This window comes from Ictalurus punctatus, chromosome 10 (assembly GCF_001660625.3).
Source record: "Ictalurus punctatus breed USDA103 chromosome 10, Coco_2.0, whole genome shotgun sequence".
Taxonomy (NCBI): domain Eukaryota; kingdom Metazoa; phylum Chordata; class Actinopteri; order Siluriformes; family Ictaluridae; genus Ictalurus; species Ictalurus punctatus.
In genome coordinates this window covers 13,249,179-13,393,357 of record NC_030425.2, presented here as the reverse complement: position 1 = coordinate 13,393,357, position 144,179 = coordinate 13,249,179, and the positions used below count along the sequence as shown (strand labels likewise).

General features: G+C 38.1%; 3 protein-coding genes across 11 annotated transcripts; all 3 read left to right on the top strand.

The window, feature by feature from the left end:
• Positions 1 to 52,919: 52,919 nt before the first annotated feature.
• gatad2ab (GATA zinc finger domain containing 2Ab) lies at positions 52,920 to 80,602 on the top strand. Of its 9 annotated transcripts, none has more exons than XM_017478470.3 (12): positions 52,920 to 53,041; positions 66,937 to 67,162; positions 71,992 to 72,118; positions 72,668 to 72,799; positions 72,897 to 72,968; positions 73,057 to 73,170; positions 73,268 to 73,465; positions 73,914 to 74,187; positions 74,286 to 74,722; positions 76,541 to 76,778; positions 78,382 to 78,483; positions 78,712 to 80,602. In XM_017478470.3, exons 2-12 carry the CDS (start codon positions 66,945 to 66,947, stop codon positions 78,840 to 78,842), a joined length of 2,043 nt encoding a protein of 680 aa, XP_017333959.1. In that variant the 5' UTR covers positions 52,920 to 53,041; positions 66,937 to 66,944; the 3' UTR covers positions 78,843 to 80,602. The 9 variants fall into 9 exon arrangements, with proteins under 9 accessions (XP_017333959.1, XP_017333961.1, XP_017333960.1 ...); XM_017478472.3 differs by having other exon boundaries at positions 52,954 to 53,109; positions 73,292 to 73,465; XM_017478471.3 differs by having other exon boundaries at positions 52,954 to 53,109; positions 73,289 to 73,465.
• A 3,553-nt stretch (positions 80,603 to 84,155) lies between these two features.
• yjefn3 (YjeF N-terminal domain containing 3) lies at positions 84,156 to 119,690 on the top strand. Its single transcript, XM_017478747.3, has 6 exons — positions 84,156 to 84,432; positions 109,471 to 109,579; positions 114,716 to 114,826; positions 117,689 to 117,802; positions 117,930 to 118,080; positions 118,857 to 119,690. The coding sequence occupies exons 1-6, from the start codon at positions 84,374 to 84,376 to the stop codon at positions 119,051 to 119,053; spliced, it is 741 nt and encodes a 246-aa protein (XP_017334236.1). The 5' UTR covers positions 84,156 to 84,373; the 3' UTR covers positions 119,054 to 119,690.
• A 2,237-nt stretch (positions 119,691 to 121,927) lies between these two features.
• cilp2 (cartilage intermediate layer protein 2) lies at positions 121,928 to 137,711 on the top strand. Its single transcript, XM_017478748.3, has 10 exons — positions 121,928 to 122,161; positions 125,841 to 125,936; positions 126,406 to 126,675; positions 126,821 to 127,003; positions 127,468 to 127,623; positions 127,721 to 128,038; positions 129,966 to 130,074; positions 130,161 to 130,318; positions 131,791 to 134,218; positions 134,307 to 137,711. Exons 1-9 carry the CDS (start codon positions 122,098 to 122,100, stop codon positions 134,214 to 134,216), a joined length of 3,780 nt encoding a protein of 1,259 aa, XP_017334237.1. The 5' UTR covers positions 121,928 to 122,097; the 3' UTR covers positions 134,217 to 134,218; positions 134,307 to 137,711.
• The last annotated feature ends 6,468 nt before the right edge of the window (positions 137,712 to 144,179 follow it).

Below are 144,179 nucleotides of genomic sequence, written 5' to 3'. Positions count from 1 at the left end.
CTATTATTAGGAGTTTACACACCGCAGTTACACACCTCACATCTCCCACATTTTCATATCTATATATATTTATCTACGGGGTTTTTTTTTTCTGTAGGCTAATAATATTCATCTTTTGCATTATGTTTAACAGAATGCAATCATATAGCCTACAAGAACTCAGAATGTTATACGATACTCAGATTAGTAAACCGAAGGCCTGAGGCCCTTTATTATGGAGATAAAATATGAAGGTCTTCAGGGAAACGTTTTATTTAGTTACGAATAAGGGAGTAAAAGGTTTCAAGGCCTACTGTACCGGAGAGAGCCACACACACACACACACGCACGCACACACACACCTGGCTGTACTACATTAAGGCCAGCGTTTAAACGTGTGAAAGCTGTGTGTTAATACTGGTGGGTGTATACTGTAATATCTAGCTTTGTGAAGAGCATTGTTTATACCCATGTGCGCATATGCTGTGTGAGAGAACGTGCGCTGTGTGTACGTATATAGGCTGTGTGTGTGCGTGCTTTCTTGCGCGCGTGCATGTGTGCTTGTGTGTGTGTGTGTGTGTCGGCGCTGCACGCGAACGAACGCGACAGCTCCATGTGACCACAACAGAAGCTGCATATCCGGCACGCGGCGGTGCCTTTAAGAGCCATGGATTAGTTTTTCTCTTTGGTTATCTAGCTGTATGAGTTTTATGCGATATCATAAAGCTAGAGAACCGAATGTAGAAACTAATTCCCACCACTTCGGGCCGAATCGATGATTCGGATGCTCTTGGAATCGGGTGGAAAAGAAGGGGAAGGAAACCGGAGAACGAGGCGCGGAGCTCCGGGAATGTGCACGAGAGAAACAGCGCTGCTCGCTAAAGCAGCATCGCGGAGGAGACGGTAGGAGACACCGGGACATCTCGTTCATTTCCCCCCGTGTCTGAGTCATCATCTGAGGCAATGTATGTGAGGGAAATGTGTTTTTGCATTGCATGGTGCGTAAATGCAGGTGTCTGCCTCCTATAGCCCCTGTGTTAGAAGCTCGGTATTCGCAGTGGCTGGTTGCGCTTGAACGTCCGTGTTGCCAGATTGATCTATTTCCTAACATTTGAGGTGTTTTTTCGTCTCATGGAACTAGGGACTCGATATACTTAATTTGAATGTACAGTGGTTGATGGGTTGAATGAATCACACTCATATGGGACTGGTTTTACATCTTATTTGGGTTAGATACAGACAATCTGGCAACCCTGCGGATTTATTCTTGGTATAATATGAGTAAGACATGAGGGGGCTGAAGAAGTACAGTCCTGTTCTGCGGGGTGTGTGGCACACATTCCACCATAGACCATGCTTATGTGGATTTTAGACGATGACAAAGGGTTAAGCGAGTTCTTTTAGACGATTGGGCCGCTCTTGTGTCACGTGGTCTAGCGTGCAATCGCTTGTATGTGCGTCCATATAGAGATTATGGAAAAGCATAACCAACGTGTGTTTGTGTGTGTGTGCTGAAGTTCTACTTTAGTATGTGTAAATGTTGTTTCTGTTTATTATGGACCACAAAATGTGTTGACAAATGAAAAACTGTAGACCTATATAAGCTTCACTGACTGGTGACAGTGAGGTATTAAATAGAACAGTACGTTTTTTTATTTTTTTTTATTGCTGTAGTAAAGAATTGATAAATTAATATTGTATATGAAGAATTGCTGATTTTGCAGTCAACAGAGCTGTCAGATTCAACATTGTTGGCCTATGTGGCATACAACATGAACCCTATAGATGTTAATGAAATACTGTAAGTTTTAACAGTGGATATTTTTCATATGTAGTGATTAGCCACAAGGTTAAATGTAGTATGTGCTTGTTATGTTTGAAAATGCTCTGGGATGTAAGAGATTCAGGGTTATTAAACTAACCAACACACTTTCAAATGAGTAAGAATTTACACATCTCAACTCATATGAAAATTAATGTCAATACACTAATATTACAGAAAAATTCCAATTTTGCATCTCTGGCTATTTCTATGCTATCATCACGTTTTCTATCTGTAATGTAAATTAACTTTTGGTTATCTAAAGATCTTCCTCAGCTCTATCTGTCATTACAGACATGGCCTTTTATAGGATTACTGTACTTGCTGTTACATTTGGAGCATAGCATGCTGCTTAGACGGTTCAAATAGATCAGAGTATATCCTGCACTGTAGGAAGCCATTGTGTGAAAAACAATCAGATGTTTTAAGATCACAGTGACATTGCATTTGTCCATGACCTTGAAGGGATGAGCACACATGCTCTAAATCCCGTATTTTGTTGTCATTATGAGCTTTGTAAGAGATCCACAATTTATCATCAGTATACATGGTTTGTCTATTGTTTTAATCCACCGACTATTCTGTATGAACCAAGACGTTTAACCTTGTCATGAACATGAACTTGTGAGAAAAGAGGATGCTGGGAATTGATATGAGTGAGAAGCAACACAGCAGGTGACTTGCCTACCATGTTGTCTAGAGCAGTTATATTGTTTGAGTGTGAAATACTAGCCTTGTTGCAGTAAGATTTCCAAATACATGACCTACATTACAAATTGTTTTGCTTTTATATGGCGTGTAAGAACCTCTTATGACAAGAATGCTGCAATGGAAATTTAAAAGATAGTGATATTATAATATTGTATAATAAGATGTGTAAAAACACATTCAAGTTCAAAGTGAAGTGCTTTAAGCTTAATGTCATTAAAATATCCGTTTTCACCTCTCTTTAGCATTGCTGTATTACCCTCCTCATGGAAACTAAACAATAAAATATCATATTACACAGATAGTATGCATATGTCATGTCTATAATGACTGATGTAAATACGCCCCAGAGATGGACGTCCAGTCTGAGGCCTGCCTGTCTGAATGAGGGGTGTCTCAGACATTTTCCCACATTAATATGTGTCTGGGCCTGCAGTGAGAGCCGGCAGATGGAGTCTTGTCTTAGCACCTGGCATATGCAGCGCTACCATTGTCTACACCCATGACTAATCTCGGTTATATGTAACCAACTCTGCATTTCAATTTCACTGCAGATTAAAAATATATTAGGAGGAAAAAAAGGGCAAAACACATGTGTGAAAGTTATAGAACGAGAACCTGAATTCAGAGAGGAGCTGTTTATGGAAACGCTGTCTTTATATTTGGCTGGGCAAGTGCAAATGCTTTTAAAAAAACGTAGCTACCTCTATTATCATACAAATTGTGCATCTGATTCGGTTCATTGTTAAAAGAGGTAGCCTGAGTGTTATATCTTCCAGGTGTGTGGCTTGCTGTAAGAGGATGGCTAACAAAGCTGCATTTGTGCTACATGTTGTTAAAATGCTCTCTGAGTAAAAGCTTGTCAGAATTCAGCAAATACAGCTGTCACCAGAGGAAAATGGCATTCTGATATTTTTGTTGAGTTTTTTTCTCTCAAGTAACATTATTTGTAAGTAGCTGTATGTCATGTAGTTGGTACTTTACTTACACTAATCCCATAGAGACTCGCTATCTGAATGTGAAGTTTGCAGATTATGTAGCATTTCATGTGTGAGGGTTAGTTTATAGTCATCCATGTGCTATTAAAACATCTCCCCATTTTAACATGCACTTTCCCCTCTTTTAGGAACATTGTGAGATAATAGATATACAGACTGTGCAATTCCATGGTAAAACATTACCATTGCCTGGAAGAGCCAGCATTACGTATGTGCATTGTTGTGTAGTTACATTTGGAGTCTGTTCTTTTGTAATGACATTAAAGTAACGTGGCTTTCAGTAGCCTTTATCAGCTTATATGTACAAGACTTATTCTAAGAATAATGGACATCAGATTATAACACTAGTCGTAAAATTATTAAGATTATTAAGTCCAGACACTTAATACAAAGAAACACACACAGACACACACACACACACACACACACACACACACACACAAAACACCACAATAACAAACTAAAAGTGTTTAAAAAATGCACTGTAGCATTGATATGATGTGGATTTTTTTGTTTGTTTTTAAAGGCTTGTAATATATCAAATAAAGCTGGAGGGCTCCACTGTTCCTCAGTGAAAAATAAGTATCATATTAATTTCATATTCATATTTCATTTAGGACTCTAGCAATTAAATATTATATTATAAATACTATTATTTCTATGTGGCACTACTGCTTTGTGGGCAATTTCTTAGTAGTAAGCTATTGTATATGTTTATTTACCACTGATTTTGAAAAGAAAAGAAAAACACCTGAAGGTCCTTATTTTTACTGATAAGTTAAAGATTATGATTAAACAATGGTAAACCAAGGTTATAATTAACTATTGGAGATTTTCTTACCACAGTAACCTATATTACTGTCATACCTCTAACACAGACACACTTTGCTCCAGTGTAAGGAAATGAATTTCACAGTGTTGTACCACGACATATTTTTTGGCTAACTATTTTGGCCTGCTATCCTTCATTCAAGTTTGAACTGGCGCGGTGAAATGGACCTTCCAACCTCTCTCTCATTATCATTCAGTTTTCATCTCTCTCTCTCTCTCTCTCTCTCTCTCTCTCTCTCTCTCTCTTGCTTCAAAAAGCAAATGTCACTCATTTCCCGTCTGGCTCGCGAATCCGGAGTGTTGTAGCTTAGCAACCGCCTCTGATCCATCAAATGAAACAGGAAGGAAAAGCCGCCGTGTTCGTTATTACAGCTTCATGACTGAACAAGAGCCGCATTAAACTACACCTTTTAATCAACTAAAGGTGGAGTTTAATGCAAAAGATAACAAAAGTTTTTTTTCCCCTAACCTTTTTTAATGCACTGCCTATTTCACGTTACCTATTGTAACTTCGAATTAGCTAGGTTCAGACTTCCGCCATGGTTTTGAAGCTTAGCTTGGCACTGGACTTATTTATTTATTTATGTATTTATTTTTACCTTCTTCTCAAGTATTAATTAAATTAATTATTAATTACAAGTAAAAATTATAAACGCAAAATAAAGGTTAAACTCACCTTTTAATCCAACATAAAATATTTGCCTTGTTTAACCTACCTGCGCCGTACAGAACCAAGCTGTTAAATGTCAATAAGGGAAAATAAACGTTAATTTACCTCAGGTCTGTCTTAACTAACAGTCTCGTTAGTGCTGTTGGATAAGGGCCTATGTTTCGACTTATAAAAGCCTTCCTTTACATTTTTGTATTTTTTTTTCCAGACGGGCTAAATCGGTTTTAAATGTCTCAAGTTCATAAAAGGTTGATTAGACACCAAAAAAGTTGTGAATACAAATGCAGCAGCTTTTCTGTGCTACAAATTTGAGCTTTATAAAGTGAGTACATGCTGTTCCTTTGTTACTTTGTGTTCATCACATTTTCTTTTCTTGTTTATTTCTCTAGTAATTTGTGTTGTAGTCTATTTAGCATTAGGGACTACATATATGTTTATTTCAAATGTTTTGTTTTTCTCTCAGTGGTTATATAAGAAGATTTAGTGTAACACTAAATCAGAAAACCTGATTTTAGAAAAATCTCACTGCTCGCTCATACTGTATGTGTTATATGTTAGTGCTGTTAGTGTGAACATACACAAATTGTCAATTTATTTTACTTTATTTTAAATCTGTGTCAAATAATTTCTCTGGTTTTTGTGAATTTATGTGAATTAATTTTTTTCAATAGAATATAAAGCCTTAATGCCATTTGCAGTGTGTGTGTGTGTGTGTGTGTGTGTGTGTGTGTGTAAGACAGCTGCAGACTGGGCATTAGCGATTCACCGCCTAATTGTGAAGGTCTTCTTGACCTTGTTGCAGTAGATATGACAAATACATATTAGCTTAATAAATGGAATATGAGAATCAGTGAGCAGTAATGCAAGCCTTCACAGTTCTTGAAACGTAATCTACACTAGTTTAAGTGGCTTGAAATGTATGATTTTTTTTATGACCATAAAAACATGCATTCTTTTGGAGCTATATGTATTCACCAACAAATACCTCTGCTTTGTTTTGTACAGATGTGGAGCACGGCCTGAGATGCTGAAAGTCAAGGCCAAAAACACAAAGCAAGAGTACAGCGTTTGGGTGAGTATTACAGCCCCTGGGGCTTTAATATATCTGGCAATGTGACCTTGAGTTCCACTCTGACTTCAGTTATGCACAGAACTACATACAAACATAACAATGCAGGTTAACACAGTAGAAACCGATAAAAATAAGAATCTCACCAAACTGCGTACTTGGCGCTAATGGCACCATCGTACTTCATACTCAAGAGACTTAGAAGTAGATTTGTTTTATTTGAAGTACAGCATTTTAAATGATCTGAGAAAGCAGCCGTCCTCTATCAGAAAAACAAAAATGAAAAAACCTCGGTGCAGGATAGCAAACATACAGGGGATTACTATGGCAACAGCATTTGCCCTCGCTCGTTTGTGGCAAACTGTAAGGCTGGGGAAAGTCACATGACTCGAGTCAGAGTGAAATTCTTCATGGCGGCGGCTGCTACGTTTATTTCATGGCTTCTGTTTGTGCTCATCCATAAAGAGACATGGCGCACTCCTGCACTAGACCCATAGGCTGCTTGTCATTTCTGTCACACACTGCAAATCTGTCATGATTTTCAAGTCAAGATTTGCACTCATTCTCATTCTCATGCTTAGGTTACGATTTAGGGACTGCCTGTTCTGCTTGCATTCACATATTTTGGTGAATTGAGAGATCAGTTTGAACACACACTGCAAGCCTAAACTGTAGGAAACTGAATAATCCATATGAGATGCTTATGAGAATTCTTACAAGATTTCATGATTCTTATGAGACCTCTGTAGTCATTTGTAGTTAGTTTGGTCTGTATTAATGACATTAATGATAGTAATATTTTAATGCCACATGTTTATTTGGATGAGTTGTTAGTATGACTAACTAAGTTATGACTATGAGATGTATAGAAGTATATCACCTGGGGTTGTGGTGACACGCTTTTACTCTCACTTTTCTTCCTTACTCACTTCTACGCTTTGCCACATTATGCCCTTATCCAATTTGTTAGTTTCCTTGCTGTTGGCAGATAAGCCAGTGTGGAGGCCATTTCTGTAATCTATATTTTAATTCTTTTGTCCATCCCCCAATCCCTTTACGATATTGCATGGGGTGTTTATAAGGTGTGCTCATGTGGAAAGGCTGTAAGGGTGGCTTAGTCCCTCACCTTCCTAATTCCCTTGCCTCCCTCTCCTCATTCCTCTCGCCCATCTTCCCTCCCTCCTTCCATCTCCTCCACTTCATCCTGAAGCTCTCTCCCTCCAAGCCACTCCAGACTCGCTCTCTTCTTTTGCCTCACAATCTCAAGTCAGAGTTCAATGGCACAATTTTCCCTCCTTTTTCACTCCCCCACTACTCTAGTGGTTTTTTTTGCAAGATGGGGGCAGGCACCTAGTCTGAACTTTAGCTGCAATTCTCCTGGCACACATGCATTGTGAAACACAGATTGAAAAAGAAATGAGTACCTTTTTCCGTCTTCTTCTGCTGGCACATAAAAATCTCAGAGTTACTCTCTTACTCTTTCTCTCTCTGCTTTTGCACTAGTGCTTTCCTTTTGAACTAGAGTGGTCAAACAACGGTTTCACATTTTGCAGTTTTTAATAGCTAATATGTCTCTAGATGCAGTTTAAAAATCTTGTTGTGGTGTTTTAGATGCACCCATTAATGAATTAAATACATCTTTATTTTTTTATTTTAAAATGTTTTACTTTATTTTCAGCCTTCAAACCAAAGTACATAGTAATGACAAGACTTTATTGTCTATTGTCTTTATTGTTGCACTGGCGAAGTATGTCACAGCCCCAGCTAAGTATTATAGTTTGCAAAAATAAAATAAAATAAAAATTAAAAATAAAATTACGCCACAATTCTTGCAACCTTGAGGTTACAATACCCCTATATCACTAATGCAGGGCTCTGAAGAAAGCATATAAAAATCTTTATGAAGTCCTGATGTGATGGTGTGTTTTTCCCACTTTTGGGAATTTCACTGATTCCTCTAAAGCAGTGATACTCACAGTGGGGTCTGGGGGCACCCAGAGGTCTGCAAAGCATAGCTGTGATTTTATTTTGTTACAGTGATGGAAATGACAACCCACCAGTGTCCATTATATTTTTTAATAGTTATTTTCATTTTACGTTACATTTATATTTACAGCATATTTTCATAGCATGAAATACTCTGTAGTCGCCATCAAAACATCCATACTAGTTAGGGCAGGTTAGTAGTATTTCACTGGTCACATGAATTGAAAAAACACAGTTGGTTTCAATTCATGTGAATTGAAATACTGTTACTAGAAATTTCAGGAATTAAAAAACTCCAATAAATAGCCAAAATATTTTTGTGTATTAATATTTAGGGTACACACTTAAATAATTAACCTAATATTTCAATACTGATATTATGTTGATAAGTTTATGTCGACAGAGTCTGTCTAATTTATTTTTATGGTTCCAGGGGTTCCTGGATGCAAAATGTTTGAGAATCCCTTCAAGGTCCAAGACCTACATTCTTATGCAGTACTATTGTGATATTTGCTATTACATTCAATGTCACATTGCACTTTTTGGTAGGCCACATTTCGCAATTCAAAGTACATATTGAGACGTTGCTGTAGTATTGATCCACTTTTGTAATGGAAGAATATGTTGTGATCCATTCTGCAGTGTAGCTGACAAGACTCTTGTAAAATGGCCAGACATCCTAATTCTGTCACATTTGTCAGATGGCGACAGGAATTCTCCTTCTTCATCCTATTTCTTGAGGAAATGGAGGAGAACGTTAGCGGTACAGATCCATTGATCACCTACAATATTCTAACGCATTAGTCACTGCAAAAGTGAAAGCTGAGGGCAGAAGAGCACGAACTTCAGCACACAGCAGGCTTCAGCTCAGAGTGAGACCTATCATGAAAAGATGGCTTTCCATCATGGAGAGAAAGAAATCTCTCTCTCTTTTCACTTTTAGGACAGAGAAACAGTCTGTGACATTGGCCTAGTTCTAACCCAGCTTTGCCCAGAGGAAGAATTGAATTGAGGAATCAGAGAGAGAGGATCAGAGGGGACTCGGTTGCCTGTGGCTATCTCCCCCCACTCTATAGCATCTAACTACCTTTCAGCCTCAGCCTCTTCTCTCCCTTCTTCTGCCTCAAACATCTGAGCTGCATGCCTCATATTAGTTCAACAAATCGAACGCAGAGTGTACACAGATCAATCAAAAGCAGCATTTTTGAAGCAATTAAAGTGAGAGAGAAGAGGCTGCATAGCTAAACAAATTCTATATAAAAAGGAGAATCTATAAAATTGAGTGTTTTTGAAATGCTGTCTGTACAAAAGTACAGTTGCTGCATATAAGTGCAATAAACTGTGCCTCGTTATGTGTAATGCTCTAGCTGTAGTCATGTATCAGGAATTAACTGTTCAGTGTAAAATAACATTAAGAGCAGTTGTGTTGTGTGACGTATTGAGGATTCTTGGGGGTTTTGTTGAGAGAAGAGGCGTATTATCTTGTAGTTCATGTCCTCATTTTGTACATCACTCCCTAGTTTACATGTCAGAAGGAGAGAACATCCTAGCAGTTTCTTTCCACCAGAAATATTGTTTGCCTAAAAATAGAGAGGGAAAAATTCTCAAGATATTTATGGCTGAGGTGCCTGTGCATGGCTTTCTCGGTAAGTTGATTTAAAGTATAGCTCTTGCATTATACAGCTTGAAAGCAAATAAATCTTTTTAAATGAATGCACTGATTGGCTCGCAGGCAAATCTGGCGAGTGGCTGCTGCATGCGGAGTGAGCGAATGCTGACATAAATTAAAGCCTGCATATTTCTCCTTTCTTGCTTAAGATAAAGGTTTAAATAATGTCTTTTATTCGTTAAAGGGTAGGACAAAAACCCATTTTCCTCGGAAAAAGCTAGCCATTTTAGGCTGAAAAACATCTCCAGTGGCTGAAGAGGCAGTTGATTTTCTCAGGAAGAGAAAGGCCCAGGCAGGCCTCTCTGACAGCGCCATGCAACACGCTGCTTCAATAGCGAGGTGTATTTCTGAAGATGGAAGGGGTGGGTGGGGGGCCAAAGAGTGAGGGAGGAGGGGGAGGATGAGGGAAGCGCTGTGAAAAGGCAGCAGGCTGCAGCGTGAATGGGGGCAGCGGGGAGGGGGGCGACGGGCTCCGCTTCTTCATTGGCCGAATGCAACAGCCGCAGCGGCTGTGAAAAGAGGTCTCCCCTTTTTCCCACGACCCGGCAAATGGGCCCAAACAGTGGCCCAGGCCCGTCAGGGTCAAGTCACAGCGCTAATATATACACTGGGCTTGTGTGCGCACAATGCGGACACACAGCTCATTTATTCGGTGTGTGCAGACAGACATGTGCACACACAGCCACCTCCAGACCGAGACAGGGAGGGGGCAAGCAAGGACCCTGACACTAATTTTGATCACATTGAAGCCATTGTCTAGGTCTATTCCAGTTCTAGATTTTGTAAATTAACAAGCATTTGGTAGGAGTGGGACACACACACACACACACACACACACACACACACACACACACCAAACACACACAGTCTGATGCCTACCATCTAGCCTTGCAATGTTTTTTTAATAAATATGTAGCCACTTCTCATAGGTTTTATACTGAGGAGGCTGAAATGAAAAGTATATTGAAAAAAAACCCCACTTTAATTATAGTATTTGCTATTACAAATTAAATTATTGTAAGCCTCAAATGCAAAATCAGCATTAAATACTCAAATGAAAATACAACAATTCATAATCTAATAATTATATAATAAAAAGAGTAATACAAATTACATGCATTTGCTTTGAATGCACATAGCCAGATCCCCTTAGCTTTGTTGCCTTGAAGACTAGAGGGCTTGGATGTGAAGTCGTTGGACTGTCAAGGCCTTGGAAGGAACTTGACTGTGAGTCCTGTGTGTGTGTGTGTGTGTGTGGCTCTGCAGAATTACGCATGTCTCCTCTAAGACTGAAGTGCAGCAGAGTTTAGAGCGCCTGCTTTGACTGAAGCGTGAAAGACAGCTACTTTAGACAATGGTGAGGAGAGGGGACGGCAAGAGCACATAGCAACTCTCCTAGCAACTCCTGCACAGACAGGAATTTAGATGAGACCTCTGCTCTGTCTATAGTAGTCTAGGAGTATAATAAAAGGCAAGTATAAAACAACCAAGGCTTTCTGCTTTCTATAGAAAAGTCTGACAGCTAAGTAGTGGAAGACATATCTGTATATGATATCCATGATACAAATCATTGCTTTATTTTCATCATATTATGGTTATAGTGGGTGCAGCACAAGTATTGATAATTTTATAACATTTGAGAACAATTTATAGATATTGTAAACACTCAAGTGGCATCCTTTGTTTTGCTAATATGGGTAATGTGCACTGTGATTGCATGCTTTATTATGTTTATTATTATAAAGATTACGAGGAACACGTCCAGCCAAATACATGTTTTTACAACCTCGCAGTCCATTAGGGAACACAAACCTAACATTCCCTTCACGATAATGGGTGCCATCTTGTTAAAGCAGGTCATATACACTTCGGCGCTGTGTATAACTCCGTCCACACCACCCCTACCCACCCACCTCGTCCAGTTTACACCCTTTTATGGCACATTTGTCCCATAGTAAGCCTCATTCTTTTGGTAAACAAGCACCAGTGCACCAGCCGTCTTCCTCTCTGCTTTCTTTCTCCTGTTCAAAGGCTCCTGGAGTGCAGCGAGACAAAGGGGGAGACTCACTTAATTAGCTGGGCGAGAAGATGCATTGTGGCAATTACCCAGCACAATGAGGGAAAACTCACGGCCTGTTAATTTGGTGTGGGGCTAGAGAGTGGTTCCTCAGGCCCAGAATAGCCCTTTGTTAGATACAGCGGTCTTGTAATAGATCACATAGTCTCCGATTAAGGCTCGGAGAATCTTACGGCAAGGTTTTAGATGTACGTTATGCATCTAAAGGTACAGCTGTGGGCAGTGTGTTTGTGTGTGTATACATATATATACATATATATATATATATATATAAAAATATAAATATATATATATACATTTGCTATTCCTTAACCATTGCAAGATAACCATAAACATGAAGCGCAACCTCAACCCTCAGCTCCACTTTGAATCGAAACTGAAAATGTAAATTCCAAGGTCGAGATGCTGATGTACAGAGTCCATGTTAAGTAATTACAGAGCTCCTGTTCATGTAGCTGCAAGGGGTCTCTACCCTAAGCAAAATGTTATACTTCCTCAACGCTGATCTGTTTTTTTTTTTTTTTTTTTGTGGGTTTGAGTGGGAGGGCGCTGGTGGTCGGAGCGAGATGGCGCATCGAGGATGCCTCTCTCCCAGTAGGGCCCTCAGGCAGTCACTTTCATGAAGTCAGATAACATTCTCCTCTCTTTTTCTGGAGAGTTCTTTAACCTTGATGAGTGCGATGATGGGGTCGGAGAGGACGCGAGTAGTGGGCAGCGTGGTGGAGATGGTAGCAGAGCTCGCGCTCACTCGCAGAATCAATACGAGAGCAGTGCGTGTTGGGAAGCTGAGCACTGAGGGAGGTGGGAGTAGGGAAGTCCCACTGAGGCCTGTAATAAGTTGTCCACACCACTGCCTGTGTGTGCGTTCCTACAAAGACTGTCCTATTAAAGAGCTACAGTATGTGCTACATTAAAATAACTGCACAAAATAGAGTATTGGGGGTGGACTATGTCATGACACGAAGATTTCTTAAATATATGCAATGTATCATGACATATAAGCTTGCTAAGAAATATGCAAAAAATAGTTTTGCTCGAAAAACCTTATGCTACAAAAATATTTCAGACTCAAAAGGAGAGAAAATAATACATTCAGTATAAAATTATAACATTTTACAATTTTAAAGATTGAGGGTAAAATTTCAATATATAATCTGATGCATCCAGTCACATTTTCTGAAATATACTAAAGCTACCTAGCATATCTCTGAAAAGTTTACATGACATAAATAATCATGACATCAATATTATATTGTATTATACCACAGCAAAGTTGAATTTTTGAATCAGAAGCTGTGGATTGATTTTCTATAACAGCAGCTTTGACACTAGTTCTGGCTGTAACGTAAATGGTTTATATTAGTGCACTCGTTCTAACACATTATCATTTCTATAATAACTGCTCGGTCACAGGCACGTGTATGGAAGAGGACTTTGCGCTTTCTGGTTTCTCAGTAACATGACAACATGGCTTTTTTTTTTTTTTTTGGTCGTATCAACTTCAAGAGAGTGAAACGAGAGTTGGTTGAAGAACATAACATAAAAATGTCAATCATTAATAAATTAAAAATGATCATCAAATCACTGTGGTGTACAAGGAATAACACAGCTCGGACCATGCTTTTGTAGGAAAATAATCCTCCACTTTACATTGGGCCATGTCACACCTACCATGACATGGATTATTTTCCTAAAACAGCACACCCATCGTGCATTATCACTTACATTCTGCTCACTCCTAAATAGCATGTAATTGCTATTTTCTATGAGCAAAAATATCATCAAACAAATGCAAGACATTCTTTAATTGTGACACATTATTAGTTCACAGAACGACAATGCAATTGCAGTGTGTAGCCATATAAACTCAATATGATATTTTTGTCCATGTTGTGCAGCCCTCACTGGGGTTCTTAGACTGCATGCCTTTATTTCTGTCTTCACTAAGAGACCTGCTCCTCATTTTTGTTTAGTTTGTTTTGTTTAAATGTCTGCATTTAACCACTCTGATTGAACGAGCATATAACCATTAAACTTGAGAGCCACACGCAAATAAAACGTCATGTTTCACCCAGCCACACTGCACTGCTTCAGTTTTCACTTTCAAGGTTGGAGGAACCTGATCTCACAAAGCATTTGTACAAGTTTGAATGAGTGATGGTGAAGTGGTTGGATTTCATTTGATTTAATATGATTGAAAGTCCTAAGATACAGTACAGACGCTAACCCACCTCTAACCCCAACCTATACCTTCATGAACTGTTACAGATTTCTTTTGTTATTAGTAGTTAATAGTTTATTCTTAATTTTAAATTCCCTTTTCTATACACAGCCGTGTGGTCTGTTTCAGACATGTCACATCCATAATGCAAACATGTCGTATTCATCCACCTCTGTACTATATAACAAAACAAGTAGCTACTTTTACACACCATGGTTTCTGCAAAGGATTCTAAAATTTGTGTTTATTGTAAAGTCTTCCAAAACTTGATGTCATAGACTTAATGTTGATAAATCACTACCTGTATTATGTATATGAATGTCTGACTTTTAAATATTGGTCTGCATTCTCCCTGAAAGGACATGCAGATTCTAAGCTTGTGTAGGCAGTGAAACACTTTGTAAGTCAATATGACTTCCTGTGCCGTCCACTTTGGTATATTTCTTTGTCTTGTTTGGTAAAGTATTAGCTCCCATTATTGAATAAACATCTAGGTTTGTAATATTGTGCATACACATGTAGTCAAAACCATTTAAGTTCATGAGGCCAGTCCTGAACTGTATGTCTTTAGTCTGTCTACTCTTGCTTTCACATATTTTCCTGTCCATCTTGTCTATTTAGGCCTGCTTTCTTTCTCATTCTTTCATCATCACATCCCTCCTCTAATCCCATGTTAAACCCTTAAGTCTGTTACTCTCTCCCTCTCTCTCTCTCTCTCTCTCTCTCTCCCCATCTCACTCAGTCCTCCTTACCCATATTACCCATTTCTCCTTTCTCCTGCTTAGGGCTCTTTACTCCTTCCCAACTTAGCTAATTGAGTTGGTGAGAAGTTAACCGCCCCCCTCATTGGCAGGGAAGCTTGCTAGCCCTCCCTCACAGGAGTGTCACATTGTCAGGTCCCTTTCGCCCCGGTGTAATCCCCTCCACTGGGACAATGGAACAGCCCACAGGCCACTGAGATACATTATCCCCCCCTGACCAGAGAGCTCCCGGATCATCGAGTCCTGCTTCATCCAGCTCCACTCACGGCTTCAAAGCTCCAGGCTGAGTCTGTGCACCTCGTTACTTATTCATGTGGGCCTGGGAGAGGCGAGAGGGTCCACGGAGATGAAATGGCAGCGCTGAGGAGATGCGGAGAGCCGAACAGCTCCCTGGTGGGCTCCAGCGGCAAGTTCGGCGAGAATGAGCCACCGCCTGCCCTGCTCTGATCTCCAGCATCTACATCAAACATCTTGTCCCAATAACACGGCCTATTAGTAGCGATGACCACAGCTGGGCTTCGCTGCTGCACACCTGCTGTAGGGCTTTTGGTTTGATAGGGTTGAACGTTCACACTTCTCGTTTCTGTGATTCCAGCTGAGATTTTAAGCTTATATTTAAGGTCTTTATATTGAATCCTAGTCTTACGATTGAGACAGTAAAGTCTCACACAGTCGCTGGATAATATATAACCGCAGTAATAATGAGTGTTAATATGCAGAATGAGCTGTGTAACATGAGGGTGAAGAAGTGCTGTGGGTTGTGCTGAAACCAGGGGTGTGGCTTCAGCTTCATGTCAATCAGAAGCAGAAAAGAAGGTTGCGTTGCCATGGGAACAGATGCTGAGTGTTAACCAGAAAGGAAACAAAGTAGTGCTCATAAAAACCTCATAAAAAGCAGGTTGAATTGGTGTGTGTGTGCATATGTGTGTGTGTGTGTGTGTGTGTGTGTGTGTGTGTGTGTGTGTGTGTGTGTGTGCTTCCAACTTGTCGCTATAGAGAATATTAAATGAACCTGTCTTTTCTTAGTTGAGTGTATACCACATAACTGTTCAATCAGTGAAAGACTTTGCAAGATTTTGTAAGATCAGTAAAATCACATGCTTTAATAATACTGTTGTAAAGCTCGCAGTGTTACTTGGATAGTCCACTTTGCGAGGACATTTGTTCAGAAGTTGACGAATAACCATGGCAGTCTTTATGCAGTGGTAATTAAATTATCTGCATACTGTGTATTGTTCTATGTATCCTCTCTGAAACCTTTAGCCCATGAGTGAAAGCTCACATTTTTAATATATTCTAACTCTGTCTGATGGTCCTTGTGCCCAGAGGCTGCAGGAAGGACCCCCCCCCCCCCCCCCCCCCCCATGCCAAACTATAATTATTAGCTCTGCTTTTGTGAAGAGAAAGCATGAATCTGCTTGGTATTGTGTGTTAGCATTCATGTCCCCATCAGTTCTATCCTGCATTTTCTTTCCCCTTCACTTCAGTTTTCTTTCTCATTCCAAACTCCATCCCAAGACTCAAGGACAGGGAAATGGAGCGAAGTGACATGAATCTTGTGGTAGTCAGACCTTATTTGCCTGATTTCAACCATGCTTTCATTCCCTGTTTTCTTTCTTTCCTTGCCTGCTTGTATGATCAATGTATTGCATGCAGTTCTACTGCCTTTTATACATACTAACTATGGAAATATTTGATATGTATTTAAATAGCCTGCTCAAATGCAAGCTTTACCACCTACATTTTGGATTTTTGGTTTCCTTTTTTGCCCCCTGCCTCCATGCCTCTTTAGCTCCATGCTGGGCTGCTTCAATAATATTTATAGCTCAATCTTTATCTCTCCAGCCTCTCTTTTCTTTTCATTTTTCCCCCCAAGTCCAGTGCCATGGGGCAAACCCTCCTACCCTCATTTCCCTCCAACCCCCTCTGTGTTGCCCCCAACCCCCCACCCCGCCTTCTCTCTTTCTTTGCCTTTCACCTCTCAAGCCTCCCTCCATCCATTCTGCCGCATGGACACAATGCTGGCTCTTTCTCACGCAGCCGGCCGACCGCAGCCCTGAACTAACAGTATCACTGGGGCTGTCTCAATGCCGCCGAGCACCATTGTGCGCAGCCAGAGGGGAGTTAACACCCACGTCTGAGCCCAATGAATAGTATTATTGTGTCTGAGACACAACCCCAGTTCCACCCCATGCCCATCTGAGCTGCGCTGCCCCCTTTTCCCCCAACACCGAACCACTTGCTACAACTTATCAAAATTATTTACTTCTTTTTTTCATCTTTTTTTATTTTTAATTTACCAGTTTCTGGGGTTTTTTTTATGCTAGGAGAGGGAGGAATGCTTTTAAGCACATAATTGACCCTGAAGTCTATCAAACTATCCCTCTCAATCATTTGCATGATAGCAGGCCTCTGAAATAATTGAAATAATTTTGCGCACAGCCTAAAAGAAGAAGGAATTTGTTTCAGAAATATAGTCTTTTTATATTCTATTTACAACACACAATATTTTTGGCCAAAACTCTTTTTACTGCAAGCAAAGAAACATCAGAGGTAGTGGCAGTAAGTGCACTTGGCAGGCTGTTTCTTTCAGTCTGACATCCTAAACTCAAAAAATCTTCAACTTCAGCATGTTAAAAATCTGAGGTCAGAAAGTTCACCTTACAAACTGTGAGAAGATGCCAAAACATCCACCTTACACATCTTTCTGATCAAAGTCACGGATTGACACTCAGATTGAAAGTTAAGCTGAACTTGTTTTTTTTTTTTTTGTTCCCCCCTATCTGTTGTTGTTTGCTGGCAGGAGGCAGAGAACGAGCCGAGAGTGGGAGTAGGAATATGGGATGATGGAGGACTGAACTGAGAGCAGGTGAACACAGCTGTGGACCGCCGCCGGCTCTCTTCTTCCTCTCCTCCCTCTCTTCTTCCTCTCCTCATGAGGCTCCGGCTCTGTGTCTCGGGGTCTCGGGGAGACAGCAGGGGCCGGCCAGGCTTCAACGGAGTGGGCAGCAGAGGCGGGCAGTTGCACCCACCGGGCACAGGCTCCTCAGCAGAGCAATCAATACGGAGGGAAGAGGCTGCCAGGGGTCGGGCGACGCAGCCCCGGGCCATGGTGCCAAGGGATCACAAGCGCTCATCTCTCCCTTTACCAGTCAACTTGCATCAGCCAAAGGCGGACCATGTGTGAGAGCAAGAGTGTGTATGTGTGTGTGTGGTTCTGCTGGAGGGACCTTCAGTCCCAACACCACTTGATAAAACTTTGTCTGCGGGAGAATGAACAGAAAAAGAGTGTCAAAGGTCTTTTTCCCTCTCCTCGATTCCTTTTTTACTGTGAGTGCACATTCCCATCGACTGTTTGAATGAGGGCTTGACGTACAATCCCTCTTTCAGGCCCTCCTCCAAGCCTCTACATCAGATGAGCTGGCAAGAGAGGACAACTTGAACTTTTGTCTTTTTTGGACGACATTTTTTCGCCTTTTCTGTTGTAGATTAAATTAGATGATTTTTTCAAAATCCTCGCCACTGTTTGAGAGCTTCTAAAAAGGCTTTGGTTTTAATCCACATGAAGAGGCTTGGCACTCTTTTCTACATACTTCAATACTTCTGGACCTCCACAGTACCAGGTTTTAATAAGATGCCATTCAGACGGAGTGCAAAGTTGGAGCTGAGCTCCAAACTAGGACCAAAATGACTCAATAAACTTTCCCAGTGTTTGTCACACACTGTTTTCAGTCATTCCCTGATCCAGAGCTGATAAGGAAAGCTCCATTTCCTTCCATGAGACACAACGAACATAGGTGAATGGAGTGTGTATGTTGCTAAAGGTAGTGCCATGTCCCCATGGATTCTTTAAGGAATGAAGTTTGCCAGGAGATGATGGAGTCTAATCCTCTGAAATGGTAAGCGCACCCCTGTTCTTCATCTGTTTTAATCATTGGTTACAATTCAGTCAGTATCTTCTGCACAGAATGATGTGTAAATTCCAGATACACTGCCTGTGTGCTTAGTTAAATTGCTATATTTCATCAAGGAGCAGCTGTGGGAGAAAGCCAGGCTTCCCCTTGGGTTCACAAAATCATCAAACTCACACAAAAACCGCAATAAAGCACTGAGCACAGTGTCCTTTCCTTTGTTTAACATCTGCGTTTGTCATGTTTGGGTAATTTTATTTGTAACCTAGCTATAATCAGCATATTATATAAAGTGCTGTTAGTGTACTGGGTACAAACCCCCACAGTAAATTACGCACAAGAATGCCAGCATAGCATCTACACACATGCCAGGCAGTGTCTGAGCTTGGCAGCGCCACTGACAAAATGGCCGCCACCATCTGCCAGCTGTCCCTTTACCCAAGATGGCGCCACTCTGAACACCAGCCATCTGCTTAATCAGTGCCCGCATGTAAATCGTCTATAATTGTATTCGCATATTCGCCCAACTGTTACTGTACTGAGCCACACACATACATACACACACACACACACACACACACACACACACACACAAATCTTTGTGAGCAGCTTTTGAGCACTTTGGAGCATGTACCTGCCACTCATGTCTTTTGTACTATTTTACAATTTATTCGTCCTTATGTTAAGCCACGTTAGCATTCTGTTGCTTTAAATGAGAGAAACGTGGCTTTTCCAGTCACAAAGCACCTGACGACTGTACCATCTGTGACATCTGTGCCTGGGCTAGTCGAACTAGCCGGTGCTACTCAAATCCCTCTGTCGCAGGGCCCAACTCCACACAGCCCCACATAATGACCTCATTAGCATGCGTAGCAGTCGCCACCATAGGCCTTGGTGCGCTGCTGCATCGTGGGACCCAGCAATGCTCGCCCTTCACACACACACTCTCACCGGGCAACATTGTGTTCCTCCATACAATACAGCGCTTTACATGTGTATTACTGTTCTGCAGATTGGGCAATCAGGGACATGATCCCTAGCAGTTTAAGCAGATCAACTGGCATCTACAATTATGAGTTGCAGTTATGTACTATGAGTTTGTGGAAACATTTCAGTCAAGGATAAATGGTTTTGAATTGCTGTTGGAATAACAGTAAAGGATATTTAATAAGAACAAGCATGGAGTTTTATAAAAATATTTGTTCTTTCACCTTGCATTTTGTGGTTCCTCCGCTTTCTGGTTCCGCATTGATACTGCATTAACTTCATACTGAGACTGTTTTCACAGGACTGCTGTACAGAAGAGATCATTTATAAGCCTTAACGCCTACATTTCGAGCAGTCTCACTCTCCTGATTGAGAATTCTCGTCAGTGAAATTGATGTTTGACTTTTCATTAATAATATCATTTTTATGGCAGTTGGATAACATTTTCTTTTATTATGGAATGGCATGGATTCCACAAATTAACCATTTATACTTGAGATTATCTTTTCCTTTCATTTTCTGTTGATTTATTTAGTGTGAACACACCAAACCTCTAATGCTTTTATTAGTAATGTTATTTTCAATTCAGCCAATGTCTTAATGACATAATTAAACATGTTAGAAAGTTGCCCTTTAATTGCGATGATAAATACATTAACCTAGAAAAGCCGCAATGTCACATTATTTTAAAAAATATTGTGAGGATGTAGCTTATTTAATAATATTCCCAAGGCTTTAAAAGGGAAACAATTGCAACTTTTTCTACAGTGTTTTAAAGACAAACTAAACTGGCTTATGATAATTTTTTTATATATATATATTTGTCTAACTTGCATAACTAAAATTAAGAATGGACACCTCACAAAAATAAAATGTAATACATCTTTATTTTGAAAACATTCTCCCACAGGAGTTTAGTATGCTGAAATGATTCACATGTGCATTGTATTTGTTTTCTCAGTTTATATTTAAGTTTATATATTAATATATTTTAATCTTTGGATAAAAGCGTCTGCTAAATGACAAAATGTAATCTAGCTCTTTACTGTACATAATCCGTTACAGAACGATTACTTTACATCACTTACTCTCTTGTTTTTTGAAGCCGTGGGGGTTTATGAGGCTGTGATGGGGTTTTAAAATTGGACTTTGCAGGGTGTGTATGTCTGGTCTAGGCTAGTTCCAGTCATGTAGAACTCGTCTGGGTCAAATGGCTGGCTCTCATCCCCTTATTTACATATTTACAGCAGCTGGGGAGCCCATATGTTTTTAGTTTGGGTCGGACAATGTTATATATAGCCTTATAAGCTAGCTAACACACCCCATGGCCTCTTTATGTGAACAGACACACACACACACACACACACACATTACGCACATTACGCACATTTACCACAAATCACTTGCCATTCTTTATGTCTTGAAAATCCCCCCACCCCCACTGTCCTTTATAAAGAAACAAAAAACAGAGAGCTTTTATGCTAATCATGCTCGTAGCTATGTGTGCAAGTACACTAGTGCAATTATGCATAATTCAACACAAAGCCAGGCAGCGAAGCAAATACGGTAAATTCTGTTAGCAAGCCCAAAGGGGGCAGAGTGTCAGGAGGCCTGAAAATAAGGGGTTTCCGCACTTTTAGCAAGATTCAGACAGATCCTTGACATTTTCTGTCCACAGGTGCATAAAAAGAAACTTTGTGTGAGTTCCAAAATAATTTCAATAGGAAAGGGTGAAGGATTTTTAAAAGCCCTGGTCTGTGTGGAAGTTTGTTAGCAGCTGGAAATCTTAAAAATCAGATTATTTGTATTAGCCACTGGATTTTAAATGTCCATATTGCACAATAATAAGTATAAGCATAGTAAGTACCCTTATATTGCATATAAGTATTGATCAGTATTGTGTTGTGGTCTCTAAATGGGGTCTGTGAAGCCTCGCCGGAGCTTTTTTATTCTGTTACAGGATCCACCATTATCAAAAGTCATTATATTTCTTATTGAGTTGTTATAGTGATTAAGTGATTACCCTGTTTGAATGGTTACATGAATTGAATTAATCCACACCTCAATTACTCAGATGATAAATAATGTCAACTTGGACATAATGTGTTCTGTCAGTGGAAAGTTCAGGAATATATGTAAAAAGAAAAAATCTAGGGTTCCAATAAATAGCCAGAATATGACTGTGCACATTTGAATAATGAGATGAATATTTGAATAATTGGAATTATAAAATAAATCTGTGCTGAAATTTATTTTACAGATGAAGGGAGTTTCTGAGAACCCCTAGTATGCACTCACTGTCGATTTTATTAGGAACAGTTATCTAATCAGCCAATCACATGTTCACATCAAATATCAGAATCAAGAGTAGAAATAGACCAGGTCATTTTTTTTCTAATCTTCAACTGTCCAGTTTGGGTGAATCTGCTCATGATAGCCGCAGATTGCTGTTCTTGACTGATAGGAGTGGAACCCGATGTGGTTTTCTGCTGTTGTAGCTCATCTACCTCAAGTTTGATGTTTTGTGCATTCTGAGATGATTTTCTGCTCACCACGGTTGTAAAGAGTGATTATATAAATTACTTTATCCTTCCTGATAGCTCAAACCAATTTGGCCATTTTTCCCCGACCTCTCTTAACAACAAAGTGTCACTCACTCTGTATTTTTGTTTTTCACACCATTCTGTGTACACAGTGTTTTGCGTGAAAACCCCAGGAGATCAGCAGTTTAAGAAATACTCAAACCAGCTCATCTGGCACTAACAACCATACCATGGTTAAAATCACAGAGATCAGAGTTTTTCCCTTCATTCTGATGTTTGATGTTTGAACATTAACTGAAGCTCTTGACCTGATTTTTTTTGTATTGTGCTGCTGCCACATGAATGGCTGATTAAATAACTGCATAAATGAGCAGATGTACAGGTGTTCCAAATAAAGTGCATGGTGATTGTAGTTGAATAAAGGATGTATTGACACACATATTTGGTTTAATGTAGATTTACTATATTAGATCATTTCCAAAACATGAATCTGCTGTTTTGAGAATTCTTAATCCAGTTTTTTATGCCATGCTGCACTGCAGAAATACCCCATGAGTTCAGCGTCCCTTCAGTATAATGTGAGGCACGTATATTTAATGTTTTGCAGTGTTTCAGTGCAAGGGGTTCCTTAGCTCTGAGTGCTCAGTGCTTTTATTTGCTTGGATATTGATTGAATGTAGTTCACCCACAGAAGTAATAGTTGCTGAATGCATTTATTGCCATTGCTCAATTCGACCCTTGCTGCATTTGCTTTTTCCTTTTTTTTATGCACCTGGTATGACAAGTGATTTGATCTGCTGTGTGCTAGATGTCTAAAACAGACCTGAATGAGTAAAGCGTGTCAGTGCTGTGTGTGGAATTGATACGAATCATACATTTTTGAACGGATTATTTGACAGGTGTGCCAAATGGTGTTTCTTATGAAAAAAGTCAGTTGTTGTTTGTTCACTCACTTGTGACAGTACACTTCTAAAATGCTAAAGCTATAATAACTATGATGTGTATGAACCATGGGGTCTGGAAACATGTAGAGCCTGCCACTCCATCTGTTCAGTTTTCTATTAATAGACTTGTGTGTATTTCTAATATGTGACCTGAAGTAATTTCCTGTGTGGTTTGTAACCACAGTATGGACTTAATAGGAGATATTTAATGCAGTTCTGCCTAAGATGAACTATCCATTGTCTGGACGTTTTTCCATTATAAAAGAGCTTCAGTGGTATGCAAGGAGAAAGAGGATTTAAAAAAAAAAACCCCACAGTGCTGCCTCTTTAAAAATCAGGACCTGTGTTCACTGGGGCTGGTTACAGTCTGAGGGAAAACAGTCATACATTTATCCAAGTCACTGATTGTGTCATTTTAAAGCCCCCAAAACACAGGCATTGCGCGGGAGCATGTAGAGTGCAGAATTATGAAGCGGGGAGTGGAGTGTGTGAAGGAGAGAGGCGGAAATGGGAACAGAGTGCTGTTTGTATGATTAAACTGTCGGCTTGGTGGCACAGGCCACGCTGAAGAGTCAGGTCTGAGATTTAGCCATAATGAAAACACTCCGAACCCTCCTCTCGGCACAATTCTCTTTACAACACAGTGCCTTAGCCTAACCCAGGTCTGTCCATTTACAGAGAGGAGAGGGGTGCAGATACACAGCCAAAAAAAAGACAAACACACACACACACACACACACACACACACACACACACATGCACAGAAAGAGCTAGTTGTTTGCCAGAGGCTGGTTTTGTTCACATCCAGGCCAAGAGAAGCAGTCTGGGGGAGAAGTTGTCTACTTGATGAGGAGCGAATATTTGCATCCCAGTGTTCTAAAAATGGCTGCTGCCTCTCTGTCAGCTGCATAAACACCAGTCCCGCCTGCAGCGACGACCTACTCATCAAGCGTGGGAATAGACGAAAGTGTAAAATATTCTGTCAGGCACTGACTAGACAGCCCAGCTGCTCATGAAGCCCCATTGAACAGCAGGTGAAGAAGGACCCTAGGGGTCAAGGTCAAAGGGGGCTCCTGTCTGCTCCGTCCTATGACATGTCTGGTTGCACCCCCTGATGTGTTTGCTCTTATTTGTGTAATCGTAAGTGATTATCGATGACGCACACCGAACCCGTCCCTGTTGTTCTGGGACAATTCTTGGCTAATCCTCGTCGACTGTGGTATCAGTGCATGCTATTCTCAGTATTTTCTCTACAAGGTTATGTAATTTCAGCTGCAGTCTTCCAACGGACTACAGAGAGAGAGAGAAATCTGAGTTCTGTAAGAGCCGGTTGACGTGCGGTTTTATGGTTTGTTTTACGTTCGATTTGTCTCTGCATCGCTTTTATTCGTGCCGTCCTCCCCTGCTGTGTAAACAATGATATCCCTTTAAGAGGAGGGCCCTCTTTCTGTCACGACACGTCTCTCCAAAGGCACCAAGTTGGTGAATAGCGGACGAAGACAGCGGCCCACCCTTTGGAAGATTCCATTATTCACCTCAGCATATGCTTCATTAGCTCGTCTGAAAGAGAGATCCCCCTCTCGCAGCCATGGCAGCGTCTCAATGGAGCGTTCCCCCGTCTTTCACCCCATCGTTTCTTCCCGGTCCCCCCTAATCGTCTCAGCTCCTCCTGCTGAAATCAAGCTTAGTGACGGCACTTTTGTGAGCGCCCCTCTCTCTCTCTTTCCCTTCTGCCTCAGCTCATTCTCTCGCCTGGCACACACCCACCCACCCACCCACCCACCGCTTAAGTCCCTATCAGCATGCCAACAAAATGTCCGCCCAGCTGGGGCTGACACTCGCCCGCCTCTGGGGTTTCGCCTCCTCCTTGCCAAACCCACTCAATCCCTTCAGTCTCTTTTCTCCCTTTCCGGTTTATGCTATTTATTACTTTGAATTAATTACTTTATTATTTGGAAGGTGATATTGGCAGAGCTTATTTTATAGTACAACAACAGCAACCTCAACAACAACAACAACAACAACATATTATTATTATTATTATTATTATTATTATTATTATTATTACTACTACTACTACTACTACTACAACTACTAATATTATTATTATTATTATTATTATTACTACTACTACTACATCTATTATTATTATTATTATTATTATTATTATTATTATTTGTCGATGTGTTTTCAATTCCTTCAGTTTTTTTTCTCTATTATTATACTTACATAATTACTAATCTACATTTGTTGCATGCTAAATATACAGCAGAGCTACTGATTCATCACTTCCCTTTCCTCTAATTACATATTAACCTCATTTTTCTCATATTCTCATGTATGAAGTATTCTCGACAGTGCAATCTGTCTGCCAACGTAGCACAATTTGCATGCAAGTGCAAGTGGTCACAGCACGATCACCAGCTCCGTTGGATTTTCACTGCTAGGAATAAGAAGTGTGAAAGCTGCATTTATACATTGTTATATATATAAATGTAAATATATCTGGGAAGCGTCTGGATCGTTAAACCTCAAATGATCCAGAGTTGGATGTATATACTGTATGAGCTACACTGGACACAATCCAGCTGTGTTTATGGCCTTTGCTTAGCTTTTGCCGTTTTTGTCAGGCACGATGTAGGCTACAATGGGGTTGGAACCATGGGTCCTTGTGTTTGTGTGTGTCAACATAGCCTGCAGTGTGTGTGTGTGTGTGTGTGTGTGTGTGTGTGTGTGTGTGTGTGTGTGTGTGTGTGTGTATGTGTGTATGTGTGTGTGTGCGTGTGTGTGTGTGTGTGTGTGTGTGTGTGTGTGTGTGTGTGTGTGTGTGTGTGTAAGGGGAGGCAGAGAGCTGTGAGGTTTCCACTGTCGTCGGTCTGCCACTACCGTCTTATGAGCTGAGAATATAGCTTTGTGACTATGGAATAAAAAAAACGAAAATAGATCATCGGTGTTTACCCTCCCAGCGTACACACACATACACACATACACCCCTGTGTGCACAAGTCCCATAGACCTATTTGCTCAAGGACTGTGTCTCTATTGCTACGGATGCCACTTGGTTATGTGTCGCATTATCATTCAGTTCGCACCGGGAGCCTCACGCTAGACAGGCCGTGTCCACTACAGGTTTATAATAACATTATGCCTAATATAATTAAAGCTTGTACAGCACTTAATTACTCTTAATTAAACTTGTAATGGCTGAAAAGTTGTATGGAAAACCACCTTAAAAAGAGGCTGAATCTCTTATCAGGTCTATTGAGTATGAAAGGATACACGCTTTAATATCCATGAAACATTTATTAAAGGCTTTGCTGTAACACCTCTTGCCACAGGGGCTACTTCAAAAGTGAGTGGACATAAAGGTTTGATAGGACTCTCTATGATTATCATGGGTGGGTGATATTACAGAGATGCCATATTGCAATACTTGAAGAAACTTTTCATGATACATAACATGCAAAGTAATGCTGCATTTAGAAAATACGCTTTCAGTGGTATTTTCAATTATTGCCAGAGTAATAACCCCTGAAGAAGCCTGTAATATTTCGAGAAAACTGTACTGTGATGTAATTTATCACAATATCAATATTATAATTATTAATCAATGAGCCCACCGGAAGCTATGAGTTGAGGCAATATGTGTAGAAACAGTAACTTTTTAAATAGCATTAAATAGAATAAAGTATTATCTAACAACAATTTCATCTATACAAGGTACTATAATCTTCATTTTCTTTACTTTATTAATTTATCAAGTGGTATGCACTGTTGTTATAGCAGTGCTAAAATTCTTCTTCATTCAGTTTTATAGAATAATGTACTGTTATACAATCAGCAGCCAGTTTAATAGGAACACCTGTACATCTGCTCATTCATGCAATTATCCAATTGCCAATTATATGGCAGCAGTGTGATGCATAAATTCATGCAGATACAGGTCAGGAGCTTCAGTTAATGTTCTTGTCAAACATCAGAAAATGTTGACATCAGCTGGTCTTTTTCCAGTCTTTAGTTGTCCAGTTTCGGAGAGTCTGTGGCCATTGTAGCAGCAGATTCCTGTTCTTGGCTGACAGGAGTGGACCCAATGTAGATTCCTGCTGTTGTAGCCCACTTTTAGGTGTTGTGCATTCTGAGATGCTTTTCTGCTCATCATGGTTGTAAAGAGTGGTTATTTGAGTTACCATAGTCCTCCTGTTAGCTCAAACCATGTATTTACTTGTCTGATCAACAAAGCATTTTGGCCCACAGAACTGCCACTAACTGGATATATATTTGCACAATTCTTGGTAAACTCTAGAGATGATTGCACATGAAATTCCCAGGAGATCACCAGTTTCTGAAATACTCAAACCAGCCCATATGGGACCAACAACCATACCATGGTCAAAGTAACTGAGATCACATTTTCCCTCCATTCTTAATGTTTGATGTTGTCCTGTATCTGCATGATTTTATGCATTGTGCTGCTGCCTGACAATTGGCTCATCAGATAATTGCATGAATGAGCAGGTGTACAGGTGTTCTGGTAAGTGGATTTTCTTAACTGACCATGGACAAGCAATGCAGATGACTAGATAGCACTATATTCAGTTTCATGCTAAAATAGTCTTGCCGTTTCTAGTCCAAGAGTTTATTTTAGCTCCCAGTCTCAGTTCTGGTCACTTGGTCACATGGTCAGATCTCTTCATTCAGGAGGGCTGTGATCAGATACCATTTATTTTTAATGTGCCTTCTGCTGTCTTTCCTGGATTGATACCGAACTTCAGGCAGGCAGACCAACAGGACAAAACGTCTCAGAAAATGAACAGACTGTCCTGCTTCAAAACCTGTGCGTCCACAACCAGCTGACACAAACACTCACTCCGTTGTAGCCACATTGACACATTTCTCAAAAAATAGCAGTCTTCCACATACATAGCACAAGTGCTGGACCATGTCACCAAGGATCTGTTTTTTCAAACATTTCCCAAAAAAATTCAGAAATGTATTTTCCCAAAAGAAACTAAATTAGACAGTAACGTAACAACATTATAGTGCTTGATCAGGTTGAAATATGAAATTTTGCTATTACGTCTTTTTGAAGTGTAAGAATACAAATTCAGCTCCTTGTTATGTTGATCATTATATTCAAAGGCGCCAAGCTGAAACCCATGCTGGTATCCAACCTCTGAAACAGTAAAACCCCATTCCCAATAAGCAGTACTTATTTAATTGCTCTGGTAATATATGTCTCCTGTGCCTTCTTTATTTTATGGGTTTGATTCATAAGTGTGTGGAGGAGAATTAGTATGCCGCCAACCGCCTGTTTTAAATAACAGTCTGGGAGGCAGGGGGGGTTTAACCAGTTTCCCCCAGCCATGCTCCCGGTTCCTAATGGGACATCAGGCGCGACAGGCTCAACTGAGGCCTTGCAACCTCCCCTCCTCTTTGAAAAAATGCCCATCACCCCTTCTTGGTGGGTAGACGCACCCTTTAGAAGCCCCCTTCTGCTTATTGAGAGGGTCTCAGACAGGGTGCAAACCCCCACCCTCTTTTCCTCAACCAAAGACTGCATACATTAAACTGATCTCCTGATGCAGCGTCTCAGTTTGAGTCTGAATCTACTAAGTTTTTAATTTCAGCACCAATCTAAGATGACATCCATATTTCCTAAAATAAGCATTTCTTCTTATTAATGGAAGGCAGTAAGCACAAAATAAATCCCACTAGGATACAATAAAATATCAGAGTTGGTCAATTTGGGACATGTTTTATACTAAAACAGCTACAAATCATTTCTCAGTTGTAAACATTTTCTTGTATTAACTGTGTAAATATTCTATATTGCATTGTGATAAAATGGAAAGTTATTGGTTAGTGAACACAACACGGTGCCCAGGGCTGAATTAACTCTTACAGATAGACCCAATTAAACAATAGATCAGTCACTTCAACATCTCCTTGGTAGGAAGCTCTGCTGCCTTACAGGCTCTCCATACCTAAATATAGCCTAGCTCACTTTTTATTTTTGAATGGTTCACGCATTTTATAATGCTTCGTCCACACTTCGTCATCAGATACCATTCTGTTCTGGTCTAGGATGCTTGTGTTTATGAATATTGCAGGCTGTGTGATGCTTCTCATGCTTTTGTAACTAAAATAAGGACATGTTAAAATATTTCTTGTTTTCTTGTTGTTTAAAGCTGTGAATTTTGTTACTGTATTGTGCTGACCTTCTCCTTGTGACTCCACGGCTGCAGTTGACTGTATTTTAGAGCAAACCCCTTTTTGATTGGTTCTATGATTTGTACTGCCACTATATTTGATCTTCTTGAAATAATGGATCTACTGAGTGCATACTCACACACACACACACACACACACACACACACACACACACACGGTGCTCACTCCATATCACAGAAGTTGTATTTGATTTTAATCATATTGCTGCGCACATGCATGACTATGCACTGTGACGAAGCAGACACGAGCCTGCGGTGCTAAGTGCTGATGTGCTGATGAATAAGCAGCCACGGTCATTCCCTGTCTGCTTTCCAGTCCCCAGAGGAAACATTAAGGGCCCTAGACTGGAACCAGAAGTCCCTCCATCCCCCTACTCATCCCTTCCATACGGTAGAGCCTGGGGTCAAACCCAGTGCCCAGACAGTCTTACCCCTGACCCCTGTCTGGCTCTAGGCTCAGGGTCAACCCACACAGCTGATAAACTCTGCTTCCCCGCCCCTCGACCTATTTGCTTGTAAACACGCACACATCCGCATCCGCTTGCATTTTGGCGTGGCGGTGGCTATAGACACGCACATATAGCATCATTTGAGGCTCCCAAGTATCCATGTTAATCAGTCGGCTCCCTGCCCCCACCTTTCTCTGCATTGTAGCCACACCTCATCCACACACACACACACACACACACACACACACACACACACACACACACACGCACGCACACGCACGCACACACACACACACACACACACACACGAGCATATTAATAAGAATTCAATACATTATACAATATATACATAACAGTGAATATAATATAATCTCTATATATTCCCATTGCTCATTACCTCAGTGGAAGCATCTTGCTAATTTTTTAAAATCATTTTGTTAGCAATGTTTTACTTCTAATGTCCTCAAACACAATTCAAAGCTGTACTAGAGATGCATGGAGAGAAATTAGGAAAGAGGAATGAGGAAAGAATGCTTTGGATAATGAAAAAACACGCCGTCACCTAACCTTAACCTATTCGAGTTACACAATGGATATTGATATTCATTGTTTTATACGCGCACATGCAGTGTATTGCAACATATACAGTATTATTATTAGTTGTATGTCGATATAGTAATATATGTAAAGAATAAAACACTTCAGAGTGTGCTATTATAGGATGTTAATCAACAGTGGACTCCCCAAACATGATTAACAGCATGACATGTTTTATTCATCTTATACCATATCAAAATTTGCTAATACTAAAAAATATTTATTGAAGAACTAGACATTAGGTGTATAGTAACATGTTATTACGATAGAAACAATAACATGTTAGAACAAGCATATTAATATAAACATTATAGCTGGAAGTACTGTCAGAGGTACTGTTATAAAAAATTTTATCAACAGCTTGTGACAAATCAGATTTGAGAATTCATCAATACTAATATAGATCTTATATATACATAAATATGCATGTATTTGCTGATGTATATAGACAGTGTTTTACAACGACACATATTGTATGTTTTAATTTTGTCTTTTCAGGAGTTATGAGTGTTGTTCAGAGCCGCTCCCTGGATGGTGTGTTTCAGATCTGTAGCCCTGACCCAGTGCAGGATGAAAACCATGACGTCAATGATATTTTACTGTCAATGACTGCTTAAAGAATTTAGCTTTTGCCCCTTTAATACTGGTGAGTATTTCAATAAGGTAAGTTTCTGATCATAATTTAACAGCATAAATAAAAAAAATGCTGTGATACTGCATTCATATAAACTTTTCTGTTTGTTTGTTTGTTTATTGGCACCTAGAGTATAAAAATAAACTTTGGGTTGCAGGTTTCTCATCTAAAAAATGTTTTTCGCTCCTTTTTTTTTTTTTTTTTACTATATTGTAACATTTTTTTTCAGTTGCAACAAGTACATTTTTCCCATTGGTATGGTTTTGATTGTATCTAACCTGTATGAATCATAGCACACTATGGAAATCTGAAACATTTATACACTTAATAGAGTACTATACAGCTACAGATGACGATATCGTTTGCAGGCATATTTGCATTTTTAAGAACAAACATACAAGACGAAAAAGCACAACCTGCTCGTACAAAGCATGATATCCTTATAGCCATACGTTAATTATAGCATAATCTCTGATATTTCTTGAAGCTGTATACTATTGTATGAATACTGTAATAATAAATGAATTATGCAGAATGAATGAACAATAAAAGTGAAACCTGAATTTTTTCTGTGTTGTGTGTGTTTTTTAACTTACGCTTGTCCAATACAATATAAAACTGTTTCTCATTATTATTGACGGGGATACATAAATAAATGTTTATTTCCATGGGTAAACAAATTAATATACACTACCGATGAAAAGTTTAGACACACTCATTCTTTAATTTAATTTGAATTTTTCCACATTTTAAAATAATAATAAAGTCATCAAAACTCTGGAGTAACACAAATAGGAACTATGGGAATTATGTTGTGATAAAAATAGCCAAAATAAATACAAATAATTTACTATTTGAGCATCTTTAAAGATGCCCTTTTTGCCTAGAATCTCCAGAAATGTATTCTTGGCATTTTCTCAACCGATTTCTTGAGGAATTTCCCAGAGATGCGTTTTAACCAGTATTAAAGGAGTTCACACCTACGCTGGACACTTATTGGCTGCTTTCCGGAATATTTCGCTCCAAGTCATCCATTTAAACAAATATAATTTGTAAATAAAATGTTAGTTTTCTAATGAAAGAAATTAATATGTTGGCACAATTATAATGTTGTCTACAACACCGATTTCAAACATTTAATCATACCTTCCGATCAAAAGGTTTGTAAGCTCATGAGAAACATTTAAGTCAAGTGTCTTGAAACTTTTGACTTGTAGTGTATTTTGCTTAATTAATGATTTTGATGTTTGTGTCTGTTTCTGCATAACATTACAGGCTCATTAATATACAAATGCATTCAAAAGACATTATTAAGATTTCAGTGCATTTTTAAAGGAGATTTTAAAATGTTTTATTTTATGTGAAATGTTTTGTCCTGTTTGAAATTTTTACGAATTAGAAAATATATATTTATGCATAAACCTATGTAGGTTTGATGACGTTTTGTGTATAGATGAATCGTATAAAAGAAAATCATAATGCACTAAAGGACTGATGTGCACCAAGTGTAATGTTTTTTAAATAAAGAGTTCTCAAGCTGACACATTTGTACAAAGTAGCTGGACATGAAGATACACACACACATACACACACACACACACACACACACACACACACACACACACACCCCCCCTTCTGACCTGTTTCAGTGGCAATCGTGCTTTCTACGGTGTTTCCTCTACAGAAGCTGCCTCGGTGCCCTGCAGCACACACTCCAATGCTCACACTCAAACCTGCCCCTTGTGTCCAAACCCCCCCACATCCACTCTCAACCTGTGTCTCGCTAACACATCCTGACCCAGGAGCGTGGCTCTGGCCTGAAAACATGGAGCAGGAGAGATTATCCTCCGCGGGCCTGGGTCAGTGGAGAGTGGAGGGGAGTTTGGGCCACCCACGGAGCGTCCAGTGGGCCGTGAGATGGCCTGATACACGTGCTTACCAAGCATGGGAGATTCTCTTACTCTCAGCAGCATAAAGCCACACAGCACTGGCCTTTTCTTCATCATGGCCCGGGAGATTAGGGCTGAAACACTCAGCCCACAATCACACACGCACACACACACCCCTCCCCTAGGTTATCCTTTGCACAGATATGGAGCGCTGAACAGATCAGTCTGGACACATCTTTCACTATTCTTTAGTAATTCTGCCACATGGTTTTACTGTCTGCTAGAAGGAAGGGAGGGGCAGGTGAGAATGTCTCACATATTAGCACCATACTATTAGCAAGGCTAGCTCACAGTGATAATGTCAGGCAACAGAAAGAAGTATCATCATGATAATTTGAACCTATTTTGAAGCTTTTTTTTTTCCCCATTGATGCATCTGTAGAAACCTTTTTCTGCTGATGAACCCCAAATAAGAATCACAAGCTCACCAAAAATGACTAATGATAACATCACAAAGTTTGCCCCCCCCCCCCCCCCCATAAGAGCATTTCTTCTTCTCTTAATAATTATAATCACACAATTATTATGTTAGACAATTATTTTATCATGACATATTCCTTAAATGCATATTTGTGAGATCCCAGACATGGTTTAAACTGGATAATATGTCACATAACCTGACATCTAGAGGTACAATTCTTTCATTTAAGCACGTTATGAGAGAAAATAACAAGAAGAAGTGTGTAATATTAGAGTGGGGTTATATAATAGTGTCTGAACATTAAGCTTATGAAATCAATTTGTTCCTGTTTATTCAGTCTAAAATTTTGACTTAAATATATATCAATAAAATGCAATAAATAAAGTTTCATGGTTGCACTTACAGAAATGCAGTTGTTTAAAGAGAAGGTAAATTTCCATCTCTGCTGAAAATGCACTGATGACTTAATATAGCAACAATAAAGCAGATAAAATGTTTATTTTTAAAACATAATGAAAATCAAAAATATTGGCATTATATCTTGCCATTTTTACAATTGTCTCATATTCACAAATGATAGACTGACCAGCAGGATAAACATTTTCTTGTTTATTTTCCTGGGTGATGTAGACATTCAAATGAATAGAAAATATTGTTGACCATCTTGAGGACATTATTCATGACGGGTTTTCATTCTGGAGAGAAAGAAATAGCTAAGGGCAAATTGTTGTTTTTGGACTTTTTGCACCATGAAGTCAAAATGTAACATAAATATGATTTTAAACATATCCATGAAATTATGAAGCATTAATCCCACAGTGTATTTGAAAAAAGAAAGAAAGAAAAAAAAAGGTCACTGGATATATTATAGTGGTCTGAAACAGAAAGTTTTACATATTTAAGAAGTTTGATTATCTGAAGCATTATGCTAATGTTTCATTCATTATTGAGGTCTAAAGATGACAGGTGTAGATATAAACATAGTCTATTTTTTTTAACTTAAATAATTCTAGAAATAAAAAAAATGAAGTTCAAATGTGTGTGATTTTGATATTTTTTAATCTTAAACTTTTAATCTTTATATGGTATTTCTATATGATAGTTAACATCAATATATGAATATGAATTTTAACATCAACCATACAAACAAACAAACAAACAACAACAGCAGCAGCAGCAATAATAATAATAATAATAATAATAATAATAATAATAATAATAATAATAATAATAATAATAGCAGCTTGTATTATTATTAATATGATTGTAATTGTCAGGCAGAAATTTCCTGCAGAATTTGCCCTGTAATTTTGTGGAGGGTGTGTGTGTGTGTGTGTGTGTGTGTGTGTGTGTGTATTTTGAAGGGAGGAGGCCTGTGAACTTGAAGTGCAGTTTGTCATGCTAGCCATGCTGTTGCTATTGAATTCACACACACAGGGAGCAGAGGATTCACAGGACCCCATCCTTTCTCATGCAAAACCATGCAGGCCTGTACGCGCCAATACGCGGGCGCCTCCGAAGGCTGAATGGCCCGGCATTCACACACACACACACACACACACACACACACACACACAAGCTTTCCTCAGCGCTGTGGAGCACGTCACTCTCACACGAACTGAGGGAAACGCCTCACCTTCCCTTATTGCATTAAGCAGCGCGCGCGCGCGCGTGTGTGTGCGTGTGTGTGTTACTACAAGGTGAAAATTACGTCTTGTAAGAAACCTTCTAAACTCCACACTTCAGCCGCTCAATCCTGTCACGTGATCGTGGCTTATTCACTTAAGGTAGTGTTGTATCTATGTAGTTATTAAATAAACAGATTTATATAAAATTCATATAAAGCTTTAGTTGTTTGGAAATCTTGCGAAGTATAGCCTAAGGGAATGCCAAAGACGAGAAAAATAAATTCATTACGCAGAAGATGTCGGATTCACATAGGCTACAAGAACCAGACTAATATGATGAGTTTTGATGAGACTTTAGAGGATGATTTAGAAACAAGGATCTCAGAATGGGGTTGGTTAAGCAAAGACAATGTTTCTGTAATTTTTATTTATTTATTTATTTATTGTTGCGGTGAGCGAAAACACAAAGCACTATTTTCAAGTCAATGTCAATCGAAATATAGTGACAATTTTAATAAAAATTGGTTCAATGGGTGGAAAGTTAAAAAAAAAAAACCTCTCTTCATTAAATACCTCAAATATTATTGTGCACATTTAAAACAAAATGTATATATTTTATTTGTTTGTAAAATAAACCTGTCCTAACTGGGTCAATTTCTTTCTTCTTCTTTTTTTTCTTTACTTTTTAAGAGGGTGCATGACTATAAAAGTTTCAGAACCCATGATTTAGAGGCTTTAATTAAAACCAGTGTCTTCTGGTGTAGACACTGAGCATCTTTATACCTGCAGACTTAATTAATGTGTGTACACCCTGTCTAAAGGAAGTAGAGGTCTCGACCTCACACGTGCATTATCTATCTATCTATCTTTCTATCTATCTATCTATGAAATCAGATCCATAACAGATCTATGATATATATAATAAAAGACAAAAGGTTGCTTTCTTGCAGAACTTCAACTGCCATCTTTCAGAAACAAGCCACTAAACTGTACCTGTCGTTAATTCTGGGGTGGTAGCCCATGTGTGCACCTTTTATACCTTTAGCACCTTTATCTTTTTCCTAGAAAGCTCTAAACAAACATGCAATTGCGGTCCAGTTGTCAATTTTAAATCTTTATTTTTTTTTTAAGGTACACCATGTGTACATAAAACAACTCCTCAGACTGGATATGTGTGTATGTGTATATGCTTATATGATGATCAGATTTAGGACTACTTCTATAATTTAGGTTTAATGAGTATTTTTTCCTCGTACTATATATGCATTATTGATGTCCATTATGAATGTGCGTGATGTATATATATATATATATATATATATATATATATATATATATATATATATATATATATATATATATATATATATAAATCCTGTGTGTCCCACTTTGCTTTTACTCTCTTTTCTCCCTCCTCACTCTCTTTGTCTAGCCTTTTATTAGTGAAATTGGAGGCTCTTTTCCCCTTCACTGCCTTCATCTGAATGGCACATTCTATAGGGCATCCCATTTCTTCTTAATGCATGTTGTATAATCACTGCTTGTCTTTAAAAAAAAAAGGGAAAAGAAAAGGCGCAGTGCATGAGTGGCGCAATCGCTAAAAGCTGGCGTTGTCTATAATGTTCAGATTTTAATTTTTACAGGAGGGTGTTGAAATGGTTTGTCAATTATGTGTAATTTGTGTCCAAGTCTTATGGGCTCTGTAAGAATGTAGGCCATCTAAAGCTGGAACAAAAGGATGGAGAAAGAGCTTGTGATTGGCTGAGAGAGACACTAATATCTGTGCAGATCCCGGTTCGGTAACACGCGACCCCTCCGCTTTTACAGCACCACCACCGTCAATATGCTCCATCTTATAAAATTAACGAGAGTGTCGGAAAATGGACAGTGAGCTTATGGGGACAGGGACAAGTGTGTGGAATTATGGGACTGCATAAAACGAGGATTTCCCAGAATTTATTGTCTGGAGTGAATTACTGATTTCATGCACCTTTTTGGATTGTTTTTGCTGCTTGCTTGTACTTGTCGGCTTTAAAAGGCTGTTTATGTTGGACCATAATGTCATCCAGGGCGTTTAAAGTGGTCAGATTTATGAATGCCGGCTGGAGGTTCGGATTCCACACTTTCCGGGCTGCTTTGAAAAGCCGGACTAAACTGTGAAAAGACTTTTTTTTTCTCTACCAGCAATCACAAGATCTCCATAACTTTTTCCATTATTTCCATTGCTCAAAGACTTTAGCAAACAAGTGTCAACGAGAGGTGAAAATAAAGGAAGACAGGAGGAAAAGGCAGGACAATACGCCTGGTGTTTCTCCTCCAGAGCTGCATTCCAACCTTGACTCATTAAAAGACTTCTTTTCCGCCTCCATCCTTCCTTAATGACCTCCTCTTATTTTCCACACAGGCAGTGGACAAGAGAAATGTGGTCTGCGTGTGCGTGTGTGTGTGTGTCTGACTGCCTACTGATGCCTGGGTTTGAGGCCTCTCTAGTAAATTATTCATGCATCATTTAAATACATGCAAATGGCTTTTCATACTTCTCTGGCACGATGCCAGGTACCTATGGCAACCGTACCTCCTCCACCAGCCTCCACTCACACGGTGACTAAGGATGCAGCTCAGGAAGCAAAATCAGCTTCACTTCACTATTTAGCCAAACAATGATTTTAGAATGCATTAGATAAGTGTAAAATGCATTTTAAATACCCCTAATATTTATATCATCGACCTATATTTATTTGCTATCAGCAATATAACAGTATAATGTTGCCTACAATGTATAAAAGCAGACACGCCATGTTAATGCAGGCGTGTGTGCAAACGTCGGAGTAAAAATAAGAGATGGGAAAATAAGGCGAGGGTGATTATGGATTATTTCGAGATCTACAAACACTATTCATTATCGCAAGTGTTTATTTTCTCGTCTCGTTCAGGTCGAAATTAACAACGCAATCTCACAAATAAACACAGTCTATCATTTTAGAAAATAATACTATTTTTCATTTTCATAAAATAAACTGGGATTAGTAAAATATATTTTAGGGTTTTTTTTTTTTTTCATTTAGGGTGCAATTTAATGTAAGACTTTGATTTCATTCTGACATTAAAAAGCAGGAAGCCACACTCTGATTAAAACAAGATCCTGAACATCTTATTCACTTTAATATTTGCTACAATACACCGTGTCAAGGTTACAGTCTCATTTTGGGGTTTGTGTTTAATCTGGATTAAAGGAAGCCAGCACAGGACATTAATAAGGATTAAGGGACGTTCAGAGCAAATAATCTCACCACTTTATTATAATTAGAATAATATTAAGCTATTTAAGGTCGCGGTTTGTGAATCAAGAGGCAAAATATCACAAAATTAAGCAGTCTGCATTTTTATGATCTCCATCAATATTTGTAATAATATCAACAACAGCAGCAGCAACAACAACAACAATAATATAATCATCATCATCATCATTATCATCATAACAATGTTTTTACCTTTTATTTAGCACCGCTCTCATGAAGCACCTGAATATAAATATAGGGAATGTGGAGGGTAATATGTATATGTATATGTATATGTATTACGTATGTGAACATATATATAAATATGGGGAATGTGGATAACACCGTGTGATCTTGTACTTAAAGACAGAGACAATCAGATGATGCGTGTTTGGGTGAAGTTTAAATATAGATTACCACATTATATTTTACTGTATTACTGGAGATAGCACATGGGATATTTGTTAATGTATGCCGTAACACCTAAGTCTCATCACACGGTGTGGCTGCGTTTTTCTTACAAGGTCAAGTTCAGGGCAGAGTGTGATGCGGATGAAGTGGTCATTAAACACACAGCACTGCCCCCTAGCGGGACTGCAAACAACACTTACAGTTTATTGACGAGAGAGGGGTTAAAATACGATCTCTATCTTAATTCACTGCCACTGAAATCATTCAGCAACTGAATGAACTTTATGTTTTAAAGTTTGCACATGTTTCAACATCCCTGCTTACTTAATGGTTTATTAAGTACAATCTTGCAACAAGAGTTAAATAAATACTAACTAATGGGGTGGAATTTCTGGTTCCTCAGTTGTAATAATAATAGTAACGAAATAAATAAATAAATAAATAAATAAATAAATAAATAAATAAATAAAAACATTAATAAATGATGACATAGCCACCACATGACAGTGTCCTTCCAAGGGCTTTGGCATTTCACAGCTCCAGGATGCTTGATTTGGTTCAGAACTCATGTTACTGTCTGTGCATGCTCTCCCCGTGTGGGTGTTTCCTTAGGATTCTCCAGTTTCCTCCCACCTCCCAAAAACATGCAGGTAGACAGCTTGGCTATGCTAAATTGCCCTTAGGTGTGAATGAGTGTGTGAATGTGTGTGTGTACATACATTGACTGGTGCCTCATCTGGTCTGAATTTCTCTGCCTTGCGACCAGTGTTCCAGAATCCACTATAACTTCTGAGCAGGATTAAAACAATGACAGAAGATGACTACTACTACTTCTACCACTATTACTACTACTACTACTACTATTACCAATACTACTACTACTACTGCTACTACTACTACCACTACTACTGCTATCACTACCACTACTACTGCTACTACTAGTACTACTACTACTACTACTACTACCACTACCACTACTTCTACTACTGCTACCACTACTACTACTACTACTACTCCTACCACTACTACTCCTACTACTCCTCCTACCACTACTACTACTACTACTACTACTACTACTACTACTACTACTACTACTAATAATAATAATAATAATAATAATAACAATAATATGGTGGCTTAGTGGTTAGCATATTTGCCTCACACCTCCAGGGTTGGTAGTTCAATTCCCTCCTGTGTGTGTTTGTATGTTAACCCTGTGCTTAGGGGGTTTCCTCTGTTGTCTCTGGTTTCCTCACCCAGTCCAAGACATGCAATGTAGGCTGATTGGCATTTTAAAATTGTTCAAAGTGTGTGAATGGTTATGCGATTGTGCCCTGCAATGAGTTGGCACCCCGTCCAGGGTGTCCCCTGCCTTGTGCATAATAATAATAAATAATAATAGCTTTTTTGTCTGCACTGCCCTCTGTTCTTCTTATGACTTATTTGTAGCCACTGGATAGAAATTGGAATTTACTAACATTACAAACCCCTTAGCATGCCACCTCAAAGAACAACTTTCACATTCAACTCTCTTGTCATATTTTGGGAGAACTAAGAATAAAAAATTTATTTGACATTTGTAAATCAGTGGAGGAACACTGACTGCACCAACACACACACTAAACCACATTTCTCTAAACTCCCATGTCATCCTGCTCTGGAAAAAGTCAAAGTCACAGAGTAATTTGTTAAATGCAATGCCGAGGATTGTGCTTCCAAACTGGAAGACTGCCAATAAACACACACACATGAATGAAAAATAATAATAATAAAATAATAAAACTTATCAACTGCACAGGATCAGGATGGAAGGAAACAGAGGAAAAACAGAGACAGAGGTAGAAAAGATGCAGAAAAAAGGAAGGCTCTATCTCAAATGATTTCACATCAAATTCAGGTTACTATAGCTGACTATATCATCAGTTGTGCTTTGTGAAACTGGTGAGTTTTCCAACATTGTTTGAGAATATTCTGATTTATTCTCCATTTGCTGCTAACCAGAAATAAGAGAAATAATAATATGACCTGCTATTCTATGTTTTTGTTTGTTTGTTTATTTCAATTCATTCATTCATTCTTATAAACTGTTAACATTGTTATAAAATTGTAAACAGAAGGCATTATAAGCATTGTTTATAACCCATTATCACTAATAAACTAATAATATAAGACATAGAAGAAGTAGAAGCTTGGTTTCTTTGGTAGTGGTGTTATAGTATGTTATGAACACCACTTGCAATGCATCATGTTAACAACTTATAATGCATAATAAATATAGTTATATACACACAGCTGGCCTTTACAGGTGATGCAAAACGTGCAGTTTAGTGCGACAACATTCACTTAACCCTGTTACATGAACACAATCACCTCTAATCACCCCCCCACCCCCGAAAAAAAAATGTGATATTGAATGGCGAGGTCACTTTAGATTATAAATTGTAGATTATTAATGAACTTAAATAAATAAATAAATTAAATAACAATAAGAAGAAGCAGAAGAAAATGAGGAAGAAGTAAATCATTAGAATGTCCTTTATGTCTCCATGACATTAGCATAGATGCTAGTTAACCACGTTTGAGAAATTTGCTAATTCTTAAAAATAAAAAGTCAACCCAGTTACTCGTTTAAGAGCTAAATGCAGCCACTGTTAGCCACGAAACCCTGTAAAATGATATATTGTTGCCTGAGATGTATGTTTTCTTAGATTCTGTATTGAAATATATATATATAAATCGTCTATATAAATCGTCATGATGGTTTCTATCAGAGACATATGATTTGATCAATGGAAGTAAATTGCGTTTACCTTAATTGACCAGCAGGTGGCAGTAATGTCACATTGTGTACCATCACCACGCCAGTGTCTGGTTCTGTGCTACATATTTAGTGTTTTCTCTTCACTAACGCATCTGTTTTAACCTCCTCATCAGACACATTAGGTGTGTTAAAGTAGGAAAACACTATAATGTGTAGTGGAAGGCAGTCTCAGGATTAGGATCCATGATTTTGTCTTTTGCCAAGTCCAAGTTCTTTTCAAAGTCATCAAAGTTTCTATATAATCCATCCATATACTTTCTATACCACATATCTTTCAGGGTCGCAGAGAACCTGGAGCCTATCCCAGGGATCATCAGGAATAAGGCGGGGTACAGCATGGACAGGGTGCCAATCCATTGCAGGGCACAATTGCATAAACATTCACACACCCAGTCATACACTACAGACATTTTGGACATGCCAATCAGCCTACCATGCATGTCTTTGGACTGGGGGAGGATACCCCCACAGCACAGTGAGAACATGCAAACCCTACACACACAGGGCAGCAGGCAAGAATCGAACCCTCAACCCTGGTGGTGTGAGGCGAACGTGTTAACCACTAAGCCACCATGCAACCTACTTTCTATATAATATAATGGTATTAGCTGTGTTTTATATGATGTGTTTGCTAGAATAATTAGCAGCAAACAGATTACATTTCTGTTAAAATGTGTTCTGTTAACCACTTGTATACCTGCTTATGTGATTATCCAATCAGCCAATCAAGAGGCTGGGATTTTCATACACAGCAGTTTCTAGCATTTACACATAGTGGTGCGAAAAACAAAAAACATCTAGTTCAGAGGAGACTGGCCAGACTGGTTCAAGATGACAGGATGTCTACTGTACTCAAATAACCACCCTGTATTTAGCCTTTTTGTAGATCTTTGCAGCAATCTTCTTGACTGTCTATGGGTGTCACCCACAGCGACACTTAGCGGTTAGCACATTTGCTTGCACCTCCGGGGTTGGGGATTGGAATCCCGCCTCCGCCCTGTGAGTGTGGAGTTGTTCTCTCCATGCTTCAGGGGTTTCCTCCGGGTACTCCGGTTTCCTCATCCCAGACATGTGTTGTAGGCTGATTGGCATTTTCAAATTGTCCATAGTGTGTGAATGTGTGTGCGCAATTGTGCCCTGTGATGGGTTGGTACCTCATCCAGGGTGTCCCCCACCTTTTACCCCGAGTTTACTGAGATAGGCTCCAGGCTCCCCCTCAACCCAGTGAAGGATAAGCAGTATGGAAAATGGATGGATGGACGTTATTACCATATATTTTTTAATTAATATATGTAAATGTGGTAATCAATTATAAAGAAAATTAAGAGAATTTTATTGGCTAGTGCTAGATAATATATGCTTTGTTTACCTCAACGGAAGAACACAAAAAAAGCAAAAACAACAAAAAAAATGCAATGCTTTATTTGAGCATTGCTATGGTCTGAGAGTAATAGAGTATATTATTATTATTATTATTATTATTATTATTAGTAGTAGTAGTAGTAGTAGTAGTAGTAATAGTAGTAGTAGTATTAAAACAAAACAAAACAAAATAAAACATTTTACCCTAATAGGGTGTATCCGGGCCTATCCCAGGAACGCTAGGTGGAATTCACCCTGAATGAGTCACCAATTCATCGCAGGGTAGCACACACACTCATTCACACCCAGGAGCAATTTGCAGCCACCAATCCACCTACAGGATTGTTTTTAGGAGGTGAGAGGAAACTGGAAAACCTGGAGGAAACCCATGTGAACACAGTGAGACCATGAGAAACTCCAGCCAGACAGTAATCCTCTCAGCTCAGGACTGAACCAAGGACCCTAACAATTAATTACACAATACAAAAATATAACCATATGATGTATAAAGGAAATGTCCTGCAGTAATCCTTTACAAAAATTTTTACTTTTGTGTTGTAATCACATACAGTAGAATTAGTTTAGAATTTAATGGATGAAAATAAGCATCAAAATGCATTATTCAAAGATTTCCATTCTCTATAACAACATCCTACATTCGGCACAGGTGTTAAATTACTATTTTTCTCAAATTCTTACAAACGCACACCATTGAACAGTCCCAAAAGAGAATGAAATATAATATCCCATTTTTTTTCCCCACAGTGCATAATGATCAATGGAACAGGTGTGCAGGCCGTGCAGAAGCAAGACACATCTCAGACATGTAAAGTAAATCCTGGTCATGATTCACGTTCATATTGATAATGACCTTATGAAAGATATTAATAATGAAAGTACAGACATTTGGTCAAATTTTACACACACACACACACACACACACACACACACGCACGCACGCACGCACACACACACACACAAGTTATTAAGTGAGTCCCTGTCCTTAGAACTGCAAGATATTTTTGTCTGGTAACTGTTTCTCAACCCAGCAGTGATATTAAGTTGTTTAAAACCCCAAGAGCACCTCTATACTGGTACACTCATACTAGTACTCAGCTTTATTTACTGAGGTAGGGCCAGGGGTGCTCATCCTCAAGCTCAATGCTGCAATCTGGTGGCTTATGCATATTCAGACACACACGTGCCTGAATGCTTTAAACTGAAATGTAAATAAAATATGAGGTAGCATATTCTATTGATATAGATATAGATATATACTGTATAGTGAACAGTCATTGGCTGAAAAAGAAGAAAAGAGCAGCGGGATTTGTAATGAATATTTTGAAGGTCATAAAAAGCACAGGGTGTCCCAAAAGTATCTATACAGGTGGGAAATTAAAAATAAAAGTTTTTCATACTTAGTTTATATTATATCCATCCATTTTCTGTAAAGCTTATCTTACACAGGGTCGCGGGGAGCCTGGAGCCTATCCCAGGGAACTCAGGGCACAAGGCAGGGGCCAATCCATCGCAGGGCATAACCTCACACACACACACTCACACACTACGGACAATTTTGGAAATGCCAGTCAGCCTACAAAACATGTCTTTGGACTGCGGGGAGGAAACCAGAGTACCCTGAGGAAACCCCAGAAGCACAGGTGGAACATGCGAGTTCCATGCATACAGGGCGGAGGTGAGATTCAAACTTCCAACCACAGAGGTGAAAGGCCAAACATGACGCATGCCAACGTGCTAATTACTAAGTCTCTGTGCACCCACTGTACCCTGTATTTTCACTACCGAGTATTTTCCACCCCTGTGTACCTCGCACTTCACATCTGGGTTATTAATTTGGTACCTAGATCTAAATCTGTATTTCTGTAAATCTCTTATGTGACGATGTCTTTTGTTTTATAGAAATAAATTTTAAATGAATAGTGTGATCAGGGCATACATTTATTATGACATTCATCATGAAATCCAGGCCTTGATACTTCCCCCAAAGTCCAGAGCAGCCTTTATAATCAATTTGATCCTGGTGTCCACCCATAAAGAGAAATGTTTTTTTTTTATTCATACATACATTTACCATACTTAATGACATAAATACAGATCTATTTCAAAGCTACTAATGGCAGGCATAATTGGTAAGTGTAAAAGGATGATCTAATCATGTCATACTCTGGTTCCCTCCTACACACTAGACTGAAAACATCAGCACTACTCTTGATTATCTGAATATGCGTAAGGTAGCTAATTACATGCTGACTTTTGTCAAGCACGGTGAAACAGGGAGAGGTAAAAAAAAAAAAACATGCAGTGCAACAAGCGGGGACACTAGGAGCAGGACTGAAAAGCCATGAGGGTAATATTTAAAAGTGTACATTATGTAAGTGGTGCTTTGGATGAAGTCTCTACTGCTGTCATCAGCAACCATGTTGGTTTCATCCATTATCTGCAACAAATCCCCCCTTTTACTTTAGCAGTGCATGATGGGACAGTTCAGTACAAAAAGTGTCTGGTGCTCCATACCAACAGTTCTGTGAAAAAGTATTTGCCCCAATCTGATTTCTCCTCTTTTTGTGTATATCTCATACTAAATAGTTTTAGATCTTCAAACAAAATACAACATAAAACAATGGCAACCTGAGTAAACACACAATACAGTTTTAATTTGTTTCTTTTTGTATTGAAGCAAAAAAAGTTATCCAATATTTATCACCAATGTGAAAAACTAATTGCCCCTTAAACTTAAAATCTGGTTGTGCCACCTTTAAAAGCAATAAGTGCAACCAAACACTTTTGATAACTGGAGATCAGTCTTTCACAGTGCTGTGGTGGAATTTTGGCACATTCTTTTTTGCAGAACTGGTTTAGTTCAGCCACATTGGACGGTTTTCAACCATGAACTGGATGTTTAAGGTCCTGCCAGAGCATCTCAATCGGGTTCAAGTCAGGACTTTGACTAGGCCACTTCAAAACTTTAATTTAACTTTTTTGAGTATGTGTGTGTACTCCAATGCTTTGGATCATTGTCTTGCTGCATAATCCAGTTGAGCTTGAGTTTCAACTTATGGACTGAAGACCGGATATTTTCCTTTAGCACTTTCTGATAGAGAGCAGAATTAATGTTTACCTCAATATTACAAGTTTCCCAGGTCCAGAAGCAGTAAAGCATCCCCACACCATCACACTTCCACCACCATGCCTGAACGTAGGTATGATGTTCTTTTTGTAGGAGTTTGTTTACGCCAGATGTAACGGAACCCCTGTCTTACAAACAGTTCCACTTTAGACTCATCAGTCCACAGAACATTCTCCCAGAATTTTTGAGGATCATCACAGTGTGTTTTGGCAAAATTCAGACGAGCCTTAATGTTCTTCTGGGTTAGCAGTGGTTTTCACCGCGACACTCTTCCATGGATGCCATTTTTGCCCAGTGTCTGTCTGATAGTGAAGTCCTGAACAGTGACCTTTATTGATGCAAGAGAGTGCTGTAGGTCTTTTGATGTTGTCCTTGGCCATTGGGTGATTTGCTGGATGAGTAGATGATGTGCTCTTGGAGGAATTTTGGAAGGTTGGCCACTTCTGGGAGGGTTCACTACTGTGCCGAGTTTTTCCATTTGGAAATAATGGCTCTCACTGTGGATCTTTGGAGTCCCAGAGCCTTTGAAATAGCTTTGTAACCCTTTTAAGACTGATGTATTTCAATCACCTTCTTCCTCATCATTTCTGGAATTTCTTTCAACTTTGGCATAGTGTGTTACTGGGTAAGACCTTTTAACCAAATTCATGCTATTGAAAAAGTTCTATTTAAGTGTTGATTTGATTGAACAGGGTTTGCAATAATCAGGCCTGGTTGTGTCTAGTCGAGCTGAAGGTGGGGTACACCCTGCATGAGGTGCCAACCCACCACAGGTCACAATTGCACACAGTCTCATACACTACATATGTACAGTAGATGCAAAAGGTGTGCTCCGTGCTTGCCGAATTTAAGTGCTCTCACTTGTTATAGTGTCTCTGCATGCTCACTTCACTCCCCCATACTCACAAATAATTTTTAATGACCACTCTTACTGATTCTGTTCTGTGTGCTCAGGTCCTTTGTCCATAACCAGGTTACACTTTACAATCCATTAACATTTATCTAAGTGTGGATATTAAATCCATTTAATTGTGCACAACTTTGTCACATCCAGCGTTGATCTGACTGGAATTTCTACATTCCACTCTCTGAAGTTCATTATTAACCAATAATGGTGACCCATATGAATCATGAAATAGTGAGGACTTCACTCTCATTTACTGAAACATTGTACCCAAATCATTAAATATTTTCTTAACAATGAATTTTCTTAACACTTAACATAGAATCTTCTTTAATTCGAAAATCTACACAAGGAATAAAATTTTGTTTATAAGTCTTTTGGGAATTTATTTTACAGATAATAAGCTAAATCTAATTGGAAAAGATGAATATTTTGGTCATTCCATATAGGCACAAAATGTATTAGTCTGAATTGCACCAACAAAGATGTAATGTTTAACCAGGCTGAATCAGAGTTTATCTAGTTACAGCAAACTTTAAATCTTAAATGATAATATTTTAAAAAATAACTAGGATTGCATTTAAGACATAATTTCATCCAGTCTTGGCTTTAATTTTAGAGTAAAAGAATTTACTTTAAACTTAGATTTAGATTTTAGTCAGGGATTCATTTTAATCTTGCAGCTGCTGAGGTTTTTCAAAATGGCAGTATATGTTGTTTCCACAAAGGAGAGTGCTTATTCAAGTTGTCACTTAAAGACACAATTTTTTTTTTTTTAACTGGTGAATCAATTGTGTGCTGACCATTTCAAACTGCTGCTCATGTTGTGTCACATAGCTGCATAACACACTTGGATGAAAATACTATCTGCCCTCTTCTGCATACCAGAGCTTACAGACGCCCATGATTAGCTATTGTCACTATGATTGACAGAGGAGAGAGTATGACCCTCCCACCCAGAGAGCACGGCTAGTTTTACTCCCTTGGCTCCAGGCTATTGATGGCTGTGCCATCGTCGGGATTCAAATAACGATTTCTTGCTGATAAGGAATTCAATATATTAATAAACAATACATGAACTCTATCTGTATGTACAAACTCTGAAAATGATTTATTTATATTGTGTTTAGGAATGGAAGCTTGGACTAAATGTACAGATTCAATATAGCACATGGCTTAGGTTAAACCTCAGTGAACCTTACCCAAATGAAAAGGCAGAATAAAAAAAATTGACACAGAATAGGACTGATAGGATGCTAACTTGTAATTACAGAGAGTAGAAATACACTGTCTTGTATCAGCGTCTCATGCTGCATTGTCCTATTTCCTCTACTCTGATGCAGGATGGGTATATACTGTGCCTGACAGTGACTTATAGGCTTTCTGCGTTGCACTGTAATATTGTACGTCCTTCGTTTTTTCAAAGACACAGTAGCAGCAACCCTAGATGAATGGCTCACAAGAGAACAGTGACAGTTACGCTCTTATTGCTGCTTGGATGATGAGCACCTTTCACAATGATGATGTTCACGAAAGGTATAAAATCTTTGGTGGTGGTGCAGAGGAGAACAGTGTCCAAATTGACACCTATCATGGTCTATGTCTCCCACTCTGTTTATAGCACATGTGTTAAAATGAAGAATATCTTCAACAATAAGCTGATTCAACCACATTGTAGTAAGGAGTGCTGCAAGAAAGGCAGTTATTGTGAAAACAATGCATTGTACACTATATCGTATTATTTATTACCTTCATCTATGCATAAATGGCCATATATATTGAGTTTTTATGTATCGCATATTCTACATTGTTCAGATGTACTGCTCAAGTCAAAGATTTCGAACACCTGCAGCTTCTAATGTGTTTCTAAATTTTAAGAATCTTAATAAGCATGGAATTAAATGAGGTGTAGTGTTATAGGGAAATAATCAACAATGCTGAGGTGTGATGCAATCTGATACAAAGTGTTTTATTCCACTTATACCACAGCAAGTTGCTAATTATTAATTTTTTTTAAAATGAAAGAACAATGCATCATGTTTTGAAGCCTTCCAGTGGGACTTTAAATAAGTTATTATTAAAGGCTGGTGCATTTGGAGAGTAAAGCAGTTTAGTCTATAGATAAAATGCTGAATTATAGTGAACAAGATTTAGACTTCTTCTATTCTTTATTCTAATCTACTTTATTCTAATCTACTGTAGATTGTTTCATTTCACTTATACCTATTCCTTACTTAGATTTTCTCATTTTAGAGTGGATTGCTTGACCTTCAACCAAAAAGAGCTTTCATAAAAAATTACCAAGGATTTTTTTTTTTTTTTTTAAATCCCACATGTTATTTTTGGCTTGTTCTCATAGGACCTGGTTTTGAGAAGATCTCACATTTAAATGTTAGATTTGCTCATTTGGCAGATATATTTATACAAAGTGATTTACAAGTGGAATTGATTTCCAAAATACAGCTGAACTATTGAGTTGTCAGCTTTGCTCAATAGCACTGTAAGTTTGAGATTTTATATGAACAACCCCTGCATCACTCTGACTGAACTGTAATCACAGAGACACTGCTACCACTTGCTTGTCATAACGTCTGCTGCAGTGGTTCATTCTTTTCACCCAGACTGACTAAACGATCTTGACTGGCCAAACCCGTTTCAGTAGGATTTAGCTTAAGCACACCTGAATTTAATGTTACTGAAGGTGTTGATTAACTGAATCAGGTGTGTTAAATCAAGGGAGGAACTGGCTCACCAAAAGCAGGTTGGGCAAGCTTCAGTCTACTGGGAATACAGATGTATAAATAATATAGAACATAATGCTATTATTTGCAATGATGATCTAATTTACTCTTTCAACAAATAATATTGCAGTGTAAAATATGATCATTATCTATTTCTGAATGTCAGATATTACAATGTATTGGTATGAGATCAATACTAACATAAATAGCTGTGTAAGTATTACATCTAATTTAGCATAACTCCCAAATACAATCTGTTCCACTAATATAATTTTTGTGACGGGTGGAGGGTGGAGAGTCCACGTTTCTTTTCATGCAAAGTCATATAACAGAGTAACGATAATTGTTTCCAAGTAAATCGGAGCAGACAGCACCACCTTTAAAATAGTTTCTATAAGTGATAAACAAAAAAGGTCTATATAAGATCAGTATCAGGTGTTGGCTGATATTCAGATAAGAAGTCACCAAAAATGCTGATTTACATGTATATTTAACGCAAATGTGTTTCACCAAGATAACCACAGTGCCCAGCACTAATATAGGCACCCTTGGTAAATATGAGCAAAATACGCTATGAAAAATTGTCTTTATAGTTTAAACTTTTGATTTTTTGTTAAAAAAAATCCACACAAAAAAACTTTGCTAAATAAAGGTGTGCAACAATTATTGGCACCCTTTTAGTCAATAGTTTGTGCTACATCCCTTTGCCAAGATAACAACTCTGAATACATGGCAAGGGATCTGAGACCATTCCTGCATACAGAATCTCTCCAAATCCTTCCAATTTTGAGGTTCATACTGGTGGATTCTCCTCTTCAGTTCACCCCACAAGTTTTCTATGGGTTTCAAGTCAGGGGACTGGGACAGTCATGGCAGGACCTTGATTTTCTGGTCAGTAAACCATTTTTTTGTTGATTTTGATGTGTGTTTTGGATTACTGTCCTGCTGGAAGATCCAACCACAGCCTATTTTAAGCTTTCTGGCAGAGGCAGTCAGGTTTTCATTTAATATCTGCTGATATCTGTCCATGAGTCCATGATGCATGCATCCTAAGAAAATGTCCAGGTCCTGTGGCAGAAAAACAGCCCCAAAACATTAAAGAGCCACCACCATATTTAACTGTGGGCATGAGGTACTTTTCCATATGGCTACCTCTCTGTGTGCCAAAACCACCTCTGGTGTTTATTGCCAAAAAGCTCTATTTTGGTTTCATATGACCAAAGAACCCTATCCCATTTGAAGTTCCAGTAGTGTCTAGCAAACTGAAGATGCTCAAGTTTGTTTTTGGAAGAGAGTAGAGGCTTTTTCTTGAAACCCTTCCAAACATTTTCTGGTGAGGTAGGTGACTTCGGATTGAAGTTTTGGAGACTGTCTGACTCCAAGATTAAACTCACTTCTGTAATTCTCCAGCTGTGTTCCTTGGAGATTTTTTGGCCACTCGAACTGCCCTCTTCACAGTGTGTTGAAGCAATATAGACACACATACTCTTGACTGGAACTTCTTAATTATTGCCCTGATGGTGGAAATGGGCATTTTCAATGCGTTTGCTATTTTCTTATAGCCACTTCCCATTTTGTGAAGCTCAACAACATTTTGCCGCACTTCACTGCTATATTCCTCGGTCTTAACCATTGTTATGAATGACTAAGGGAATTTGGCCTATGTGTTACCTCATATTTATACCCCTGTGAAACAGGAAGTCGTGGTTTTCCTGTTCCTAGTCACCCAGGTGTACTAAAAAATGTAAAATATCAATGGGAATATCCATCCATCCATCTTCTATTGCTTACTCCTTTTCACGGGGAACCTGGAACCTATCCCAGGGAGCATTGGGCACAAGGAGGGGTACACCCTGGACAGGGTGCCAGTCCATCTCAATGGGAATATACATCAAATATATTCTCATATGAATTTATAACGGTGCCAATAATTGTTGTACACCTATATTTAACAAAGATATATATATATATATTTGGATAAACTTGTGTTTTGTTTGCAATTGTTTGATATCAATGAGAGCAGAATATTTTTTTGTAAATTCTTTGAACAAAAGATCTAAAGGTTAAACAATAAAGACAATTTTTCACAGCCTTCTTTGCTCATATTTACCAAGGGTGGCAATATTAGTGGAGCGCACTGTAGGTCTGTAGGATATCACTGCACTGAGACTGTGTCCTATCTTCCTCATCCTCTTGAATATGTAACTGCTGTAAAATGGAGATTTGATCTGAATACTATATCATACTAATGTAGGTCACATACTGTATATGAACAAATGTGGCAACTAAAGTTTCGTGTTCTGACTGTAAGTAAATCTAATAAATTTTATAAAAATTCATCAGCAGCACTCTGTGAACGTTCAAGACGTTGACCAAATTGGCAAAAATTCCAAATAAAGATATTAAAGGACAAAATCCACCATGAAACCCATTAAAATTTTTTATATTTATATTGCTAATTTGTTGGTTGGTCTGGTATTTTCTTTATTCATATAAGATGTTAGTGGTTGTGTGCCAGACATTATTATCAAAGTTACAATGGAAAAAATATGAAACATTCAATAATAGATAACCAATAAGTGATGAGCTAAGTTTTTGGCAGAGACCAGACTCTTCTGGTTAGCGCTAATGCGATATTCACATGATGGTTGGAGCTTTGGGTTGTTTTGGTTAGAGATAAATTCCCACTGGTGCCACTATGAGCAGGTAGAGTAGAATACCATTGTGGGTAAGGTAGGACCAAGTTGATGAAAAATGTCAACTTGGAGTTAAATCATAAAATTAATCTATTGCACATTTTGATTATACATATTGATATACATTTCATTCAGGCTGGATTTTTTCCTTTAAGGAAATTCCAAAAGTACTATTATTGCTGAAAGATAAAAAGTTCCATCTAATAAATAATCACATTTGCGCAGGGAACTGATATTTTCAAAATCTTAGACAGTTGGACTGGTTTTTAAACGAGGTTATAAGTCTCATATTGACTAAAGTTCTGAGTGGTAAGAGATGATGCCGTAGTCGCGCGATGTTATCCAATGCGCATGCGGAGTACCATGACACCTCTGTTCTATGGCTGAAATCCAAACAGCTTCCTATTGGACATATAGTGCACTAGATAGGGTGCAAAATCTATTATCTCATGCCCTTTGTAGTGCTCCTCCACAGAAAGTAGGAAGCCGTTTGGGATTCAGTCCATGTCTAAGCAGCGACCAGTTTATTTGGCAACCGGAGAGGCAGCGGGCAGGGCTGTGAAGGGATCTCCGGGAATCCTTACAAGATTTACCGGGTAAATAAACTAAACCTCAGTGTGCGGAGGTCCCAGGAACAGCGGCTAGTAAGCGTCTCCCCTTCTCAGTAAGTTGTTGAAATGAGGAATTTGAGGGTGAAACTACGTATTTTATGAGTTTCATTATTCCGAAGTTGTTCACAAGTTGGTCAGCGAGCTCGCTGGCTAACAAACACCTAGACGGCTAACAAGACTAGAGATTGCAAAGATAAGTTAGCATACTAGCTAACCGGAATAGCTCAGCTAGCAGTGAGTCGGTGTTCTTTAATTAGCCGCGCATCTTAGCATGTCGGTAATTACCGATACAAAACAAATGAAGGTAACTTTAAACACTCTTGTAGAGCAACTAATTGTTTGGAATTGTTTTTGTGTGAACCGGTTGAGGTAATTTATTCAGTAGTTATTCAGAGAAGTCAGCAGTGGCTTTAATCCGCCTCATTAGAGAACTGCGTGGCTAAGCGGTGTTAGCCGCTGTCTTTAACGCCTGTATGACTGAACATTGTCAGTCTGTCCGTCCGCTTATTGCTAGCTAATTGCTAATGCTAACTGTTCAATGGAGTTCGTTAGCCTTTCAGCAAGTTGGCCATATTTACCGTGTTCTGTCGATTCGATTGGTAATGAAGTTAACCGGCATCGGTGTAAGTTTAATACCGTTACAAGTCCTGTAGAAATCTGAAAGGGAAGACGTATCGAAATGGGTTTAACGTTATAGCGAGTATTTATTTATTTATTTATTTATTTATTTATTTTTGAAAAGTTCGGTATTCATAACGCTGAAGAAGTTTGGACGGACATGATTAGCGGTTACTCAGCTTTACTCGCTAGTTAGTACTCCACAAGTCATGGACCCACGTCTTTTTACTCTTTAGTTCTGTGGAAAAGTTTTAGATGACATCCAGTAGGATCCTAAAGAACACCTGATTGTTTACCATGACCGTATAACTTGGATGTAAATCGCGTTTTGTCTTTATAAAGTGACTAATCTAAGCAGGGATCCAGGTTAAAAGGGCTGCAAGAGTGTCATGGACTCTCAGTAGGTGAATTCTAAAGATTAATGTAGACTTTACACAGTATGTTTATTTTTCTCCACACAGCAGGCTGTTTATAACATTTTGTGTGTGTGTTTTTAGGTTACATTCATGTTACCAGGTTTAAGTGAGACACTTGAGTTTTTCTTGTGATGTAACACAGATCTGATTCCTCAGCAGGACAGCTACAACCATGACTATATTCAGAGGAAGATTTGGAAAATTTGGGAAATCAATTCAAGCAAAATCGTAAGGAACCTGCTGAAACTGATTATTGTAGCGAAACAACTGCCCAAGAAATGGTTGTGTACTGGGCGTTTTAGGGGACAGGTGTGTTCTCATTAAAGACCGATATGGCTCACTTGGGGCTATGAATGGGAGATGGTTGGAGCCAGTTTGAGCTAAAAGTCAGACTTGTGTGAAGAGGCTTGTAATATGAACCTTGTCATATTAATTCATGTCATGAAAGATGGAGTGCAGTTTTGGTTCTCGGACTTAAACTTTGTTCACTTGACCAGACCATCTTCCCTCTTTGTCGTTTTAAGAGAGCTCTTCTTTGAGCTTTATGTTAGACACGTGCTTAACTAGTGAAGAACACTGTGATCTTTTCTGTTGCGTTAGAATAATTTAATTACGAAGCGAATATAACATTTTGGGTGTGTCTTTAATATAAGAAATTCCCACCAGCCGTCTGTTTTTGAGTGTTTCACAACACATGACTTGTTGAGGTTCTGAAAGGTTTGGCACAGTTTGTCTTGCCATTTAAATGATGCACTCAGATACCTTTTGATGCCATTTATATTGATCCACCTCCATAAGCTTTCAGACATCCAATGTGTCTCTTTTTTTTTTTTTTGTGTGTGTGTTTGAAAAACTCATAACTTCTGTTGACCAGTTAATGTCAGGATTTGTTTTACAGCACAGATGTTCTTTCTTTGTAGAGTAATTACATGCATGTACTTGTGTGTTATGGTTTAAAAAAAAATATATGTATATGTGTATATATTTATTTTTTAATTTGCCAATGTCATGATAGGTGTAACAGGTGGTGTTGATTCCTGGCAGTTTCAGCGCAAACACCAGCAGAACAACTTGGTATCCCTTCATGTGTAGTGAGTAGGGATGTGACAGTGAGGAAACTTTCCCAACGGGCAATTGACGTGACAACACCAGTAATACCGGTATCATGGGGGGCTTTCCCCGCTCGCTTATGAGTGCTTGTGCGGCTGTGAGCATTTCGCTTTCGAGTTAGCGGCAATCTGGAGAAATGGTGGGTTCATCATTATTATTATTATTATTATTATTAATGAAAAACCACAATAAAGCAATACAATTGCTAACTCGCTCATATGAAACATAGAGCTTTTGAAACCAAATCTTCTGCCATCGTTTTGTCAGTCAGCTCTCCTCACTCTGGCCACGTGATAAATCTGACTCCTGCTGATCTGTGCTGCGAATCTCTCATTCGGCTCCTGCTGAATTGAGCAGACACGTTCAGTTTTTATTGTAGCGTCTGTTCTGTAACTGAACTAAATTATTTTTATTACTATAAAAAGGAAAAACGACAAATGATGTAATCGGTGCGCGGTCAAACACTGGATATCGCTGCAAGCCTAGTACTGAGTAGAAGGGGACATGTTTCCGTGAATTTCATGTAGTGCGTTACCAGTCTTGCTGAGTAATCTATGAGGGAGCCATTGAGGAATAATGCAGTCAGACAGGTATGATTTTGCTGACTAAAGATGCACTACATGGCAATAGAGTTAGTTCTGGTTCTAGTTCTATGTTTCTGATGCTTGTATTTTCTTAAATGTTGGTGCACTTTTGCTTGGAGTGCTTAATTTGGAGCTTAACAGTAAAAGTGTCCAAATTGAGAGGAAATTAGACATCCAGCTCTGAGGACATTCCTGTTCTGAGGAATGTTGCTCTGATTTAAACCCAGTAGTCTGAGTTCACACTTATTCTGACATTTGAAGGGGGGCATAATTTTGTAAATCCTAGTTAGAGCCATTGGTGAAGCTGCTGCTGCTTTAAATGGCTGAGGTATTCCTTGTTGAGGAAAAAGCACAGTCATATGTGTGTGTGAATTGACGCTTCAAAAATGGACTCCTGTGATAAACAGGAAATGCTATTGGCGATCTTTGTCTTCCGTCACACCATGTAGAAGGGTTAAAATATACATTGGGCTAGACTTCCTGTACTGTAGTAGATCGTTAAGCACAAGGTGAAATAAAAAATACTAACCCATTTTTATCTGTAGTTCATGTCCCTGGTCATATTGGACTTATTTCCTCAGTATCAGTCAATTAAAAGGCAAAAATCTTGTTTGCTCTGGGCAATAGCATTGGATACATGAATAAATTTAAAGGTAAACACACAGGTGGGGGAAATTAGTGTTAAGGAATATATATCCCAGCCTTAGCAGTTAAAGAGTGAAAATACTGAGCTTGTGTCACTTCTGTAAGGGAACCGCTTCATGATTTCAGTTTTAATGACGGCTGCTGTTGTCACTCAGTGAGAGGCCCTTCATTTGGTCCAAAGTACAATCTGATCAAATGTTAAGTAAATGGTTGAAAGTGGTGAAGGAGGCTTCTTCTAGAGTGGACTATAGGAAGAGAGATTTATTAAATCAGCACACGCTTTTGTCCTAGGCCAAATTTAAGAACAGTCTAAGCATAAAGATGATCGTTTTGGCTCAAGGACGATCTGGGATGTTAACTGACAACAATTACAAACTCTGTTTGGAAGAAGCTGATGTTTAAATTTTGTGCTGAATCCTTAAATTTGGTACAACATATGTCCTCCCCTTTTTGTTTTTAAATAACTAAAAGTAGCATTAAAGTTTTAATTTTTTAAACTCAACATTACTGTTTAGCTGGCAGTTTTTTTAGCCAACCTGCGTGTCATGATGTATATTATGGATCATAGAAATGTCTTCGAAGGGGTAACATATTTTTTTTTTGTCACATTACCCACCCATTAATGTGCACCTGTGTTACAGTTTCAGAGTTTAAGTATGACTCCGACCTCTAATTTGAAAAAGAGCAGCTGTGGAAGATCCTGTGCCTGAGGATTTCTGGAAAGAACATGACAAGCGCTCAGCCCTGTGTGTTACAATAGGGTTTTGCTGATGGAGCAACTCTAGAAAACTGTGTGCTACAGTCAGATGAATGCAGCACCAAGGTATTCATCAGGAGGGAACAAACTTATCATGGTGCTCTCATAAAATGCTCTTTGAGACATTCATGTTTTTGGGTACAGCAGAGTGCTTCAGCGGTCGTTGCTGTGTCACGATAAGGTCTTGCTGGTGTAAGAGAAATTGCAATGAACTTGAAAAGCTCAGTGGTTGTTGCACTAAGGAGTTCTGGAGGTGATGGTGACCATTTTAAATTTTAGTTGGCTGTTGGTCAACAGTGTACTTCTGATATGTTTTTAAGTTGCCAAAATTAGCTCACATTTCAAATAGTGTAATACTATATATTGTCTCTGTCTTATAGATGTCTCAGGCCAGACTATAAAAAGAAAGACATGCTTTGAACAAATAGAAGTTCTGACTCCACATTCAAAAGCCTAGCAGTTCTACTTGCCCACTTTAATATAATAGCTGATTTGTTTGATATTTCTGTAACAAGACTTAGAATGGGGCTTTACATTACAACAGGTTTGCAAATTCGTCAACTTGGGGTAGCCTTCTCAATTGCCAGTTCCTTTCCAGTTTACCGAGTGACGTCAAATATACATAGCTGCGTGCACTCTGAGCAATGTCAAATCCTCCTCATCTACTGTTAAAATAGCTCATAGCAGTATTGGCTTTAGATCAGATAATATATCGACACAGTACTTGGTTAAATCTATTCTAACAGTAACTATACTTCTCGCTGTTTTGAGAAGGTAATCGTGAACATTTGCCGGCTAGCTTGTTGCTATTCTACTCGATATTGTCCGCTGTTGTTGCTTTACTGCGATTTCAGTCCAAATTGTTGCATCTGTGTTTGAAGTTCACTATAATAGAGCAGAACCAATATCCACTCAGGCATGCAACTGTAAGTGTGAACAACTCTAGGTGGGAAATGACATAGCACTAGGCTTTCCCTCAGTCTCTGCTTTAGATCCTGCAATCAGCAGCAAGTCAAATAATCACTGCAGTAAAACAGCTAACCTGACTAACTAAGATGTTAACAAGCCTTGCAGTTTGAAACCTTAACACTTTATTAAAAAGAAAAAAAAAAGTTTTATTTTATTTTTTTTATATCTTAATGGAACCACTTGCTGTCTCTTGCTTAAATGATGAAGTGATTCCTTGGAAGTGTCGCAGTGATGTTTGTTCAGAGCTGAGTCAATGAATATGATGTTTCTAATGATCACGTATGACATTTTTTCTGTTTAACTTCTGTTTGATTCTTTGTTGTAGTGTGTATGTTGGCCACACATAACTGACAGCTTTCAGCTTTTCAGCAACGCATATGAGCTGTCAGGCATCAAAGCCGAAGAGAACAGATGTGTTTTATAATATTTACGTTATATTTATAACCAAATGGTGCTGAAGGAAGGATGCTCCCAAATGTGTTTGTTATAGAAAATATTTCCTTAAAGATATTACTGCAAATTCCTACTTATTTAATCAGAGAAATCAATTTTAATCGGCTCCATTGATTTTTGTGGCAGCAGAGCAGGATCTCTGTTGTATAGGATTTAAAGTGCACCTATTATGGTTTCTCAAATATTACCTTAAACTGTAGTGTGTTATATAGATGTTTGTGAATGTAAAAAGTCTGCAAAGTTTTAAAAATCAAACTGCACGACAAAAAGAGTTATTGACTCCCAAATGACTGAACAGATTCTGAACAGGTGAAACCAGTCGTTAGTGATTACAGACTTATTTCCTGTACTAACCTATGTAGGTTTGTAACAGAAATCCCGCCTCTGGTCTTCATTGGCTGCTAGCAAACAGACGGAGCTGACACTGGTTATGGTACTGGGTGATTCTTTTTTGATACATGCTGACAGAGGTAGACCAATCACAACAGACTGGAACATCTGACAAACCAGAGAAGAGTATGCTCTCTGAAAGGAGGAGTTTAGAATGAATCCTTTGGAACGGATCATTTAACGAATTGTTTGTGACGTGGGGTTGGGGGGGGGGGTTGGGGGGGCGGTGGGGGGGGTTGGGGGGGGGGTGGGGGTGGGGGGGGTTGGGGGGGGGTGGTTTAATGCTGCAGTTTAAATTATGAGCACGTTAAAGTGTTTTTTGACTTTAGATGCATGCAAATCTATTGTATGAGACCTTTAAAACAAAATTAGGCACATTTCAAAACCCTAAATGTGTGCTTTAAACTGCATTAGAAATTAATGGTAGATGCTTGTAACTCCTTAAAAGTAAGCCATAACCCTGAGCAGTTGATGCTCAAGGGCCCAAAAGTGGTTCTGTAGCAGTCCTGGGATTTGAACTCACAACTTTGTCACTTTTAAGCTATACAAATAATCCAAAAGCAAATCCTGAAAGAGATTTGCCTAGGTCTTTAAGAGCAAGTTCCTTTACAAAGCTCTTGAAATGATCTCTAAGGTTGGAAACTCTGGAAAAACAGTCAGATTGCTTGTAGTTATATCTTGTATTGTATTTCTGGTCACTCTTTTATATAGCTAGCTATATCACTAGTGTGCACTTTATGCCTTTTACGTGATTATGTTGGGTCTGAAAGGTATGGTGCTGACCACATCCGTAGTGATCCCAGCATGCTAGTTGATTTGAAGTGGATTTTTAGTATCGATTTGGTTCAACACGTGGCTTTGTTCAGTCAGTCGAGTTTGTGGATCACATTCAGCAATCTATGTTTCCTAATCGATTCCTTTAAAATCCAGGTCTTCACCCAGTGGACACGGAGATCAGCTGTACACAGCAAGCCATCCAGAAAAGTGCTTAAAACTAGAATCATTAAATTCGACTGTTGGATTTTGAAGGTGAACTCTTCCCTTTGTTCAGGATACTGGAGGTTTGTAACAAAACAAGTTATCCTTGAAGAGATTCGACTGGGAGTCGTTTTATGCTCGAAGGCTGCATGCGGTAGAAAAACATGTTCTTATGCTGCCCCGTGTAACCTTTTTGATCTTATCTACACATTTGCTTGCGGGTCGAAGGGAAGCACTGTTTTTGTGCATGTGTGAGCACACGTAGTTTACACTGTAGCCCATTTGAGATCTCTCTGAATGTGGGGGATGGGTGGATGACTTTCTGATGTGTGTGTGTATGTGTGTGTGTGTGTCCGGGGGGGGGTGACTGAAGCTACGTTCTTTGAATGTGAGCATTCTTTTGTGCCCACATGAAGAGGCGTAGGCTCCACTTCCTGCCTCAGCACTCGCTGCCCTGTCGCTAGGGCAATACCAGGTAAAGCCAGTGGCAGAAGTAGGGTTAAAGACGTCCATTTTGTTAGGTAGCACCCTCGTGGCCTCATCTGTCAGTGGTGTTAAAATGGCAGGGCTTAACCCTTGATGTGCAGGAGTAAATCAGCAAGGGGCACCATCACTTACACTGCCAGCTGACTGCAAGACAAGAAGACACATTAAAGATACGGCGCACATGTAAGCACGCCAGATTGTCTCACTGTTTCTTTTTATACTCCTCAGGCCTTATTTATTCCTATTTATGGATAAAGCCAGGAATCCGCTTATGAACAAGATAACAGAGAGGCTCATTAACTGTCTGACGTCTCGTGAGAAAGTGTTGAATGTTCAACGCGTGCACCGTGTCTGTATTTTGTGTCTGTGTAAGTCCTGTCAGTTGTCTGTTTTTGTGCAGTTGTGCTGAGTCACACACAACCCTGTTGTTTAGCCTGTTCCCTATAGAGGGTCATTACATCTCCTTCAGGCCTCATGAGGAAATAGTCCCTATGTTCACAGTCCACCTTACTGCGGCATGCAGAGACTTGTTTTTTTGCACATTATGTAGAGTGATGCAGCTGAGGTTAGGCTCTCAGACTGATGTCATTCAAATTCCCATTTTTATATTATACATTTTAAGGGATGGGGTGTTCATTTATAGAGGCATAATGATTTTCCTGAACTTTGCTGCAGTAGTTGTGCTGAATAGTTAACACACATTGCATGGAGTTTTGTCAGTGCATCATTTTGCCTGTTTGTGTGTTGCCCCCCCCCCCCCCCCCCCTTCTCAAAATTGCATAAGTTGATCGGTTCCTATTTTTCCTGCCCACAAACCCCAACCTGCTAATGCTGTTCAATGTAAAGATTCAAAACATTTTATATCATATTAGCAACACTTTTCCATAGTGTTATTAAAATTGTCAATTGGTTTCAAGTTGATACTTAGTCATGTTTTTAGTTTATTGAGCTTAGGTTTGTAAATGATGACGATAACTATGAGAGTAGCCAAGCATCAGTCAGCGCCTGGCTATACATTGGACTGGATCCAGAACACCACAGGAAGCAGAGGTGGAAGTCACATACACCAGCTTTGTTTCAATTGAAAAGTTTGTTGTAAAAGGAAAATCTAAAAAGTCACTGAAAGATTTTTTCAGTCTGTGTCTGAATCTGTTTCCATTCCATAAACGGTCATGAAAACACTTGACATAAATGTGACTAGGAAGAGAAGACATACCCGAAGAGAAGAAATACCCACAGTGTATAGGAAAGAATAGATCAAAATCCTGAGTATAATGGAAAGATTTGATGTTAGACGTTTGTTCATACATTATCTTCAGTAAGCTTGCTATCCTAGTCCAGGTCGCTATGATTTTTGATGTTGCATTCGTTAATTAAATCAAGAGAGGATTTAATTTGTTTGTCTGTTCAAACAGTGTATGAAAGTGCTCTGTGGCCATGTACATGTTTAGATCTAGATTAGAGCTGCAATAACTAATCGATAATAATCGATTATGAAAATCGTTGTCAACGAATCTCATTATCGATTAGTTGGTCTGCGTCCGGCACTGGGGAGATTTACTCATTACGTTACCTCTATTCCGAAAACATGCTTCGGAGAGTAAATACTAAAGTTGTGTCCCAAATGAAGTACTATACACTTAGACTATGCACTGTGTACTCTACCATCTAGTGTGTGGATTTTAGAAAGGTGATATCATCTCAAATATGTCACTAGCGTTTCTTTTTGCCAACCGGGAGTATAAGCCGCTTCCTAGTTGATGATGCATGATGTCATACGCATGCTAGCATTAGCAGACACCCAGTCACCCACAATGACTTTCTTCAGTTTACTGTTTGTCAACGTTACCTTTTATTCCCAACATGACCCCAGTCACCATCAGATGGAGGAGGAATCATCATGTGACTGAGGAAGAAAGTGTGTAACCTTCAAGTCCTCTAAGGCAGGGATGCATTTTATATTAAACACAGTGGAGATCAAACAGTGCTACACGAGGACAAACTTATGTTTATATCGAAAATGCTCCACTGTGTGTAAGGGACAGGGGAAACTGGTGCAAGCTGCTTAAAAGGTTTAGTTTAATTTAAGTTTACTGTCATTATATGCTGCATTTGTGTGCTTGCTGTGCAAAGTTAATATTTGTAACACTCAGTTTGTGGATTTTATTTTAAATAAACAAAAAAAAGGTACTGAAAGTTTGCCCCGCCCCATCCGATTAATCGAAGAAATAAATAATAATAACCGGCCAACTAAAGGATTATGAAAATAATCGTTAGTTGCCGCCTTAATCTAGATACAACATGAAACATGCGTTACGTCTCATGTCGTTTAGTTGAAAACCTGTTTGCATCACTTTCGCATCCCGCCTCCACAGATTAGACTAACTTTTTCACCTTGGCTACACATTTTTGTGTTTGCCGTTCAGGTTCCTTATTGCATATTAAAAATGTACATAATAGAGTTGAAAATAAACTGAAAATCCTGTATTCACAACAGTAGAGGTTTAGTTAGTGGCTGTGTATTGGCTGTAATCTCAAATTGGATTGTTTAATTTGTGTTAATCTGAGAGACTCCTTAGTATTACTGAGGGTGGAGATTTCCCCAGATCACTTCAAGGATGCAAGGAGTGATGCTGCCAGTTGTGGTTGTCTGTAGGTTAAGTATAAAGAATTTCTCACTTGGTTTGCCTCTAAACGCTTTACTGTCCTCAGGTGCTCTTCAGGTTGTCTTTAGCATGGGAATGTAACTCCTGCTAAGACCTGATGTGCTGTAGCTACATTGCAGACCATATTATAAGTGTTCACTGAGGCACATATATAGTGCGTTTTTAACCTTCCACAAATCGCATTACACTGTTTCTCATTCTCTCTCTCTCACACTCTCTCACGCACACACACACACACACACACACACACACACACACACACACACACACCAGTAGCAGCATATCGCATCATTTGTTCAAATATTGTTTTTACATATTCCCTTTGCAGCGATGGACAAATCCACAAACTTAGTGGAGATCTCACTTTTTTGAAGCCAGGAAACCCCTTTGACTGTAAAATAAATTCAAACCCCCTCTGAACATAGTCCAACTATTCAAATACAAGGCTCAGTTTTTAAATGAGTGCAAAAATATTCTGGGTATTTATTGGTGCTATCTGGTATTTTTTTTATTTATTTGTGTTACATCAACAGAACTCATGAGATTCAACTTGACATTATTTATAGCCATTTTTAATTTTATTTGATTGTGTTTTGGATTAAACCCATTCAAGAAACCAATAAAACAACAAACTGTAAGAAGTCAATAATATACTCTATAACTCTATAATTATAAATATATTACCTTGATAAAAGTAGGTTGTGGCTTGTGACCAAGCAAATGAAAGCTCCAATGTCCTGGCTAAAAACTTAACTGGTCAGGGGAAAAAAAATAACTGATGCAATGTAATATAGTATGGAAAGCTAGTTTGCTAGTTAAGTACTTTAATACAGACTCAAACAAGTATGTAGGATATAACTCCGCCCTAGTCATTATTGTTTTCCATGTTTTTACAGTGAAGATACTGGGTCTAACACAGTTTGGTGATTTCTCTGCTCTCACACACGTGAGATTTATCTAGCAAGATGAATTGACTGTTTCTGAGCAAGGAAGTCACCAAATTCCTGCTCTTTGGACTCCAGAAAGCAGTCCGTGCAGGGACAATGAAGAAACGCTTCACTCATTTGCTTTGGTATTTCAGTACTTGTCCCAGGCACCAAGGCTAGTGATTTGTCCACCCCTGTTGGTTTACGTGAACATTCATTAATGGGATTCAACATCTCTGCTCAGACTTGCATCATATGTGATGTTTGAGAGAGCAGTTCGCTGTGAAACGGCTCTACTCATACGTGCCAGGAACTGAACTCTGCATCTTGCTTTGTTCCTGTTAAATTATGCAGGCTCGAGTTGTTTGTTGAGCATTGTAAGTCTAAGAGTTCCATCTACACTGTTGTCGTTGTACTGATTTGTTTATAGGACTCTCACTAATGTGTGCCAAGACTTATGGTTGACTTTCAAAATTTACAGACTTGTAAGTTTATTCTATTCATATTGAAAAGATTACGTTGAATTCAATATATTCATTGTCACAAAGCAGCTTTACTGAAAAATGTATGTAAATTTAGATCTCTAATGAGCAATCCAGAGGTGACCGTGCTCAGGAAAGGGCTCAAAAGGGAAGTCATCCTCTTCTATGTGATACTGGAGAGTAGGATTATAAATCATTACCGTGTACAGGTTTAGAACAGTAACGACAAACAGTACTAAGCATGTTGGAAGGATGTTTAGTGTGAGTATACGGTGAATTATAGTCGTGGGGGATGAGCACAGGACAGACTTCATGATTACAGCAGTAGCTCTTGGGTGCAAATCTACAGAATGCAGGTGAAATTATTCACTGAAGCGATGGTCACAGACTATGTTTACATGGACAGCAGTAATCTAATTATTGACCTTATTCTGAATAAGACAATATTGTGATTAAGGTGTTTACATGAGTTGCTTTTAGAATACTCCTTCCATGTCCCCGTTTTACATGTTATAGAACGTAGTTCGATTAACGGCACACGTCATTAGGTCAACACGCCACGCCATCTGACGTTCCCTCCAGAATTTCACGTAGCAACATACAGTTTGTCTTTGTTATGGTACCCTAAACAGTTTTTTCATTTTTAATTTTTACGAAAGCTTCAAGTGAAAAGCTGTGGGATGCGTCCGAAACTGCTTACTTACCTACTATATTGTAACCGAAACACATGTATTTCGCCTACTATATACATGTATTTCACCTACTATATAGCAGGTAAGTACGTGGTTTGGGACGCAGCCGTGCTCTCTTGTTTGCTTAAAACAGTTGAGCACTGCTGTGTGTGTGTGTGTGTGTGTGTGTGTGTGTGTGTGTGTATATGTGTGTATATGTGTGTATGTGTCTTGTCACAAAATGCGGTGAAAACTCCCACACGGCGTTAATAGTGTGATTAAGGTGTTTACATGTCTGTAATACATGTCGATAATACGACTAAAACAGGAGTACTCCACATGTCTTAATTAGACTTGTTTACTTCGTGTATGACTTTAATCAGATTAAGGTAATAAATTGGTGTTCACATGCTAGTTTCTTAATCAGAGTATTGTCTTAATCGGGTTAATATTGGATTATTGTTGTCCATGTAAACGTTCTGCCTTTTTTTTTTTTTTTTTTTTTTTTTGTGTTTTTTTTGGAAGTGTTATCTTTAAGGAATGCATGTGAGTCACAAGTTCTAGACGGGAATGGGTTGTTAAACCAAGCCCTGTATGAATACCTGTACCTTTTATTTATTGGCGATCACTGGTTGTGTGACATCGGGTGTCAGGAGATCATGTTTGTTGACCTACTTTCCTGAGCTTTGTCCTGATAAACTTCAGTACGTGTCACCTCACTGAAAATTTACTTTCCTGCCTTTATGTTCCAGCTGTGTTTCAGAAAGTTTGCAAAAACAAACCTGTGATTTTAAGTATAGAGATGATCATGTTCAACTCTTTCAGCCATTAAGTTTCTGTATGTAGGTCAAGGACGTTTTATTGATTTATAACACCCCTCGTGTTTTCAGCAGCTTTTTTGTTTTGCTTTCAGGATTTGTGTAGGGAGGAGGTTGCGTTTTCGTCTCCTTCAAGCTACATGTGTTTTGGAATGTTAAAAGCCCCTCCCCCCTCGGGCGTGTGTGGTGCGTGCGAGCATGCGTGTGTGCGAGAGAGAGAGACTCTCTGCCAGTCTCTCAAGGGGTTAAAAACCTGCTTCAGTCTCTTGGCTGCATCCGCAAACCGGTTTTAACTGGTTTTCAGGGACGTGCTTTGTGTGTCCCATGGAATCTTGGGAAGGGTCATGTGGAGCCCTAGTGATGTCACACACAAGATGAGAGAAGGCCTTGGTGTTGAGTCAGCTCACCCTCTGACACAAGGGTTATGTATAACACAGGGAGACTCTGAGGGAACTTCCCATCACATAAATGATTATATTAATAAAGATTAAAAGATATATTTTGTGTATGTAAAGCATTTAAAATTTTTTTTTTTACCTTTGAAGAGAAGGGCTGGCAGCTGTAAGCATGCGTTATTTTATTTTGTGGCACTGAACGCTCATCAATAAACTAGAAAAGAAAACCTCATGGTTTGTCTTACTTCAGAACTTTTAAATTTAAACTTTTTAAATTTTACAATTAAATTGTCCTTTGTGTTATATTTTGTGTGGGAGCTGAGGAAATTCATATTCTACGCTTTCACACAAAGTCGTTTCAGAGTGTTAATTGCTCAGAGTCCTGTGTTTCCATCCATGTGTATTCTAACACGTGTTTCAATGAGATCTAATCAGTTCTGGAAGTATGAGAAGAGTTTATGAATGTCATGTTCTGTAAAGTTTGTTGTTTCTCACACCCTGGTCTCCTTTGTGCAGGAGCAAAGATGTCTGAGGAGGCGGTGCGCCAGACACGCAGCCAGAAGCGGGCACTTGAGCGGGAGGCGCCGTCTCTCGATGGAGATACGAAACGAGTGAAGCTGGAAAGAGGGGAGCTCGGTTCTAGTAAAGTGGCAAACATCCTGAAGTCTGGCGAGGTGAAAGCCACCATCAAAGTGGAGGTGCAGGCAGACGATGAGCCCGTAGACATGAGGACGCCCCGCAGGTAGGCCACGTAGCAGCAAAGTCATAACAAGACTTGTATGGTTTGTGAGGACTTCACTCCACTCATCTGAGGAGCTTCAGTAACAGAACATTGATGGGTGATAAAATGTCTGGTCACCTCGACTTACCACTCTGTTCACGCCGGCAGTGATTTTACATCTCTCATCACTTTAAACACCTTGGCACACTAAGGGGCACACTAAGATGAACTAAGGCTCACACTAAGGTTCACAATTTTTTCAGATTAGGGGCTGTTAGACCTGACAGTTCAGTACATTTGGAGATGTATGAAAGCTGTTTCAAGCCCAGGAGTTGTCCAGAAAACTAATCCTCTAGTCCTCTTGAGAACATTGGTATGGGGTCCACTTCACCTGAACTCTGGTATGGTCCACATCATGTGTAGGAGTTCTCTGCTCTGTGCGCTGCATGCTGACTGATGTGATTAGTTTCAGCTTGTCATGTTGCTGTTTGTTTCAAGTTTTGTGATGCTGAGGAAAGGGTTGTTAATGGTCAGTGGAGGAGACAGAACACCTTTAGTGATATAAAAAGCAATCTTTCATAGGACTAGAGCACTATCATTTTTGTTGCGTGTGCTTTTACTGAGAGCAGCATAAAAAAATGCTGGTCTGCATGGCTAAAACTATTCTTCTATTAGAATAGCTCCTCATTTACAGGTATTCCTGCATGATGACATGCCATGTGCTGTTCACTGCATTAATGTTTGTACCAAAGGAAAATAATAATAAAAAAAGGGGTGAACATAGTGCAAATTTTCGTACAAGTGTGCACAAAAGTGTCCAACATAATTAAGCAATCGATTCAGATGGTTCAGAAGCAATTCTTCAATGTGGAAGCACATCTGTGATTATGAGCCCAGAATCAGTTTTCTGTCTGACTTGAGTCTAGCGGTCAAGTGTGAAAATGCTCTGATACACTAAGTGTGTGCTCCTTATTAGTTCTGGCCAGTGAGAACCAAGTCTTTTCTGTTTGGTTTGGTAACAGTGTTAAAGACTACACAGCATTATCTGTTATGTAATGGTTTTACTCTGGAATGTCATGTTTATGCCGCACAGTACAACATAATCCATCAGCATGCTCCTCTCATAAGACCTCAGTGCTGTAGTGGTTTCCTCATAATGTTTACATATCAAATAGCTTTACCTGGAAATGATATTCTGCAGAAATATTCTTAGTCATATGTTCTGTGTTGTTTTCATTTCTTTTTTGGTTAATCACAGAATGATGTGAGATTAGTCAGATTTTGTTAGAGATCTGGTAAAGGGCTAGAAAGCTTAATCTTGGCAAAGGCACAAGAATGTGCACGATCGTTTACAGGCATTGTATTTTTTTTCTGTTGGACTTGATCCCTGGTGCATTAACCCTCAGGGTGCAAATCGTTGGGGCAGGTGTGAAGACAGCAAACGCTAAAGGTGTGGACTAAAACAACCAGTCCAGGGCCCGGTCCATACTAACACGAGCAAAGATAAAAATTCACATTTTCTGTTTTGTCTTTCCATCCGCTCCAAAACCACGTATTCGACTGCCAAAAAACATAATTGTGAAGAGAGTGGAGATGAGGGAAAGTATAACCTTTCATAAACATTCTGTGATCACTAGTTGAAGATGGCAGAACCCATTGTGATGCTCTTTTCCATATGAAGTATTTTCGTTTTAATTTTGGCTGCTTTGTATAGTATGCAAGCAATGACATGGCATGCAAGAACGTGTGTTATGTTCACTGTTGCAGTCCAATGGATATCAGAATGTGATTTCCTAGCTGTTCACGTTTCATATGAAAACAAACATCAAACCAGCATCAAAACAAATAAAAATGGCAGAAAAGACATAAAATGACTCAGTGCACACATCTAGTATCCTTTTCGTCTTTCATCGTGGATGATGAAGTTCTGGGAAACGGACTGAAAACAATAGCATGGCCAAAATCATAACACTGTTTTCACCCAAGACTGAGTGCAAGGTGTGGTCTTGGTTTGCTTCTGACTGAACCGTAATGCACTTCACTCGCAGTGAGAACATGATTCAAGTCTGATTTGTCCCAGCTGTGGGAAGTTATGTGAGAGGGCCTTTTATTATCTGCAAGATGACAAAATGAGTGCTGCAGAAGTATTCTGGATATCTTGTTCGGGTGCAGTTGATACAACTAGATGTTCATTAATTTATTAAAATGTATTTGTTTCCATATGCTTTTGCAAAAGATTTGTGTGTTGCGGTATTTCTGACCATTGAATGAGAGTATGTTTCTACCTCGGCCCTTTCCCTCATTCCTCTATGCGAATGGGTGTTTTTTTTTTTTTTTTTTTTTTTTGGCTTGTGAGAAATCAGATTAAATAAAGCCTTAACAGCTAACATGGATATCAAAAATTTTTGAAGAGTTGTTTTCCCTATGTACAAGGCACATTGTGAGGTGCACTTAATATGCTATTATGTAGTAATTGGTAGGACTGGGATACACTATGGCCTGCAAGCTGAAATATTTATTAATTTAAGCTTATCCATGTATTAATTTATCAACTGCAGACTTTCTTTAACCAGACCTACCGTCACTGTCTTTTTGGGATTTTTGGCATAAAGGAAAACCGTGTTTGCGGATGATAGGCACACATGCGCACCAAATCAAGATGTTTTGTCATACAGTAAACAGGAAAAAGACATCTTTCTTGGTGTGCAAAAGTGTTGAGGGATTAGGGATATAATCAAAAGTGTCATCCAGTGAAAGGTGCTGAGATGAGAAGCCTGTAATTGGGCTCCTGAGATGAATACTTGCTTCTTTAGACTTCTCAAACTTTTTACCTGCAAGGTCTTGTTTGCCTGTTAAAAAAAAAAAAAAAAAAAGCTCACTGCACATGTATTAATATGACCATAACAGAGCTATTAAAATGCTAGGCTCATTATTTGAATAGTTATCTATTTATTGGCACTTTAGAGCTTATTGTTCCCGAGCTTTCCACTCGCTGACCCCTGGGGGTTCCCTGGACCCCACTTTGAGAACCACAGATTTAGAGAACCGAAAATGGCTTCTTTACACTGAGGCTTAATGAAGAGGACAAAGGGGATAACTTCTTATTGTGTGCTGGGGGAAGCGTGTGTGTGAAAATTTAACTGATATTAAACAACACAGAAAAACCTTACAAACCTTTTTTTCTTTTCCTGAGTGCAACCTCTGCCTGTTTATGTCCAGGAAACAAACTCTTACTCGAGTCATGTGCGTGTTAAGTTTTTGGACAGCTCCATTTTCTGCTGCACCTGAATGCTTCCTGCCTTCACAAAATGAAGCCGATGTGTCACAAACTGGTTCCAGCCGGTTGTTGCTATGGTTTCCGTGCAGGAGGGAACCACTGAAGAAAAGGGAGAGTGTGAGTCATGTGATCTGAGGGACATTCTGGTGTCATGTGATCTTGAGTACTCATTAATAACCAGGAAGTTGTGATGATGAAGAGTAGGTTGTGGTTTGGGTTTGCTTTCGCAGCTGCATCATGAAGCTCCAGTCCATTTGAGGACTACGTTTTCTCTGATCATTGGTTTTTTTTTTTTTTTTTTTTTTTTTTTTTTTTTTTGGGTGAAGGTCATTTATTTAAGCTATAACTTCTGGAGTATTGGAAGAGAATTAAAAAGGTGCATTTCATGAATATAATGCGCTAAGCTCATGGTGTGTCTGAAAGCTTTGTAAACTATACAGAATGGTGGGTATGTGCAACCTGTAGCCAGTCATAAGAGTTTAATTGAGAACATTTGGGGGGGGGGGGGGGGGCACCCATGGTGAAAAAATGGTAGTGTGATGCAAGCTTCTTGATGTATATATCGGGTTTCTGAGACTTTTTAGTCAGAGACCCTTTCTTGGATTATGACTGCTTCATGGACCGCACTTTCAGAAACATGGGACTACAAGGTCCTCAAATATGAAGATCTATGAACTTAATGTGTGCAAGTATTTTCTCTAATAATATTTAGCAAATGTCTAGAAAGTTCTTTTGTCAGCCACTATTGGGCACAAAACACAAATTAAGCTAAATAATTTCAGAGCGAAGACCATTGGCCTTTGGCATGATGCACAGCACTTAAGGGAGGAAATCGGCAGTTCACTCTTCAGTTAACATTTAAATTTCTTTGGAAGACATTCAGAAGTTGTGTACCGCTTAGTATAACTGCTACAAACATCTGAACGTTAGTTAGATATCAGCTTCTACCCATGTCTGTCCATCTGCCTCTGGTCCAGTCCTGTGATGGCAGGAAAAGTGTCCTTGTTGAAACGAGTGTTGTGCCTTTACTGACGGCTGAAGATGAAGATTGAACACAATGGCCTGGATGTTGGCCATTCCCCTCCCCCACCTTCTCCTCCAACAGTTTTGCTCTGGGAGGAGCCACAAACCCACACTGGGCATGGAGAAAATGTCCTTACAAAGAGTCAACATGCAAAGCAGCTCTTGCCTCCTGCTGTGGTCTGGGAAGGCAGATGGGTTAAAAAAAATCTTTAAAGGAGGTCTCATTTGGTGTGGTGTGAGATTTTATTTACAATCGGTTTGGAATGTTTGTGGATGAAAATTGTAGCACTCAACTGCCAACCTACTTTCTGGTGGGGGGAAACCCCTAAACTAAATTGTGTTAACTGTTGGATTCAAAATTCATGCCAATTTCAGACCTCTCAACCATAGTTGGTGTGAAAAAACTCAATGCTGTGATATTTTGCTGCCCTCTTGTGGCAAGTCCATATTATTTTGTTATTGTCTTGTCTCTTGTGCATTTTAAAACCTAGTCTCACACATTCTCTTGTTTTTTTTTTTTTCTTCTTTTTTTCTTTTCTCTCTTTTACAGCGAAATAAAAAAAGAAAGGCCACCAACGCCAGATGATGTAATTGTTTTATCAGACAACGAGCCTGGCAGTCCGCAAATAAACGGAATCGGCCACAGCTTGAAGAAAACGGACACGGAGATGCTCATGGTAATCTATTTTTCCCCCTCTTCTAATGATATTAGAGAGAGACAGCATTGTTTCATCAATTATTGCGTTTTGACCACACCTATATATATATATATATATATATATATATATATATATATATATATATATATATATATATATATATATATATATATATATATATATATATATAAAAAAGCTGTCCAAAGTAAAATACTACTAAGCCATTTGTTGTTTAGAGATTAGGTATGCTTCTGCATTAATTTAGGATCTTAACAGATGTTATCCATCACCCTAAAATGGGCATGCAGTACACAACTTGCCTGTTTTAGCAGGCAATGCAATCCCTGTATCATGTGATGCATAGAACATATAAATGTTTTGATATAAAATATCATCACTCTACAGGACTCAAAATTAAACACGCTTGTAAACTTTAACATGCTTGTCTGGAGCATGATCAAAAAGCTCTGCATACAGAGGTGATTAAACTTCTCGATGAAGTAGACAGGTAGCAGAGGTTTAACACAGATCTTGTCCTGGTGAAGTAGTTCTATTTTATTTATGCAGAAGAGCAGTTCTGAAGAGCGCCAGAGGTTTATCAAGCAGCTAAAGGAGGAGCTGCGTCTGCAAGAGGCCAAGCTGGTGCTCCTCAAGAAACTCCGCCAGAGCCAGATCCAGAAAGAGAGCGTGGTGCAGAAGGCAAGTCCAAGCCGGAGTACATCAAGGGTTGTTCTTGAACGGCTTTACTCTTGTTTTAGGTTAAATCTAAACTTGGTCTTCTTCTCCATTTGAACAGACAACCAATTCCACATCCAATCCCCCGCCTCTCGTAAGAGGCAGCATTTCATCTAGCAAAGCCCCGCTGCAGGTCAGTCCAGCTACCTAATGTCCCAAATCTGCAATGTTACTCTATGGAAGAGTAGTAAACACATCTTCCTGTGTGTGTCTGTGTCTAGGTGTTGTCTAATAGAAGCTCAGGCACAGTCATTCCTCCTCCTCTGGTGCGAGGCGGTACACAGGTTTCCAAGCATACATCAATAGTGATGCCACCTTTAGTCAGAGGCTCACAGGTACCCAGTGGATCTTTAGCTGGGACACACTCATAGCACACTTGGTTAATGCTCTTCCTTTAACTGATTGCTCTGTGTTTGTGTACATGTTCACTAGCCCATTGCTGTGACTCCTCAGCAGATAGCAACGTTGCGTCAGCAGCAGCAGCACTCAGGCTCTGGTCCTCCTCCTCTGCTGCTGGGTCCTCGCACCTCTGTACCCAATGTTCAGGTGCAGGGTCAGAGGATCATCCAGCAGGGCCTGATTCGTGTGGCCAACGTAGCCAACACCAATGTCCTGGTCAACATACCACAGGTCAGCGCGCACACACTGTCAAATCAGTTCTTGGATAAATCATTGTTTTAATAATTATAAAAAAGACTTTTTTAATTATTATTATTTTTTTTACTATGGATGAAATTAACATATTAAAAAAACATCTGGTGATGTTGGGAAATTTGTAATAGACTTCAAATATCTAAATTCAATATGAAACTAGATACAGTCACAAATTGTGAGGTGCATAGAGATTTTCGTTGCAAAAGGAGCTAGTGCTGTTTACATTTTTTTTTCCATCAGCCAGGGCTGGTTTTAGAGGCTGAGCTTTTCCTGATCAGGAGCAGGTTCTGTTTTGTGGATTGGGAATTACTGGGGTGGATGACCAACCCTCTTAGCCAGCTTTTGTGTTATATTAGAGGTGACAAAGAATTGGTGTTTTCGAATAAAAATAACATTTTCTTTTTGTTTCTTGTTCTATCTTTAGGGCTCGCCTACTGGGTTGAAGGGTTCTTCAGTGTCCTCCCAGTCAGGCATTGGCACCAACGCCTCCACGGTCAATGTCAACGACTCCCCTGCCAGCCGACAGGCTGCTGCCAAGCTGGCCTTGCGAAAGCAGCTGGAAAAAACCCTGCTGGAGATCCCTCCTCCAAAACCTCCTGCACCAGAGGTCAACTTCCTCCCTTCAGCTGCTAACAATGAGTTTATCTACCTGGTGGGACTGGAGATGGTGGTGCAGAACCTGCTGGATCTGGCCAAAAGTGAGCACTTTGTTTCACACCTGTGGAAAAAAACTGACTTTTCTTTGAAGGTAGGAGAAGATTAACACAGATCCTGTCCTGCGTCTTGTCTTTTCTAGGCAAACAGCAGCCTCAGCAGGGCTGCTCCCCAATAACTCCACCTGTGAAGGAGCCATTTATGTGCGCGCAGTGCCACACAGACTTCACCTCTCGCTGGAGGCAGGACAAGAGTAACAGTTCGATCCTGTGCGAGCAGTGTATGAGTTCCAACCAAAAGAAATCCCTGAAGGCTGAGCACACGAACCGGCTGAAGGCAGCCTTTGTCAAGGCCTTGCAGCAGGAGCAGGAGATCGAGCAGCGCATCCTTCAGCAGTCTTCCTCGTCCTCTCCAAAGAGCTCGGCTGCTTCCTCGTCTTCATCATCCTCGCCAGTGGTGAAGTCGGAGCAGCGTGTGATGGTGTCTCCACAGTATAAAACGGGACGATCCTCACTGCCTCAGCAGCAGTCACACAGGGCAACAGCAGTCAATCGCTACCACTCCAGCACCATCAAGCAGGTGAGTCCTAGGTTCAGTGCTAAGCCATAAGGACGCGATCACTTGGTTGCATGTATTCCCTTAAGCACATCACTTGTATGAAAAGCCATATCCAAAATTAGTTTGTCCTTTTTTTTCAACTTAATCTAGTCCTGAAGATTTCTTACATTTCAGTTTATTACATTATATTTTTGTACGGCACTTTGTTTTTTTTAATTTGAGATTCAAAGATGAAACTTCCCCAAACATGAAGCAATGGCGTTTTGTTTTCTGTAAATTGGAGAGGTGAGATTAACTGCAATGTGCAGTGACGTACAGTGTGTTATTATTGAGTAAGAAGTCCTTTGCTTTAACACCCCCCCTCCATTGTATGATTAGACATTTGGTTAACCAGCTCATTTTGTCTGTGACTATTACTACTGCTTTTTTATTTTTGTCAATTGTATGATCTGCACAGTGACATTAGTGATTCTGATTTCAACAGAACTTTAACAAACAAGGCTGAAATAACACCACATGCAATGATCAACATGCACCTTCGTTAACTTGGCAATACCTAATGATCAGGGGGGAAAGTATTTCATAGTTCATAGTTTATCATTTGTGACACCGCACATATATAACCAGTCCTGCTTAACTATTAATTCTTATTGTTACCAGTCTTGAGTAAAAGCAAAAGCCACACAGCTGGGAGATTTTGTTGAAGTCTTGTGGCCAATGGGAAAAGCACTGTTCCAGTTTTATTGTGCCAAATGTTTGTCATAGCTATATCTCTCTGCAGTTCTCTCCTGGTTTCCCACTGAAGGTAAGCAGGGTTGAACCTGGTCAGTAGACAGGAGACCACCTGGGGGAAAACTAAGGTTGTTGCAGGAAGTGGTATTAGTGAGGCCAGCAGGCGGGGCTCACCTATGGTCTGTGTGGGGCCTAATGGCCTAATGTAGTGACGGGGACACTATACTGTAAAAATGGCACTGTCTTTCGGATGAGACGTTAAACCGAGGTCCTGACTGTGAGGTCATTAAAAATCACAGGACACTTATCGTAAAAGAGTAGGGGTATAACCCCTGTGTCCAGGTGAAATTCCCCCATTTGCCCTTCTCTATCATGGCCCCCTAATAATACCCATATCTGAACTGGCTGCATCACTCTCTCCAGCTCGACCAAATCGTAGTTCACACTACACAATTTTAAGCCTGATTTGCTAGTGACTGAGCTTGCAGACAAAAATCCTTTTTCAGAGACAACTCTGCCAACAATCGGTGCTCGCCAATCGGCAGTAGATCGTTACGTATGAACTACTCAATGACACATCACCAACGCATCGCTGAGGTGTCAGCGATGCCACACAGATATTTGGCATGCGACTCCTCATCCTGTGGTGTGAAAGTGTCGTCACTGGCAGTGAGTGCGGTGACGAGCTACAGCCAATAGCTGTACGAGAGAGCAAGGCATGGGGTGAGGCCACTGTGAGGAAGGGAAACCTGTAAAACCTTTTTACTCCCCTCCATCTCTTTCTGTAACACGCACAATCCCCTCTGTCAGTATGTGCTCATCCATTCTTTCACCTACTTTCTTTCTTTTCCTTTTTGGGGTTTCTTCAGCACAAATCCATCGTTCACAGCTCGCACTGCTTGTTTCTGTCATACATCCACTGACCTCCCCCTTCCCAATCTAAAGCGCTACATAAGTGTATCTGTAGGCATAAGGTCTGCATCAAAGTGTGAACTTCATCACGCTGCGAAATTTTCCCCAAACAAGTTCACTGCACAACGATCTGTATAGAGTAATTACATAAAACCCATTGTTATATGAAACGTGTGTTTTCTCTCTTCTGAGCAGAGTCCAGGACAGGTGGTGCGTAATGTGCCCCAGACGGTGGTCAGCATGAGCTCACGTGGCATGAGCCGCAGCTTCTCCACGCCCAGTCAGCTGCAGAATGCTGTCACGGCTGCCGCGCTGGTCAGCAGGCCAGGTAAGCATGCTGGGAGGGCTGGGCCAAATAGCAGCAGAGCCAGCAGCAGCAACAGCAGTAAGGCCACCGCCAATGTCTGGAGGAAACAGAGCAGCACTCCCACAGGTAGATAATGCCGTCCGAATCAAGACAGATCCAAAATGTCTGTCCCTGTTATACTCTCTCCTCTTCCTGTTTATGATTCTGCCCTTGTATGTGGTATGTGAAGGTGGGTGTTGGAAAAGTCGCTTCACAAAAACAGACGGCTGTGTGACTGTTTAGTAAAAGGAATTTTCATGATTTTTGCAAACACTACCTTATTTTCCTCCTTTTTAATTTCTCATATTCAATTGTAAAAATGTTTGCATTGATGTATTTGTGCAGCAGTGTGGGTGAAAATGGGGAAAAAAAATATCTTGCTTACTTTATCATGCCAAAGTGCTTTGCATACCAGTTTTTAGCTTCCTCAATTAAACATAAGTATTACATCTTAGCTAAAGCTATAATTTTTTTCAAATTGCATTTATATTTAAAATTCCATGATTTTTAAAATCTATTTGGATGGATCAATATCCAACCAAATAGATAAAAAAAATTATGAAGGAGTTTTAAGTATAAATGCAATTTGAAAAAAAATTCTAAATTAAATTGGTAATTTAGTTTAATTAAATTAGGTCCACTCACAGATGAAGCGAATACTGTTGATTATCTGGTAACAAGGGTCTGGCATGTGTGAGGAATGGCGATAGCGTGAAGACCTGAGCAACAGTCATAGTATGGGCCAAATCATTATGGCTAGACAACTAGGTTGGAGCATCTCTAACGGCATGGCTTGTGAGTTGCTCCGTGTCAGCAGTGGTGTGTACCTACTGAGTGATCTGACGAGGGACACACCATGAACCGGCGACTGGGTGTTGGGTGCCCAAGGCGTGAGGGCAATGAAGACCATCTCAAACTTATGGAAGGGCTGCTGTGGCACAAGTCATATTAAATTTTAATGATGGTTAGAGGAGGAAGTCACCCTGCTGCATATGAGTCTGTGTAGTCGTAGACCGGTGCCCAGAGTGTGCATGCTAACCCCTGTTTGTAACACAGTCTATTTACTCATAACAGAACATGGTAATGTTGTTGTAAACACTTTTATTTCTAAAGTTAGGTCTTTCCAGTCAGTCTGGTGTCTAACAGCTGAAGTAAACATTCAGAAATGTAAAAGAATGCAGTCAAATGTAAAATAAAACCACTTAAGTTACTTATTGCCTCATTTTTAATGAAGATAATATGCTACTGCATAATATTTATTAATAGCTTTATTAAATAGTTAGTAAATGTATCCATCCAAAAGAAGTGAGATGTATTCACGTTTTCTTGACCCTATTGTTATCTTAAAACATATCACATCAGCAGCTGGCAGGTCTGTAGTCCTTGTTACACATATCCTTTTTTCCCTGCTTGTTATACAAACCATCTCTATTTACATAATAGTGCTAAAAGGCAGGGCGCGGACAATCGGATGAAATCATTTTTAGGGAGGGGAGAGATGTCGTCTAGAAAACTTCTTTCACAAGATGGCATGTTTTTGTATGTACAGCTTCAGCTTGTATGCCTGAGAGTTTATTGAAAACTGCATACATATATACACTATGTTTATTCATAGAGTAGGGGCCTATATAGCGTAACTAGCGGATTTAGTGGGGGCCCCTATAATTGTGACCACCTTTCACCCCACTAGCGACGGCCCTGAGCACAGGGCATCTTCAGACGTCTTGTAGAGTCCTTGACTCAGCAGGTCAGAGCTGTTTGGGTGGCATGCAGAGGACCAACAGCATATTAGGCAGGTGGTCATAATGTTTTGGCTGATTGGGGTAGATTTGAAGGAATACAGGCTTTTTTTCATGATCAAAGAAAACCTTGAATTCTGTTTATTTTAAAATACAATAAAGCACTGTTTATTGTCTATAAATTCTGATGGTATTGTTATTTTGCTCAGTACATACATGGTTATTATTTTGATCATCATGATGTTGCCTGTATTGATTTTCCTTGCACTCTCTTCATACAGGTGTCACTATGGCCTATGTTAACCCGAGTCTGTCCGTACTCAAGACGACCTCTCCAGCAGATCGTCAACGGGAGTATCTCCTCGACATGATCCCGTCCCGCTCCATCTCCCAGACGTCAAATTGGAAATAATGCCTCCCGTCTATCGCCTTTGCTCCTTCACTGATCTCTCATTATAGAACTCCTGGACACCAGTTGGATTTTAATATCAGATAACCAGCTACCAAGCAATAAAAGCATTTCACTTTGTTTACTGGAGACCTTTTGTCCAATCAGAAATAACCCACTGAGACAGTGAGTGAGTCCTGAGAGACCAGGTGAAGGATCAGATTTAACACTGAGAGAGAGTTGGATCTCTTGAACAGGCTTTGTGTGTATCAGGTCTGTTTATATGCCCCTTTGGCTGCAGTGATTCTGCCACATCCACACTGGTGATGTCCATCTCTCACTGGTTTCCTTCATCTCTGTTTGTTTTTCTGCTGCTGGTGGGATTCTTTTGGTATACAAGGTGACTAGTTAACCCCTCCATGTTAGCAAACATGTCTCCTTCCTCTTGACTAAGTGGAGGTACCCAGGCTGCACAGGAAGCCAGGTTTTATTTTTATTTTTTGAGGACCATCTAAGAATGCTTCAGCTTCAGTGTGGCTCACACATGCCGTCTCTTAAACAATACCATGGGAGTGCAAAATAAGTCATTCTGATGTTTTTGGACTTACTCTCCCCCCCCTTCCCCTTTTGAGGAGTCCTTTTTTTGAGGGCTGACATATAAAAGGTATTGTTATACTGTTAAGGTGGTTTTACATCTGCCAGTTTAGTGTGTATTTTTCAATTCTAAAGTAAGCTTAATTTTTTTTTTGTGGTGGGAGGCATGGTTACTGAACTGCCACAATGGGACTACTGTTTGTATTTTTGTTTTGTTTTGAATTTTTGTGTCCTGTTTTTTCCAGCTCTTCTTGAAATCATGGACAATGTCATGATTTTTTGGAGGAAAAGGGACAGGGCTGGGACTTGGGAAGTGTTTGGTTAAGTGTGTGGTGTGTGGTTTTTTAAATTTTATTTCATTATTTCTTTTTAATGCTTTTAGGTTATGTTTGTAAATGGGGATATTTAAAACTGTACATGGGTGTGCTTCACTTTAAATGAAGGATAATTCAGTGGCCTAGACTGTTTGAACTACTTGATGATCATATAGTTTTCCATAAGAAGTTTCACGATTAAATTCAGCAACAGGCACCCTTGGAATGTCTTTGTATAAACTTGTCAGAAGCTGATTTGGCTGTAGTACAGTTTAATGCTAGTAGAAAAGCATTGTGCAGGACAGCACACATCGTGTTTTGCTTATTAGATATAATAAGCAACTGTCGTATGTAACAATGCTCAAATGTAGGACTAAATGGGGGGGGGGGGGGGGGGGGGTAATATTCAATCCGAAAATTATGGGCATGCGCTCTTTTTTTTTTTTTTTTTTTTTTTTTTTTTTTTGGGTGGCTCCTGTTGCTTCTAAACTGATTTAGTTGCTTGCAATGTTTCTAGGATTTCGCTTAAGTCAGAGGGATCAGTAGTCCATGATCAACAATTTTTCCTCCACCTCACGCATGTAAGTAAATACTCACAGCCAGGATTTGGTCAGCTTATAGCCCCCATGAGTACATGGTGGTGGATTTCTTACTGTTCCTAAGCTCTTCTCTCAGGGTCTGAGCTGCCTGTGGAGTAAGGAGGCCTGTATCAGACTGTGGTTCTGACTACTTCCTACTGCTGTTGAGAGCTAATGCCATTCCATTGTCCAGGGATGCCAGCACTGTATGCATCCCCTTTCTGAATTGTACAAAAAATCCCCAATTTCATTTATTTTTGGTCTGTCAGTTAATGATTATAATAAAAACTAAATTTGATCTGGTGTCCCTTTTTTTTTTTAAATTATATTTAAAAAAATATAATTATGCATGATGTACAGGATGGTTTTAGGAAAATAATCTTGGTGTGATGCAGTTTACTGTTGCCTTCCCCTGAAGTTGTTTATTTTCCAACAATCGCACATCTCAGTGTTTTACTTTTTCTTATATAACAGCAATTTGCCTATATTAACTATTTATTTATTTAAAAAAGTCACATACTTCTTAACCATTTATAGTCACATTGTTTCCCATCTATGAGAAAAGGTAGATCCTGTCATTTCTTAGTTTATAGCAGTAATTACATCATGATGTCATTCCTTCACCAGCATATCCATTTTTTCCTCTCATGAAATTTAAGACAAAAAAAAGCAGCTTGTCAAGTTACTGAGAAACCGGAACACACACAGGACTCTGTCCTGAAGACTTTCCTGTCGTGGAAAATTTTGTTACAGCTTCACCTCTGACTGTTACAAAGTGCTGGAGATTCCTTCCATAAACGTGAAATGTCTGTTTACAGAAAACGTCACTCACACTTAAGTCAATGTATGCATTTTTTTTTAAATTATAGGATTAATGGTCTTATTAGAACAAGAGCTTTAATATAAACTTGTGAATTGATTTGCAGCTGGAACATCTGTTCAGGACTGCTGTTATAAATAATTCATCACTACCTAGCCAATCAGATTCAACAATTCTATTATATAAGACAGCATTTAAATAGTCTGCTAAATATTAAGCAATTAAACACCAACACAACATTAATTTGAGAGATGCATTATTGAATCCAAAACAGATTCCAGAAGTATTACATCTGACATTTGGGTTTTTTTAGGGGGGGGGGTTCATCAGTTCACCCACATGGATATTATTGGATGTGCTAAATTAACATCCCTCCAGGACTAACATTTTCCTCTGTTTAACCACAACACCCCACTAATTTGGTCAGACATTCACATCTCCATGCTTGGCAAGTGAAATTCCTACTTACCGTGCTTGTAAAAGTAAAGAAATGAAGATGCAAAGAGATGTTATTTCTCCATGCAGCAATAACAAGTTGCTTCTGTAAGTATCTCAGAGTGCTGTAGCTGCAATGTTTTCTACCTGCCTTCATGTTCATGTTTGCCAGGCAATTTTCATTATGTATAAAAATGTAGTAATACCTATGTGCTGGTGATTTATCATTAACTTACCTGACTATATTTAGTTATGTAATGAAAGCACGGATACAAGCAGTTTATTATGGTGTTCAGATTAGTCTATTATCCGAGTCCTTTTGTGACCAGCTGCAGTAACACCACACACACTGAAGGGGGCAGTGCTTCCTGTAGGTCTTCATCCAACAGACCTGTAAACACTACACGTACATATAATTAAACTCGCAGACGCAAAAATAACTCCCTGTAGGAGATTTTCATTGTTATTCTTAAACAGAGTTGGATTCAATTATTTAGAACAGTCACAAGTATTATAAATTGTGATTGTAGTACTATTTTTTGTTTCATACTGAGCAATTGAGATAATGTACTTGATCTCATGAAACACTTCAATTTCCCTCAGTTATTTTATATTATTACATGCACTCATACACAAAATATACATGCAGCCTCTTGTCTAACTGCCTTTGCCTTTTTGTAGGATCTCATCTGCTGGAGTTTTAAGTGATTTTGATCATGCAATTGTTATAATTAAATAAATAACTGTGTTCTGTATTAACAATTGTAGATTACTGTAAACCATCCATTTTCTGTACCGCTTTATCCTTTTCAGGGTCATGGGGAAACCTGGAGTCTATCCCAGGGAGCATGGGGTACAAGGTGGGGTAATTACTGTAAGCGTTCACTAATTTTACAAATAGTATATATTTGTTTGTAATATGAATGATTGAAAATGCAGCAATGTTTTCAGGCTACAGTACAAAAGAAAAAAAACTCCATAGCCTATCATGCAAAGGTGCAGTATTTTCTGCTTAAACCTTGAAGAATTTTGTACAGTTTTATTTTAACTGAGCATTTTTTTTTGTTGTATCCTCCAAAAGATAGTGGAGGCATTATTTTTTCTTCTTGTCTGTGAAATATCCTTGTACTTGGCTGAATTCATGACACCATTAATCTCAAGAGCTACTGAACCATCAGCAATAAAACGGCGCCAAAGCTGAGTATCAGGGTCTTATATGTTTATTCAGTCCTCTTTTTTTCTTCATGCATGCTGATGGGTCTGCATGAATAAAAAGTTTGATTCTGGCATTGATCCTTGCATGTGGCATGTTGGATGTCATATTGAAACGTCTAAAACGGTGGTCTTTAGGATCCAATTGTGCTTACTGATTTTTATTTATTTATTTATTTGGACAATTTTATTTTTATTTCAATTGCTGAAAAAGTTAATAGAAAGGTGTTGGAACACACAGCACACTGTAGCTTGCAGCATACAGGGCCACAGACCGGTCAGAGTGCCCTGAAAGCACCGACAATGGGCACATGAGCATCAGAACTGGACCCTGGGGCAATGGAAGAAGGTGGCCTGGTCTGATGAATCATGTTTTCTTTTACATCGTGTGGAAGGCTCTGTGTGTGTGTGTGTGTGTGTGTGTGTGTGTGTGTGTGTGTGTGTGTTGGTTACCTGGGGAACAGATGGCACCAGGATGCGCTATGGGAAGAAGGTAAGATGGCAGAGGAAGTGTGATGCTCTGGGCAATGTTCTGCTGGGAAACCTTGGCTCCTGGAATTCATGTGGTTTTACTTTGACTAGTACCACCTACCTAAACATTGTTGCAGTCCAGGTACCACCCTTTCATTGCAATGCTTTTCGTTAATGGCAGTGAACTCTTTCAGCAGGATAATGCTCCCTGCCACACTGCAAAAATTGTTCAGGAATGGTTTGGGGAACTCAACAAAGTGTTCAGGGTGTTGACTAGGCCTCCAAATTCCACAGATCTCAATCTGATTACGCATCTGTGGGAGGTGGTGGAAAGACAAGTCTGATCCATGGAGGCCCCACTTGCCAACTTACAGGACTTAAAGGATCTGCTGCTAACGTCTTGGTGGCAGATAAATGTGCAACGTGCTATTGAGGGCAAGGATATTGTTTCTCTAATTGTTTTATTAAGTAGTAATAATGTATGTAATTTATTTTATACAGCCATTTTCTTTAAGGCTGCCAATAATTTTGCATTTGTCTGTAACCTTAATGAAAATAACAAATTCGCTTTAAATTTCAATAGTGCTCTATCCAAGAACTATCACCCTTAAATATAACTAGAAATAAACTATTTACTTCAAACTGTGATCAATCCTGTCATCATTTAAAAATAAGATATTGTTATGCATCCACAATATTACAATATTTTTCATTTAGAAATGCCATGTGAGATGTAGATCTCCACTGATAGTCCATGGAGAGGAGTGTTATGAATACGCAAACAAGCTTGGAAATGTTTGATATTAAACTGCACTGTGATGTGTTACATATTTTGAAGATGCTGCTACACAGAGTGATGCAGCCTCCCCCTGAGTGAGCGAGCAGCACTAGCTACTTCAGCCAATCAGACGCCTCTCTCTGGCACTCTCTGCTTCTTAATTGGCCAACAACGACTGAAAGAACAGCTGATCTATGTGTGGAGGCTGATTTATCATCCACCCAGCCAGCACAGGAGAGGCAGAGGATGGGCTTGCAGAGAGAGTGAGTGAGAGAGAAAGGCTGACTGGTGCAGAAGAATCTGCTGCTGAATCTCATCACCTGTATCCTGCTCTGTATCTCTCCCTGGCAAAGATGAACCACAGCCCGGGTGAAAAAGAGCCTGAGACCACAGAGCCACTGCGTTACCTCAGGTAAGCTCAGACTTGTGTTTCAGCTGATGTTGTAATCTGATATGGCAATGTTGTATCCCTGATAGGAAAAGATTCGTCTTAAATGTGCTGATAAATCTGAGAGAGCTGACCTGTATCTATCTGTAGCAAACTGAGGTAATTCATCTTTCATGAAGGAATGCCCTAAAAAGGCCAAGCCTCCACCACTTATCTATCTATCTCTCCATCCATCCATCCATCTATCTATCCGTCCATCTATCAATCAATTAGCATGTCCATAGGTGTTCCTCTTATATCATCTATCTATCTTTCATTATTTAGAATTCCTCATATAGAAATCAAACAGAGATAATTACCTCAAATACATTCCCACTTTCATGGCCAGCACACTTGGAAATTCAGTGAATGTTTAGAAAGATGTACACTCTGAGAGCCCTGTTTTCACAGGTGGAACAGTGACAGCGCACATTTACATATGCATTTATTTATCTGATATATGCGTTTTGTCCATCAAATCTGAGCGGTTGAGGATTAAGTTCCTTGCTCAAGGTCACTCTGGCGATCTGGGGATTTCCAACTCAGAGAATAGCACTGACTCAATCACTGAACTCAAAAGTGATGACATTTCACTTGCTGTTGTGATGGCAATATCAGTGCCAGCAGTTTGCCTGTTTACAAAAAAAAAAATAGTAGTATGGACGCACAATTCAAGGAATACTCCACTGTATATTTTTACCCTAACCAGCTGCATGAATAGCATATATAACCTCGGACATGAATATGGACATATTTCCTTGTAGTGAAAAAAGAACAAAATGTTTACTTGTATATTTAATTGAGGTCTAAAGGCAGTTGTTGCACTGTCAATCAACATTTAAAATATGACGCAAACTAGGCTATAGACATTTTATTCGAACAGCTAAGGTGTTAGAATGAGGCATACACGAGAGAAATTCTTACCAAAGCTGATCTTATGTAGAATGTATGCCATATACATTAGGAATGTACTACAATGCCTGTATCTGTATCTGCTTAGTGCTCCAAATGTTCCGATTTAAACCTGAAGTAGGCGTGGCCTGAAACAGTCGGAAACATTTGAAAACACAACGCATGTAAAAACCCGAGTGGCAGAAATGGCAACACTGTCACCATGATCTATGAATTTTGATTCTAGAAATTCCTCAGCCTCAGCCTCATCACTCAAATTCCTAATTAGTCTTAACTACAGATATTTGCAGTACTGTTATTTTGAACCTGTCTGCAATTTAACCAATCTAATGGAATTAATTGCTCTTTGTATAAAGAATCTAGTAGACTAATAAAAGCTACCACAATCTGAACCAGGGAATTACTAAGGACGGTTGAATGAAACTTGTATTGTCATGTTAATGAACATGGTCTCTGACTGCTCACTCGTGCCTGAATGTAAATAAAAACCTTTAATTGCATGACTTTTTTTTTGCTGTGTCCTGTGGGATTCTAGTCCCATTGCATATCTTGAGTCCCAACCAGATGCTCTGCCAATTTTTCTGGCAAGCTTTCTGAAAAAAACAATCCACCCCTGAATAATGCACCTACTATTTATATTTGTTTAGATCGCAATCTGTTAAAAAATGGAAACATATTTAGTTACAAATTATGCAAGTAGCCATGTACTGAGACCAAAACTCACACCAAAAATTTGTATCCAAAACTGAGACACATCCATTTTTTCATGTGCATGTTGCTAACAATTAACAAACAATTTTGTTTCCTTCTGAAAAAGTACTCTCATCTTTGGTAGGATTTATTGTAGATTTAGATTTAGAGCTTATACAAAAATACAGTTACTGACTACCCTAGACTACAACTGCCCTTAGACTTCCATTATAGGTAAGTTTATAGTGAACATTTTTCTCAGTACAGAAGCATGTTCTATATTTTGTCTGTGGTAATCATGCTACGGATGAAGTACATAGAGGTAAGTTTGTAAAATAATAAAAATTAGCCTTTAACCTATTTTGTCTATGCTTGTTGTTTCTGGTGTTGAAATCTAACCAGATTTTGGAATCATTTCCTATTCATCTGTACCTTACTGTACATAACTGATTATAAAATGGTACCTCTGCCCTAAACAAGTGATTCTTTCTAGTTATTTTGTGTGCAGTATGTTTTGCTTGCAAGCAAAAACAAATAAAATGTGACAGTAGAGAACCAGGCCAAGGGCAAATCTGTGCTTTAAAAAGAAATATCTGAAAAGTCATCGTGTCCACAACTCCTTATAGGCTTTCTTCCCTGAAAATACAGCCTAGATTGTGAATAGCAACAAAAAAAAAAAAAAAAAAGAGCTGAATTTTCATAATGACAGCTTTGTTTGCTCAAGAGGCCCTCATCCTGTCAGACCACGGATGTTTTAAATACAAGGCAGTCAGCGAGAGTCTTGACAAATTATATGCTCCATCGAGACCACAAAGATAGCATTTAAGGGTTTCAGCTCAGTGTGTCGGCATTTAGCCATGTCTTTTTAGCTCAGTGTGTGTCTTATACTTGAAGTAGATTTTTGAAATGTAAGTACTGAAATAGTTGGGAAACATTCATTTAGTTAAGAAGGAATCCTTCAGTATCTGTATTGCATGTGTGATTTACACTAACAAGACTTTCAACACATTTCCATGTACGTAACTGGAAACGTGTACTCAAAGTTTTTTTTTTTTCTTTTCCCTAAATCATTTACATTAATGTGGTAATAAAACACACGTAGTGTGTAATCACCTATTAACTGTTGGATTTCAAGGAAAAAAATGAACTCAATCATTTACCAGTACCTGCAGCAAAAGTGCTGTTTTATATTACCTGACAATGAAGCGATGTTTTGTGATGTCAGGAAAATGCACCTTTCTTTAAGCTGAACTGAAGAATGAGGCATTGTTATTGAGACTCTTAACTCTCAATTGCTTTGTTGCTTGATCTGTCATTCTGCTTCACTTAAATTTATAACAAGTAAGGAGTAAAACACAATGGGATGTGTGGTTAAAGGAAAATAGTCAATGTAATGTGATGTGGTCCAACATGAGGTGGAGTTACTGTTACCACCCCAAAGATTATTTTCCTATAACAGCACATCCCAAAGTACTTTATTCCTCTTTTACCACAACAATTTGCCAATGATTTCATACAATTATTAAATAATTACACATCATAGTTGTTATCCTTTTATTACTACATTTTAGTTTTGTGGAACGTATGCAAAACCTATGTTATAAAAACTATAAACAGTTATTGACTCTCTTTTTCTCTCTCTTGAAGTTAATAATATAAAAAACAAACTGTTGCTGACAATGAAGACTCCTTCAAACATCACATTTTTATTTGTTAAATATGTTTTTATTCATTTATTATTAGGCATAGGTTATGTGGATTATCCATGATATACAGTAAGTTCTTGTGTAAGTGCTGCGTATTAGAACCAATGCATTAATATAAACCTGTGATTTGAATTGGAGCTACACTATTGTCAGAGCTGCTGTTATAGAAAACGAATAAACAACTTCTGACCAATCAGACTCGAGACTTCAACAGGCTGTGGTGTAAAGTTTATGTTATCTAATGTTATGGGTGCTGATTTTAAAACACTTGATTTCAAAACACCAGTGTTCTAATGTGGGTTTAATGTGAACAGATGGAACGAAACATATTTAGGTACATGTGCAACTGAAACAAAATGTCTCTCTTAGATACCTGGTCTAACAACAGATCAAAAGCCTGAGAATAATCAGACACTGTCCTTTGATTCTTTTTTTAAGCTCAAGGATGCCATCCAGTTTAGCTGCATGTTACTGTTGCCTTGTATAGCTTAACAAATTTAGCACTTCTTTGACTCTGTGCTTTTTTTTTCAGCTCTGCTGAGTCACCTCTCTAGAGAGTTGTATTTCTATCATGTTTAGTGTTATAAAGAGAATAAATTAGCACATTTTAGATAAGGGCAGTCTCTAGTGGCCAAAGTGTTGCCAGTTGCCTTGGACAATGTTGCTGAAGTTCAGTGCTCAAGAATGCACTAAATAAAATACATGTGATTACTTTGCACTAAATTAAATACATGTAAAAGCTAATAGCAGTGAAAAGGCCTACAGTTTAGTCCAGCAAACCAGATAACATTCTTACTTCATTGTCATGAAAATCCAAGTAAAAAACTGTAACGTACAAAATTTTTTAAAACTGTTAGATATTTGTTTTTTAACACCCTCTAAACTAAGGAACCATTAATGGATCAACAATTTTTTATTGCTCACTCTATTAAAGCAGCAGTCAGTCATTTCTGATGCCAGTGAGGAGAACTGCAATTGAAATGAAAGCTCGCACAGCATACAAAAATTTTGTCTCAACAATGTCATATGCAGATCTTTTCCCAACATTTGCTAAAGTCTTCAGTAATCACTTAATCCAGGTCAGGGTATTGGTGTATCCACAGTCTATCCCAGAAACACTGGCCAGGAGGAGAGACTATAACCTAGATGGGCACCATACATGCACACTTTCACACCTAGTGGTAATTTAGTATAGCCAGTCCATCTCTTGGAATATTCTTTTGGGAGGTTGGAGGAAACCAGTGAACCCTGTGGAAACCCATGCAGATAAGGGGAGCTCTCTGCAAAACTCTGCACAGGATCGAGACGGAGCTGTAAGTTGGCAGTGGTACTCACTGTGCCATCGAACTACCTTAAGTAATTCTGGTCCTCAATTTGGTCAACTGTGAATTCCCATGCACTGGTCAGATCTGCATGGGATTCTTAAAATTAAGAAATCTATGCAATTCACTGCATCACAATATCACAGATCTAAGTTATTTTTTGTAATTATATCATTATTACAGATCTAGAAACATTAAGATTTTATGAATGACATCTTCAATTTAGCTAAATCATTTTGTATTGTAGTCACAGCCATGTAAGTCATTGGATAACAAATGTTAAGGTATGAAAATATAAATGAATATAAGCTGTTAAGATGCCATGTTTTTTTATACATGGTGTATATTGGCATCACCCAGAACAGCAACACATGCTCTTCTAATGCAAGCTCACTAATAACATTTTCCATCATACATGGGTTGAGTGGCTAAAGGTGTTATGAAGAGATAACGTTTCAGTCAGGGTGATCTCTCAGAGTGTTATCTCCTGACATTCATCCATTTAATCACAATAAATGTGATTAGGGAGCTATTACATGCAGACTTGCAAATAAGCCTGTGAGCAGTAATGAGCAATATGTTTGAGCAATAATGTCTGTAGCATCAATAATGTAGTGCTTTGAACGCTAAATTAAAATTTCTTTGCTCATTAGACATCAATGATTAAATTTAACCTTACTAATAATGATGATTTATTTTGTGTCAGTTTCTTTAATGCTCTCTTCCTGCAAAAGTACTGTGGACCTCTTATCCAAAGAATTGAGGTATCATATAATGTAAGTATGGGCAATGGCCTTGACAAGATATGACAAGTTCACAAGCATAGTTTTGTTAGTCTGGGTGGAAGAGTCTCACTCAAGGACTCTTCCAAGGTTCAATGTGTTGGTTTCAAACACAGCCAATGTAATACAGAAGTGTTCAGAATTTGGCTGTATTTTGGAGGGGCAGTGAGAGATCAGATACAAGACTCTGAGCCACTGTTGGGTGTTTCATAAGGTCCTTAACCCTTAAAGTTCCCCAGAGCTTATTTTCTTGATTGAGATGTAAGTTTCACAAAATTTCATTAATTCACAAAAATCCAGATTCTATGAATAAGAACCCCAACCCTAAAGTGTTAGATCTTTATGAAACAAACCATTATTCCAAGCCATTTACAGATCAACTTTCTTAGAATATGTGGAATACATTACTGAACATTCTGATAATGTTATTTATTAGCAGGGTAATGGGCAAGGACATGAGCTGTATTTTTGTTTTTATTGTTGAGTCTGTTCTGGATTACGGACCTGTATGCCCAGGCTAAGGTGTGTCAATCCATGTTATCTGTAATAATTTAGGCAAGTTAAAACATACTTTAACTGAATCAGTCAGTCAGATCGTTTACAAATGACATTATTGATTTTCCTCTTGTAACTTGAGTAGTGCCTTCAAAACATAATATACATCCATATGTATGTAGAGAAATTCTCAGTGCAGCAGACAGTGAGCCATTAAGTGAGGAATATAACACAAGGGGCATGCTGCTATGGGAAAATAATTCATGCTGGGGTGATGTATTACCACTCTGGAATGGAGTATTTAACTATAACAGCATGTCGTGAAGTGTCCTAGATATCACAAATAAAGTTATACTTATAAAGTATAATTTATTAATGAATGACGCATCATGCTGTTTAACCATTTATAGCTACAATTATTGTTATGGAATATCTGTGAGACAAACTGGTTAGTTCATGTTATCACTTTCTTTATATCAGCTATAAACAGATGTTTCCTTCCCCAGCCTCTTTCTCTCTCTCTCTCGATTACTAAAATAATATTTTTTCTAAAGCACTGATGCTTTCCATTATATTAACATCTCATTACAGAAACTTCATCATATGAATAGTTATAAATTTTTTTTTGTTAAATTACAACATATAAAAAAAAAAGTTTATTATTAGACTTCGATTATGTAGATCACCTGCCAACTCCCCGTGAATGAGTTGTTACTATGGAAACAATGACATATTAGAATGAGTACATATACTGTAAGCCTGTAATATAAACCTTTTATTAAAATTTTAGCTGTTCTGAGTTACAGAAAATTAATCAACACCTTCTGACCAATCAGATTTGAGAATTCAACAACGCTGTGAAATATTCTATCTGACGGATATGAGCAAGCTCTGGAAGATGAGGTAAACATGGGTGGTTCCCCTCAGTGATCCACATTTCTGCTCTATTGCAATGTTGTGTAAGAAAGAGCAAGAATGTAGACCGCCTGGAACCGGTTTGAGAACCACTGATAATAATGGAATAACAGGAGAAAAGAGACAAGGACAGAGCACTTTTAATCAGAAGATTTGGAAAAAGGTCCTCCTGTACTTTCTCCATCGCCATGACAACAGCCAGGCTACATTCCATTGGGGGTTGGAGCGAAGCATCGGGGCAGCCCAAGGGTTATTTTAGGATCCTAGAGCGAAGATAAAACATTTGACACATTCATCATCATTCTAAATCCCTTTTAGAGCTATTTGTATTGGATTTTTAAACTAAATTAATGGATTTGAGTGAGGATATTTAAAAATTGCACCAAATCAGTTTGATCAGCATTACCACTTGGGCTAAAAAATATTGTATCTTGTTTATATATTTTTTTATTTCACTGATTCATCATTAATTTATATATATTTTTTTATACAGATAACATTTCTAATCCCATTTCTATAGCCAAAGGAGGCATATGAACACTCCATAAATCCAAAATCCTCACTGTGCTGTTTTCAGGAGGTTAGTGGTGTGAGAAGAGGTGTGTGTGTGTGCGTGTGTGGAGAAAGGTGTAAGGTCCAGAGGCAGGTGGAAATCCTTAATCAGACCTTCTGTGGCCTTGACTGTTTCATGTTTAGTGAAAAGATGCTGTCAACACTTAATAAGATCAGGAAGGACTGATGCACAAGTGTGTGTGCTTCAGAGCATGTGTTAACCGAGGACAGCATCCATGCACAGCTACGTCACCATAGAAACAGTGGGAGCAGATCCAGTGAAGCCTGGGTGATTTTACACATACACACAAAGGTGAAATAGACTTCAGTATGTATATTTGTGAACACAATCATGAGAAGTGAATCACAAATGAACTACCCAGTACTTTTAAAGCCACTAAACCCTTAAGGAAAATTCATACATTTCACATGTAGGTTTTAACGTGATTATGTGAATAATAATGAGGAACATGTGAAGCTGCATTTCACCGTGTCATGCAATGAAATTGCATGTGATGAAAATATGGAATCACATTGAAAATAGTATTCATGTGAGAAAATCACATCTGAAATATGAAAATGATCATGACAATAAATGAAATCTAGGAATAAATGAAAGCACACGAGAACATAATTTAGTTATATGATGAAATCATATTGGTATTAGCATGAAAGTTGAAGTTTTGGATGCTGATCTGTTTGAGTAGAGGTGAGGAGATGAGGATGTGAAAAAGCTGGACAGATCAAAGGAGTAATGTACTGTTGCATTGCTCTCTTTGATGAAGATAAAGATGAAGCAAAGGCTTAAATCGCACTGGCACCACCATCAGTGGGCATTTGGATGGCATTGTAAAGAAGGGAACCGTTAACTAGGGTGAAGGTAGAGCATCATGCCAGCAAAAACAAAAAAAAAGTCAACTCAGAATTTTAATGGAAGATCACATGTTAATTATAAAGATGAATAAGTCGTTTAGTGTGGATTTTTCCTTTAATTGTGTTTGGCTTTTCAGCCATTATGTAGTGAACCTTCCTTCCTCGCCGCCATGTCCTGTTGTGATACACAGGATTTAATTGGGTTTCGCTCTGTTTCACATTCATTAACAAGCCAATTTGCTAAAAGCTGGAAGAATCGCCCAAGTGAGTTGTAATTATGTAAATGACCACCACTCTCCTCACAAACAATTAATTTGCAACACGTGCATCACTTTTAATAGCAAATATAATAAAGGGAAGTATTTTAAATGTTTCAGATGACTCGTATTTCCTTATCCAAAGCAGGTTTTTACAGAAAAGTAAGTGTCTCTGTGAGATATTTAGTTGTCTGGTACACCTAATGAGACATTTCTTGATGATGGACAAAAGGCTTGGATGGTGAAATTGGTCATTCTTTGCCACAAGGCATCTCAGCATGAAATCACAGCCACAGAAAGTACATTTCCCTGTGGCAAAGCCCTCCACCAGTCTTCTGCTATTGCCCTATGAGTCAGATGTCATTATTACACAATCTAATTTTCACATAATGATCTTGAGAGGCACTCTTGTTCTCTGGCACCAATCTTGGTTCCTTATCCATGGTCTTTTCAAGGAAGTCCTTGTGGAAATGGTATAAAGATGTTGGAGCTGTTTATGTGTGTGGGACTGTAGTTAAAGCTGTGTATGTACAGAGTTGTGTCATTCTCTGGTGCTTCTTCACCTCCTGTCTGGGTTAATTAACACTTTATTGTGGCAGTGATCCTCTATCACGTTATCTCCTAATTCTGACTGCCAGCTTGAGGCATGAAGAGTGCAATCTTCCTCCATGTCTATCTTATCCATGCATATCTTCCTTTCCTTCATCACATTTTCCTCTGAGTACTGCCGGTAGACACTGGTATTTATCAAAACCCGGTTTGTCTGCATGTTTCATGCAGCGTTAATGCTTTGAAGTGAAGCTATAGAAGACATTTTTTATAGCTGACCTTTTGAAAGGCTTTCAGGGCTTGTGTTCACAAACATTTTCTGCCCATTGGCTGAGATCACAGTCTTATGATTTGAGATGTTGTGGCTCATCGCTGCTTCTGGGTGGAGGGGACCAGTTGGATGATTAGCTTTCCTGATAATCAAAGTCAGTAGAAATCATGTGATTAAGCGGATTATCCGGTCTTTTAGCCATGGTTCTCATTGTACTCATCTAGGACTTCCCAGTCAGGATCCCCCAGTCTTATTCAAGCTACATTGTCTGTCTGTTACACTCTTAGAAGATTTTTTGTTGTCTTTGTTGTGTTAAGGTTCCTCAGCTGCCCCTTGTGTGAACCCATAAATGTTCTGTGTAGAAAACAACAGTGTTGTACTATCCTAGAGAGTTCCAAGTATGAATCTAAAAAACACTGGGCAAGGTTACCTTAAACACATACCTTTGTAGCATGGCCAGCACACTTAGAAAAAAGCTTTATCAAGGAGTAAGACAGAACTTTTAAGAGCTGCACTGCACAAACCAAAGTCCAGACTTTTTTTTTTTTTTCTTTTTTTTTTCTTTTATTTTTTTCTTTTTCTTTTTTCCATAGGCATGTGCTCATAGTTACTCAATGTTTTGCAGTATTTTGATGATATGTAGCAATTTTCGTAGATTTATAGTTCATTACTTAATTTTGATTATTTTTTATTAATCTACTTTATTATATAAAATTCACACATTCATTTTCAGTAAGCATGTTCTCTCCTCTCCTGGAGCCTCTTGCAATGAGATTAAGTTGATGTTAATTTGCTTGCAATTTAGCCGTAAAGAGCTCATGCTGCATTTAGCTCCAATTATAGAGGCTTTTGGACAGCAACAACATGACACCTGGCACTGCCCACCTACGCAGAGATACTCAGTGCGCCAGTACACTGACTTCACGGTAATGAGCCAATGATGGTGACAATTAGACGAGATAAATGATGGTGACTAATAAAAAAAAAGCTTTCAAGAGGTGATGCAATGGAAATATGTTTACAATAATCTCCTCACAGAACCTGTAATAATTTCTGAAATATGTATTGAGTGGCTTTATCAGCAAACATACAGTGGAATCTGTAAGCAGAAACCCAGCACTATGGTTATGAAACCAAACAATGATTTTAAGGTCAAACATGTTTAATGAATTGTTTTTAATTGTACATATTATAACATTATATTGAATGCATTACAACTGAACTCTGCCTACTACAAGTCAAAACATCAGCCAGTGAATTGTGAAATGTTTGTTTGATTTTGAACAGATGCTTCTGTTCACTTTAGCTCTCATCCTGCTGCTCACTTTACTGTAGGAACACGATCTGAGCCGAGTGAGTCAGTCCAACTGGCAGCCACTTGTGCCTATGACACCACGCTTCACAAATCATCTGGTATGCTTGCAATCACGAGCCTTTTATTCTGCACACATTGCTCTTTCCATCAATCTGTTACAGGTTAACTGTTCATGTATCACTTTATCCCAGTGTGCTACAGGTGGTAAATACTTTTGAACAAACTGAAATCTCGCTTTTTTCCCTGTGATAATTGACAGTTGTGTGAATCTTGTGGGGGATTGATGTCCTTCTCTTCTCTCTCTTCCCTTCCTGTCTTCCCTTCTCTTCCCCCTTCATGATTGAAAGTTTAATTGCATCATCTGTTGTCTTCCATTAAGATTGCTTTTGTTTTCTTGTTTCTTAACAACATATAAAGGATTTAGTACTGATAGGCGTTGCACATCTCTGGGGAGGAAATTCTCCATAATTGGTGTTGTCTCATTAATTTATTTAGATTTTTCAGCCTCGTTAGGACCCTTTTACCAGCATGATGCCAGATGCTACTGTCACATCTAAAATGAAACACTAGTCATTTTGGCAGCTCTTTTGTACATCAACAAGTACAATTTCCAATTAATATTGGAAACCTCAATTAGTAGGATGTGTTAAAAGGTCTGTAATTTCTACTTGGTTAACTCAATATGGTGTTTATCATCTTTCAGCAACTTATCATAACTAAGCAATAAAACACGATGGGCCATGCTGATCATTTTTCTAAAACATTTTCCTATTTGTTATAAAAAGTAAAGCATGTCATGTCATACTGTTTAACTGCTTGTAGTTTTTTTATGTTATGGAACATTTACAAGACAAGTTAGTTCTTGCTATTTCTTATGTTATAGCAGCTATAAACATTCTTTCCATCACCTGCATCTCTTTTTCTCTCTCTCATCTAATCAGTTAATCTGGGCTGCTGCCAGTTCCTCTGCATATTCCGATTAGCTTTCGATTTCCATTTCCATTGTGCTGCTGGCTAACTGCAGGCCGGGGATGCAAATGTAACTAGCAGAACTAACTCAGGAGAAATAAATGTTAATACTCATTGATGTAATGTATTGAATGCTTCCATGTATTAGCAAACTAATGCTGGTGTAAAAAAGTAATGAGTATTACTTGCCATGTTACAATAAAACCCCAAAGCCTCACGTCCTGGAGACTCCTTCCAAAAATGCTATATAATGTCTCCTCACAGACAGTGTTACCATATCAATGATAAACATAACAATGATCACCATATCAATGATTATAGACATTCTTCAACCCATTCTAAACACATTCTTTAATTTTAAAATGAGTGCATTAACACACATCTTGCAGCCAAACTACTGTCAGACCTTTGAGCACAGCGAATACAACTCCAACTAACTAAATTGACATAATCATACTGTTCTTGTTTAATCAGATTCAAATCTTTATGAACATTTCAACGCAAAAATGGGAAAATAGATATTTTGGGGTAACAGTAACAATGTCATTTTTACAACAACTATTATTATTATTATTATTATTATTATTATTATTATTATTATGTACACTGCTCCCCAAATTTTTGGCACCCAAACAAGAATGCAATCCCCTCCAAAAGTATTGGAATGGCAATGGAATCTTTGTCTTTTGTTTTTACTGAAATTAAAACATTTTGGGTTTGAGATCAAAAGATGAATACAAGATGATAAGAATTTCAGCTTTCATTTTCTGAAGTCGGAGACACTTGTACAGGGCACTTGGACAGACTCCCATGAACATTTTAGAACATTTCCTTTTAATTTTAAGTTTGTGCATGCAGATTTCCCTCTTCTGGGTTAGGTGAGACAAAGATAACGGTATAACATTGATTTTCTTTCCCACAACCATTTCTCTATTGATTTGGATGTATATTTGTTGTTTTTATTTCTATGGCCAACTTGTAACCTTCTGGCAAAGGCAAAAAGGTTTTGGGCTGAAATATCCTGGTACTTAGGAAAATTCATGATGCCATCAATTTTCACAAGACCCCTTGAACCAACTGCCACAAAATGGCTCCAAAGTTTTGGTGACTCAATGTCATATTTCACAGTGGTAAAATCAGGTGCTTTTCCTTGTATGCAGTCCTTTTTTTGCCAAACATTAACAAAACATTTTATTTTGGACTCATCTAACCACAACACATGATGCCAATTGTAGTTCTAATGACACTTGGTGAAGTCTGCTTATGCATGCTTGAGAGCACTGTTTAAGTGAAATGTATGGCAGATATAAATGTCAATAGTTTGTTAAATCCCAGTGCCTTAGTTTTTAAGCCTCAATTTTTGCAAGTTTGCAGATCCAGGAAGTGATTTTGATTCCTTACTAAGAAATGATAAATGATTTTCCTTGAAGTATTTAACAGCAGGGGGCATCAGAATGTCAATCCGCGTTAGAGAGACAGATAGAAGCCACAGCTTGCTATAACGTTATCTTGTGCCAAAACCAAAAAAGAGATTTTTAATGGAAGCATTTGGAGGCATGTATTATATATAGTTTGTATTAAGTCAGAAACATTCTTAATATGCATATGTATGCATGTCCGGGGACAAATTTATGGAGACATCTGTGTCTTCACATTTTGCACTTAAACTTAATAAATGTATGGTTTTACCTCCATGCATCTTTACTTAAGATATTCCACTCTGTAGCTGTAGTGTGGATTTCCAGCCATATTGTCCTCTCTTCTGGGCCTTTTTGGGCAAAAAGAGCACTGAACTGGAATGAAGAAAAAATATAGTGACAGAAGCTACAGGCCTTTCCAGATCCCAAAATGTTCTCTTTGATCATTCAGGCTGTGCATCAGGAAACAATTTTGCTGCTTCTGTACATCTGGTATTGTCAGACATGATAAGACTTCTTTCTCATTACTGTTGAGGCAGTTTAATCTGAGAATGAATTAGAAACCATTTCCGGGCTCCAGTAACAGCATGATCTATAACAGTACTGCTAGCAACACAATGTATTATATTAATTAAACTATGAAACACCCAACCTGGGGACACATACATTCATTATATCATGCATTATGCAACTAGAGGAAATTTAAGTCATAATGAAATATTATCTTAGCTCATTATGGTAGATATTTGAGAATTACTATACAAGCAACATGCATAAGTACAAAAAGTCATAGGTTGTCCCATCAGTCCACCATTATTGTTCCTGCATGGTCTAATGCTTTCGTGTTTTCCTTGGCAGCTGAGAGTTACCAGTTTATTCACCTCGTGCAAGCGGTCTTCTTAATCTAGAATTTTCAAAGGCATTCTAATGAGTTTTTTTAAGTGCTTACACTCAATCTTCACTTTCTTTAAAGGTCCACCATCATTTACTGCTTGAATCCAAAGATTGTGGAAGTTGTTTATGAAAGCCTGGGTTATTATATTCTAAAACTAATACAAAATTGTACTCGGTTATTATGAAGAACATATTTGTAGTTGAGAATTGTTTTCTTAGCTGCTTCAGAAGATTTGAGAAATCATTTGAGAATTTTTCTTTTGTTAGCTGTTTTTAATAAGAGTATATTTGTACATCCTGTTAGTGGGAAATGCTGAAATTTTTCAATTTGAGTTAACCAATATTGTCTAAAATCTATGCAAAATTTAATTACATTTTGTGCACATATCAGGTCACATATTAGACATTAATTCAATGTTATATGTGTGAATATAAGTAATGAATACAGCAGCCATTTCGCAGATTTTTTTGTGCTTTATTTCATGTTATCATATTCTGATCTTACTGCTTTCTGATCTCTGGAAAGGTATATGACTCTTTGTGTAATGTATGAAATTAATCTACCTGAATGTCATGTTTACACACACTTGTCATCAATACCTTTCTTCTTCTCCTTCTTCTTCTTCTTCTTCTTTTTTTAAATATATATATATATATATATATATATATATATATATATATATATATATATATATATATATATATATATATATATATAAATTAAGTTGGACTGTATTGGTGTATCATTGATCTCAGTGATCCCATTATATTGTCTTTGGGCAGTGACTTGACAGTCCAGTTAGAGAACTGTAATCATTTTACTATTCCCCAATTAACCTGCAAATTTTCAGAAAGAGGAGTTATTAAAGGGAGAGAGTAAACAATAACATCAGACTATAAGATCACCGTCAGGATTTTAAGGCGGAGATGGATGCAAGTGCAGATTTACTTTTAATAAAGTTCAAAACAAGAACTATGGAATTTGTTGCAAGGTACAACAATAACGAAACAATAAAACAAGCAAGAGCATAACATGGCAAAGAAAGACAAACATTAGACAAGGAGTGCAGTGCAAACCATTAACAAAAACTTGATTCAGGTGCAATTGGTCATGTGACTGTGATGCAGTGGCTGTTGGGAACTGTAGCTCAGAGTTCCTGCTCTGACATACATGACAATCACAAAATAAAGCACTTATGAGCAGTTAATGTTGATGAATGAACTCTGTATTCACAATTTATATTCACACCTACTATTTATAATATAATTAATGTTTATTCTGTTACAGCATTTTCAATTTTGATTGGTCATAAGGTGTTGAATCATTTTCTGTAACTGCAGCTCTGACAGTCATTTATCATCACTTCTACAATACTTACACAGGGACTTGTATGGTAGTAGTTCCACATACACAGTAAAATTATTAATATGATGAAGTTTTCTGTAAGGAGATGATTATTTAGAATTTTTGGGAAGAGTCTCCAGGGTCAGTACTTTATAGCAGTCAGAGGTAAAGCTTCGAGTTGACGTTTTCAGATATGGGAAAATCTTGACATTTTGTCTAAGTAACATAAGCTAAATTTTTATCTTATTAATTTCAAGATAGAGGAAAACAGTGAGGCTGGTAAGGGAATGCTTGTTTATAGATGCTATAATGAATTATTATTTAACTGATAACAGGAACTTACTTGTTCTGCAAATGTTTTACAACTGAAAATCGATAAAATGTACATCACTCTTTATTAAATAAAGGCAAATTTTATACCTGCAGTGATATACAAGGAATTAAACTATTGAGGACATACTTTTGTAAGCAGCGAATGCTTCAGATCACAAAACACCACCCTGCTATTTATTATTTCCTGTAACAGCACGCCCTGTCATGTTTTATTCCTTACTTTTGCTACCTCCACACTAAAGTCTTATCCTGTCTTTTTCATAACTTATGAATGAACTTTTCAGACCATTTTATTGGACCTTGTAGTGTGTTTCTGATATTGTCTGCATTCTGGATACTAAAATGCACAATTAAAAATTCCATTGAATTTGCATTGGAACATGCTGAAGTAATTACATGCTCAACAAAACTCTACTGTTGTCCACAAACAGACATGTTTGTTGTGTGTGTGTTTTTTTTTTTTTTCCATAAATCCAAGAAGCCATTGCCTATACTTATAAATATTCTATTATTTCCATTCCTGAATTTCTTGCTTTCAGTTGGAGTATTTAACTGGACCTGACAGACCTGTACCTTCTATTTTTATCTGTCTCTCTGCAGACAATGTGCGCATCACTGTAGATTTGCTGTCCGTTACTATGGTTTCAAATGTTTTCCATCATGTGCTCCTTGTTCTCCCCTCTTCACTGTATTACGACTGTAATCTCTCGGATCCAAACATTAGCTAGGATTTAATTACAGAGAGCAGGGCAATTGGAAGGTTGTGTCCCCAATTACTGTGTAATGCAGTCTCACTGAAGTGAGCCTAGCTTATAAAATAAGGCTGTTAATCGCATTTTACGGCCACGCTTTCCTGTTGCTGGTGTGCCGTGACTACTGCAGACACATTTAAGCCCGGTCCACTGTCTGGTCTGTTGAAAATCAATGGACTGTCTAACAACTGGACAGCCCCCTGTGGAACTTTTTTAGTATATGAGAAAGCAGCTCATATTTTATAGCTTTTGGATATGACTGGGCCTGTGGAGTTTGAGGTCTAGATGAAGTCCTTGTGAAGCCCCTCTCCAGAGTCAAGCACAGTTCATCTACTCAAAACGTCACTGTCATGAAAGCAGGTGGGCAGACGGCCCAGAGAAGGACCTGGAGAGATCTATCCAGCTTATCTTCAAAACCAAACAGTGATGTATTGTTGTTTCAGGCAACAGAGACAGAATAAATCCTGCTTTATCAGTATCTGCCCTGGCCAACCTAATGAATTTCCTAACTGAGTTAGCAAACCTGTTGTGAGGTGTGACTGAAATGACTTCCAAGGTCAACGAGATCCACAGGGACTTGTCAGAATGATCTTCATGGTGCGATCATCGATTTTCCCTGTCCTGCGCCTAAAAAATGTCCTGTGTATGGATCTCTCCGGTGCACTCAAAGAGCATCTCTACTCACTATCAAGGGAGAAACACGATTTAAACCCTAATATGGCTTGCTGTTGTTTACTGTGCTCATCTGTCCAGTTGAAAATCATTGTTTCATTGTCTGGCAAGCAAGCCAGCTGGGACTGCCTGATGACATTTACAGGTGCAGTGGGTGGACACAGTTGCCCCCCAACACTCTACAACCCTCCAATGAGACCTCATCATGTCCAACTCTCAGGATTAATCATTCATCAGTAGACAGCTGAGCCACAGTGCCTGCACTTCTGTGTCTTCCAGCTTGGAGTAAATCTTATGATTTGGTCATATGTTTATCATTCTCTTATTTTTCAGATGTTCGATCCATCTGAATTGTATGGTTTATCTCTTGACTCAGTTTTCAAAATAAGATTTGGAGAGTTAAGTCAGAGCACCTGTGACATTAAGGAGATCAGATATTAAGGGTGATGAGTTTAAGAGGTTGCATGAAATAAAATTAAAAAAAAAAATGCAGAAATGCTCAGAAATAATCGGACTTGGAAATAGTTTGAAATAAAGCCATATATATATAATTCAATAACTGTTAGAGCACATGGAACTCTTCATGTCAAGGAGAGTTGTGCAGCCTGAAATAAAAACTAACGGCAGACTTAAAATATCCCAAACGATTAGTGTCAAAAAAAGAGAGAAATGCTAAAATAAGCTAAACACATTCAATACATACTTGATTCCTAATCTAAACACATGTCACCCAAACTCAGGTTTTCACTGCCAGGCATGCTGCAATTCCAAGTCTAAAACTAGCTTGCTAGTCTTCGCCTCGAATACTATTAAATCAGCTCTGTCATGAACCTCTGTCTCAGTCAGATGTCTCTGGGGATGAATTATATCATTACTATCACTTCCTGGCATCTCCAGAGTGATGGCCAAAGGATGCTGTGTCCTCAAATGGCACCCAGAGAGCATAACTGGAAAAGTACACCAAGTTCTTTGAGTTCTCTGTGCTGACTTTCTCAGTGCAATAATTCAAGTTGATGTAATCTGGACACAGGATGATTTTCATGCACTGCTACAGAAAGTTCTTCTGTTTCTGAACATTTCAAGTCTGTGGAAAATAGGCCAACTCACTGGCTGAATTTTGCAATGACTTTAGATTTCCTTACCATTTATGTAAAGAAAATAAGGTTATGAGTGAAAGTTCGTACCTTACTGTGGGGTTTTTAGAGTATGGGACATATTATGTGAGGTTCTAGACAACATCTTCATGCTTGGTACTCTTGCTTGGTTTCTCACTTACCATGACGTTGTTTCTGATTTGATGAAAGAGTTCCTGGCTCCTCTTATCTGGTTACCCAGACTCCTTTCTGCTGTGATCTCATAATTCCACCTGTTATCTAGTCTTCATTTGCATGCATCCTGTCAGTTAAAATATTTACTTACTGTTATTTTGGCCTATACCACAGCACTGTTGAATACTCGATTCATTTTCTATAACAGCAGCTCTGATAATAGTTCTGTCTCTGAGGTTTATATTAATGTGCTTGTTTTCATATGTTATTGTTTCTATAGTAACAATGTACACAGGGACTTGTATGGCAGAAGCTCCATATAAACAGATTTTTAAAAGTGTGTACTTCTTGATATGGTGAAATTCTTTGTTAGGAGATGTTTATTTAACATTTTAAGAAGGCGTCTCCAGTGTCAGTGTTTTTTTAATAGTCAGAGGTAAAGCTGTAACTTTTTTCTGAGTTCTGAGATAGAAAAATCTTCAGGACCGAGAGCTTTGCACGTTGAAATTTCACAGTAAAATGTCCACAAAATATTATTATTAAGACAAGAAAACATATTCAAGACCTCCCTGAATCTGATTGAGCAAGTAATTAGCTTAAAAGTTTAGATCTGTGTACAGTTATTACATTTGAGTTATCCAAGTCATATTGATGTAACTGTGTACCTGACTCAGAAATAATAATAAAAAAATGTTACAAAGGAAATCTGATACTTAATTGCGAATAAAATTATATGGGGGCTGTATATGTTTCTGTATAATTCACCGTTAAAAAAACAGCATGATCTCTAAAAGCATTTTACAATAACTTCTGAGCAAAGAGTTAGAGATAGACGCAATTACTTCTTATGGCCTGTAACATGAACCAGTCTGTAATGGATTAAAGCATCCAGGCAATTAATCTACCCTTCATGGTTGCTCTTTCTTTGGGCATTTATTCTTCACTAAAGCTCGATTTCCACTTTACCTCCACTAACTCTATTGATCACTTTTCTTCCAGAAACAGCCAACCATTTCCACTTACTGTGATAACATTAACATGTATTCATTCAGCAGATTTTCTAAAGCAACTCACTACTGAGAGAATATTTAGCTCATGGAAATCCAGTGTTCACACCTGCTCTGATTCAGAAGGGAAAAAAATGTATTAGGTAATGCATTAGTGAGCATGACTGGCAAATTAAAAAGTGCCTCACTGCTTTACAGCCTACATGCTGTCCTTCATGTGGACACATTATATTAATAGAGGAGTTTATTTATGCAATGTCACTTTCTACCCCTAAATGTCTTCAAGGCATGTTTGGCGCTTTCTTTGTTGAGCTACAAGGTAGTGATGTATCATTCATAAGAGTGCTTTTTTTTATTAGGTAACTTTTTTTTTTGTAGACGTGTATTCTTGTAGTTTAATTTAATCAAATGCTTCAACCTCTTTTCAACATCTTAAGTGTGTATGGTATTGGTGTGTGTTTAACTCTCAGTTGTGTACATGAATCAGTATGACCAGGATGATTCACTGCACTGCAGCTCATTTTACTATTCATTTAAACAGATTCTATAAAAGGAAATGCAAAGTACTATTATTTGGATAATTAGAAGGTAGAACACAATCTCATGGAATAGTTTCAGACATAATTAAGCAATGAACAATCCTCATATTTACAGCAATGTACAACATGGAAGCCGAAAGAGTCGAGTCTTATCGATTAATTGAGCCAGATGATTCACTGACTCACAGTGACTCACTGAAAAAAGCTGGAATTCCCGTTACTATTAAACGGCTAATGTAGATAATAAGTAACAAGCTTACATCTGGATTAGCAAGTGCAAACTGCAAGTTTAATCATAACACACTTACCTGGGGTGAGGGAAAATCGTTTACATTTGAGTTTTTTCTATATTATCACCTTACTGTGACTGGTGATTCAGTGTAGTGTGACTGAGGTAACGTTGTGTTTCTTAGTGTCCACAAATATCTTGTTCTGTGCAGTGAGGTGATCATGGCATTTGTGCCATATTTTCATATACTCACTGCCGCAGAGGCGCTTGAGAGTGCTGGAGGTGAGGACTAACAAATCAGAGTGCTGAAGAGGCTGTGATTTAACTCTCTATCACAGCATTACAACAGTGATGCAACCAAAGTGGAGGAAAAATGACTTCCAAAAATAGTAAGCCTCGTGTATTTTCTCTCATGGTGTTAAATTGGCCAAGCTCAAATACTCCTGTGATGGCTCAGTAAGTTAAAGCACAATTACTGTCTTTCATCCATGATTTCAAGCCCTTTTGACCCTGAAATTGTGTTCCTGTGGGATGTTTTGAAGTCATGTGGAGCTTCACCTTAGGGGGTTGGTGTGAGTGTGTATGTTATTGTGCTGCTCTGATGGGGGTTCAGCCGGCGTGCTGGTGGCACTTTGGACGTAATGAACCTCATACATGTGATTACAGCACATGTGATCTGTATGGCCTGCATGGGGCATGAAGGGGTCTCCTGGGGAAATTTGAGAGGACTTCTGGGAAACTTGCGGCTCGATACTTTATTTCTCTTAATGGAAAACTCCACATTGAAGGACTTAAATATTGATCTTAACAGTTAACATGTGATCTTCAGTGGCATCCATGATACATTTTGTAATGAAATTCTCAGGTGACTTTTTTGGGTTCAACTTGTTTCATTGACATTTGTCTATTTTCACTTTGGTTAACTGCTTCAGTACCTGCTCATAGTGGTGTCATTGGGAATTAGTGCTTGATTCATATTGACCTAAAGAGAGCGATGCAGCAGCATTTTAATACTTTAGTCTGTGCAGCTCTCTTACTTCTTCATCTGTACATGCTGCTCAAACAGATCAGCTTCCAAAGCTTCAGTTTTCATGCCAATAACACTGTCAACACCATCATGATAGTTAGGTTGTAGATTGCAAACTAGCCAAGCCATGTGTCTGCCATAACTCAGTGCAACTGTATTGCCAACAGTTTATGACTCCACTACTTCTACACTGGATTTCCCATTAATATGATGTTCCTTATCTTTGGAACATTGTGGTGAAAATGTTGACTTCCACTTTTGTTTTTAGGAGCTAACAGTGAAACATAAGATAGGTAGACAAGATCATACAAAGCCAGCTCTGAAGTAATTTGTAATAGATTTGTAAAGGACTATGGCTTATTTCGGTTGATATTGGGTGGCTCTGAGATGTGACTCCCCCTGGTGGTAAGATTTGCTCAGTGAGGCTTGGTCAATATAACACAGTATTGAGTTAGTTATATTTTACTTGTCATATGAAAAGAGTTTTTCAGTTTTAAAAGTAGCTGTCACAGTTTAGTTTTGTGAAAATAATATATATATATATTTTTACATGATGTGTGACATCATCATGCTGGAAAGTATGCATTGTGTGTGCACTGACCATATAATCATAAATGTTACTGGATTATATAAATTCAAAGGAGAAAAACATGATGCAGAGTATTAACATAAATTAGATCTTGCTAATTTTATTTATACCCCGATATGTTGAATTCATGCATCTGATTGATCAGAAGGTGTTTTTTTTTGCTATAACAGCAGCTCTGAAAACAGCACTGATTTGTTGTAATATGTTATTACTTCTGTAGAAACAGCTCTTTCACAGGAACACAGAAAACATATATATATATAATCTACATAATCTAAGGCAAATACAAAATGTATTAAAAATGTGCTGCTATTTATGCTGGAAAGTATGCATTGGGTATGTAAAATGTATACAAAATGTATCATCACTGATATGGTAAGTTTTCTATAATTTCTCCAGTGTCTGTATGTTTTAAGCTATGGGAAAGCCTTTTGGACAGAGGATTTTTGAGTTTTTCTGTAAAATAACAAGCTACATTTTGTCTTATTAACAACAAGGTAGGATGGTGAGGGAACGACTGTTTACAGCTGCCTTAACAAGTGAATGGAGTCAGTTTGACGAGTGCAGTTTGTTGTTTTTATACAGTCGCCCTACTATACACTGAAGACATTTGTTTTTGAGATCAAAAGGTTAACATGAGACGATATTTCAGAATGTCTGTTTTCATTTCCTGATATTTATATGTAAATGTGTTAAACAACTTAGAACATAGCCCATTTTGTTTGAACACACGCATTTTCAAGTGATCAAAAATATTGGAACATGTCACTGAGAGGTATTTCTTGTTACCCAGTTGAGCCCTGTTCGATTGATTGTTTAAACAACTGATAGCTCTGAATGTCTGCTCTTGGCTTGAGCCCTGGGTTTCACCTGTGAAGATTACAGTTGTTGTTAAAAAGATAAACCAACATGAAACCCAGAGACTTGTCTATGGGAGAAATCCAAGCCATTTTGAAGCCGAGAAAAATTGATCAGATTGCACAAGTATTATGCATAGCCAGTAGAATGATTTGAAATTTTCTGAAAAAGAAAGAAACCAGTGGTGTGCTAACAATCAGCCATTGAACAGGTCAGCTAAGGAAAACAACAGCAGTTGATGACAGAAAAATTGTGAGAGCTGTGTAGAAAACCCCAAAACTCAATGGTCAAGCACAATTGAGGTAGTGTCGTTGCTTGGGCTTGCATGGCTGCTTCTGGAACGGGATCACTAATCTTTATTGATGATGTAACTCATGATGGTTGCAGCAGAATGAATTCATAAGTCTACAGAAACATTCTGTCTGTCAATTTAGAGACAAATGTATCCAATCTAATTGAGGAGAACTTCATTGGTCTCCAAGACAATGACCCAAAACACACTGGCATCTCAACAGAGGACTTCATCAAGGGATAAAAATGGAAGGTTTTAGACTGGCCAAATCAATCACCAGACCTTAACCCAGTTCAGCATGCATTTAACTTCCTGAAGAGGAGACCGAAGGGAGAAACCCCCCAAAACAATAGACTGAAAGAAGTTGAGGTACATGCTTAAACAAAGCATCACAAAAGAAGAATGCAACAGTTTGGTGATGTCAGTGGTTCACCAGTTGATGCAGTTATTGAAAGCAAGGGATATCCAACCAAATATTAAGTGTTATTTCCTTTAAGACTATCTGTTCCTATGCTTTTTCTCACCTAAAATTTGGGTGGTCTGCCACCAAAGGTGCCGTGTTTTAAGTTGTTTAACACATCTAGATGTAAGTATGACATGAAAGCAGAATGTCTGTCCTATCGTCTCATACATCTTTTGATCTTAAACCCAAATGTCTTCAAAAACAAAAAATTGGACTTGCTGTTCCAATACTTTCAGAGGGGACTGTACATACTGCATCACTGCTATTTTAAGTGATCATTTCATGGAAGTGTATGTAGGTGGATATATATGCATTATAAATGTTCTTTTCCCATTTTTCATATACATGTTTTAAATTGAAGTGCACAAATGTGATAAGCAAGTGTTAAAAATTTGAAGGTCAAATATCATAAAACTATAACTATCCAGGTAAATATGCAACAAAAAAAAAACAAAACACTGCACTGTGGTGAATTTTGCAAATATCACTGTATCACAGTAAGTCAGGAAGCACCCCCCTGCAAGACTAAAAATGCCACAAGACTCAAATGTCCTTATGCAGTGGGCTAGCACAATGATCAAAGCATCTAACTGATTCAAATAAATGCTAGCTGACCTTTAGCATTTCAGTGACCACAACCTACAGCAACTATAATAGTGTGCTTTAAAGCAGGGGTGCCAATGATACTATATAGGACTGAATTTTATATTATGGATTTCTTTTTACTTTTTTATTTTGTTTTAAAAATTCATGTTGAAGTTGAATGTTCAAATTGAACCCTCTTGAATACTCTGATGTCAAGAAATCTGGGATACGTACTTCTTGGAAATACTCTAGTCATTACAAAATATTAACTAATAAACAGAGATTGAATATGAATTAGTTATGTTATTTCTTTCCGATATAAAGGAATAACTGAGATATTATCACTGTACTCGTTCACAGTGGAAAAATAGAGTTAATTGGCTCTAATTATTGCCGGGTCCATTTGAGACTGCAGATTCATACAGCCAGGTTGTAAACAAAACACTCAATCAGAAATATGAGAGAGAGAGAGCGCGAGAGTGAGCGAGAGAGAGAAATAGAGAGAGCAGTATGAATGACATGATAAATAAAAGATATCAACAGCAGCTCAACATTCCCCTTTATATGTAGTCTTTGCTCGGTTCTTATCGCTACTGACCGTGGCTAAATTTAAAACAAGCAACTCACTGAACCTGTTGTCTTGGAAACTGCAAAACTGTAACTCAGAGTACTAAATAAAGAGGCCAAAATGACTCTCTCCAGTGTTACACAGTTGGAGGACAGAAACTGACAAATGAAGTTATAGTGCTTAAATGAAAAATTGAGAACTGATGAACTGGGATCAGTAGTCACTCATGCGTATATGAGTTCTGGATTGGATTGTCAGCATTACTGTGACCTTCCAGCAAGGGTCTTTAATGGAATAAACCTCTCTCTCTCTCTCTCTCTATCTCTCTCTCTTTTTACTGTCAAAGAGAGTGATTTGTATATTGTATCTGACTCGTATGGTTATAGTTTAATGTCAGGATCTCGGGCTAATCTGATCCTGGCTGTTCTTGAAAGCACTTCAGTCATGCCAGCATGTTGTATGATACACATATTACATATTATTGTCTTTCAATTTGATAACTCAAAAAATTTCTATTAACAGTAATCTCTCTCTCTCTCTCTCTCTCTCTCTCTCTCTCTCTCTCTCTCTCTCCAGTAAAACAGAGATGGCTGCCATTGAAACAGAGCTCCTCACAGACTATCGTTTTGGACAGCAACAGCTGATTGAAATTTGGGGTCATGCCTGTGCTGTTGCCATCACCAAGGTATCGACATTGTAGAAAAAGACATATGCACACATAGTCTAAAGCAAACAGTTAATAGTGGATCCTAGTTGAAATACCTCCTAAAGTATTCCTGCACCAAAACCTTTTGGCAGATTTTTCAGGTTTTGCTGAGTATATGACAATGCAACCTGAGACTCATTTGTGTCAAGCTGTGGTACATACAAGCGGTTTACTAGTAGTTAAGTAGTCAACTAACTATGTTAGTTACGGTACAGTTGTAAAGTGGCAGAATGCAAGGGTTATAAATGCCAACTGAGCTTACTGATACATCAATAATGTATCTCTCTGGACTCTGGGCCATTCTGAACATCATGTGCGACCTCTTGCCTTTTTGTAATAATGTATCTAATACCATAGTGTAAATGTGTGGGGGTCAAGATGGCAGAAAGACATTCAGAGACCCTGCCATAAAAATAATTAAACAGTATTATTCATACATTTTGTTTTTGATAGATAATGGCATGTTCCTTGGGACTGCTGAAAAAAAACTGATTTGTCTTTGTACCATGGTGAAGAATGGTTACTCCCGGAGACATAACAGTGCAGAAACCTTTATATTTCCAACAGCAATGGGAGTAAGTGAAGTAAGCAATAGAAACAGCATGATGAGGAAGAACCCTCCATTTACTTAAAGCATGTAGTGAATTCAACTGTGACCCACTCTGATACTTGAACAGTGACCTTCTGTCTGCGCTCTGTTGCTTCGAAAGTCATATATCGTACAGACCACACACCTACATGGTTTTCTTCCTCCGCCTCAGACATTTCTGTTTTCATCATCTCCACACAATGGCTTAAAACATGCTCCTAAAAGAGTGCCACGGTCTGGCCGAACAGGCAAGCAGGCACGGAAAGAACTCGCAACTTGTCAGATTCAGCAGCTCCAGGGTCCACTTTTAATACTCCTACAGAGAATGGCAGTGTTGTCGAGAGAGAGTCTCCTCACCCAGGAGAAAATTTATTTGCTTAAATGTTTATCTGTATATCTCAGGATTTAATCAGGATTCTCACTTTGTGCTTAATGTAGGTATCAATTGTCAACTGCTTCTCCTTCAATTTCTTGGGAAAATAGAATATAAATAGGCCAAAAAAAAAAAACAGACATGAAAATTTTCTCTGAGATTAAAGGATTTAAACACAGAACACACTTGTCACCAACTTTATTTGAACACACAACCTCCTAGTCACAAAGATGATGCTTTACCACTCCACTCCCTTGGAAGATATTAAAGGGTGTATTAAAAAAATCTGTCTAATATAAGTTAAAATGATATTTGTAGTGTCTGTTGGGGCAGTGATTAAGACATTCGACTAATGATCGCAAAGTCATGAGTTCAAATCCCAGCACTGCCAAGCTGCCACTGTTGGGCCCTTGAATAAGACCCTTAACCCTCAACTGCTCAGTTGTATAAATGAGATAAATGTAAGTCACTCTGGATAAGGGTGTCTGTCAAATGCTAGAAATGAGTAAAATGGAGCTGAAATGCTTCATAAAAAGTATTAAAATATAACATCACTAGATTGCTCATATAAAAAAATCAAACAAATAACCCAAATAATCAAATGTGGACAAAACATACGTACTGTACCGTGCTCAAATATTACTGCACGTACCACTAAAATAACAACTGGTATATATTATACTTGGCACCATATAGAATATTTGTCATCAAGTGTACACCTGCACATTCATACAATTATCCAATCAGTCAATCGTGTGGAAGCAGAGCAATGCTTAAAATCATGAAGATACAGTTTGAGTTTGGTTTGAGTATTTCAGAAGCTGCTGAGCTCCTGGGATTTTCATACACAATAGTCTCTAAAGATTACAGAGAATGGTGAGAAAAACAAAAACATCTGGCAGAGTCACCTTGTTGATGAGAGAAATCAGAGGAGAATGGCCAGACTGGTTCAAGCTGACAAGAACACAAATAATCACACTTTACTAACTGTGGTGAGCAGAACTCACAACACACAACATGCTGAAATTTGTGGTGGATGGGCTACAACGGTAAACCACATCAGATTCTACACATGTCAGCCAAAAACAGGAATTTGAGGCACAAACTTGCTGAAACTGGACAGTTAGAGATTGGTAAAAGACCAGGTGATGTTTTTCCAATCTTCATAATAAGGTAAGGTGATAAGGAGATCTCCTTTTATATTTTTTTTCCCTTGTAGATGGTCAGCAGTTAGTCAGCAGGTCATAAGGTCTTAAGTGTGACCAGACAGGAGGTAGACAGAATTATTTCAGTTTGGCCAAAACAAACTGTGCTGTACGTCCTGTAGCTCCATCTGTATTGAGTCAGGCTCCTCATGACTTACCTGAGAGCAATGTGAATCCTGCGATTGTTTCTCTGTGGGTAAATTTTTCTCCCCCAGGAGTTTTACTTGCTGCTTTTTTCTTCCTCTGACGGTTCAAACCATGAGCTCCCTGTCACAATTAGCACCAATAAAACCCCTCGCTGGCCTCCATAAATCGTGACCTAGAAAAACACTTTGGTCAGTAGCTGAAAACCTGGAATAACATTAATAATGTTTTTCAAAGAAAAGTGCAGTAGTCAGTTTTTACTGCTCTCTGATTTCATAACCCAGCTATTCATCCGGAGAACAAGCGTCCAAAGCAAACTTCAATCGTCCCCCACCTAACCTACTACAAGCACTTTATCTTCTGACGTTTTCCAAGACTGGTGTCTGAGGTCAAATCTTATTCCCGGTATCAGGATATTGTTTTCATCACTCAGTCTGATGGTACACTGTGTGTATTTTGACTGTGCAAGATCATGTCTCAGTACTCAGCCAGGCAACAACATCGGGTTTTTATATGTTGTCATATTAGGGCATGTGGAGAAATAGGCAAGTAACTGAGTGCTCCTGTAGGAAGAAGATCAAAAAGAAAGTATTATGTGATCCCAGTGTATATCCCAGTCCATCAGCAGAACTGGAAAACACAGCCGCTGGCTTTCAGTCCAAGGACACCAAACTTTTTGCTCCATTTGCTTCCAAAACAGAGCAGCAGAGCCACTGAAAGACCGTTTTAAATAAACACACCCATGGACTACTGGGTTTTGTTCTCCATTACAGAAACACACCTGCCACAGGGCTGTAGATAGATTGATAGATTGTTCATATCAGGAGTGAAAATCTTCAGAGAAACCAGTGAGATAAACATACTGTGAAATTAAAGCTGTCTTGCCAATGAGCTAACCGTTTTTAACACTGTGTCTCAGACACCTGCCAATGGAGCACTTATACCAGCTGCTTAGTCCTAATGGAACAGTTAGTTCAGGTGATTATGTTGTTCCCATGAGCCATTAACTTAATTACTGCCATGGTTCTGCACCTATTCAGAAATGAGAAACTACACCCACATTGAAATGCAGGATTGGAAATGATGCTTCACATGCTGGGAGTCATACCCCAAAGGTGATCAGCTAAAAAATTCATCAATGAACAAAACCCAAATAACTAATATATTTAGCTACTCAAATGAATATATCAGTGTTTTCTAAACTAATCTCTATGCACCACATCTGTAGTATAGGTGCAGAAAAATGGAAGAGACAACTTTTGTAATGAGAAAAGAACTCACTTAAAACTCACTGATTATAAAGGTCTAAGGACACTTGTTACATATTCAGGAGTGGACAGAGGAATTAATTATAAAAAGATTATTGTAACTAGCTAGCTCACCAGGCAGGTCAAAGCTGAACAGTCCCATATTTTGGTTGCCGTCAGAAACAGATTAGGCTTAAAAAGTGGTAGCTAACATAATATAAAAACATATGGTGAGCAGGTTTGCTAGGTAAGTGCAGTAATACAGAATAAGGGTAAAAGGTTTATTATTATTATTATTCTCTAGTTCAGTTTGTGTTTTTGTGAAGTCAGCATGAAGTCATTAGCCAAAGTTTCAGCTATGACTTGCTTTGGTGTTCAGTTTTCACACTGCACATAAAATATATTTGTGTTTGTGTCTTTATTACTTCTCAATGTGTTTTCTAAAAAACAAAACAAAACAAAAAAACCCAAATATAATAGCATGTTTTATGGGTTAGGGTTAGGGTCAGGATATGTTTTATGTTATGCGAGACCTGACTGGTGGTTGGGAATTGACCAAGGGAGAAAATCAGCAGGGGGAAGGAGGAGGGGGACCCTTCTGCCAACATCCAGATTGTGCTTCAGGCCACTGTAGTGTTGCAGCAGGTGGCGGGATTCAGAAACATGTGCCTGCATGAAGAGCATTAAGGTGCATAAATACATACAAAATAAGTCAATAAAGAGTTGTTTTTCTTGTTGGGCAACTATGAATTAAAACTAATAGACAGGACATGAAATTTGCTAGTCCTGGGCTAGTCTTCCTAGTGGATTACTGATTGGTCCACCCCTGACTCACTTAATAGCAAATTCTTCCCTCTGAAAAAGTAGTCCCATCCATGAAAGAACCATTTATAAAAATTTGTACAAAAACCTTATAGAATTCATGAAGGCTTTCTACAAAAATGTGTTTCAAACAATCGCTTTTTGACTGCCCGACAAATGCCCCAAAACTTCTATTATAAGTGGGTTGTGAGGAACCTGTTTTCCTTTCTTTTTTCAGTAATGTATCAGAATTATTTTCCATGGTAATTGCTCATATGCTATAAATGTGGTGGATAGAGATTAGGTTTTAAAAGCAAAAGTTTTTCTTTAATTGGTTTATTGTTCGTGTGAGGCACACAGATCCTTGTGTGTTATGAATAGATGGAACATCCTGTTTAGGTCTAGCAAATATGACACAAGTGATTTTCAGCGTGACGTTTCAGCTGAGGGAGCTGTAAGCCAGCGTGGAAAATATGAACAGCGCCGAAAGGTCGGCTCAGTTTAGGCGGCCAATGGAAAGTTCGATATTTAAAGACTGCATCCTGCAGTGTTGTCTCAACATTGTTTTTCACACATTACAACTGTTATGGGGGTTCTTGTTATGGGTTTAGCTATGGATACCATTACTCCTTTTTATCCCACATCTGCTATTGATAGAACTTCTGACAGTGATAAATTACTTGGTTTATTTGTCAGCAAAATGGAGATGTCTCATTGGTCTCTCTCTCTCTCTGTCTCTCTTTTTTCTCCCTGTAGGCCTATCCTCTGAGCTCTCTGACCAAGAAACAACCTACAGTCTTGGTAATTTGTGGGGCAGAGCAAAACGGTGCCATTGGCTTGGTGTGCGCTCGACACCTGCGCATATTTGTGAGTATTAATAATAACCAAAAGTGAAATATTGAAAGATAATATCTTTCTACACCAGTGATCCTTTATCTCCTGGAATTCGGCTACAAGAGAAAAAATAAGATACAAGGATAAAACAGGATAATCTACTTCAGGATATGATGCTCCTATATAACTTCACCATATGTGTTAGAGATGACAAATTTATGACATATCAGCATTCAGCCACTGGAAAATATTGAAAAAACCTGGTAAAGTGATTGTATTGCTATCTGTGAAGGGCTGTGGTTTGGCTTGAGACTCAAGAGAGCAGTCATTCTTACATTACAGCATTCCTGGAATGCATAAAGCATATTGACATGCTCTTATCCAATGGGCAGAAAAGTTAGCTTCAGGCAGTTTCACAATTCCACAGACTAGATGTATAGTCTAGGATAAAAAAAAAAAAAAAAAAAGTGCATGCAATTTTCTATTTGTGATTTAGAATGAAGAAAAACTTAACAAGTACTGAAAGAACATAAGTTGATAAGGAATAGCATTTCCTTTAGTTTTTTTTTTTTTTTTTTTTTTTTTTTTTTTTTTTTTTTTTTTTTTTTTTAAATAATGAAGACTTTGGTGTAAAAATGCAGACATTTAAAGGCTTAATCTGTAAACCTATTGTCATGTCTCTTATCTAATCTAATTTGGCATGTCTATTGTTCAAAGTGCTAGACAAATAAAATTGAAATGTAAAGTGAATTAAATTACTTAGAGCTGCATGTTAATATTTGAGGCAGATAACATTAATAATATGATAGCACTGAAAATATATTAATTTCAATAACGTAAACAATTTATCATTATGACTGTAAAAATAAAAACGTAATGTAAGATGTGCGCCTAGGCTTTGTTGTCTGTTCTTTCTTCTTGAGACCTCTTTCTTACATCTCTATTGCAGAAATTAAGACCATGCAATATTTCTATAGTAGCAATTTACATGTCACAGATTATATTTCTATTACAGCATGCTCCAACATGTTTTATTAGTTACATACTGTAACACTCCATTCTGTTATTGTTACAAGCAGTGACATCAACTTTTTGTAAGTTATATTGTGTTTTTGTTTTTTGTTTGTATTAGCTAAGGCTGAATTTCTCCTAGCATGTGCAGTAATGATGATATTGAGTCGTGTTTTTTTTTTTCTTTTTCTTTTTTTTCTTTCAATAATGGAATTAAAATGCATTTACAAGTTGTTTGAAAGGCCTTTTAGTTTGTATTTCAAGACTACATTTTAATAAACTTGGCCAAGGTTCCTCTTTCACTGGTGCTTTAAACCAGTGAGAAAGTAATATGATGTAATTTTTGACTCACATTCCTCTTAGCACATCGGTAGAAGAAACCAAAGAGTGCTGTAAATGCAAACTGTGTTTATGGAGGTAGACCATTTGCTCATTGTGTGGTCAAATACAACGGGGGAAATAAGTATTGAATGCATTAACATTTATTTCAGTAAATATATTTCCAATGAGGCTATTCACATGAAATTTTCATCAGACTTTGGTATTAACTCAAGAAATCCACACATATAAAGAAATCCAAATATTAAAGTCATGTGTTATGTAATGTGTAAAGTTACTTGTAATAAAGCAGAATGACACAGGAAAAAAGTATTGAACACGCTAACTGAAATGTATTTAATACTTAGTGGAGAAGCCTTTGTTTGTAATGACAGCTTCAAGATAGATAGATAGATAGATAGATAGATCGATAGATAGATAGATAGATAGATACTTTATTGATCCCCAAGGGGAAATTCAAGTTTTTTTTTTTTGCTTCCTGTATGAAGAAATTAATCGACCACAGTATTCAGGTGTGATTTTGACCGATTCTTCTAAACATATTGTCTTTAACTCTTGTTCAGTTGGATTCAAGTCAGGTGATTGACTGGGCCATTCTAACACATTAATTTTTTTCTCTGAAACCAATTGAGAGTTTCCTTTGCTGTATGCTTTGGATCGTTGTCCTGCTGGAAGTTCCACCCACGTCTCATCTTCATCATCCTGGGGGATGGCAGCAGATTCTTCTCAAGAATCTCCCAGTAAAGGGCTCCATTCATCGTTCCTTCAATTATATGAAGTCTGCCAGTACCATGTAATGTATCACAGCCCCACACTATGATACTTCCACTGTTGGTATAGTGTTTTAAGGGTGATGTGCAGTGCCATTTCTTCTCCAAACATGATGTGTAGTGTGACAGCCAAAAAGTTCAATTTTGCTGTCCTCTGACCAGACTACTCTCTCCCAATATTTCATAGGCTTGTCCAATTGACTTGTAGCAAACTTTAAACGAGCTTCGACATGCCTCTTCTTTATTAATGGAGTTTTGCGAGTTTTTCTTTTGTGACACCTTGGTAACAAAAAGCCTTTTTATAGACCACCAATTTACTAATCCAGCTGATATTAATTTGCACAGATAGGAGGTATAATTACTTATGGATTTCATCTGGTTCCTTTCCTTACCTTGTCTTGGAGGACTTCTTTTTCATAGTGTGTTCAATACTTTTTCCTGTGTCATTCCACTTTAGTACACATAACTGTATTTATGGACTTTAATGTTGTGAATTCTTTATATTTCTGGATTTCTTGAGTTAATACTGATGTCTGGTGAAAATTTCATGTGAACAGACTCATTGGAAATATATTTACTGAAAAAAAAATGTTGATGGGTTCAACACTTATTGTATGTCCCCACTGTATGTCTGCTTTTCCATTTTTCAGTAGTTTCTCCAAGAAGTCAACGAAGCCCAGAGGAGTCTGATCACTTTACTACTGCAAACCTTGAATGTCCTCATGGTTGCATTTTGCCTGATCAACTCTCTTTTGTTCTCTTTCTGTCCTTTTAGGAATATGAGCCCACAATATTTTATCCCAAACGATCTCCTGATAACTTGCATCAGGACTTTACCATTCAGTGTGAGAAGATGGATATTCCTTTCCTTTCTTATCTTCCAACCGAGGTAGGTGCTTTTTAATCCACATGTAACAAATTGTGACAAAGCGAACTGCCTTTAGCAGCTGGAGGGAGACGAGCTGCCAGCATTCAGTGCTGAGCCTCATATATACTTGTCTGCTCGTGCGGTGCAGGTCCAGCTCATAAACGATGCCTATAATCTGGTGATTGACGCTATCGTGGGGCCAGAAATAGACCTTAAAGACGTAAGAGAGCCCTATTCTGGAATATTGGTTACCCTTAAACAGGTGAAGATCCCCATCGCAAGTGTGGATGTGCCCTCAGGTATCTTCTCACTAATATCACGAACATCTTCTCACAACATTATACACAATCCATTTTAAAATTCAACCTCATTTATCAATCTGGATATAAATGAATTTATTTGTAACTTGTTCACAGGAACATTTAAATAAGACATTTGTGACAATCCAGTTATAAAACCAAATTATATAATTGTTGTAAGTTACTACAAACTTATATATATATATATATATATATATATATATATATATATATATATATATATATATATATATAAAACAAACGATTACTTCAATTGTACAAACAATTTTTGTGAAAATTTTGTGAAACTTACACTTTTCATGTCAAATGGCCTGAATGAAATCAATTTAAAAATTAAAACAAATAAGACTTGTCCATAAGTCAGGACAAAAGAATTGGCACTCTATTTTTTTTATTTTTTATTTTTTTATTTTTTATTTTTTTTAAATAAGAGGAGGAGTAGTTAGTGTGTGCCTGTGGTAGCCAATGTGATGCAGTGGCTGAGCTACGTTACTGGAACATGTTTAGAGGGCACTCTTTCACCATTTATTTAAATCTTGTTTTCAGCTCTCTTTCCTTTTTTGTGGGCATTTCTAAATGTAAATATGTGCCGTACCAAAATACCAACTAATTGGTATTTATAAACATAAAACAAATCATTGTTACCAAAACACAAAAACATTTGCACACAACTTTACCTAAAGCTTCATAAATGAAGCTCCTTATATGAAACTTTTAAAACACTTACTAACTAAATGCAATTTTTTACTCCAAAGGCTGGGATGTAGATGAAGCGAGTAAAGACGGGATCAATCCAGAGGTTCTCATCTCTCTGACGGTCCCCAAAAAGTGTGCCACAAGTTTCTCGGGGAAGCACTTTCTAGCAGGACGTTTTCTTCCATATGACATGCAGAAAAAATATGAACTCAATCTGCCTGAATTTCCAGGCACCGACTGTTTTATAGAACTGTAACACTGGCAAAACAAAAAACATATTTTGGATATGTATGAATTATATATACACATTCACATTTTGTACTTTATGGGTTGTTACTGTGGTAAAATGTCTAGAAGTTTGTACACAGAGACTGTCGTGGTGGCCGGTATGATGTATGTGGGTATGTGCTTAAGTGAAAGTGTGTAGCTTATTTTATTTTTTTTGTTTGCTTTAAAATAAAAATTATATTCTGTATTTTTTTTTTTTTGCTCATATATTTATGCAATTTCACATGCTAGAAATTATTCTGACTGTTATGACAATTGGTCAAAGCTTTTCCCTTCATAAAATTTTATGGTTAAAAAACCCCTTCAATATTCTTTAGTATTAGAGTTAGTATTAGACAGTAAAACTGGCAAATGCTTTGAATTATGTTATGTACTACATACAATTTGTGTATTTCTGAAGCCATTTTTTATGTTTATTTATGTTATATATTTACAATTTTGTTAATTTTTTTTTTTTTTTAGAAACTTTTTAAATAGCACATAGTTGCCCAGAACACAGTGAATAGACAGTGAATAGATTGGTATATAGTTTCTTAGTTTGAATAGGTTGTGTTTAACACCAGTTTAGATCTTGAATTCAAATAAATTCTCTTTGAACCTGTCAACTTCCCATGTGTTTTCATGTGCGTCTTAGCCACAAGCCTCCGGAAGTTAAGATTAATGGTCACTCCTAGCCACCACTGAACAGGGTAACAACTGAATGTTACAGTCATATTAGCCAAAATTTTGGGGAAAAAGTAAAAGGTTCAGACCATAGAGTATATTGTCTTTACTCAGGAGATTTACTCAACGTCAGGAAAATGGCGTGGGTGTAAGAATGACCGTTTGTTCCCTAACAACTGTTCCAGTATAAATTACCCAGAAAGGAGAAACACACAGTTTGTGGCAAAGGTCATGTCAGGACATCCATATATTCCTCTTTCAACAAATATTTAGCATTAGGTTCACTGAAGCTATCAAAAAGTGTTCCATTTTCTTTACATATGATATTTTAAAAAGTCTGTTTATATCAGTGTATTTCATCATCAAAAGTAACATCATAAAAATTCAGATAATAAAAAAGAAACCTCTGTAATCTCCAAACACCCAAAGAACGTTTTGATGATTGATGACTTGAAGTCATGTGCGCTCAATATGTCAACTAAGGAAAATCTGAAAATCTGTTTAGACTGAGGACAGAGGCTAAGAACATATTTTGGTCTGTACTTCAGCAGGAAATCTGGCTGTTTTGTATTGAGCAGACTCTTTTCATTCGCATCCAAATTACAGCCTCTCCTTTATAGCCTCTTTCCCCCCCAGTAATTTTCAGTAATCAGTCCACACCGTGTGGTTGATTTTGATTTACTGCTTTTATAACTTCAATCAATCCACAACTTCAAACAGACCTTAAAATATTTTTGTCTGAGGAAATTGTAAATGCACCAAAATCTCCTTGCCAACCATGATTTCAAGCAAATGTCAGTTTTCAAAACATTATTACTGTTTCTGATGAAGCATAAAATACAAGTCAGTAGCTCTTTCTGTGCATATCAGGCTTCAGTTTACAATGTTTTCTGACCTGCCTGAAACGGGATGCTGTTTCCTCATTGGCAGTGGAGAATCATGCGATTGGTGGTCATAAGGTTAAATAAGACAGACATAAAAGGACCATCTGCTGTTGACTTACTGTCGAGGAACATTTCAACAATGCAGAGTGGTTATTGTCAGTCAAAGGCCTTGACAGGGGAAGTCCACATGTCAGATTCATAAGAGATTTCTTACAGTCTGAACAGCTGAGCGCCATATAAAAGAATTTTTTTTCTTGCCAGGACACTGACAAATTAGTGTAATTCACTGAGTCACTCTTGAGGATAAACCGTTTAAGCACAAGATTAGTGTCACATCAGTGTTTAAGCTCCAACAGCGTAAATAAAAACATCAAATAAACCCATGCAAAGAAATTACATGAACTAAACCTGAAAGATTATACTATTCACATATGAAATTTACTTGTGGTTTTCAGACACTATTTTGCATTTCACACATTTTTCATGATTTTATTTTTCATGTGATTTTCTCATAATTCATTTTACACAGGTAACTTTTTCACTTTTTCTTTTCACATGTTAATCTTTCACATAATTTTCTCACAATTAATTTTCCTCAAATTCATTTCTCACGTTAATTTTTCCACATTATGTTTTTTAACTCACGTTAATCATGTGATTTTCTCACAATAAAATTTCCACGTTAATTTTTCACAAGTAGTTTGTGTGATTCATTTTTTTCATTTTTCCTCACATGATTCATTCTCCATGTTATTTTTGCACATGAAGGGTACTGTTCACATGGTGCCACTTGTGTTTACTTGAATTCAGATGTGCAGTTTTAGGACATAATGGTGAAATGCACCTTCACATATTTTTTATGTGAACACATTTAATCATACTAATAATCTATAATCACATATCAAACGTGTGTGATTTCTTCATAAGTGCAAATACAGTTCATGAATGGCAGTGAAATCAGAAATGGCAGTAATAATGCAGTAATGTTTATTTATGGAATTAATATTTATTTGTCCAGCTAATATCTAATAATACCTATATGTAATCAATAGTGGATCCATATAACATGCAGAACAAAACCAAGACACCTCACATAACTCCTGGGAATATGCATTAGCAAAAATGACACATGACATTCCTGTCCTAATAAACAAACAGCAAATTCAGTGAGGTACCCCAGTCTGTTCTCTCCTCCAGTTATCTTTTTTTTATAACACAGGTTCAGATGTGCTCTGGCCAATAGCAGGCAGGAGGGGGCTGGATTGGACCGCTCAAGCCCAGTGCCTGTCTTTTAAAACTCTGTTTTCTGAGAAATGTGCAACAGTCATCAGGCATATTTTGAAGGTTAGAGAAGAGATACCTGCGTAATTTTCCTGTCAAGTCACTCCGAGGACTTGAGAAAAACAACGTTTTCTGGTTTGCAGTGATTTGTGCCGGACAGGCTACTGAACATAAGACTGGCACCATGAGGAAGTGGATGTGGGTGGCACTGGTACTGTGCACCCTCTTTGCTTTGGCCCTGGCACAAGGTACGTACTCAGTGAAGCTTTAATTTGAGTTAATTACCAATTTGAGGATTGGATGATTACATATGCTTTATCCTCTGATACCTTAAGGTGCATTTACAGATGATTTTTAAACATGATATTCTCAGGTCTCACACGTGAGAATATTATATGCATTAAAATAATCTAATTCAACATTGATTAACTTTAATTGATACACAATTTTATTTTCCTCATAACAAAGCCATTACTAGTTTAATTTTTTTTTTTTTAATGTATGTACATGTACAGTGACATTGATTGTTAGAAAGGCACTAGATAATAATAATAATAATAATAATAATAATAATAATAATAATAATAACAATGATGATGACGATGATAATAATAATAATACTTGCTGTTGCTATTAATTATTATTGGAAACTTTGTTCCCACATAACTTCTCAAACCTCTAATTAAGAAATAATTAAATTAAAATAAATAAAAAATCTGACAGTTTGGAAAATCTGACAGTTTGTGAACATCCAGGTAACCGAGTCTCCAACTTTCCTCTTGCCTGTCTGCTGTCACTCCTTTTCCATCTCTCCTACACCTCAGCCTTACCAAATTTATTACCTGCTTCCTAAATCGAGGAGACAGCTGCCCGGTCTTGCTCTGCTAGTAGAATGGAAAATGGTGGATGACATTGGCACATGGCTTAAATCAGCTGGGTTTTAAATAACCAGATGTCAGTCAGTCTTTCATTAATGATCTGTTAGCCACGGTGACTGTGCCAAGCTTGTCCATGCTGAGATGAGCCATTTTGTGCACTCCAAAGTAAATATTGCCACTCGATCGTCTGCCTCATTTAAATGATTAATTCTCCAGATGCTCACCTCACGTTTGAGTTTAGCTGCCCAGATTCCCTTGAGGAAGACATATGTCTTAGGCACTTTGATGTAGGAGAAGAAGTGAAGAGAAGGGGGAAAAAGTGAAATCAGTGTAAATTTATGACAGGTTAAGTGTTGCGATTTCATCTCAGATACAGAGCCAGTGCCATGCGAGTGAACATCTGAAATGTTCTTCAGCAGTAAGTCAGGATGCATGTATCCCACTGATGGATGAGAAAACCAGAAGGAGCTGCCATAGCACTTTCAAATTCGCAGTAGCATTGTATCTGGATTACTGTCATTATTCAGTACTGCAAGACAGTTTAATTTGAAATAATGTTTCGCAGATGCAAAAAAAAAAAAAAAACATCAAGAGACTGTGGGATGTTTTACCAGTGGCTTTTTATCTGATCCTGAATCCGACAGATCGGACAGATCTCAAGGTCTGAGACCTCAGCCAATTCAAATGCCCAAAAGGCAAAACTACTTCCACATGTGAATGGACTAAGAGTAAACACATGCATAGACACACCTATCATTTTTGGCCATCATTTGCATTCATTCAATTGCATTCAAATCAGCCTGGAGGCTAGTAGCTGGCCACACTTCCTGTCTGAAAGGGAAATACTCCTGATTTTGAACAAATATATGCTTGTTACTAGGCTCTCATAATATGACAGACAGGTGTTAAAGAACTTTCCAGTGCCCTCACACCACTGTTATTACACTGAAATGAAATGCCATGGCATAGCTACATCATCACACCAGTCCAAAAGCCTTAGTTTATCCAGGCTCTTACATAACACGCTGGCTGAAATGGTTTTTACCTTTCCTTCTTGTAAGCGTCTGGAATATTTTAACAACTTCCAGACCTGTAGAAAAGGACTGCCAAGTTAATTTTTGGCAGAGATATTTGTCTAATCTTCAGAGCAAAAGAATGCATTGTTTTTTATTAGTGCCTGGCTAATAAAATGCTCCAAAACACTTTTAAAGTAGCATGAATAATATTCATGAATAGATTTTTTGTAATTGCTTGCAACTAAGCATACTGTAGACTTTTGTGGTGACGTGAGAAATCTGGAAGGACATTGTATTATTAACTTGGTACAATAAAACTTGGAAAATGCTACAAGGATCAAAAGAACACTTAACTGAATTCAAACTGACTCTCTTGGGTGAACACTGCTTCCCAGAATAAAGGTAGCTTCTCTGTTATGAGGGATCAGCATGTGGAGCTATGTTAGGAGGACACAGATGCTCCGTTCAAAGATGCTTGCATACTTTCGGCTGTAACTAACCTATTGTTTCCACTGCAACATAAATTTCTGCACACTAAATTCCTCAATACACACCCACAATGAAAGAGCAGTGTCCTGTTACATGGTCAATAAGTTATTAATGGAGGAATGGAGGATCTTGACTGAATTATTGAATGTCATTTCTGGCTCTTCCTTTGAGATGAATGTGTTGACAGATTTCAGGTTCTCAGGTTATATTAATGCAAATAATACGAAGAGCAATGCTAAAAAAAAAAAAGGCTTAAATTATACAGCAAATAAAAAACAATCAAGCAGGCTCTGTAACTACAAGGTGTTTTAAAGAATAGCCTAATAGACTCACTGTCGCCCTTTTGAAGCAGTGACTTCTCCAAAACTTCACCTGCATGCACATAAAGGATTTTCTAAGACTCCAAAGATGTGAAAAAACATGTCAAGGGCACTGCAGAGTGTCTGCTTACTGATAACCTGTGAGGAACATACTCATTCTGAACTGAGTGTAATCACAGAAAATGACTTCAGGGAGTGCATCACACCAGCGGAGCTTACACAGAGACTGACACGTCTCCTGTAGATAAGCACTTCAGCGTATGTGCTGAGAATAGAGCCAGTAACAATGAGCTGTCACGGCATCACTCTATTTGTAGAGGGGGGAAGTACAGCTTGGCTAGACAGGTTGTTGCTGAAAGAATGGCCTGTCTGCATAGATCTTCTCATTACATCCCACCATAAAATAATTGTTCAGCTTATGTAGCCTATGTTCATATAAACAGATTTGGCCTTAATGACTGCTAATGCCAGTCTATTGTCTATAAACGACTCATTTAGGGACCTCATTTGACCCATTCCTTGCCTACTCCATCTCTATTCCAAGAAAAAAACCTGCCTTTTAAATTTCTCCAACTCGGTTACAAATTTCTAGTTCATTTTCCAGACTTTGCAGACTAATATTGCAGATGTAGGAGTAGCTTCTCCGTCGCCAAATTCATTTGGATGTGTAAGGCAAACACTAGTTCTACCTCAAGACTTTAACCTGAGAAATCTCATCACATCTGCATTGCTTTTGGGAACGGAAGCCACGAAGTATGGCGCATGCGTCAGATCCAGTTGCTTTTCCATATGTGTGCATAAGCTCCTGGGTCATTTGCTAAGCTCTAGTAGAGAGCCCACAGTCTAGAGAGTTGAATACACTCCTGTTGACTATCATGGAATCAGTTATCTGGGGCTCATATATATCTGGCTGTAGATCATCCAGATGGACAAGTTTGGATCTCAAGGTAGTAGAAAGCGGCCCCAAGACAAAGAAACGTATGAAGCCAGACACCCAAGAGACAGATTTGAAATTCGAAGCTCAGTTATCTTCTATAGAGTTCTCTTTGACACTGAACCTTCTTCTTGCATTCACAGACACTAATGCAATTGTAGGAATGTGCTGTGAAGCGATGGTTTTAATACAGAACTGCAAGCAACAATGTGTAATTGAGAATGAATGCACAAGAATGTAGGGCTGAATGTGGCTGGACTGGTAATATAATTTTCTCTTATTGCCTGCAGGTTCTAGCCGGAACAGTTCACAGCTACGAAAGTTGAGCCATAGGAACAGGAACACAAAGCTGGCCTACAACAGCATCTTCGAACCTCAGACGACAGGTCTTTATTACTAAAATAATATATTTGTTTTGTGGTTATTTCCCCTTTGTTGCGAATATGCTGCCGTGATGATGAACTGGAGCTAATAAGTGTGCACCAGGGGATTTGGTGGCCAGCACATAAAAATATATTAAAGCATGAGGTGTGATTTCCTGTAACACCAGTGCTTCTTGAATGTGAGATCATATAATGCAAGCACAGGGCAATGACACACAGGCTGTTAACAAGAGCTTTAATTTAAAAAACAGGAGCAAGTGGTCTGATCAAAAAATATTAGTGTCCTTTACAGTTTCCTTAGGGTGAACCTGAAATAAAAATAACTTGATGAGAATAAGATATATTTTAAGCAAAACGGACACTCGAGGCTGATGATTATTTTTGTTTTTGTTTTTAAATATTACAAGTGATACACCAATTTGTTCGTAGCTAAAGTTGGATATGTTAATTTTTATTTCACTGTGAAATACAGGAGTGACAGAGTGGACATCCTGGTTCAACATTGACCATCCTGGTGGTAATGGGGACTATGAGAGGCTAGAAGCTATTCGATTTTATTACAGAGAGAGAGTGTGTGCACGGCCTGTCGCCATGGAAGTTCGTACCACTGACTGGGTACCTGCTTCAGACACTGGTGAGGTGGTACATTCCAGTCTGGAGAAGGGCTTTTGGTGCATTAATAAAGAACAGCCATATGGACGCATCTGTTCCAACTACCATGTGAGATTCCAGTGTCCACCAGGTACTATTAATCAAGCAATAGGTCATTGTAGATTACCCCATGTTATGAACTGCATAGTGAAAAAAGAGATGGATCAGTGCATGTTTATTTTGGAAATGATGAAGTATATTGGATTGAACTGTCTGCTATTCTTTCACTTCTTCAGTTCAAACATATTGGACAAACTGGAGTGAGTGGGGTCCTTGTTCAACCACTGCCTGTAATGATGTGGGCATCCAAGTGCGTCGGCGGAAATGCATGAGCACACAGCCTCTGCCCAAGCTGGTCATGCCAGCTTGCCCAGGCCCTCATGCTGAGCGGACAGAGTGCTCTACTCCACCTTGCGAAGGTAACCGGTCAGTGAATTTAAATGAGAATATGCTGCTGCATTGCCACCTCACCGCTCTAGCCCAAGCTGACTGGTAGGTGGGAATTGGTAAATAACCAAATGGGGAAATAAAATAAAAAAACTAAAAGAAAAACAAATAAACAAACAAACAAAAACCACAACCCATATAATTTGGTGCATATCAGAATCCTCAGTCATTTTTGTAACAAAACCAGCATTTTATTTAGCATTAAATAGAATTATTCAAATCATTTGTCATAACTATTTGAAATGCTTGCTTCATCCTTGACTTCTGATGGAATAATTACAGCTTAACATTTTAGCATCCATTTCATTTGTTTATCAAGCCAATATATCACGTCTTCAAATAGGCTTTCTGCATGCAGATTATCCAGTTTGGCTGATTTTATCCCAAAAGGTCAGACCAGTAATTTCAATGCAACACTCATCTCTTCTCCAACCAGCTAAGTGGAGTCAGTGGGGGACGTGGAGCACTTGCTCAGTGACCTGTGGGAAGGGTCGAAGAACAAGACGGAGAACTTGCAGCAGATCATCTGACACGGTCCGCTGCAGAGGACGACCACTGGAAGTCCAGAAGTGTGGAAATACCCAATGTCCAAGTGCGGTATATCCTATTGCCTATCTTACACATCACAGTCTTAAAAAAATAAGTGCAAAGTTAGAATGAACTGTGATTTATATGTGTGCAAACTGTAGTGTTGTGTCAACTTGTGTGTCCTGAGGGACACCCAAATGAGGAGTGCAGCCACTGCATTTGTGAGGGACAGACACTACGAGGGGAAGTCCTGAGTGTGACTGGAGTTCCAGTGTCTGGAGCCAGTGTGGCTGTGGCAGACCAGCCAAAGGTTATCCGTGCCCAGACAGATGATAAGGGTTTGCTCAAGATACATGACATGTGCTCAGGCCCTGAGACTCGGCTACTCATCAGCAAGGAAAAGTTTGCTTCGGCAACTGTCCCTATTTTCAGAAATAGCAGTGAAAACCTCTGGGTTCGAGCTTTCCTCAGGTCCTCAGGTAAGCCCTATGCAACAGAGACTTGTGACCAACACACAGCCTCATACAAAATTAAGTAGAGAGGCTTAAAAGCAACCATGTTGAGTGTCAACAACATACAGTCATTCAGCAAAGAGTCTGACAGCTTCTTTTGAGCGGTTTTAGGCATACACTTGTTCAAATAGCAGGTGTGTTTGCCAATGAGCTAATATAATTAACAAATGTTGCCAGGTTTCAGTAAAATTTCCAGCCAAGCTGCATTAAAAAAACAACAAAAAATATATATATACCTAAGGACTAGGGATGCACCGAAATGAAAATTCTTGGCCGAAGCTGAAACCGAATATAATGAAAAACTTGGCTGAAAGCCGAAGGCCGAAACCGAACACGTTTTTTTTTTTTTTTTTTTTTTTTGCTTTTTTTCCATTTATTTTGCCATTTTTTTCACCATTGCATGAATTAAATAGTCAAAATGTGCTTTTTACTATTTTGTCTTGCTTTTCAAAGAAAAAACTCAATTACAAAAACTACAATTTCAAAATATTCATTTAACACTGAACATTTTTTTTCATTCCAGCAGGCATAGTCTACCAACAAGGCACAATATAACTTTAAATAAATAAATGAGTAAAATAAAAATATTTTTATGTGGTCATCTTTGAGCCCCCCTTGAATAGCCGATGTTAGGCCTATAACTGACTGCTGAAAGAATGGAACACTCTGCAGCCTACAACAAAAATGTGCATTAAAAAGTGCATTGACAAGAGTGCAGAAAATGGTTCTATTCGGTTCTATACGGCTGATTATATTCGGTTATATACCGCTCGCGTCCCTGTACACCTCGTGGAGTATTAGAATGGATATAGTATACTTATATACGTTGTTAATGTTATGTTCCTTGATAGATTTAGTTAGTTTAAACTATAGATTAGTTCATTTAGTCCCTTTGCCTGTCTTGACTACGTTTTTTGGATTATGATTTGGATTTGTCTGCCTGTCCTTAAATAAATACTTCTTTAACTGCTTCCGTACTCTACTCCCTTACGTCTCGCGACGTAACAGAATACGGAACGCAAACAAAAAAGTAAACATCCGAAGAGCACGTGCGTCGTGCACATAGCTCGCGCATGCGCGTGCCCCCTCATCGAGGTCGTGAAATTCGCACGTCTCACTCTGGTTGCTAGGCTATTGGGTTGCGTCATCAAACACGCTATTGTTCGGTCAAATTTATTCGGCATTTTTCAATTATTATTTCAGTTGCCGAACATTCGGTGCATCCCTACTAAGAACTTAAACTAGCCCAAAGAAATTGGGCATTAGAAAAGGGAGACATATTTGTCTTGTTTTCCTCAGCCTTTGCATTGGAAAAAGTTCACTGTGATGCACATGTTTTTCTGGTGTACAAACATTATCCAGTCTATAATCCCCCTTTTGTTCTTCTGAACCTTTCAAGATATGCACTTGCACGTTGCTGTGGTAGAGGTGTTTGTGGAAATGTATTAGATTTAATCCTGATTACTTGCTATAAAAAAAGATCATGGCAGCTACAGTGTATTTTTCAACTAGCCCAATTTGGCAAGTCTGTCATTAACTGTCCTGACTGCTGCTCCTGCCCTGAACATATGGCAGCATGATTCCCATACCTGTGTTACCTGTGTGCCTCTATTGAAGATTAACATTTATTGAAACACTGATGTAAATGGTGCCCTTATGGACAAGCCACCACTGCCTGGCTAGTCTAAATTACTTGTCACCTGGACAGAGGAACCGTGCTTGCTTAGATGTTTGGAGAAAAACAGTAACAGAAACAAAGTAAATAAATATATATAAAAATAAATTAATTTATGTTCCAACAATATTCCATTTGTGCTTCTCAACTGCGCTAATTTTATTACATCTTCTATTACAGTTTTTTCCCCTAAAGTTTTTTCCCTTAATTTTCTTATAGAGAAGCCATACATTCTCAAACACCCTGAAGATAAAGTACGATATGAAGGACAACGTGTGACTCTTTGCTGCAAAGCAACAGGAACCCCCATACCTGATAAATATTACTGGTAGGAATATGGGTATTGTTATCTATAATCTTAATATAATTGCTTTGGATTTAATGGCATATTTAATCAATTTGTTTGCCCACCAGGTATCACAATGGAACTATGCTGGACCAAAAAATATACAAGTACGATGGAGACTTGGTATTGCGTGATCTGAAACCAGAACACACTGGGATGTATTATTGCAAAGCCAATAGTCTAACAGGAACCATTAAGTCCACTTCTGCATTCCTGACTGTTTTTGGTAAGTGGATAATCAATTCATCTGCCAGAATTAATTAATCAGTGTGAAGAGTATGAAGATCTTTACATTTGTGCACAAAGGAAGAAAAGACCATGAAAAGTAATGTCCCCAAAGACTAGCAGATGTTTGTGTTGATGCTGTTCCATCCTCTCTATGCATATAACTGATCGTAAAGGAATGGCCATGTCTAAATCTGAAGCTCTGGACATTTAAATGAAATCTAAGACATCTCATCAGACTATTATGCATTTTCACCTCCATGCACATAACTATACTTTGCACAAATTCCCTTTATGCTTGTTAGCCAAAGTATAGATTTACAGAAAGCCCTGCTGTATGGTGTGCTAAAATAATCAGACACCACTTTTTTCACTTCTGAACTTGCACTCTGTCTTTGACTGACTGCAACACTGAAAATATTACTGTCTTATAACACTGTCTTATGGAGCCCCTGAAATCTGATAAAACTGTTAAAAATTGAAGTTGTTTTAATTGATTGGAGCACTAGAATTCATTTTTCAATCAAGTTCATTTCCACAAAACTTCCACATATGGGTAGCATTTATAATAATGCTATAATCAAATCTCACTATTTTAATGTCACTTATTTGGAGTCACTAAACTATTAAGTCTTTCCTGAGATGCCAAAGCAATTTGTGAACATTTGGGCAAATATTTTCCCCAAAAACATTTAGATATTAATTAAACTGATTATTACTGTATGCTCTTAATTTAATCAATATTTAAGAATGCCATAATTATGGTAGTGGGCAAATGAAATAGAAAAAAATGAGAAATAAATAGAAGAAAAAACACAAAAAATTCACCAAGACACTTTATATCATTTATTAGAATTGATTTGTCAACCTGCATTTATGAATAAGCAGCTACAATGGTAGTTCAGTGTTCCTTAATATTGGCAACTAATATCATTTGCATGGCCATTTTGGAAAATGGTGGATATGTTCAATAACAACATAGCTATTGCTAACAAATCTAACCAATCACCGATGTCTGTTAGCTCATCTATGTGAAAGAGAACAATTAAACTATTGGTACTATTCATATTACTGTTGTACAGTTACAGTTGTTCTTGTGTCGCATTTTCTCAACTAGTTCTTAATAATGAACATTGTGGCTCACTTTTCTAGTTCAACATTTTGTTACATTTGAATCATTTGGTTTGGTTTGTTTGCATCACCACTTGCAATGGATGGCTAAATAATGCTACTTAACACATATTCATGGTTTCATAATGCCACTTTATATATTTTGGCCTAATGAGTAATAAAAAAACATACATTAAAGTTAATTTTGCCACTCTTTCTAGTTGCATTTAGTCTCACATTGTGAAACAATGTTTCTTTATATTATTTTTTGTTCTTAATTTTCCTGTAATGTTGTGCCTACATGGAATAATGTGCATATGTTTAGATAAATAAGATACTTTTATGCACTTTCATAATTTACAGCCAAAGGAACCCCAGCATGTAATGCTACTCCTGAAAATCACCTGATTAAACTGCCTTTAGACTGCAAACAGTCAGCCACAAAATCCAAGTGGTATAATGCTGGTCGTTGTACTAACAACAAATGTCCTGGGTCACTGGACTTTGACCTACGATGCAAAGATTCATCTAGTTTCTGCTGTGGGGTGAAGCAAATGGAAACAAAGGAGATCAATTGTGGCAGCTACATTCTTCCAATAAAGGTTGTGACTGAATGCGGTTGTCAAAAATGTGTCCAACCCAAAATTCTGGTACGGGGGAGAGTGGTTGCTGCAGACAATAATGAGCCCTTACGATTTGGACACATTTTCATGGGAAAAGAACGAATAGGAATCACAGGTTATCAGGGTGGGTTCACAATTCATGTGCCCTCTGACACCCAACGTCTGGTAGTGAACTTTGTGGACCCATCCCAAAAGTTCTTAGATACTCTCAAAGTGTTTGTTTTTGATAAGAAGGGTGGTTCAGTTTACCATGATGTAAAAGTAATGCGAAAGCAGGAACCAATTGACATCAACGCTGCAGAGAGCAACACTATTTATCTGGGTGAAATAAAAGGGGAGGAGCCCATTGGTCAGCTGGTCATACCTCCCAACTCCTTCCACAAAGACACTGGGGAAATGTACGAAGGCACGGTTAAAGCAAGTGTCACTTTCTTTGATCCACGCAACGTCACAACAGCTGCGGCTATGCCAGGAGACTTGAACTTTGTGGGTGATGAAGGTGATATGCTTCCTTTGAGGACATATGGAATGTTTTCTCTTGATTTCAGAGATGAAACAAATCAGGAGATCCTTGGAGCTGGTGAAGTCCAAGTGCTCCTTGATACAGAACATGTCAAAATGCCAGAGCATATACCTACTATGAAACTGTGGTCTCTCAATCCAGTCACAGGTATTTGGGAGGAGGAGAGTAATTTTCAACCTACTCAGGTTACCACTGCTGGAAATGGGAGGAAAAAAAGAGAGGAGCGCACTTTCCTGATAGGGAACATGGAAATAAGAGAGCGCAGACTGTTCAACTTGGATGTACCTGAAAATCGCCGCTGCTACGTCAAGGTTCGGGCATACATGAGTGACAAATTCTTGCCTACTGAGCAACTTGAAGGTGTGGTGATAAATCTTATAAACCTGGAGCCCAGGCCTGGATACTCATCAAATCCTAGAGCTTGGGGACGTTTTGACAGTGTGATAACAGGACCAAATGGAGCTTGTCTTCCAGCCTTCTGTGATGTCCAGAGATCTGATGCATACACAGCCTATGTCACAGCCACAATGGGAGGTGAAGAACTTGAAGCAGCCCCATCTACACCAAAAATGAATCCTAACATCATTGGCGTATTACAACCATACTTAGACAAGTTAGATTATCAACGATCAGATCATGATGATCCAGCACTCAAAAAAACTGCCTTTAGAATAAATTTAGCCAAGCCAAATCCAAATAATCTGGATGAAACCAATGGACCAATATATCCTTATCAAAGTCTAATCTCATGTGAAAACGCACCCATTGATGCAAATCATTTCCGTTTCTTCCGTGTAGAGAAAGACAAATATGAGTACAATGTGGTTCCTTTTCAGGAGAATGATCTCACAACTTGGACTGGGGACTACCTTTCATGGTGGCCAAACCCACAGGAGTTCAGGGCTTGCTATATCAAAGTTAAGATCCATGGGGAAACAGAAGTTATGGTCAGGTCAAAGAACTTTGGTGGTACCCATTTTCAGACCAGGGGTCAGTTGTATGGAATTAGGGACATACGCAGCACTCGTGACTTGAAACATCCTAACACCTCTGCTGCTTGCTTGGAGTTCAAATGCAGCGGAATGCTTTATGACCAAGACACTGTTGACCGGTCTCTAATTACTATCCTTCCACAAGGCAACTGTCGGAGAATAGGCATCAACAGTCTTCTGCAAGAGTACCTTACAAAGCACCCACCTCTTCTACATAACAACGAGTCTCATGCATTTACCATGTTAGCTCCCGTGGACCCACTAGGCCATAACTATGGAATATACACTGTCACAGACCAGAACCCACGCATTGCCAAAGAGATCGCCATAGGACGCTGCTTTGATGGTACCTCAGACGGTTTCTCAAGGGAGATGAAATCAGATTCCGGAGTGGGTCTAACTTTCAGCTGCCCCAAAAGAACTGTAAACCGTGAGAGCCTGTTCCAGCGCTTGCAAACAAATCCTAGTCAAACCTTGGCACAAATGGCTCGGGACATGAGGGAATCACAGGGAACACAAGTTAGAAGAGGGTCAGCACAGGTGGTGGCATATCCTTCTGACCAACAGGGCAGGATCCAGAGCCGCAGAGTTAGCAACAGCAGCAGGAGAAGAACTGCTACACGGACTCAACAAGGCAGTAGATCTGCCTAAATGTGAGTATACTACATTTTGTTTATTTATGAAAATTTAAATGTGCCACTAAATGGGAATTAACTTATTTTCCTTCTCATCTGTGTAAAGGTTGTTGGGAAGATGTTGGCTGAAGACACTCACAGAAATGATGTAAATGACAAACTTGGTCAGTCTGGACATTAGATACTCAGTGTTTTCTGAGCCAAGTTCCATTATTTTGCTATAAACTCACTCTGGACATGTTCTCTTCAGTTTTCTGAAGGGAAACGTCATTTACATGCTTCCTCATTCCCCCATAATTACTTGATATAATAAGAAATGTCTTTAATGTTCAGGATGGACACTTTTATTTATTAGAGTTATAAAAAAAATATCAATTCAAGTGCATTATTTCAGCCTTTTTGGATCTTACATTTATACCATTTAAGTTTAAGATTAGTAACTCCGTAGTGAGCTTAGATGTACATAAAGAAGGTTCCTGTTATTCTGTTAAAGGTACTCACTGTAGGAGTGATGCATGTGGTTTAGTGGACTAGAGCCTAGAAGTAGAAACAATGCTAGTCTGGCTCCCCCCTTTTCCAAATTAGCACAATAATAGCTCAAATGTAACTCAACCATACTTCAGTTTGACCAAAGTATAACTAAACTAAGCCAAAGAAAGCAAAATGTGCCAGCAGTCTAAACAAAACCTGTGTTGATACTTTGGACAGAATAGCTGAATAATACAATAGCCCTTGGTTTGGAATTAGGACATTTCCATTTTTAAAGACTCCAAACTACCTCCTGAATCTTTTCAACAAAATTTGAGTCAAAGCAATAAAATTTAAGGTATTGTTTAAAATTCTGCATAGCTTTAATCATAAGAGTAGAGTGTAGCATGGTAAATCCAATAGTTTGTACATAGGTTAAAGTATATTGTTCCTTATGGGTGTCTGTTTGTCTCTTGACGTGCAATAATTCTGACAATTACTTGAGAGTCCTAACCAAATAAAAATCTGCTATGTTCATTAGGACTGTTAAAAGTTGGGCTAATCCCTATGTAAGTTTAAGTCTGTTTCACAAACTATGTATAGTCAGCTTATTATCTATTTTTAAGGAATCTTAGCATCCTATAAGAACTAAGCAACTTTTCTTAATAGTGTTCATTTGATGGACATTTTGGAATATTTCAGCTTTACTGAATTAGAGACTCTTCACAGTTTATAGTGGAAATAAACACATTTTACCTGAAGTGATAATCTCATGACGTGTATTTACAGTACATACACTTTATTTCACCTTATGAACAATTACTGAAGAATCTGGGTAATCTGGATGGTATAGAAATAGAGGTATTTTCATCTGAAGTAGACTACACCACGATATACAGACCCATGGACTACATCCATTCCGATTGCAATACCTGACCATTACTGGCTGATTGCTGTTATAGTAAAAATAAAGAAAATAGTTTGAAATATTCAAAACTATCAAGCAGGACAACAAAAAATAGGTTATGCATATGATGAGATGATAACCTCTTCTTTTCACCACTAACTAAAAATAATGCTACAGTTTTCTAGCTATTCATAATATTCTATTCATGGTTTCAAATACTATATGTACAAAAGCATAAGATGCCTTTTAGTAGGTTTTTTTTTTTTTTTTTTGTATATGTGTTAGCAAGGGGGTGGACTCCAACTTTGAAAATCCTCCCCCACTCCTGACACCAAAGCCCTTGATAGCATTTATTTCCCAGAGACAGTTTAACAATTATAGCATGCTAATTGGATATTTTACTTGCAAATCACATAGCACTTAATGAGGTGAACATTATTTGTGTTTACACAAATCCCAAGAGTCAAACAATAACAAAAACAATAACAAATCAGATTTGAAAAAAGCACAGCAAAAGGATGGTACACATTGTACATCAAAAGCAATTCAGGCAAGACCATCTAGAATGCAATTAATATCTGGTAGTACTGGATTATTTCTATAATTCTGTATAATAGAAACATTGATTCCATGCCTATTAGATTTGTGTGGCACCCAGGGAAAACCCTCCACAGGGTCAAATTTTAAAAATTTTCTGCTGTATATAGTTCTAAAATCTACAAAACATTTTCCTGAAAATAAAGTTCTAGCATTTTAAAGTCTGGTTACTCCCAAATTGAGAAACTAGCTTTTAAATATTCCATTTTAACTCCACTGAAAGACTCTGTGGAAATTATCTTTACATTTATAATCTAAGCTAATTATGGAAAAACAACATTTCTGCCAAATTGTAAAGAATTATAAGTTTACAATGGGAAATAAGTAATCACTATGGTTATCAGCATTACCCACAGACTCTGTCTCTTCATCTGAGGTAAAAGGACACATTTATCTTTAAATGTCCATCCTCAAACTTTTACTTTGCAAACCTCTTGCCCAGCTAGCTAACCCTTCTTGCTAGAATGGATATATGAGGGACTTTCATTCCTCATTAAATAATTATCAATAATTAGTCATCTGGGCCTAAGGTGCCTGGTACTGAGCCTAACATAGAATTAATCGATTGTGACTATAAGCAATACTAAAATAAAGAGAGAAATCTTAAACATTTTTGTAATGTACATTAAATTCTCACTTTCCATCTTGACCCTGAGAGTGCAGGGACAAGTGAGCAAAACCGCCAAAAAAATAATTATGTTTCATGGCCTATAAATGGCCGAAAAGTCAGTCTTACTGTCTGCAGAGTCCAGGGTGTTGACAGGCTGAGCTGTTAATGTTTCCCACTGGCCCAAATATAATTTGGACATTGTGAATTAAAGGTAAAATATTCAAGATATTTGTTCATTTGTGCAGATTTTAACAAGAATGGTCAGTGCTCATTTTTTAAGTTTAAAATTTGCATCATATGTTTTTCATTAACCAGAGATCATTGAACAGCTAGGGGATTCAGAATATTTCTTGTCCTAAATTGAATGCAAATGTGTCACCAAAAAGCAAGCTTTAACCAATATCTTAAGCGATATATAAAAGCTAAAGGTAATAGTTGGGATTGTTTTGTAATGACCTGGCTAAGCTGAATATTGTAACATTCTCCACTATATGCATTACATTTACAGCCTATTGGAATATTGATATAATAACCAATTACAGTGATGCAACACAGAAATGGTAACTTGGCCTCATCATAACTTTCAAAATTCCCTGAGCCATGAGTGCAAGCACATGTCCTTTCTCAAGTGTCTGGCTGGTTTCAGAGAGACTATAACTTATTCAGGAATATCCTTTAGCCAAAAGTGCTTCGGGTAATTTCACCACTGCCTAGCATATAATGAAAGTTATATGGCTGCCACTTTAGTCTGGAAAGAAATCGCTGGATGTAATGAAAGCATTTTATAAATCATTCTCTGGAATTTCCTGTAAAATTTGTGTAACTTATATTGCATGGCACTCCCCATCTTTTGATCCCAGAATAATGTGTGTTAAGTGATTATTATGTCTGTTCACATTAACTGTAAATAAAGGTTTCTTGTGATCATATTTGCTTGTCATACTTTCAGTTGTAATACTAGTATAGTATTAAAATTACATGTCAATTGAAACAATTATACAAACCAAATTAATTACGCTCAATATTAGATATTTCAAAAATATACTACAAAATATCCAAACTATTCTAAGTAAGGAATAAAACATGACAGGGCATGTTGTTATAGGAAAATAATCATCAAGAGTGTGGTGTAATGTCACCCAACACAAAGTGAGGGTGTATTATTCCTCTAATTTCACAGCAATTTCCTTCCTGAAGACTTTCCCATAACGGAAGTTAAAGCTTTACCTCTGACATTTACAAAGTACCAACACTGGACACTCCTTCCAAAAATGCTAAATACTGTACATCTCCTCACAGAAAACTTAAATTATACACATTTTTAAATCTGTTTATGTGGCTGTCTGTGATACAAGTCCCTGTGTAAGATGTTACTATAGAAACGATAACATAATAAGACACGTGTATTAATATTATCCTAAAAAATTAACCCCTTCTGAACAATCAGAATCTAGAATTCAACAGTGCTATTGTTTGAGGGATGTTAAGAAACTGTTAACAAGTGAAAAGTTTTATATGTAAGGATATTTCGCATATTTATTAAGACTTACACACCACTAAATATTCCGCTGGACAAATATCACATATAAAATGTGTATTTTAACAAAATACCATACCACATACAAGGCATGACATGATGAAAGCTTTTCATTTTGTGGTGTATAGATGCTTTCCCCTTTTTCACTCTACATGAAATTAGTCCATTAATCATGTCTTAACCTTAAGGCTATGCTCTCAAATTTGACACTACATGTGAAAAATTGTTGTAATAAACAGCAGGGTAGCACTGACTCTTTTCTGGGCCTTATACTCAGACTTGGAAACCTAACTATAAAAAATGGCTTTGTAACTCTCCTATAGTCTTTGTCTTAATATTTTGCTGACTAAATACCACACTACTGGCTTACACGTAGTCACACTACTGTACTGGAATTCACAAACATGAGATATAGAGAGATCCAGAGTGGCTTAAATGGCTTTGACTCATTCGCTGTTTTATTGTTTAGTGCAAAGTTCACAAGTTAAGGTGAGGTATTGAGATAACAACTATTTATTTAACTATAGCATAACAAAACAGCCTATGATCCCGATACAAAAACTAACCCTACCTATAAAACTAATACTCTCAGAAGTAACTACAGATGCAGCTCAGAGGAAATTAAAACATTCCTTTGTTCCTCAGATGGAAATTTTGTGGCTTTCACATTCAAGGGTTATGCAAAAAAGATTTTATCCTTTTCCACAAACAATACACTGGAGAAACTTATATTACATCTCTGAGGAGTCAGAGATTTTTCTTTATTCTTCTATTTGTCTTCTAATTATTGACTATGCATGTAATTCACACATCACATAGACATTTCTGGGTTGCAAAGAGATAAAGAAAAAAAGAGGAAATGGCCAAACTGTCACACAAAATATATATTTGCCTTAAGACCCATCTAGATCCATGGTTCTCAAAGTTGGATCTGTGAAGCACAGTCAGGAGTACACTGTTGTTTTTATTTATTTGTTTGTTTGTATGTTTATATATATATATTTATTTATTTACAGTTGTGACATTACAAGTTTTTTTTTTTTTTTTATATTCATTTGTTATAATACCATATTTATTGAGCTGTGTTTGTTATTAGCATATTTGACTTGAATGAGTTTAACACAAATGTCAACATCTCAGAAACAAGTAGCCTAAAAATTATTAATAAACATATTATATGAGTGGAAAATTCTCCAGTAAATTGTCAAACATTACTTTACATATCTAGAAAATGAACATCAAAATGTCTAGAACTTTTTTTTTAAAACCATAATAGCGGTCCCTGACTTTAAGTTTTGAAAACTTGTGGTTTCAAATCTTTCCACAATTCTACCAGATTTACCTTAAAATAGTGGGAAATAAGACCTGAACTGAGGAAAATCTGTATAAATTAAGCAAATAGTCATGACTGAATTCTCTCTCAATCTTAGATGAAAGAAGTTGTATAAAAATGTATAATCATAAACCCTAACCTAACCCTAATTTTATCCATCATAACCATTTGTATGAGTTGAATGAATAGTAATAGGCCTACATTTGCAGGTGTAAGGCAAGGTGTCGTCTGTGTTTCTCTCCTGGGAGATGCTGGATGCCCTCTGAGATGTTGTAATTAAGTTAAACCATACTGAGAGTGATGATTAGAGCCCAGGAGAGAAGAGGTTTATGTCTTTGCAAAGTAGGTTATGTAACACTAATTAGTAAAAGAAATGTTCTAATTAGCTTAGCATAATCAGTACACAGCTGAATTAATCAAATGATTGTAATCAGGTCTGTCAGCTATGTTTTTGAATAAAGTGGGTGTTTTCTTAATGGATATTTTCAACTACTGAGATAAAATGCAGAGATATAAAGGTAGACATAAGAGATATTTAAATAGATTTCTCCTTTTATTGGCACTTTGTAGTTAGTTCAGCTTAGTGTAGTTTACAAACAAAAGCAATGGGTGAGTCTATATTTGGGGTCCCATTTGTGGCTCAGTGATATTGCATATACAAATATGTATGTAAAGTATGAATATGTATATAAAGGTGAAAGATATTTCAAACATAAAATGTGTCCTTTGAAACAACCAATGTGTATATTTCAGAAAAATATCTTAATATATTAATAAAATCTACAGTTTATATACCACTAAAGGCTCACAGGTCTAGGGTCACCAGTTCATTCCTTAGCTTGGGTTATTGTCTTTATGGAGTTTTTGTGTGTGTTTGCCCCATGTGGGTTTCTTCCAGGTTCTCCAGTTTCCTTCTACCTCCCAAAAAAGCATACTGGTAGGTAGATTAGCAATTCTAAATTGCATATATTGGTGCATATGTGTGTGTGAATGTGCATGGAGCCCTGCGCTAGATTGGTATCACATCCAGGGTGTATTTCCCGCCTCACACCCAGTTACACCTTGACCCTGACCAGGATGAAGTAGTTAATGAAGGGGAATAAACAAATCTAATATTACACGGGTTGTCCCATCATCAAGCACCATTAGAGAGAGAAAAAAAAACGCAAAACAAATGCAAACGCTCAACATGTCCACCATTTTTCTCAATACACAAATTTAGATGTAATATCCAGTCAGTAAACACAAAGTTAATGATTTCAGTGTCAATAATGCACTGAAGAAAATGTTCAACATTCCTAATTTTCTCAGCATATAAACTGCTGTGCATTTAAATTGACTTTGATTTCATATGAGCAGAATGATTTGGATACATTGTTCTCTGCTCAGATACATCATGGTCTGTAAAAATATGGAAATATTCATGAACCCTATGATTCTGGACTTATGGGGCACCCGATACTTTATATACTATAACAGGGGTTCTTAATATAAAAAAACTGAACTCCCTCAATAAAGATTTAATTTATGAGCATAATCCAACTATTCAAATGTGTCTAATAATATTGGCTAATTATTGGTGCCATATAGCTTTTAATGTCTGAACTTTTTGGATGAAACCCATTTAATTAAGGGTAGGCCAAACATAAATAGGCTTAAACAGCTTTGGAATTGGTCAGGTTTGATTTCCACTGCTGTAACAAAATAAAAATAAAAACCATGTACACCCTGGCTAAGTTTCACAAACCTGACTTTGAGAACCATTGTCCTAAAATATTATGACTGGTGCTTCTAGAGGCAGTGAATTGTAGAGATGCTGACAACTCATTCTAAATACTCTGAAAGTCGTCTGCATCCATGATTTAACCCACTCAATAGGCCTTCTGTAGTAAGAAAATAAACCGGCTGTGAATTAGCAGTCATGTGTGGCTTGGAATAAGGAAGCGTGTCCCGCCAAAAGCACTTACTCAGAGCAAAACATCAGTAAATAACTACTGGCTCCGAAACATGGTGAGGTGAACCACAAGGGTGCGATTTTACTATAATTCTATCATTGTTGCTCTTCTTTGTAATGTTTTTTTTCATGCCAATGGTCTCAATGCAGCCACACACATTTCTTCTGATTCCATGATTCTTCCATGCATTTGTTTTTGAGAGAGAAATATCGGTTTCACAGAAAAAATAAAGGCATTGACTCAGACCGAGTTGACATATAAGATTTTGTCTTTCCAGTATTAAGAGAAATTATATATAATAAAATTAAAATATTACTACCACTGTCTCTTTAGAATACACGCTGGTCTACCATGACAGTACGTATTACCAAAATACATAGATAAAAATACATTTATTCAAAGCAATTAGACAGAATTATAATCCAATACCAAAACTTTGGACAAATCTGATTGAGTTTCATTATCTTAACACTTAGTGCACACAAATACGCACATATTAATGATTAACTTTCCTTGCATAATTGGACTAATCCTTAGTGTAACAGTAAATAATGAAACCTTTTACTGAGTCATACACAGTATGAATATCCATTAGTAAAAGTGATTATCCACTGACATTCTTTTAACTTATTTTTTTAATACCACAACTTGGTATATTAACTAAGATCATTTGTATCATGAAGAGTCTATGACTACAGAGACAGTGTAGGTTAGTCCAAATTGTAGATTAGAAGGTAAAATCTGGTAATTTGGTGTTCTTTTAGGGTTATTGTTCCCAACATTAACCCTAAAGCAAACACCAATATACCGTATCTGTTACCCATGACCCATTCCAAAATTGAATGATATAAAATACCATACATAAATTATACAACCAAACTGAAAACTGCTAAATGTAATTATCTTAATAATGAAACTTAAAACGTAATGCTCAACAAATGTAGAAAACATTTTAAACACTGTCCCCGGTTTCTCCTCAAAAAACTGTTTGAGGGAATGCCAGAAGAGTGTAAAGCTGTCATCATGGCAACTTTCAAGAATGTAAAATATGTTTTTCCCCCAGTTCATGATTTCTTATGTGTTAGTTCATGGTAATTAGTAAATAAAAAGGAGATTTGCTGAAACTTGTAATTGGTATTGTATAGCGGAACATCTGAGAGTTAAGGGCACTTACATTGCTCAAGGGTCCCTGTTTGTCTGTCTGTATCTATCTCTCGTATCCCCAAACAAGGAGCAAGAAAAGTAGGAAATTTCCTTAATTTAACTACATCCTTTCACACAGTAACAGTTTCCTGGCTCACCATGCACAAATGCTACATCTTAATATAATAGGACTGACAGTTCAGGCGCACTGCTTAAATCTTGCATGTTAAATTTGTTTAATTCTTACGGCCAAAAACAACTTGCAGTCTTTTCACCATGACAGATGAAAAAACTCAATAAATTGGGGCCCTTATTATGTGGTTTGAATTTAATTATGGTTGCTCAGATTTTTCCATCCAGACTGTTGAAATAAACCAGAACAAACACTGACTAAAACACTAACCATTAATCTCACATAATAAAACTTACAAAATATAACCATAAGATCAGGTAGACAAACAAGCAGGAGAGATGTATCAGTGTATTAGTTTCCTAGTGAAAAGAAAATGGTGTTGTGTCACAATTCAGTGTTGTGTAGGGTCTGCAAAAACACTGCAGCTGAGCTCTTACCAAGATAAAACAAAACAAAACAAAAAAACAGAACAAATCAGAAATCACATCAAAACTAAAAATAACAATAAAATTTCCAACACATCAAATCAAAAACACCAAATCAAAAACACAACACCAAATCAAAAACACAACATCAAATAAAAAAAAACAACAACACCAAACAAAAAATAATAATACCAAATCAAAAACACAAGAACAAATCAGAAAACATATTAAACCAAAAACACAACAGCAAACTAAAAACATAATGAAACTAAAAAGCATAAGAACAAAACCAAAAACAAAAAAGCAATCTAAAATCACAAATCAAAAGTCAAATATAAAAAAAGCAATCAGACTACCTTATGGATATGATACATCTAGTTACTGTATATAACAAGAAAAAAGGCATAAATTCATTGGTATGCTAAAACTAAATAAAGAGTCTAGACTGGGGCGCATAACTTATCTTCATCAAATGTACACCCCACCACTCACTGAGGAAGACCGGACACCGCATTTTCCCTCCATGTACCAGCAAAGCTCATTTATCAAAAGCATCCTTGTATTCCCAAAAAATATACCTCTCTCTGACGACCACTCTCAAAAGTCGCCTAAATCACAGGCAGGAATTAACAATCACACTTTCCAAAAATATGGTTCCCATTCATGTATTTTAAGACTGATACTGAGACTACATTAAACCAAGAAACTCACTCAAAAAAAAGGCTTACTTGCAATTAGCATGCAGTCCAGCAGCTGACAAATGCCTAAGAAAGACTAAAACACCTGTCCTGTGTTTGACAAGTTCTCCAATGCAACTCATAAGTTTGAGATTTATAGCCACGTCCATCGTCCACTCACTGCCTCTCTTATC

Coding starts and splice junctions, on each gene's coding strand:
- gatad2ab (XM_017478470.3), top strand. CDS start 66,945: ATGTCTGAGGAGGCGGTGCGCCAGACACGCAGCCAGAAGCGGGCACTT. Junction 73,466..73,913: donor TCCTGGTCAACATACCACAG/GTCAGCGCGCAC, acceptor TTCTATCTTTAG/GGCTCGCCTACTGGGTTGAA. Junction 78,484..78,711: donor GAGGACCAACAGCATATTAG/GCAGGTGGTCAT, acceptor CTCTTCATACAG/GTGTCACTATGGCCTATGTT.
- yjefn3 (XM_017478747.3), top strand. CDS start 84,374: ATGAACCACAGCCCGGGTGAAAAAGAGCCTGAGACCACAGAGCCACTG. Junction 109,580..114,715: donor GTGCTGTTGCCATCACCAAG/GTATCGACATTG, acceptor TTCTCCCTGTAG/GCCTATCCTCTGAGCTCTCT. Junction 114,827..117,688: donor CTCGACACCTGCGCATATTT/GTGAGTATTAAT, acceptor CTGTCCTTTTAG/GAATATGAGCCCACAATATT.
- cilp2 (XM_017478748.3), top strand. CDS start 122,098: ATGAGGAAGTGGATGTGGGTGGCACTGGTACTGTGCACCCTCTTTGCT. Junction 122,162..125,840: donor TGCTTTGGCCCTGGCACAAG/GTACGTACTCAG, acceptor TATTGCCTGCAG/GTTCTAGCCGGAACAGTTCA. Junction 127,004..127,467: donor CTCTACTCCACCTTGCGAAG/GTAACCGGTCAG, acceptor TTCTCCAACCAG/CTAAGTGGAGTCAGTGGGGG.